Here is a 144,179-nt window from a genome sequence, read left to right on the forward strand (position 1 = left end):
CCAGCCTCCCATCTGGGCACTGGTTCGTGTCCTGGATACTCCCCTTCCAATCCAATTTTCTGTTTATGGCCTAGGAAAGCAGTGAAAGATGGACCAAATGGTTGGGCCCCTGCACCCACATGGGAGACCCAGGATAAGCTCCTGGTTACTGACTTGGAATCAGCTCAGCTCTGGCCATTGTGGCCATTTGGAGAATAAAACAGTGAATGGAAGACCTCTTTCTATCTGTATCTATGCCTCTCAAATAAATAAATAAAATCTTTTTATTTTCTTTTTTAAAAAGGGCAGGCAGTGGTCTATGAAAGTGGTACCAAAAGACTGGGGCTACATTGTTGGCTTTAGACAAAGATGTGACCTGTAGAAGTGTGAGGCGAGATGCAGGTTAGCTGTCTAACCAAACCAATCCTAACTGAAAAGCAAACAAAGTTTCACAAGAAGAAAGGATGCGGTGTATCAGCTGAATGTGTTAGTTTGGTAGTCAGGCAGGCCCAGGTCTGAGCACCCTTCCTGCAACTTGCTGATTATTTTATCCTGGGACCAGAACCTACTAGGGCTCATGAATATCCATCTTTTCTTCCTGGACACAGAGCAAGACCACATTCTTAGCCTCCCTTGCACTCAGGGATAATCTCTGATTGAGTTCAGGTCAACGATCACCTCTAACCTGATCTATGGCCAAACTACATCGGAATTAGCTTGAGATAAAAACTAAGTTTTGATGCGCTGTCACAGCAAGCCCACCCTTACACATTTGAATAAGATTCATAAACTCTCTGTTTTAATTTCGCTTGCAAATGGCTAACTGTGGGGAGCAACTTGGACTAGACTAAGTTACTGGAATTAAGACTTATTCTATGCATCTGCTCTCCCACAATATGGCGCTGGGAGAGGAGGAAACAGCTTCTACACAGCTGCCTCCAGTTCAACCAATAAACAGCAGGACCTGCTCCTGATTGGAGGAGAGCAGCGTACTCGGCGTGTGGGCAGCCGAGTTGGGATTGGCAGAAGAGGACTATAAAGGAGGAGAGAGACAACATGCACCAGGAACATCTAAGGGGAACACCTGAGGAACATCTGAGCAGCCCCCGAGAGAGCCGGCCGGCGGTGTGCCGCTCCCCCACGGAAGTGGGGAAAGTGGCAGGGGGAACTGCCCTTGCACGGAGGTGGAAGGGACGGTAGCCAACCCGGGAAGAACCAGCAGCAAACCCGGGAAGGGCCGAGCAGACAAAAGAACAGTGCAGGGTCCTGTGTCGTTCCTCCACGAAGACGGGGAGCGACAGCTAACATATCTACCTTATAAGGTTGTCAGGAAGGCCTCAAGTTGTTCCACTTTTTTGTCTTCCAGTTATTTTCCTCCTCTTTCACAATCTGTTATTTTCCCTTGTTGAGGTTAAAATCCTGTTCTTTATTTTCTGGTACCCACTCTGTTAGTTGGAGAAAAATTGTAGTGAGGTGGCACTAGAAAGAGTGATAAACTGCTTTCAGTCCTTCATTCATTGTGAGACACACCATGGGGCTAGGTGGGGGCAGTCTCTGAGCAGAGTCACATTGCACAAGAACATAACAAGAATTTCCATCCGTATTTAAGGTTAGATCATTACTAGTTTTACACAAACTTGTTGCTTAGAGTTTCTCAGAAATATTTTCTGTACATCAGATTCTCTCCCCCAATTTCATACTTGTGATGAGTATTATAAGTCTCTGCCATGGCCTCATCTACCTGGTTTTCTTTCCATCTGAGTTGCCATTGACTTCATTCTTTCTAACTCTTCATTGCCCTCTCTTTGCCAGCAGAAATCAATGGCAATTCTGACCCTATCCACTGGCCAAACCAGACCACACATGAGCCTCAATCCTGACTCCTGCCTCATAGAGGAAGGTATGCACCGCCTGAGAAGTGTGGTTCCAAGGTCCTCCAACAACTAATCTTTAAAATCATTCTAATAGAAAATTTCAGTGAATAAAATTCTCTACATTGTACATGATGCAAAGTAATCAGTTAAGTGGCCCTGATACTGACTCTGCTTTCTTCGGCTTACTTGCACAAATAGGAGCTGACAAAAGGATAATATGCGATCCAGACAAGGTTTATTGGGGGCTTAGGCTCAAGCACAAGGGAGATACCATGGTGGGGAGAGGGACCACTGACAGGCTCATCTAGTGGAATTTGCAGGGGTGTTCAGGTGGAAAGTTATGGCAATTCCCTCCTCGGCACACAGCACTTTGGTTTGCCCCTTTGCATGGTGTTCTGTGCACATGCTGGTTTGTAGTGTATTTGTTTTTGTTTTTGTTTTCTCAGAAGATATGGCAGTGTTGCTCATCATTGCCTCCCTAGAAGGTCACCTATCAGTCTCACTGGGGTCATTTAAGCATGTGTGCAGGTTGGGAGAGCACCTACCAGGCAGTAGGAAGAGTTTTTGTGGTTCATGTCTGGATGCTCGCTGCTCATGACTGCCTTGGAGCTGGAGAAGGATGCATAGTCTTTCAGTAAATGAATCCACGTCAGGTTGGGAGGGGCTTCATTTCATCACTCCTGTTTCTATTTGACTCAGACATAGTAGAGAAAAATTGGAATGTGAATACTCAAATATTCATTCTGACAATGAGTAGTCATAACCAGGTGTCCACAGCCACAGCAAAGTTTCCCAGGGAGCGAGTCGGCCTGAGAGGCCTGAGTGAACAATGCTAATTGCAGGCCTCTCTGGAGGGGTGGATAGGACTGGCCAATTAGGAAGGAGTAGTGCACTTCAGCTATGCTCTGGTTTTATTCACTCAGGAAGAAGCCTCTCTTGCTCAATACGCCCCTTACTCCTGGCATCTGAAACAGTTTTTTCTAGCTGCATCAGATTAAGGCACTGTGAATATTCAATTTTTATCTGTGGGAAGAAAATATGATCATCACTGATGTTACTTCAGATTCACCTTCAAGCATATTTATGCAGCCACAGAGGGGATGGGCCTGCAGGTGACTAATCTTGGGTGTAGACAAGATGAATCCACCACCTGAGCCCACTGTAGAATAGAAGGCTGAGAGCACCATCACATCCTTCTGTCTTTCACAAGGCTAAACTCATAGTCACTAAAAACTGAAGAGTCTGAGATTTTACCCTACTTGTAAGCCAGCAGGTGTCTCCTGAGCAAGAGACAAAGGTGTATCACTCCTGGCACAGCAGGCAGCGTAAGCTGCAGGTTTGTGATGCCACCCCACCCCCTTGTCACCCAGGTCCCATGGGGGCAATGCTCATACAGTGGGCCCGGGTTGCATGTGAGTAACACTGAGCTAGAGAACCCCAATGTTCCATGCACGGTTGTAGGCAAACACATCCAAAATGTGACCCCGTGAGAGATACTGTGTTTATCGTCTTGTAAAACAAATAAATCTATTCTCTCTGGATTGAGATACTTGTTCTGTCCTTCAAAGCTCCTTTCTATCCAGAAATCCTTGAACAGACAGTCAAGAACAAAATTTTGTCAGGTGTCTTTGTTCACCAGATATGAAGAAACATGATAGATCCATGAAAATCATCTCCTTTCATTGGTAATGGTGTGTATAGGAAGCAAGGGAGTCAAACCCAGCCCTGCCAAAGCTGCCATTGTCATTAGCAGCTTTCATGGTAGTTATTAAACTTTCTAAATCCCAGTTATCTTGTCAGTTAAACAGGGAGGATATTACCTATCATATAGGATTAAATAAAATGGTCTATAAAGCTGTAACTATGATTGCACTTACATTATGCAGGTAATATATATACCATTACATTCTAAATGCTGTAATATAATGATGTATGATATTTTACTTTGTACTTCTTGCACTTAGAACACATTTTCATCTTGGCTCATAAGGGCAGGTGGGTTTGAAATGCTACTTAAATTGTTTATACAGTGCACCATGAAGCAGGCTTGTCAAGTACCGGGGTTTGTGGGTCCCAGGTCTATCACAAACCAGCTCCAAGACATCTGTAAGGAGCTGAACTAAGCTGACAATAGAAGAGAGTGGAAAAGAATTTAGAGATGGTGAGAAGATTTCATTCTAGTGCCAGGTCTGGGCAATGGTTAGTGTCTGCCTGGAGAGTTGTATTGAGAAAAAAAAAATTGATCCTTTCTCTAGACCCAGTAGAACAGTGTGTAATGACAAATTCGGCATATGCAGAGGTGCAGGAATGAGGTGGGATGAGATGGAATTTTCTGTAGGAGGTGGAAATGTGGTAGTATATTTGTCAGTGCTTTATTTATATAATAGTTGCTCAGTTAGTATATGCTAATTCAATGACTGATGGATTGACAAATGAGTCTTCTCAATGGAATTGCAGGTCAAGGATGAAGACAGAAAACAGGTGATGAGCAGGGGAGGCAAAGGCAAAAGGACCACTTTGTGATTTCACCTTGGGTTGAGGGAATCCCACTTCTGGCTAGGCCATGACCTCTAAGCCACATTAAATACTTCTGGAAATCCCAGCTGTCATCAGGCTGCACATAGAGCCCAGCCAGCATTTTTGAAAATGACCCGGTGTGCTGATGCTACCCCTGGCTTCTCCTGGGTTCCAAATTACTGCTGTGAAGCGGCTGCCCAAACACTTTGATGGCCACAATTAAACAGTCCCAGAGGCTGACCTTTAGACATGGCACTGGTTAACAGAGCTAACTGCTCTGGGGTCTGCCATTCTTGGCAAAGCTTTGCAAGTCCAGTGTGGCTGGGTCTTTGTTTTCCCAGAACACATTCTACAGGGAAATCATACTTCCAATCACACCTACAGAAATAACAAAAGCCTAGGGATGACACAGGCTGCTGAAGGAATTCCAATGACCTTGTAAGAAAAAGAGTTTGTAAATGGTATGTTTGAAGTTCTCTCAAAACTGTCTAGCTTATTTAATCTAGGTTCTTTGGACAGGTGGAGTCCAGCTTTTACTGGGAAAAATGAGAATTAATGATTAGACATTATTGTTTCTTTCTATTGTTTAATTAATATTTAATTATCATTAGATGGATGGCCAATTAATAGCAGAGTCCTTCAGATACAAGAAGACAATGTGGAAATTGTGCTAGAATAGAGATCCATGACAGCAGAGGTTGTTGTTGTTTTGTTCCCTGCACCGTTGCACCTCCCAAATGCTTAGAATGCTGCCTAGTATATAACAGATGCTCAATTAATCATTGTCAAATAAATAAATGGGTGGAAAAAAACTCTGCCTTCCTTAGCACACAATTCAGCAAATGCATGAAGAAGATATTAATTATTTGTGATGAGTTCTATACAGGAAAGAAGAGATGTGATATGATGTGATGTGATGTGATGTGATGTGCTAATTTTGGAGGGGTAGGAAGAAACGCTGTGGTTATAAAGTTTCAACAAGACCTCTTTGAAAGTTATATTTGAATATTTAAGTTAAGGGAAGTATAACAAGAATGAACCATCTGTGAAAATATTGTGGTAATGGGGATATTTCCAAGGAGGTAATAGCAATAGACAAAGTCCCTTAGGAAGGAAATAATTTTTGTGTTAAAGAAACAAAAGGGTGAATGTAAGGGGAAACTTCCAGTGAGGTAGGGATTTGTATAAGAATTAGGCTGAATACTGGACCTGAGCCAAGTCACACAGAGTCTCTTAATCAAGTTAGAAAAATTTGGTTCTTTATACTACGTAGTAGTTTCCTAGGTCATCACAACATATCACCACAAACTGAGGACTTAAAAAAAAAAAAAAAAAACAGAAAAATATCCTTTCACAATTCTGAAGGCTAAAAGTCCAAGATCATGTTGTTAGCAGGCTTGCTTCCCTATGGGGATTTCTGTTGTTTTAGCTTTCTAAGGCTATTGATAATCCTTTTGCTCTTAGGCTTATTCACACATCACTCAATCTCTGCCTTTATCTTCATATCATCTTCTCTCTTCTGCATTTCTCATCTTCTTTTTTTTTTTCTTTTGACAGGCAGGGTTAGACAGTGAGAGAGGGACACAGAGAGAGTTATAGAAAGTGAGAGAGAGACAGAAAGAAAGGTCTTCCTTCTGTTGGTTCTCTCCCCTAACAGCCGCCATGGTTGGCGCTGCGCCGATCTGAAGCCAGGAGCCTGGTGCTTCCTCCCAGTCTCCCATGCAGGTGCAGGGCCCAAGCACTTGGACCATCCTCCACTGACTTCCTGGGCCACAGCAGAGAGCTGGACTGGAAGAGGAGCAACCAGGACTAGTACCCGGCGCCCCAACCAGGACTAGAACCCGGGTGCCGGTGCCGCAGGCGGAGGATTAGCTTAGTGAGCCACAGCACCGGCTGCATTTCTCTTCTTCTATCCATGTCTTCTTATAGAGCACTTGTTATTATATTTGATACACCCTAGGTAATGTAGGATGGTCTCAAGATTCTTAACTTAGTCATACCAAAAAAGACCATTCTTTCAAATATGTTTGCATTCACAGGTTTCCAGTGGATACATTTTTTGAGGAGCCACCACTCAACACACTCCATTGAAAAGTCATGTAGAGGAGTGACAAAGGACATAATTCTCTTGGTGAAAAGTGACTAAGAGAAGAATAAGGAAGAAGTTCTTGACAGTGAGAGAGGAAGTGTTTGGAGTTTGCGCTATGTTTGGCAAGGAATGGATGGAAAGTCCGAGTTGGGATTAAAGCCAGGGGCTTGGGTCAAGGCGATGTAAAAGTACTGTCTTGATAAAAATAGGGACAGTGGTACCCAAGCAGCATCTCTGTCCCGGGTATAGCTGGTCTTATATCACACAGATGCTGTTGGAAATCCGTCAGGTCTCCTGCTTAATTTTTAAAAATTTATTTATGTGAGTGGCGGAGAAAGAGAGAGGTAGAGAGAGAGTGAGAAAAAAAAAATCCCATCTGTTGGTTCACAAACTAAATGTCCACAATGGCTGGAAATGCTCTGGACTGAAGCCAATAACCAGGAACACAATCAAATCTCTCACATGGATGGCAGGATCCCAATTACTACTATCTTCACTGCTGCCTTGTAGAGTCTGCATCAGCAGGAAGCTGGAGCCAAGAGGGAAAGCTGGGTATCAAACCCAGATACTCCAGTGTAGGATGCAAGCATATTAACCAGTGACTTAACTGCTAGGCCAAACTCCTGCCCTAGGCCTCCTTTTTTTTTTCATCATTGTCTTATTCATGAGGTTGGGCAGAACTTCTCCAGGTACAGTTGCAAATGAGAAGTCACATTTGTTGCTTTTATGCCCTGCATCACTTAGGACTCTCTCTTCCTAGGTAGAACATACAGAAATCTTAATGCTCAAATACAGAATGTCCTGAAATTGCAGCTTCTCTTTCAAAGGGAGATAAAATTTCTCCCGCTTCCTACTATATATCCTCATGTCTGCTGCTGCTCCCTCTTCCAAACTACCTAACCACTCAATGGACTTCCGAAACATACTCCTCTGTGAACTACTGGCTCTACTCTCCAGTCACCACCACTAGATGATCCCCAGGCCAGCATTCAAGTAATCTTCCAAAGGTATATATCTGTAGCTTGCTGTCTTCCAATAGCTCCCTATAGAAATCAGAAAAAATCAACTTCAACTTCTAAGGTATCTGGTCTGGCTATTGTCTGCCACTTACAACACTACTTCTCTGCACACGTCCCACTTATTTACAGCTCTTTGATTTTCCTTTTGTGCCTCACACAGGCCATTTCTTGTTAGAATGTACTTCCCTTAGGTGCAGACATTGTGGCACAGTGGATTGAGCCTCCACTTGGGCAGTCCACAGCCCATGTTGAAGTGCCAATCCCAAGTACTACACTTCAGGTGCTGCTTTCTTTTAACATGCTTTGGAAGACAGTGAATGATGCTCCAATTACCTGGTCCCTGCCACCCTCCTGGGAGGCCCTACTGGAATTCCTGAATCCTGACTTTGACCTGACTCAGACCCTGCTGGTGCAGCTACATGAGGAATGATTTGTCTCTGTTTCTTTCTCTGTAACTCTAACTTTAAAATAAATAAATGTCTTTAAAAAAAAAACAGAATATTCTTCCCTTAGGTATTCAAATAATTGCCTCCTTCTCACCATTCTGGTATTAACTTCAATGCCAGCTCCACCAAGAGAACTTTTCTAATCAATTCTGATAAGATAGTTTCTCCTCTACCCATCAATTCCTTATATCATTTTACCTCTTCTAACCCATGAATTTTTCAACTTTATTTTCTTTTTAAAAATTTTTTTATTTTTTTGAGAGCTGAAGACAAACAGAGACAGAATGGAGAATGTTCTTTATTTTTGATTCCTTTTTCTAGAATTCAATATTTGAATAGGGAACACGGTAATGAAGTGCTACCTAGGACAAGGACATAAGGCATGAGCCTAGTATTTGGAGCTGCTCTACCCCTGCAGACTTTTGACCATATCTGAGATGTCAGTTGAGACTTTTGAGAGAGTTAACAGAAACCCAAATAGTCTATGAGTTACATGAATAGAAATTAGGGTTCAGGGGATTCCCAGGAAAGGAGTTCTGTGGTTTGTTTTGGGGATCTAACCACTTTACAGAAGGCATAGGGCTGAAATGGAATAGACAGCCATTTAACTTTAAGTCTTCTATGCTGCTGCGATTTAATTGACGTAATTGCTATTACCCCCAAGTACTCTGCAGAAACAAATGTAAATCCAGTTTAGAGGAAAAGAATACCAGGCCTCCACTTTCTTCTATAAACAAGTTTGCAATTCAGTTCTTACTATCACTAGAAAGTAACTAAAACATAAAGAGGCACATTAACAAGAATGAAAACCAATAAAGAAAAATAGATGATAGAAAAAGATTCACAAGAATTCCAGATAACTGAGTATCAGAGAAAAAATTTAAATAATTTTGATTTGTTCAAAGATGTTGAGTTTCAGCAGAGAAGGGGGACTCATTAAAAAAAATGGATATTCTAGAACCAAAAAACAAATTAATCAAAATTAGGAATTTAATGGATGTATTTAACAGCAAATGCGAATCAGTTGGGGAATTAGTGGACTTGATGATTTATCAGAAGAAAATATAGAGAAAAATGGATGGAAAGCAGGCACAGAAGAGTCACTTCATAAATGTAGAATATTGCAGCTGAAATCCATGAAGAGAGCAAAATGAACAAGGCAGAGAATGAGGCAGAGGTAACCGTTGTGAGAACCTTTAAACATTTATGTTAAGGCACGAAAGTGAAGAAGAGTCTATAAAAATTTAAGAATGATAAAGAAAGAGAAATCCGCAACCAAGTAGCAAAAAATAAAAGATTGTTTTTAAAGGAGCAACAATTGGGCTGAAAATTGAGATCTCAAAAGAGTGGATAGCAGAAAACAGTTGATTGTTATCCTTACAGTATCAAAAGAAAATAGATGTTATCCTATTATAAATGAAACAAAAATATACTTTAAGGATAAAATATGTCAATATATTTTAGACAAAGAAAAACAGAATTTGACACCAGTAGATCCTTATTAGAGGAAACATTAAGGAAATTTTTTTTTCAGATGAACAATGACAAATGGAGAGCTAGAGATACACAAAAATGTAGAGCACAGAGACAGCAGTAAGCATATGGGCACATCTTAAAGAACATTGACTATATAAAATAGTAACACTATTAACCCAGGGTCTTTGAGATAAAAATATATGTATAGTTATCAGTGACATAAAAATTGGAATGGGGAAAGTGGAATTAAAATATTGTAAGATTATTGCTTTTTGTTTTACTTTGATACAAGAATGATGCATGTTGTAAAGTCTAGAATAATGAAGAATGATTTTAAAGTTATAGAGAAAAAGTTAGACATCACAAGATGGCAGAATAGAAAGCGATATACTGTGCTGGGCTGGGGATAAATAGCAAAAAAATATAAAAAGTGTAGGAAATACACTTTCAAGGAAGAATTAGAAAGCTGCAGTGGAAATTCTACAGAATGAAGAGGAAGGCTGTGTACCTATGTGGAAGGTGCAGACACACATCACAAACACACAGACAACAATACATGACTGCAGCAACCAAAGAGCTGGAGTAGGAGGCAGCTTGAGGACAGAGGTGAAACTAGACTGCAGCAGCCTGTGGTGAAATAGCTGGAGGGAGAGCGTGGTGTGAGTTTGGGCTGGAGTTCTAGGGGCTAGTGGGTACCTGCAGACCCAGTGGAGTAAAAGAGGCACGTTTCTCTCACCCCATCTTCCCCAAAACAGTGCCTGGCACCTGAGAGAGGGCAGGTGCCATTTTGGCCTGGGTGGCAGCTGTGGAAGCCCTAGTATATGAGCATAGCCACTGGCTGAGACAGGAGGCCATCTTCTTCACAGTGATGGTGGAGGTAGAGGGGAGAGGGCAACATTTGCCAAATGGCTCTTGTGTACACATGTGATCCAGAGATTCTAACAGATGGGAAAACTAGTAGGTCCCATTGACTTTGAGTCTGGCTTGGAGGATAGACAGGAGGCTGGGCACCCATGTAGGTCTATGAGGCACCCCCAACCTCCCAACCTACTACAGGCTCTGGGGCTCAAGCCACCTAGGTGGAGCACCTCCAGACAACTGGCTTGGGGATCATCTGCCTCTGTGGGGACCAGGTAGTTGGCATGGCAGAGCAGAACCTCTATATCAAGTGACTGTGGGAGCCTTGTGGGGTAAGACTGTTGGGATTTGGTGGATGCATGATATGCTCCAGGGTGTAACTGGTCTCTGGGCAGTCTCTATATGTGGCTCCACATGCTCTGAGCTCCCTGGTTGCCTGTAGTGGGTCATTACAATGGGATCCATAGGTAATCAGAATGCAGACAGTATAGATCATTTGTGTGGTTCATATAGCAGTGCCGATGAGTGTTGTACCCAATGGGTGCTAAAACCAAGGTATCACCTTGGAGGAGAGGAGTTGAGGGTGTGATCACACCAACAGAGGTGACCATTCCTGCCCGTCTGTTAACAAGAGATCTACCACACCCAACTTGGATATCTGGATATTCGTCCCACCTGGAGCACTGACTAGAGCTCTTTGGCCACACCCAACACACACCTCTTGGTATTCACTGAAAGTGCAGACACTCCACTAATCCAGAGACATAGTTCAAAGATAAAAGCCATCAGAGGAAAAAACCAACAAGTATCTCCATAAGAGCCTAAAAATAAATGCAGGAATTCAAGAAACAAGAAAAGGAAGACATCAGGACCCCCACCCTACCCCAAAGGAACACAAAATTTCAATATTAGAAGTAAAGATGAAGAGATTGATGAAAAAACCTGAAGTGAAATTCAAAAGACTGACTATGCAATTACTCAAAAGCAAACAGAACAAATCCAAGGACTAAAGAAATTTATACATGACACGACTGAAAAATTTACCCATGAAATTGAGATTTTAAAGAGAAATCAAAATGAAATATAAGAAATGAAGAATGCAATAGATTGCATAAAAAATGTGATGGAAAGCCTTAATAACAGACTTGGTGAAGCACAAGAAAGGATATCTGAGCTAGAAGACAGATATTTGGAAATTTTTCAGTCAGACAAAAAAATGAAGAAGAAGAAGGAATTAGACAAATTAAAAACGGCATTGGAGATTTATGGGACACAATCAAGTGACCCAACATATGGATATTAGGAGTTCTTGAAGGCATAGAAAGAGAGAATGGACTAGATCTGTTTATTGAAATAATTACAGAAAACTTCTCCAGTTTGGTGAAAGAAAGGGACATCCAAGTACAGGAAGCACATAGAACTCCTAACAGACATGCCCAAAGAAGAACTTTACCATACCACATTATAGTTAAATTTTCACAGTAAAACATAAAGAAAAGATTCTAAAATGTGCATGAGAGAAACACAAGATTACTTGTAGAAGATCACCAATTAGTCTCAGAGCTGACTTCTCATCAAAAACTCTTCAGGCTAGGAAAGAATCGAGAGACATAATCCAACTCTTAAGAGAAATAGAACTGTCAATCTAGAATACTGTACTCTGCAAAGCTCTCATTTATAAATGAAGGCAAAATAAATACATTCCATAACAAACAGAATTTGAAAGGGTTTTTCACCATTTGTCCAGCTTTACAAAAGATGCTTAATGGTATGCTAAACACAGAAACATGGAAATGACTATGAAAGAAGATGAAGGCAGAAAAACTTCCAGTAAAAATGCAAAGGAAATCCAAAATAAACATTAGGAATATTCATGGGAAAATGACAGGGACAAGTTGTTACATATTGATAGCCACCTTGAATGTAAATGGCCTCAACTCTCCAGTTAGAAGATATAGACTGGCTAAATGGATTAAAAAGCAAACCCATTTATTTGCAGCCTACAAGAAATATATCTCACCAACAAACATACAGGCAGACTGAAAGTGAAAGGATGGAAAAAGATATTCCATGCTAATGGAAAGCAAAAGGGCAGGTGTCACCATCATAATATCATACAAAATAGACTTTAACACAAAACTGTTAAAATGGATGAAGAAGGCACTGTATAATGATTACAGAATCAATTCAACAAGAAGATATTACTATAATAAATGTATATGTACCCAACTACAGGGCATCTGACTCTTTGAAAAAAATGTTAATAAATGCAAAGAAATACAGAGACTCCAAAAAATAGTAACAGGGGTCTTCAGCTCCTCACTGTCATCAATGGACAGATCAACTAGACAGAAAATCAAGAAGGAAACAATAGAGCCAATAAACAATATCAACCCTATGGACCTAACTGGTATTTACAGAATTTTTCACCCCACAGTTGTGAGATACACATTTTTCTCATCAGTACATGGAACTTTCTCTACAATAGACCACATGCTAAACCATAAAGCAAATTTCAGCAAATTCCAAAAAACAAACTAATACAATGCATCTTCTTGACCACAATAGAATGAAGTTAGATATCAACTCAAGAATCTCTAGATCATATGCAAACACATGGATAGTGAATAATATGCTCCTGAATGAACAGTGTGTCAAAAGAAATAAGAAAAGAAATAAAAAAAATCTGGAATTGAATGAAGATGACAATACCCCATATCAAAACTTATTGGATACAGCAAAATCAGTGTGAAGAAGGAAGTTTATATTAATTCGTGCCTGCATCAAGAAATTGGAAAGGTACCAAACAAATGAGCTATCAATGCATCTCAAGAACCTAGAAAAACAACAACAAACCAAACTCCAAATTAGTAGGGGAAAAGAAATAATTAAGGCCAGCGCCGCGGCTCAATAGGCTAATCTTCCACCTAGCGGCGCCGGCACACTGGGTTCTAGTCCTGGTCAGGGTGCCGGATTCTGTCCCGGTTGCTCCTCTTCCAGTCCAGCTCTCTGCTGTGGCCTGGGAAGGCAGTGGAGAATGGCCCAAGTGCTTGGGCCCTGCACCCGCATGGGAGACCAGGAGAAGCACCTGGTTCCTGGCTTCGGCTTAGTACCGTGTGCTGGCTACAGCGTGCAGGCTGCAGCGGCCAGGCCGCAGCGGCCATTGAAGGGTGAACCAACGGAAAAGGAAGACCTTTCTCTCTCTCACTGTCCACTCTGCCTTTTAAAATAAATCTTTTAAAAAAACATCTTTCACCTGGACCATGTGAGATTTATCCCTGTTTTGCAAAGTTGGTTCAATATTTGCAAATCAATCAATGAGATACATCACATCAACAAACTGAAGAACAAAACCCATATGATTATCTCAATATACAGAGAAAGCATTTTATGGAATGCATCCTTTCATGATATAAACCTTAAACAAATTTATTATAGAAGGAACATTCCTCAACACAGTCAAGGCAATTTATGAGAAACCCATGACCAGCATCTTATTGAATGGAGAAAAAGTTGGAACCATTCCCACTAAGATCCAGAACCAGACAAGGATGCCCACTCTCACCATTGCTATTCAGTATTGTCCTGGAAGCTTTAGCCAGAGCCATTAGGCAAGAAAAGAAATCAAAGCGATACAAATTGGAAAGGAGGAAGTCAAGAATCCCTATTTACAGATGACATGATTCTATACTATAGGGGACCCAAAAGACTCCACTGAGAGACTATTGGAATTCATAAGAAGGTTTGGTAAATTGGCAGGAAACAAAATCAACACAGAAAAATCAGTACCCTTGTATACCCAGAAAATGCCATTATTGAGAAAGGACTTAAAAGATTAGTCCCATTCATAATAGCTACAAAAAATTAAATACCTTGGATTAAATTTAATCAAGGATGTCAAAGATCTCTATGATGAAAATTACAGAACATTAAAGAAAGAAATAGAAGAAGATATTAAAAAGGGAAATATCTTCCATATTCATGGATTGGAAGAATGAGTATCAAAATTTCCATACTACAGAAAGCAATTTATAGATTCAATGTGATATCAATCAAAATACCAATGAGATTATTCTCAGATCTAGAATATATGATGCTAAAATTCACACAGAAACACAAGAGAACCTGAATAATTAAAGCAGTCTTACATAACAAAAACAAAGCCAGAGGCATTACAATACTAGATTTCAAGACATACTATAGGACAGTTATAATCAAAACACAGCCTGGTAGTGGCACCAAAATAGACATGTAGACCAATGAAACAGAATAGAAACTCCAGAAATCAATCCGCACATCTGCAATCATATTATTTTTGATAAAGAAGCTAAAATCAATCCCTAGAGCAAGGACAGTCTCTTTAACAAATGGTACTGAGCAAACTGGATCTCCACATGCAGCTGTATGAAACTAGACCCCTACTTCATGCCTTACACAAAAGTCCACTCAAAGTGGATTAAAGACTTAAGTTTATGATCCAATACCATCTAATTGCTAGAGAACATTGGGGAAATTCTGCGAGATATTAATATAGACAAAGACTTCTTGGAAAAAACCATAGAAGCATAAACAATCAAAATCAAAATTGACAAATAGGATTACTTCAAGATGAGATGCTTCTGCACTGAAAAAGAAACACTCAGCAAGGTGAAGAGGCAACCAAAAGAATGGGAGAAAATATTTGTAAACTACACAACTGATAAAGGATTAATATCCAGAATCTATAAAGAGCTCAAGAAATTCAACAACAACAAAACAAAGAATCCAATTAAGAAATTGCAAAGGACTTGAAAAGGCATTTTTCAAGAGATGAAATTCAGATGGCCAAGAGACTGTTGAAAAAAGGTACAGGATCACTAGCCATCAGGGAAATGAAAATAAAAACCGCAATGAGGTTTCACCTCACCATTCCAGTTAGAATGGTTCTCATACAGAAATCAACAAATATGGGCCAGCTTTGTGGCCTAGTGGATAAAGCTCCCCATCTGCAGTGCCAGCATCTGATATGGGCACTAGTTCCAGTCCTGGCTGCTCCACTTCCTATCTAGCTCCCTTTTAGTGTGCTTGGGAAAGCAACAAAAGATGGCCCAAGTCCTTGGGCCCCTGAACTCAAGTGGGCAACCCAAAGAAGCCCCAGGCTCCTGGCTTTGGATCAGCCCAGCTCCAGCCATCTGGGGAGTGAACCAGTAGATGGAAGACCACTCTCTCTGAATCTGTCTCCATCTCTCTGTGAATCTGTCTTTCAAATAAATAAATAAATCTCTTTTTTTAAATCAACAAAAAACAAATGCTGGTGAGAATGTGGGGAAAAAGGTACCCTAATCTACTGTTGGTGGGAATGTAAACTGCTCCATCCACTGTGGAAGACAATATGAAGACAACTCAGAAATCTAAACATAGACCTACTATATGAACCAACCATCCCGTTCCTGGGAATTTACCTAAAAAAATGAAATCAGCATATTAAAGAATTATCTGTAGCCCCATGTTCATTGTAGCTCAATTCACAATAGCTATAATATGGAATCAACCCAAATGTCCATCAGCTGAAGACTAGAAGTAGAAATTATTGTATATATGTATTATAGAGTACTACTCAGCTGTAAAAAAAATTAAATCCTGTCTTTTGCAACAAAATGGATGTAACTGGGAACCATTATAATTAGTGAAATAAGCCAGTCTCAAAATGACAGATATCACATATTTTCCCCGATCCAGGGTAAGTAATAGAGTACTTAAAATGTAATGTATTGGAGTGAAATGGACATTCTGAGATTTGATGATTGTTTACAGCCCTCATCTATTATTTTAAGGAATAATGCTTCCTTCATACTATTTGTTGAACTATTTTACTCAGTTTGGTGCCAAACTTATGATCATCAAATAAACTGAAAGTAGATCTCTGTTAAAACTAAGAGGGCGAATATAAGAGGGAGAAGGAAGAAGGGTTGGAAAGTGGATTGGAGGGAGGGAGGCACATATCACTGTGTTCCTAAATTTATATATATGAAATACATGAAGCTTGTATAACCCAAATAAAATTTAAAAAACTAAAAATTAAAATGTTAAAGTGAGAAAAATCCATTAAAAAGAAAAAAATTAGTGTTTACTAATAGTCTAAATGTTCCAGTTAGCCCAGAAAAATTGTTACATTATATCAAACAACCCAACAATATGCTATTTACTGTCCTTCTGAAAATATAGATTAAAATATTAAAAATAAAAAGATAGAAAAGGCATAGCATATGAATTTTGACTGAAAGACAACTGCTGAAACTATAATGATATGAAACAAGAGTCTCAAAAGTAGGAAGTGCTCTCGTGAATGTTAAAGGGGACAGTAACTAGGGGGAAATGTTAAATTTCACAGGAAGATATAAAATTTTTGTTCACATGTGTCTATTAACATAACCTCAAAATTCATAAAACAGACAGAATGCAAAGAGAAATAGACAACTCCACAACCATAGTGTGAGATTTTGCTTCATCTTTCTCAGTAATTTAAGAGACAAATAGAGAATATGTCAATGGAAATAGAAACTGAAATGGTTATTTGATTTTTCATGCTTTTTAAGTCATGTAAGTATATATTTTAATCTTATTTGCTGTTTATGTGTTACATAAGGGGTATTAAAAAGTTTACAGAAATACATATTATGAAAAAATAGATTTCAATTTCTTGCACCAAAGTAAACATCTTTTCATTCCACTGTTCATGAATCTTTTGATGTTCTCTTTGATTTCCTAATATAACTTAAAAAATAAACTAAGTAGTATAATAGTTTCTATTTATTTTGTTTTAAATGTATTTCTGTTACTCATGGAATATCCCAGAGATCATCAAGCTCAAGGTTAATAAGCTAGTTTCATTCACCTTAAATCTGCTTCTTTCTCCCATTACCAATACTACCACATACCACATCATAGGAACCACATTCAATTCCATCGTTTGATTAATGTCCAGTAAACGGTGAATAATTGGCAAGGATTTCACCTCCTCATACTCATCCAGTCCATTCTTTTAATGCACATTAATAAACATAGTGGTTCAGGCCACCATCATTTTTCACTGCAGTTACTGGATCACTCAGCATCTAGGCTGATTTCTCCTTCTAGCAGTAATGTTGCTAGAGTATGGTTTTTAAAACATCATCTTAAAACTTAAGATGCAGCCTTGGCTTTAAACTTTATTCTCATCACTGATCAAATGCCTGAGATTGGTGAGGCTAATCCATGTCTTTGAGCTTCAATTTACTCTTCTAAAAAATGGTTGGAATAACCTCTAGCTCCCAGGATTTTTATAAGCATTAAGATTAGAGTATACAGCTACAATCATTTCTACATATATTCATATATGTAGCCACATAACCAGATAAGTAGATAGAAAAAATGCAGTATTTTGTTCAGTAAATGACAGCAGGATATCATTTGTTATTATTCATATCCAAACCTTTACTTTCATTCAGTTGCTAGATCAAGGAAAGCTGTTTTATATCCAGGAACTTATATGCATATATATTTGCTTTTTCTGGAGAATGTTTTTCTACTCTCAAATTTTATGTTATCCAGGATTCATTTTTCTCTACATCATCTTCTCTATTGATAGTTTTCAATCCTGTATGTAATCAGGCTCACTTGTAGAGTTTTAGAAAAATTCAGATGTCAGGTTTCCACCTATATATTCTGACTCAGAACTGGATACATTTTACAAAAATTTTTCCCAGATGTTACTGGATGAGTAACTAGAATTAAGAAGTTCTTCTGTGCTCTCAGTTTCTTTGTGTGAGCTAATCTGTACCTGGTTCCCCCAGCACCAGTAGATATCCACGTTCTCTTTTTAACCTTGGTTCTTATCCTGCATCTATCTCATGAGTTCCGTACTTGTACACACAGCTGCCTCCACTTGAATGCCCACACACTGCTCACATTTTCCATGTCATCTCCCTACTTCTCATTCTCAATGTATGACAACATAATATACCTATTAAGAGAATTTAAACTTGGGTGTTGTTACAAAAGAAACATGATTTGCATGTAAGAATGATCTCAAAGGAAATTTGTAAAAGGAAAAATAATTCACCTATAATCCCACTACATATATGCTTTCTTCACATTGCCATATAATTTTTAACTTTTATTTAATAAATATAAATTTCCAAAGTACAGATTATAGATTATAGCGGCTTTTTCCCCCATAACCTCCCTCCCACCCGCAACCATCCCATCTCCTGCTCCCTCTCCCATTCCATTCACATCAAGATTCATTTTCAATTATCTTTATATACAGAAGATCAATTCAGTATATACTAAGTAAAGATTTCAACAGTTTGCACCCACACAGAAACACAAAGTGTACTGTTTGAGTACTAGTTATACCATTAATTCAATCAAATGCCACATAATTTTTAGAAATGAGAAATTAGAATGCTTTTGTACTCTCTAAAATAAGTCAATTCATTGTTTTAGAAATGACAGATTGCTGAACCAAATATATATAAGAATTTATATGTGATAAATGAACCTGCAAAATTAACTTGATTAACTTGAAAGAGATAGATTATTCAATAATCAATATTAGGGTAAATGATTAAGTATTTGGTGAACACTTAGTAATTTATTCCTCTCTCATATTCTATACCAGAATATATTTCAGATGAATACAGTACATAAACTTTGAAATGCTTAAAGACAAGTGTTTGGCCTCTTGATTAAGACACCAGTTAGGAAGTTCACATCCCACCTCAGAATACCTGTGTTGCACTTCTGGCTCTGGCTTCTGATTCTAGCTTCCTGATAATGTGGACACTGGGAAACAGTGGTAATGGCTCAAATAATTGAGTCCTTGCCACCTATGTCAGAGACCTGGACTGGGTTTTGGGCTCCTACTCTGACCGCAAGCTAACTCCAGTCCAGTTCTAGTCACTTAGGGAATTTGGGAAGTCAATAAGCACTTGAGATCTCCCTTTCTCTTTCTCTGCATCTCAAATACGTAAATACAAATTCAAAAAATAATAAAAGAAACTCTAAAAGTTCATAGCTGTTCTAGGACAGGAAACTTTTTAAAAGAATAATACAAAATCCGGAATCCTTGAGTTAAAGAACTGATAGACTTGATTACATTTAACTGAGAACAAAAGACTTCTGTTTGATGAAAAACATTATATTTGATAATAAACAGGTAAACATCCATAATACATATTATACTCTTTAAGATTAAAAAAAACTCCTATTAGGAAAAAAGTGCATTATAATAAAGAATTGTAAGACTGAAATAGGAAGATATGTAAAATAAATCAAATGTTATTTTAAAAGATATGATTCTGCTAATCAAATTGGAAAGGTGAGAAAATGTGAAAATAGTCTGTATATGATCAAATGTTCATTGTTGTATATTTCTGGTATACATGCAAATTGCTACATCTCTTGAGGGCAATTTGGTATTATGTATCAAAATTTAAAATATGCCAACCTTTGATCATGCAGTTCCATTTCTAGGAATCCACCTAGAGATAACTGGCCAGGTAAACAAAAATACATGCACAGAATTTTTATCAAAGCTTAGCTTTCAATATAAAAATAAGAGTAATTATACTTCAACTGAGAATTGGTAAAGTAGATCTAAATAAGACAATATGTAAGCAATAATAATAATTTTTATATTTGCAAAATATTTATAATAGTTGTACCTTGGTTCTTATTTGGAAAATAACAACTACGATATGTCTTATAATATCACCAGTGATTTCCTTTGTGTAGTGATATTAAGTGAAGGTTTTCTTGTATTTGATTGCTTGTCTAGACTTTGTTATTTAGTCCAGTGAAAATGTATTTGTATTAGAAAATGCAAAATTGTCTTACCCAGAAATGTAAAAGAAAATACAGTGGTGTTGAGTTTTAGAATTTGCTCATAGTTTTCTTTTTTTTAACTTTTATTTAGTAAATATAAATTTCCAAAGTACAATTTATAGATTACAATGGCTTTCCCCCCCATAACTTCCCTCCCACTCGCACACCTCCCGTTTCCCACCTCCTCTCCCATTCCATTCACATCAAGATTCATTTTCGATTCTCTTTATATACAGAAGATCGATTTAGTATATATTAAGTAAAGATTTCATCAGTTTGCACCCACACAGAAACACAGAGTGTAAAACTGTTTCAGTACTAGTTATAGCATTACTTCACATTGAACAAAACATTAAGGACAGATCCCACATGAGGAGTAAGTATGCAGTGACACTTGTTGTTGACTTAACAACTTGACACTCTTGTTTATGGCGTCAGTAATCTCCCTAGGCTCTAGTCATGAGCTGCCAAGGCTATGGAAGCCTTTTGAGTTCGCTGACTTTGATCTTATTCAGACAGGGTCTTAGTCTAAGTGGGAGTTCCCTCCTCCCTTCAGAGAAAGTTACCTCCTTCTTTGATGGCCTCGTTCTTTCCACTGGGATCTCACTCATGGAGATCTTTCATTTAGGTCTTCTTTTTTTTTTCCCCAGAGTGTCTTGGCTTTCCATGCCTAAAATACTCTCATGGGCTCTTCAGCCATATCCGAATGCCTTAAGGGCTGATTCTGAGGCCAGAGTGCTATTTAGGACATCTGCCATTCTATGAGTCTGCTGAGTATCTCGCTTCCCATGATGGATTGTTCTCTCCCTTTTTTATTCTATCAGTTAGTATTAGCAGACACTAGTCTTGTTTGTGTGATCCCTTTGACTCTTAGACCTATCAGTGTGATCAATTATGAACTGAGATTGATCACTTGGACTAGTGAGATGGCATTGATACATGCCACCTTGATGGGATTGTATTGGAATCCCCTGGCACGTTTCTAACTCCACCATTTGGGACAAGTCAGATTGAGCATGTCCCATATTATACATCTCCTCCCTCTCTTATTCCCACTCTTATATTTAACAGGGATCACTTTTCAGTTAAAATTTAAACACCTAAGAATAATTGTGTGTTAATCACAGAGTTCAACCAATAGAACAAAAAAAATACTAAAATGGATAAAGTATTACATTGTACATCAACAGTCAGGACAAGAGCTGATCAAGTCACTGTTTCTCACAGTGTCCATTTCACTTCAACAGGTTTCCTCTTTGGTGCTCAGTTAGTTGTCGCTGATCAGGGAGAACATATGATATTTGTCTCTTTGGGACTGGCTTAACTCACTCAGCATAATATTTTCCAGATTCCTCCATCTTGTTGCAAATGACTGGGTTTCATTGTTTTTGACTGCTGTATAGTATGCTATAGAGTATATGTCCCATAATTTCTTTATCCAGTCTACTGTTGATGGGCATTTGGGTTGGTTCCAGGTCTTAGCTGTTGTGAATTGAGCTGCAATAAACATTAATGTGCAGACAGCTTTTTTGTTTGCCAATTTAATTTCCTTTGGGTAAATTCCAAGGAAAAAGCTCTGATGATGCTCATTGTGACAGCTAAAAGTTTGGAACATTGCTCTGTTAGACTGCCTTCATGTTGAAATCGTAAGAAGATACTTCAAAAAGTTCATGAAGATGCATATTATGCCAAAGTTATGCAATATTTTTAATTTTTTGCATAAAATAAACTTATCTTTCAATTTCATTTTTCTCCTAAGTTTTAGAATTATCCTTGTAGTTAAATTTCAAAAACCAATTATTGTATTTGCTTTCTAGAAAGGATAAAAAGCAAAAAAAAATGGAAATAGTACTAAAATACCTTATACTTTATACTGATATGTAATAATCTACTGTATGATAGGTATATGATATTTCTATAAATACTCATTTAGTGTTTAGATAATGATCACACTTAGGAAATGGATATAATCTGGCACCAAGGAAGAGGAATTAACTCATTGTACATACTCTCCTGAAAGCAGGAATTATTTTCAGTATCTATCAATTGGAGTTAAAATAAAATCTCTGCATTAGATTTTTTGAAAAGGCTCATTATTACAACTTTCTTAATGTCAACATTGTTTTAATTGGCTTCTAAAAAATGCCTAATGTACTATGGGCCTGAGGATAGCACTTGGGATTCAGGGCAGGTAGAATGCCTGAACTCACTATTTGCTGTTCAAATGTGGACCACAGGAATTATACAAGGTATGTGTCATTACTTATGAGAATCTCAGTCCTTTAATATCATTTTAATCGAAACTGTTCACTTGACACATTTATTCTAGTAGGTATTACTTCATAAACTGATAAAAATTTGGAAATATTAGTGATTCCTCATTTAATATTCAAGGGCCTTCTCTGAGGAAGATAAAACTCAACAGCTAGCTTCTCCCACCAAGGTTCACAAGAGGTAGGTTTGAGTTTGCCTCAGCAGTCATTGGTTAATGTACAGAAGACCCAAATATAAGATTTAGAATAATATATTTTTTGAACTTTTTTCCTTTTTAAAAATTATTTAAGGTATACAAACTTCATATATTTCATATATACAAATTTAAGAACATAGCAGTTGTTCCCACCCTGCCCTCTCTCCATTCAGAACTCCCACCCTTCTTCCTCCTCCCTCTCCTTTTCCCATAGAATAATATTTTTTACATTGATTGTTTTACCCATTGCAGACACCATAGAGTTAAATACAAAACTGACAAATGTATTTCTTGATTGACACTTGTCTTTCCCTTTGGTCTATCATACCAGTTAGGAGGTGGGGCGACTCTTTGAACAGCAACAGCCACCAAATTATAACATTTTGACCTGAATCAAAATAAAAACATCTTTGTATCTAGTGTCCAATCTCTAAATCAAGATGATAATACATCACTCAAATGGTTATAGTAAGGATTAAATGAGATAAATGAACAGGGAAATATAAATGAAATTCAAGATTTGATTTAATTTTCTCTCATTGGCAAAAATGTACAAATGCTAGAACAAAGTCCTTGAGACTGTATGGAAATAGACGCTAACTATTAATAAACACTATTGCTGAAAATATAAATTGGTACAAAAAGTTTAAACAGGATTTTGGCAGTATCTTTTTTTTTTTTTCAATCTGTACCAGTTTCAATCCAACATGTCATTTCTTGGAATCTGTACTGCAGAAATCTTTACATGTCCAGGTACAGATGCACAGCATGTTGATTGAAGCTTTTTTAAGTGAAAAAAGATTCATCCCATTTAAACATACACCATTTAGAAAATGGTTAAGTATATTAGAGTAAAATTGTGCTATGACATTTCATCAAATCCTTCAAAATCTCTCTCTGTCTCTCATCTATCTGTGTGTGTACTTGCATGACTTGGAAAATTGCTCAGTGTGTATCATTGAAAGAAAGATTCTAATTACAAAATAACAGATGGAGCATTGTATCATTTCTATTAGAGAAAGAGACAATGACAGAGAGGAAAGGAGGACAGGAGGAAGGGAGGTTAGTTTTTGTGTAAGTAGCTTGGAAAGTACGCCATAATATTACCAATAATTAATCTTGAGGAGTAATATTTGGAGAGGGGTTTCAACATTTATTGCTATAAATAATTCTATACAGTTATTATGTTTCTATTTATTTAAATATTTATTTGACAGGCAGAGTGACAGAGAGAGAGAGACAGACAGACAGACAGAAAGGGATCTTCCATTTACTGGTTCATTCCCCCCAAATGGCTGTAATAATTGGGGTTATATCAGATGGAAACCGAAGGCAGGAACTCAGTTAGGGTCTCCCATATGGGTGAAGGAACCCAAGTACTTAGGTCATCTTCCACTGCCTTCCCAGATACATTAGTAAGAAACTGAATTGGAAGTGCTGAGCAGTCAGGACTCATACCAGGCATTCAGACATGAGATGAGAGAGTTCCAACCATCTGCTTAACTTCCTGAACCACAATGTCTATTACTACATAATAAGTATTTAAATGAATGTGTATGACTTTTCTAATAAAAGCATAAAAAACATGGGAAATAAAACTAAGATAAATATGTAAAAGTTCTGGCCACCCAATAACCATTTCTTGTTTACTTTTCTCCTCTTAGAATCCCTTTTACATTTCTTCTATTCCCTCCCCCCATTTTTTTCTTCTTTCTTCTTTCCCTACCTGTCCCCTTCTCGCTTCCTCATATTCTATTTTGCTGTTTGGCAACAGTAGTTCAGGCTAGATTATATTTTGACCTTCTTTAAATTCTTCCAAGTATCTTTTGCCTTTTGAGAAAGACAAAGGTCCTTAGCAAGGCATTCAGTCTCATCCTCCAGATGACATGATTGAGCTATACCTGATAGGCATAGGAAATATTTGAGAAAAGGAATGAATGAATGGAAAGGAAAATGACATGGTTTGTCATAAACATTTTGTCACTGATGCTATATTATGCACACTTCTTTGTGTTTCCAGTCTCTACCACCAGTACAATCTTACCATCAGTACAACTTCATGCCACCTGTGATAGAGCTTCACAAAATTTTACAGCTTTCAACACACAGGGAATTCCTCTTTTACCACATGCTTTATGTGGAATTGCTATCCACATCATTCTACCATATTTATACCCCTGTTTTATCTCATATAGTAAGTTACTATAAAAGATTATAAAGCCACTTCATTAAAAATTTAGATATTTCATAGTTGCTACTTGAATAAAAAACCCAGTTTTCCATTCTGTCTGCTTCATTGTGATACACAAACTATTTGAAAAGCAACACATATGCATTGTGAGTGCTATGTGCCAGATACTGCCTTGGGATATACAATAATAAATTAGATTCTTACTCTTTCATAGTACTGTCATCCAGTGTTCTTTCAGCAACCAAATCCTGATTTTCATTTGAGTGACATTAATCCACTCTAAATGTTTGGATGAATCTTTTATATACCTATATCTAGAAGATCAAGATGCACTGAAATAATTTGGCCAATTTGGGAATCTAATGTCTGTAGCTGCAGTGATAGCTAAAGATAGATGTGGGATCTGGTCCAGAGAAGTCTGTTCTAAATCAAGAATTTCTATTGGAGAGAGAGGAAGACTCTTTTTGCTTTTCATTGGATTTGAACTTAGGAGGAATCAAAAGCTGGAGAATAAATGTAAATATTTAATGTTTCCTATATGCAGACCATGTGTCAAATGTCTTCCAGTGGAGGCAGGTTCAGACATGTTTTTGTCTAATCAAAGACATAGCTATTGGTTCTCATGGTGACCATAATATGGAGAGGTCACAATTACACACTGCCTCCGTAATTTTATGCCAATGTCATTAGTAAGGTTATCCATCAAACAGGGTTAATAATTAAGGATGGAATCAAGCTATAGAGTTGGGAGTGGATGTCTTTTTTCCAACCATAGGTAGAATTAGTCACTCACTTACCAAGAATGGTAGTTTCTATTTTACATATGCTCAGTAACCACCATTATTATAATCAATATAATATCATATTCATTCAAGGTGTTGAATGTTATCAGTGCCCTTGTAGAACTTATGCCAGGTACTTAAAAATACACGTTCAGGATAATACCAGTAAGCTGCACTTACCTGGAAGGGCTCATACCTGTAGAAGAATATTATCAGAAGATACATCATATTTATAAGGAAATACCTAAATGTGTTCAACATTCTGTGATCGCAATTTTTCAGAATTTCAGGGACAATTTACAAGAGAAGAAAGTTACAACATCACTGCCACTTGAGGAGTGATGATTTTGAAAGTTATTTGGAGAAGGTGATGGAAATAAATAAGAATATAATTTTAACAACTTAGGTATTAAATGCCTGGTGACTACTAAATATTTGGTTGTACCTAAAGTAACAACATATTTATATGACTTGACAAAATGAAAAACTTGATCCAAAATATGTGCTACGTTAAGAATCTATAGTTGTTACCTTAATGCCATGATTATTCCTGTATATTTCATAAAACACGGTTGGTTTGAAAATCTTTGTTGTTGTTTTCCTAATTCCAAACATGAGAAAATCAAACTGGCAATATCATGTTAACATATTTATGTGACAATATTTGTAGCTGTAGTGTAATTTTTGCAGGTTGTAGAATCAGAGAACATTAATTGAATAAGGGAGATACCTGATATTTTAAACTTTATTTATACATCTATTTTTGACATAAATTTTCCTTTCTTAGAACTGCCTTACATATATGTATAGAGAATACAATAAACTTCTGAAAATAAATCCGAAAGAGAAGATGAAGTTGCAGATAATTTAGAACACAAGCAACAAATATTTGTATGCATTTTCTAGTTGCCAGGGACTTTACTAGCCATTTTATCATTTAATTCTCACAATGAGTTAAGTATTCATATTCTCATTTCACAGGTGAGAAACTGAGACTGGAGAAGATTTATTTGCCCAAATGCCCATGGGTACTAATAGATACCAGCACTGGGAATCAAAAGCAAGTGGTTCTAAAGCAAAGCTCATATTCTAATCTTATTTTTAATCTTACTAATCTGATCTTTTTTATTCATGTTTTAACTTTTTTTAGAAATTTCAGACAACTTTATTTACATAAAAAAGGACAGGGAAGCTGGTGATGTGTTTATTATCTAAGAATTTTTTAAAAATATTTTATTATTTGAAAACAGAGTTACAGAGAGGGGTAGAGACAGAGAGAGAGAGAGGTCTTCCTTCCGCTGGTTCATTCCCCAGATGACCGCAATGGCCAGAGCTGTGCCAATCCAAAGCCAGGAGCCAGGAGATTCCCCCTGGTCTCCCACGCAGGTACAGGGGCCCAAGGACTTGGGCCATCTTCTACTACTTTCCCAGCAGAGAGCTGGATTAGAAGAGGAGCAGCCAGGACTAGAACCGGCACCCATATGGGATGCCGGCACCTCAGGCCAGGGCTTTAACCCACTGCACCATAGCGCCAGCCTCAGAATTTTTAAAATTTTAAAATTTCAATTTTTAACAAGTTTTTAACAGATTCAATGTACTTTGTAGATACAACTCTAAGAAGGTGATGATCCTCCCTCTCTCCCTCTCTTCCCTTGTCTCCTTCCCACCCTCCTTCTTTCTCCCTTTCTGTCCTTTTTTTTTTTTTTTTTTTTTTTTTTTTTTAGTTTTTGAGATAACATATTTTAAATTTACATGACAGTAAAAAGGCTTTCTACTTTGCTGGATAGGAAGTTGAAAAAGTAAAAAGTAAAAAAAAACCCCACTTTATTAGGAATATAGACAAATATGCTTTCAAATCTTCTGGCATATTAAAGTATGCACTTCCAAACTCCTGTTGCTAATATTGTCCATTTCCTATATTACTTACTCCTTCACTTTCCTAACAACTGTAATTCATATTCTTCTAGAAATTGTTGATAATACTCCATTTCTCCATCATACTCCATTGCTTTACGCAGTGTCCTGAATAATAATGTGGTAGTAGAAGTAAAAATCAAGCCACTATCAGGATGATTCATGGAATTTCTACCACTGACGGTGCTCAGTGTAAGGAACCATGAAGAAACATATATGGAAGATCTCATTTCTTTGGGGGAGCAGGGCTTGGAGTCCTTAAAAGTCCTTTGATGGTTGCAAAAGCCCTTTCTTACCTCTTGATAGCTGTGATAGAGGTAATGCAAATTCATCAAAAATAATAACAGTTCTAGCTAAACTAGCTAAATATTTAGAGCTCTACACTTTGTGTCAGGCATTAGACTAAGTGCTTTTTCTGCATTATCTCATTTAATTTTTGATAAAAGTCATACATGGTAAGTACTACAAGAGTACTTCGAAAAGTTCATAGAAAAAAAGAAGAGTATTTTGATGCAATTTTTTTAAAATCTGTGAATAATTTTCTTTCAAAATATGCACTTTCTGTGAACATTTTGAGGACTCCTTGTATTTTGACCTACATGGAGATCAGTATACTAATTGAAATAAGCCAGACTCAGAAAGACAAAGGCTTTCTATGATTTGTGGAAGTTAATATATAAAGTATAGGGGCCAGTGCTGTGGCATAGAGGGTAAGGCTGTCGCCAGCCATTCTGACATCCCGTCTGGGCACCCACTCGAGTACCGGTTGCTCCCCTTCCAATACAGCTCTTTGCTATGGCCTGGGAAAGCAGTAGAAGATGACTCAAGTCTGTGGGCCCCTGCATCCACATGGGAGACAGACGAAGCTCCTGGCTCCTGGCTTTGGATCAGCATAGCTCCAGGCATTGCAGCCATTGGGGAGTGAACCAGTGGATAGAAGAGTTCTCTCTCTGCCTCTGTCTCTCTAGCTATGTCTTTCAAATAAATAAATAAATGAATCTTTATATATATATATATATATATAGAGAGAGAGAGAGAGAGAGAAAGAGTATATGTAGAATATAAAAATTCTGTGGATGTCATGTCATTTGGTATTTAGTAATAAATATTGCTTCACTGATTCATACCATGTAAATAACAATATACTCTTGTTTCCCACATCAAAAAAAAAATAGGAGGAATAATAAAGACTCTTGGGGTAATAGTAGTGTTTTGTTCTTAACACAACCAACTTCATTACAGTAAAGTGGTTGTGAGTGTGTGCAGAGGATAAAATAACTCATTTTTCTGTATACTTATGTGTATTTCTTGGTATGTATACTGTATTTCAGCAAAATGTCAAAAAATTAAAGATAAGGATAATAAGCTTAGGTAGATTAAATACGCTCAAAGTCTTATGGAGCAATAAATATATTCTTTTGCAGATTTGATGTATAAAAGCACGAACTCTTCTCCCATGTTTTGTCTCATTGTAGAGCACATCACTTTATATTAATAATTACTTTTCTATTAAGTATATTTTGGAGACTATGTGTAGTTCCATTTATTTCCTTACTTAAAAGAAACACAACTTAGCCAAATATCCTTCAATTGTTTAGTTCTTAGGAATTTTCAGAGCCTGATAGATAATAATAAAATCATTTTGTATCTAGTTTATGAAAATATTATATATTTAAGTGATGTCCAATTCTTGAAGGCTAGTTTTCTTTTATCACTGTAAAATAATTGTATAACCTTATGAAGTATTTTAAAATATATGCATTAAGATGATACTTCAGTTTTATTTGTGAAAGATTGGCATTTTAGAATGTAATAGACATATCAAAGATGATTTGATTTTAAAATGTCTCATTGAAAGAGGAAAAACATTTGAACTAGAAAGGAAAATTTGGCATATGCGAGTTGTTAACTGGTAAAAATAGGTGTCTAATTCTGGAGGAATCCATTATTAAACACTCTGTAGTGAGAAGATAGAAATACGACATCCCACCACCCTTTGTGTCTGATATTTTGCAGTTGCTCCTAATGCTAATTTTGATAGAGAAAATATTCCAAAATAAGCAGCAGAAGTTTCTGTTCTCTTCTTACCTTCAGGGTCTAATTCTCCAAACTGCCATCCATAAGAAGAAGCGTGAACACACACACACACGAGAGAGAGAGAGAGAGAGAGAGAGAGAAATGTAATTCGTGTTTGCAGGTCTAGATTGACCTTTCTGCCCGAAGTAATTAAGAGCAATGCAGCCAAAGCAAATGGTCTTGCATTTATACATATTGTTTTTAAGACACAGACAATTAAAAGTTTTAGAACTTTGCTATGCCCTGTAAAATTTTAAACCCCCTCCTCACAAAGGAGAACACTGGAAGATTCCCAAGATTTTCTTTCAAGAAACATCCTATTAATATTCTCATGTATTGGAGATTTAACATTTCCTATTCTTTCCTTTGCACCTTTTATTGTTCCTATTTACAGTGCACCTGAAACACATTGTGTAATTGGCAGAGAGCCCAGATTTTCCATTTAGAAACAGTTGGATGATTTCACTTTTTCTTCTTCCTTTTTTTTTCAAACAGCAGGTGCTCTACATTGTAAACAATGCCAGTCGCCATAATATTATTAGCTTTTGAATTTTTATTACATTCTTGCCTCCCTACATATTTTAAACTTCAGTGCAAGGAATTTTTGGCACAGGCTCAGCAAGCTCCTTATTTCATAAGGAAGACAGATTCCAGCGAATAGAGTGCTTCATTGTCATTTATAATTAGAAAGTGTAAGATTTACCTAATCATAAAATCACCCAATATTTTCAGGTTTGTTTCTAATTTTCTAGGTAAGACATTCACATCTGTCCCATGCAGAATGCTAATTCCCTTTCAGATGCATTAGTTTCAAAAATGTTTAACCCTTCCATCACCCTTATCTAAATATAACTCTTCTTAGCTTTTCTTGACTGTGAAGACTATAGTTAAAAGCTACTTTTTTTTTCTCTTTAACACTTTTAAAATGGCCAAAGCTCATCAAAATCAATTCATTCAATTGAGTTGTTTCAGCAATCAATGTGTATCACTGCATGATCGATTTGGCTTCAGCCGTCATCCTGGAATAAGGAGATAGCTGAAGCAATACAATTAGCTATGCTTATTGCTAAATGTAATTTATTACATTCCCAGCAATAGTGGCCAAACACCCAGCACAGAAACAGTGTTTGGCACATAGCAAGTGCTCACTAAGTATTTACTGACAAAAATAAATCAGCAGAAAAATTTTCTATTGTCTTCAACAGTTAAAATTTTATTACATGTAATATCTATATTTATGCAAATTTTCTGAGGAAAGTGAGTTCAAAAATCAGCACAAAATACTCTTAGAAATACTGAATTAAGCAGTTCAAAATGAATTAGCTAGTTAGTTGGTGCATTGCAAAAACTGCTGTGTGCAGACAGACTGAAAAAGAAAAGAAATTATTTGCAGCCTCAAATCTGAATATTCATGTTATTTTCTGAGATGAATTTTAAGATAACACCTAAGATAAATAATATTTAGTATTTCTCTTCACAGGTTGTGAGGAACCTCCCATTAGCTATCCAAATGGGGAGGGGGGTGGAATCAAGCTATTTTATTTCTACGGCTATATTCTTTCCCACTAAACTGCATTTAGAGTTACATTTTTTCCAGATCACTTCAATAAGTGAAAGCCCAACAGAGAACAGATGCAATATAAGAGCAATAAAGGAAGAAAAAAATTAAAAATCCTTTGTTCTCCCTGCAGTACATCCGTAAATCTATTAGCATTATTTTCCTTTCTTCTCTCTCTCTTTCTCCTTTTTTTTTCTTGTTTCTGCATCCCAAGCCAAATCTCAAGTTCTCTGAAGCAACCCTTAATCAAGCTCCCCAAAGGCCTACGACTGCATGCAGCAATTTCTCCCCTGCTCTCAGCACAGATGTTTCGAGCACATTCCATTACACCTACATGCCATTACAGCTAATGGCTTACTCTGATGAAGAAAGCTGCTTTCTGCTCAGTGCAGCAAAGGGGAAAATTTCCTCCTGTACAGTTCGATCCCTGCAACAATGAAATGTGGGGGCAGGTGGTACAACAGAACTCTCTAATGTTAATTACATACTGTATTACCCCCAAATTTGGCTGGTCATTAATTATGCTAATTTACCTTCCTGAAAATTAGCACCATCAACGTGAACATTTGAGCAGATTATAGCAAAATGTAGTCTATCATAGTTGCTTGTAAACTTGAACCTTCTGAGCCATCCAAAGAAAAGATTACTGTTATTGAACACAAAAAAACTTAAGAATAATGGTTTATGGCTACACTTGGTCTCTCTCACAGTAGAGGTCCGAATTATCAATAGGATCATATGAAAAGGAAGCAAATTCTTCGAGTCTTGACTAGAAATGTGCTTTAGTATTATTTTTAAAACTTCTAAATTTGCTACAGATAGAAACATAGATAACTTCAAACACCAAGGCAAATAAAACAAGTATACTTTAGGCTGAATAAAAATCATAGGTGTTTTTCTGAAGTGAAAAGAGTAGAGGCAAGTGGAAAATAAAACTTTGCTGGCAGTGTCTGGAGCTTTAATGCTACAGAGCGTAGTGATTTTCTTCTATGCATTTTTCATAGAGCCTTGATAAAGAGAGATGCACATTGTCTTCAACAGTGCCTACAGTTATAGATTGTATTTTTTTATTTATTACTCTATAAAAAATTAACATGTCCCCCTTTCCAACTGAAGCACAGATTTTACCATATTGATTATAGGCTTAATAAAGTGTGCGAATCAGGTTAGGCTTGTTTTCCATATGAATTAAATAAGTACAATTTCATTTTGGCCTGCTGAAATTGATTGGATTTCAGAAGTAAATAGAATATCTTCTCTATGGAGTGAACAATCTCCGTTTCCTCTTCAAGGCTGCTGTTTCCTTCTATCCATCTCCAAGAAGCCATCATCATATTAACATAGATGACAATCTGGCAAGGAGGTGCTGATCAAAGATAAATTTCACACTCGCACTTCGCATTTTCTAATTACACCATCTGTGTCAGACTCTTTCGTGGCAGTTCTGCCCAATCTGTCAAATGCTTCGTGCCTATGGGAATGCAGAGGAGCTGAGAAGATCGCCTTGTCTCTCCCAACCCTCCCAGCCGATCCATCACCCCCAATCGGAACTGGGCAGAGATATTAGTCTAATTGGGGCCTGGAATGAAGGTTCCAGGTTGCATGCGAGATGAGGTGTTTGGAGGACTCAAGTTGGAATCATATTCCAGGGGCTGCCCTGGCTTGTGGAGGCTGAGAAGGAGCCATGCATGTGATATCAGGATGGGAGGGGTGAAGACAAGAGAACATTTTTTTTTAAAAGAACCATGAATGAGAAAGTGTCTTCTTCCATTTCCCTCTGTTTCTCTCTGACACAGTATAGATAAATGATTGTGAACAGCCTCTGATGGAGAGCGTTCTTTTTTTTTTTTTAATTATAATGTGATAAAACATAAGAATAAGGAGTTAAACCAAATATCCCAATGGATAAGCCCAGATCTAATCCAATCAAGGCCAAGAAAATAAATCAAGCAGTTCTCCCTAAATCACACAAATGAGTTTTTGTGAAAAGTCTATGATACTCACAACTGCACACAACAGACTAAAAACAAGAGACACAGAAGGCTGCTGGCTGCTTTAATAAAGAACTTTCAGATATATATTAAACTTTCAGATCCACTTTGATCTCGCTTTTTTTTTTTTAATTTAGGGTGACAAAGTCCATGACATACCAAAGAAAAATGAAATGATTGCCCTTTCAAATGAAAGCCATGGCATAGCTAACTATTTTTAGATATTGATTTCTTTCTGCCACATGTCACTGCCTTTAAGCCATGTTGCAACCGATGCCAAGGTAAGTGAATAAATGCAATAACTCATTTTTAACTCTTCAAGGGCCTACACTTGTATGTTAATCCACAAATGGTACTGCTATGAAACAAGGAGAATCTTTTATTTAAAATTTAAGCAGTTCTTAGGATAATACTATCTCTGTTGCCCTGGAGAAATGTGAAATCACTTTTTTAAAATGTATTTATTTATTTGAAACTCTGAGTTACAGTGACAGGGAGATACATAAATAAAGAGATCTTCCATCTGCTGATTCACTCCCCAGGTGGCCATGCAACAGCCGGGGCTGGGCCAGGTCGAAGTCAGGAGCCAGGAGCTTCTTGCAAGTCTCCCACATGGGTGGTAGGGCCCAAGCACTTGGATCATCCTCTGCTGCTGTTCCAAGGCTGTTATCAGTGAGCTGTATTAGAAGTGGAGCAGCCAAGACACAAACCAATACCCATGTCAGATACCAGCCACGCAGGTGTCAGCTTTACCCGCTATGCCACAATGTTGGCCCCATGAGGTCACTTTTAATCATCTGCCATGAGAACCTCTATGTTAAAACAGGAACTGGAAAATAATAGCAGTTAATATTTTCTTGGTTCTTCATCCTATAAATGTCACTCTTTCCATCTCTTACATTTTTGAAACATGCACATGAAAGTGTCTTGAAGATTATAAAACACCCTAAAATTTGTAAGGTCATATTTCTTAAGCAGTTATGTATTTATACCCTGTCTCAAATTCCATAGTATTTCAAGTAGCTCATTGGTAGTTGACTGGAGAGATCTAATCCCAAAAACATTATTCCAATGACCAGATGCTTAAGAAGGACTTCTCACGTCTTCTTTGTGTGTTGTGAGAAGACAACACTTGAAGGGCAAGAACCATGTCTCCCTGGTCTTTGTCTTGTATATTATACATGATCATAAGTTTATTATTAAATGTCAGGCATTGTGGTGCAGCAGGTGAAGCTGCTGCTTCTGATGCCCACATCCCACATCAGAGTTCTGATTAGAGTTGGTTACTCCACTTCCCATCCAACTTTCTGCTAATGCACCCTGAGAGGTAGCTTGGAACTCTTCACCCATGTGGGAGAACTGGGTGGAGTCCTTGAGTGAAGAGAGAGGAAGAGAGAGAGAGAGAGAGAGAGAGAGAGAGAGAGAGAGAGATTGCTCATGCTTCAAATAGCCATAACAGCTGTGGCTGGGCCAAGCTGAAGCCCAGATCTGCAACTCTACCTGGATCTCCCATATATATGGGTGATAGTGTCCTAAAGGTTTCATTGTAAGGGCATAAGTGGATAAAATTTCATCTTCTACTCACAGTGATGGTTTTCTCCATGGGAAGAAATCCACGGGCACAGTGACTTTATGGTTGTTTATAATTTCCAGATTAAGATAAATCCTCATTTCAAACATTGTGATTGCACTAGACCTGGGCATTTGTGAAGGATCCCCTTAGTAAATGCTGTCATTCAATTACTTAGTCACTCACCTTGCTGAATTCAGCTCTAAGGGGACATTGGATATGAGTAGGGGCAGATAAATTTTTGTTCTCAACTATCGTCATACAACACTCTCCAATGTTTAGAACCCACCTGTCGTCTTCTCTAATCGCATGAATTTCTACAAAAGCAGAAATGAATGTTCTGAAATCTTATGCATTTTCAGAGAGGAAAGGGCTACTTCTAGCATTATTTGAAGAGTTCTGGAATACTAACGCTTCTTCATTCTGCTTAAAGCATATTGATTATATAATAGGTAAATACGGGGGAAGCCTGTTATAATGGATAATCTTCAAATTTAAAACTGAGCTATTCTATGTTATGCTTTGCTTTACTATACTTGAAAGAACAATTTTCTTTGTATATATAAGGTCTTTAACAGTACTAAGATATTTATGACATACTTTTAGGTTTGAGATACTCACATATTTTAAAAAAGAAAAGATCTCTGGAGAGTTCACTGCGGTACTTCAACACAAATAGTTTTCAAGCACACAATGATTTATATCTTTTTTAAATCCACAGGTAAAACTAAGAAAACAATAAATATTTTTGAGGAAGCAAAAAGCCACAGCGACTTGAGGAAGTCAATAACAATTTCTTAACCATCCACAGTCTCTTCCACAACTCAGCTCCTGCCCCAGCACCCACTTCCATGTCATGTTTCCATTAAGCACTAAAAACCAAAAATAAAAGAATTATGTCACAACTTTGCAATCCAATCCAGGGAATTATGCATTCTTATTTCAGTAATACTTGTATGTATAAATATTTCAAGAATAAAGATTATTTTTGTGCTCTGTGGCTCACCAAAACTCAACATCTCAAAGTATAATATTTACAAAAAGGAAAAGTAACGTTTTGGCCCCGTATTCACTGAGCTGTCTCCTAGATAAGGCATTAGGGATGGGAAAACTCCAGCTTCACCTCCACCATCCTGAAAACTAAACGAGAAAAAGCCCCACTGCCAATTCTGTTTCCTCTTGATCACTGTCCAATCCCAGTCCAGCATGCTATGTTTCACACCCCATTTAGAGCATGCTTGGAGGAGCACCCAAAGATTTGGAAGTAAGCTCAAAGCTTATCTTCATTCTCCAGACATCAGCAGTGTGAAAAATGGTTCTTTTAAAAATAACGTTTCCTGTTCTTCCTGCTCTGGTCAAATCAAAAATTCCATAGAGACCATTGTTCTCATGGAATGTTGGCACTTTCTCTGCTAGGCACAGTCAGAATCTGGATGTCCAGAGTGGTGGAAATTAAAACCAATTGAAAAATCTCAAATTAGGACCACACACACAAATGTTAGGGAAGAACATCTGATAGAGCCAGAATTCTCAGGGAGCTTACTCTGTCTGTATGAGCATTTGGTCCGTTCAGTCCAATCTGACTCAGTTCCATCCATAGGATTCAGGAGAATTTTTTAAAAATAATCTTTACCTTTAAATAATTTCTTACCAGGAATAAAAGAGCTTGACCGGCAAATAGAAACAATTGTAAATGTAATAAGATTAACCTACATTTTTTAAAGAGATATGATTTGGGGATAGAAAATAATGTATGAGGATTTTTCTGGGATAGCAGCCTTCTCACAAGAGCTGCTCACTAATAAGTGGACTTAAGTATTCATAAGAGGACTTCAAAAAACTTTTGGAAGCTGTAGTTAAAATATGTTTATTTTTGTGCAAATCGAATAAATCCAGGCACAGTTCTTCATAATACGCATCTTCTACGTGTTTTTAGAAGACCTTTCCTAAGCATGATTTTAGAAATTAATACAATGTAGCCAATGAGAGGTGCAGTTAATATTCTATAGTTACTTGTAGATAAATCGTTCCTATTTAATTTACTGAAATATTCAACAAATTCCTCCCCATAATATATATTTATTTTTCTAAATGTTATTATATTACTTTTTAAAGTTTACTTATTATACGATTTTAAAATTCATTGATTTACAAACCAGTTGGTTTATAAAATCATAAATGTTATGTGAGACATTTTTCTTATGGAGAAAGACAGAATGGGAGAGATAATGTACCATCTTTTGGTTTACTCCCTAAAGGCCCTTAATGGCTGGGACAGAGCCAAGCTGAAGCCTGGAGCCCGGGAACTCAAGTCAGGTCTCCCCCAAGAGTAGCAGAGACCCATCGGCCTGAGCCATCACCGGCGGCTTCCCAGAGTCCACATTAGCAAGGAGCTGGAATGGGGTACAGAGCTGGCACTCAAATGTAGCAATTCTGATGTGGGTCATCTTACCAGTTATGCCAGACACCCATGTCTGGAACCTTTTTTAACAGACCCTTTGGTGAAAACTGTTTTGGAGTTTGACTCAGGTTGACTTCTATCACTGGGGTAAATGTATCACTTGGTAATGAGCTCTTAGTAACCAAAGTGTGAGCAAATGCCCTCAGTGCCAGCATGAATACCTGGTGATTCTGTCTTCCCACAGGTTTCAGGAGGTTGAAGCTTTCAGCCATGAAGGCACTCAGCAAAAATAAAAAATAAATCATCCTGATTTTTTTAAAAGTTTTGAAACCTTAGATTTGAAAGGAGAAAGGATTTTGCAAGAACCAAGGACAATGGTGGAGTTACGGTGAAAAGAATTTGAAATTCTTCACTCACATCAAATATTTGTACATAGTATTAGATGTATTTTTTATGCACATTTACTTTTTAAATTAAAAAATACCAGGTGAGCACATTTAAAATGAAGCCTTTTTCCTCTGAATTCTGGGTTGTAGGTAGAATTTTTAAAAAAAAATTTTAAGATTTATTTATTTATTTGAAAAGCAGAGTTACAGAGAGGCAGAGGCAGAGAGAAAGATCTTCCATCTGCTGATTCACTCCCCAAATGGCTGCAAAGCTCAGAGCTGGCCTGATCCAAAGCCAGAAGTTTCTTTTGGGTCTCCCATGTGGATGCAGGAGCCCAAGGACATGGCCCAGTGCTTTCCCAGGCCATAGCAGAGAACTGGATTGGAAGAGGAGCAGCCAGTACATGAACCGGCGCCCATGGTGGTTGCTGGCACTGCAAGTGGTGGTTTTACCTATTATTCCATAGTGCTGGCTCCAGGACTTTTTAATCTTAATCTTAAGTGTCCAGTATATATCTAAACTGGCTTCTATTCAAGCAAGGATAGGAATTCCATGCCAATGTGCAGAGTGAAGGATGCATTGCCCAACAGCACGCTTGCAAGATGAATCCCCTGTCAGTATGTCCAAGACTAAGTGAGCAAGACACACTTAGTTCTATGTTGCAGACATGTTTATCACACTCAGAAGTAGACCCACAAATAGGTTTTCAAAGGATAGAGTGTTCAGCAATCCAGTTTTGAAAAATTCATTTGCCACTTACTGAGCATATAAAGTGACAAGAAGGAGAGCAAAAGCTGTGGTTTGGGACTAAACTCAGAATGTGAACCATGCATCTCTCCTTTAGTACATGTGTAACTTCAGAGGAATTATTTTGCTTCCCTTTGAGCAAAAGAGGTATAATATTGCTTAGCTTATGAGTTTCAATGAAACTTGAGTTAGAAATCATACATAAACACACATATATTTACATATATGTAAAAATATCTACTAAGTAATACCTAAACATGCTAACTGATAAACAAATGCATGTATGGATCAATTTTTATACCTTCCTGTTGAAATATAAGCTAGAGAATTTTAGGGCCAAAATTGAAGTAAAAGAAAAAAAATATACCTTTTGTATAGCTGCCAATAACAAGATTTAATATTAGATATGAACAATATTCAGTGTGATTTAGAATTGTGGGAAACGTGACTTCTCACTTTTAAGATTTCTCCTTCTTGTTCGTGAGTCTCTATTGTTAGTTGAAGTAGAGATACACAAAGAGGAGGAAGAAATTTTGATGTTGCTTGACGTGAGATGATGACAAAATGTGCAGTTAAAATTCTATCTCCTTTTGGAAGATTTTTTTGTCTATTTAAGGTTTATTTCCAGTGATATTTTTTATTTAAACTATTCTTCCTCTTCCACATTTTCAAAATCACACCTGGCTAAGAACAGAGTTTCTGTAGCTTATGGTAACCGTATACAGGGTCTCTTTTCCACCTATCCCCTGTATCCTTGTTGATATCTTTTCTTTCTTTCTTTTTTTATTTTATTTTTTATTTATTTTATTTTTTTATTTTTAACTTTTATTTAATGAATATAAGTTTCCAAAGTACAGCTTATGGATTACAATGGATTCCCCCATAATGTCCCTCCCACCCGCAACCCTCTCCTTTCCCACTCCCTCTCCCCTTCCATTCACATCAAGATTCATTTTCAATTCTCTTTATATACAGAAGATCAGTTTAGCATACATTAAGTAAAGATTTCAACAGTTTGCTCCCACACAGAAATATAAAGTGAAAAATACTATTTGAGTACTAGTTATAGCATTAAATCTCAATGTACCGCACATTAAGGACAGAGATCCCACATGAGGAGTAAGTGCACAGTGACTCCTGTTGTTGACTTAACAAATTGACACTCTTGTTTATGGCATCAGTAATCACCCTAGGCTCTTGTCATGAGCTGCCAAGGCTATGGAAGCCCCCTGAGTTCACTGACTCTGATCATATTTAGACAAGGCCATGGTCAAAGTGGAAGTTCTCTCCTCCCTTCAGAGAAAGGTACCTCCTTCTTTGATGATCCATTCTTTCCACTGGGATCTCACTCAGAGATCTTTCATTTAGGTTTGTTTTTGTTTTTGTTTTTGTTTTGTTTCGTTTTGTTTGTTTGTTTGTTTTTTCCCAGAGTGTCTTGGCTTTCCATGCCTGAAATACTCTCATGGGCTTTTCAGCCGGATCCACATGCCTTAAGGGCTGATTCTGAGGCCAGAGTGCTGTTTAGGACATCTGCCATTCTATGGGTCTGCTGTGTATCTCACTTCCCATGTTGGATCATTCTCTCCGTTTTTTATTCTATCAGCTAGTATTTGCAGACACTATTCTTGTTTATGTGATCCCTTTGGTTCTTAGTCCTATCATTATGATCAACTGTGAACAGAAATTGATCACTGGGACTAGTGAGATGGCATTGGTACTTGCCACCTTGATGGGATTGAATTGGAATCCCCTGGTATGTTTCTAACTCTACCGTTTGAGGTAAGTCAGCTTGAGCATGTCCGGAATTACACATCTCTTCCCTCTCTTATTCCCACTCTTATATTTAACAGTGATCATTTTTCAGTTAAGTTTCATCACTTAAGAATAATTTATTTTTTATTTTTATTTTTCATTTTTGACAGGCAGAGTTAGACAGTGAGAGAGAGAGAGACAGAAAGAAAGGTCTTCCTTTTCCGTTGGTTCACCCCCTCAAGTGGCCGCTACAGCCAGTGTGTTGAGGGCAGCACACTATGCCGATCCAAAGCCAGGAGCAGGTGCTTCCTCCCGGTCTCCCATGAGGGTGCAAGGCCCAAGGACCTGGGCCATCCTCCACTACACTCCCGGGCCACAGCAGAGAGCTGGACTGGAAGAGGAGCAACCGGGACAGAGACACGGAGAGAGAAAGAGACACAGAAAGAGAGCTTCCATCTGCTTTAACACTCCCTTATGTTCACAGTGACTGAGAGTATGCCAGGCCAAAGCCTGGAGACATGAACTCAATCCAGATCTCCCACAAGGGAGGCAGGAACTCAATTACTTGAGTCATAATCAATGCCTATCAGTGTTTGCATTTGCAGGAAGCTGGAATCAGGAACCAGGGCCAGAACTCTACCCTGGGTACTCCAACATGAGTTATAGGCATCCTAACTGGTATCTTAACTCTTAGACCAGACACCTACTCCTCTGTCCTTTCTTTAGGCATCCTGAATGCCCTTTGTCAAGGATGAAAACTCCTGAAGCAGAGCACTTCACAGGAAATGAGTAAAATTTAAGTTCACCATTTACATTTTGATATTCACCAGCAGTTATGGGCAAATCTAGGAAAAAGGCCTTGTATGACTCTATAGAAGGCTATCACAATAATTGAGTCAGAGTATGTATGGAGCTTATACTTTAAAGACATATTAGAGAATATTTTCCCAAACCTCTCTGTAGACAGATAAATTGCCTTTTGAGAAATATTTAGAGCCATGCACTTTCTAAGAAAAATGCTGTCAGGAGCAGTAGATTTGGAAATATGCAGCATGGCATGGTAGAAGACTTTTCTCTAAAATGACTGCTCTCTCATGGCATCAATGCAAGATCCTTGGATTGTCAAGTAGTATACAAGGATGACTGCCACCAGCGGGTACAAAGTCAGCAGTACTCAAACTAACCAGGAGAACCAGAGAGCTCTTTTCTATCCAGGCAGAGTTACATGCAGTCTGTCCTAGCATTTAATGTCCAGGAGACTTTGCCTCAATTCTTTTTCCTTGAAATGACCCAATACGGCCCCATGCCAACCAGGTCCTATCAGGAAGCTGAAGCAGGCCAGTTGTGCTCATGACAAATACTTTAGACTCATTATCCATTTCAGATATCTTTCCATTTCCTTCCTGTTATCACATAAACCAGAAAATTCACATCTACCTCCAATATATTAGACCTTTAGTTTCCTTTCTTTTAATCTGTAGCTTTATTTGAGAACTTCAGTTACAATTCATCTCTATGGCTCTTCATTCCAGACTAAAGTACCTTGGTCGGTACAATCTGCTTTGGCCAGGAGTTTGGGCCTCATTTCCTGGCTCTATCTGCTGCTGGATACCTTCAGGAGAGTTACAAGAAGGGAATTCAGGCAATAAATGTTGCCAATTAATTCTGATATTTTCTGCAATATATGTCCTTTAGCAGAAACAGCACCCTATGACTTTTGTCCATTGCCACTGTGTTAATTTTATTGCTCTGAATTACATTTAGGTTTCTTCTGGGAGCGAGTGGTAAAATTAGGCATGAAAAGAAAAGTTGTATTAAAGACAAAGGAAGACAGAGATCAGACACAAGATCAGACACAGGTGCTCCAGAACACAGGGAGAGCAAGCAAGTGCACTTTCTTCTCTGGTAAGCACAGCTGAGTGGAACTTACATTTTTGGAATTCTTCTGTTTCACAAACCAGACACTTAACCATGATGCAGTGTTTAATACTCCCAATAATGCTAGGCAATTGGTATTTGTCCCTGTGCTTCTCCTCAAAGGAAACTGAAGTTTAGAGAGAGTAAATAATTTGCCCAAGTTTAGGAAGTATTACCTGCCACAGCAGAACTTCCAATCCACCTCTGTTGAATAAAACTACTTCTGTTCCTGATTCCCTTCCCACAACTTTACTAGGCAAGGAAGACAATCAGAGAGAGAACCCTGACACCCTTATGAATGTTCAAACTCTCCCTATCTTTGCAAATGGATGGTTAAGCCTACTTGGACTTATTCTCTTCTGGGTCTTGTCTCAGCACCTTCATATTTTTAAGTGTCCACATCTGCATAACACCTTGCTACTGAAAGGAAAAATAAAAGGCAAGTGAACACAGCAAAGACTATGTCCTCTAGAACTTTATAATCATCAACAAATGGGTGAGAGGAATAGAAAAGGGAAACCCATTCCCCAAATAGGTACTCGGAATCAAGGTAATCCCACTACAAGATCAGACCCCACTGAATACACAGGGTCTCCCTCAGGAACCAGTTTGCCAAAGTTTGTCACTGTTGGGGAACAAGGGTAGAGAGTGAGGTGTGATTGGTTTAACCTGGACAATGAAAATTTTCCCAGACCTCAGTTTGGCCTCTTTTCCAGGTACTCTTCCAGTATCGCAAGTCTGCTTAAGTCAGTTTCAAGCAAGGCTTTTCATCAGCTGTCATATTAGGGAGCCCCTCAGTTCTTCTGAATGTTTTGTTTAGCTATTATATCACGCTTTGCTGTGCTACTCATTGCGTGTGTGTGTATGCTGTGGACGGAGTCAGATTTCAGTCAGGCAGACCAACTTGGTGTGTGCAGCAATGAGAGAGTGACTCAGACATCTATTTCTTTTTCTTTTCTTTCTTTTTTTTTTTTTTTTTTTTGACAGGCAGAGTGGACAGTGAGAGAGAGACACAGAGAGAAAGGTCTTCCTTTGCTGTTGGTTCACCCTCCAATGGCCGCCACGGCCGGCACGCTGAGGCTGGTGTATCGTGCTGATCTGAAGGCAGGAGCCAGGTGCTTTTCCTGGTCTCCCATGGGGTGCAAGGCCCAAGCACTTGGGCCATCCTCCATTGCACTCCCGGGCCATAGCAGAGAGCTGGCCTGGAAGAGGGGCAACCGGGACAGAATCCGGTGCCCCGACCGGGACTAGAACCTGGTGTGCCGGCGCCGCAAGGCGGAGGATTAGCCTAGTGAGCCGTGGCGTCGGCCAGACATCTATTTCAAAGTGCCTGCCATTCTTATAACATTTCAAAGTAAAACGAAATTAGGAGTGGAGGACTGGTAGGATGCTTTCCATTGTCCTTAAGAAACAGGCTTCTTTTCATGTTTCAAAACCAGAGTTGGCAGTAAACTAGTATAAAGTGCTGACTTAGCCTATTTCTGTTCAACGTATTAAATAATAACATCCTACATAAGGAAAGAACGTTTCATAGACTCAGCTATGCCTGACAGGGATAAAGTGTATGAGTATTTAGACTATGTCTAATGGCCACAAAAGTAAAGGGGGCAGAGATTTTGTCAGAAAACCTTCTATATAAATGCATCAAAATCTGAAGTCGTGGTGCAAAGAAGCTAGCAATGATATCTCACAGGAGTGTAAAAATCTAAAAGTTACTTTCAGAAAATTTTCATATTTTTTCTCACTCACCAGCCAGCAGATTATTAGAATTGCACACACTTATATGATATTCTTACATAGTTGCTTTCTCTAATGGCTGTTTCAGTTCTATGTAAACCTTGGAATTTAAAATATTATTTTCTGTCTTCTTAATAGATTTTCCTTTTCAAAGATGCATTATTCATTTATACTTTATTACTCAGAAAGAAAAGGATTAATAAAGAAACTGTACCTGTCCAGTTTCAATGTCAAACTCTGCTGAGAAAATCAACTCAGAGCCCAGCTGGTCTAAAAAACCTATCACACTTTTTGTGGTGGATGTAATCTTGGGCATTATAAATCGTGTATGTGTACTATATAATTATATTGTCCATAGATTTATGCAACTCCATTGCATATTTCATTACTTTTTCTTGGTCTACTTATTAAAACTACATTTTACATGTCTAATAATGCAATTCAAATTGTAGCAAATATGAAACACTGACATGCAGGCATAGGGAAATGATGCCTGAGCAATTTAACCCAATTCACTGAAGGACAGGAGAATTACCTTTTTATTGTAATGAGCCGTGGAGGGTGGTTCAGGCTGCTTTTTCACATTTGTGATTTTGCTATCCACCTTTCTCTCGAAATCTAAAGCCCTTGTCAGCTCATACGGAAAACTTGGATGCAATTCCTACTATCATGCTCTCATCCAAGAGAAGGCGGTGGTTGAGGGAAGGCGGGGGACTGCCTGTTGGTTTACAGGAAATCCGAATACCCATGGGATGCTTTTCAGAATCCAAACAAAGTTCAAAACATAAACATTCCACGTAATTTGTTGTTTCCATACATCATTTGCCTCTTACAAAAAAAAAAAAAGACTGAAAAAAAATTTTAATGTGTGACTACAGTGACAGAGAGTGGGTGCCAACAGCTCTCTGGATGGCTTTTTATCTCATTCCCTTAGTGAAAACAGTTAACTAGGCACTGGTGAGAGATTCCGTAACTGCACAACACAAAGCTGGCGCCCGCGCCAAGTGTGGCATGCCAGATGTGTGAATACATTCTGGAGCTCAGCATCAGCAACTCCAACAGCCCGCCGTAGCCATTCATCTAGAGACCTCTGGGAGTTCCGGGTAGCGCTGTAAAACCCAGCCCCTGCCAAGGCTGCATCAGATAAAGCCATCAATGCATTGTAAAAAAAGACACAAAACCTATTTCATGGGCTGCACTGATCAAGCAATTACAATCATTGACTACATTAAGCAAAGAAACAGCGGGGTGCCCTATAAAATTGACTGCCAACTTGAATAATCAATAGACTCCATGTAGAGTAAATTAAATAACTGAAAAACTATTTGGAAAAGCTGAAGTTAAAAAGCCAATCAGTAATCCCTCATCCATGGCAAAACAACCCTGCTTCCAAAAGATCCTTTGGTTAGCTTTAATATTTATCCCTGGGAAATTCTGGGACAGTGAGCTTTGGAGGAGGGAAAATTCTTCCACCTCTTTTATTCTTCTTTTTCCTAACTGTACATTTAAGTGGAATGTTATTTATAATCAATTGATGAGCCCCTCCAGTCATCTGTAGTCGCAGGAAGGTTGCGACTAAAAGTCAACATTATGAAGAGAGGCATAAAGGCTGCGTATGGTCATCTTAAACCCGGGGCTTTCAGTCACAAGACTTAATATATACACAATAAAGAGATAGATATAAATGGTAGAATAATTTAAAGATTCTTTTAAAGGATCAAATTTAGTATAAAATAAAACCATGAACTTGGAAAAACGGAGCAATAGGAAAGCCTTTTTGAGGTTGTTGCTGATCAACTTCCTCACTACAGAGCTTCCCCCACAATGAGTTTTTAAAAAACACAGCAATCACCACTAAATCTCGCATTTCCCTCTTCCTGATCTATTTTTATCCCTTTTGCTCCACTGGAAAGTGACAAAACATGTTCAGAAAAATAAATGGTAATTTATATTTTATATTATTGGTGCCATGAAAAGTTTACATTATTTTGCAAGAAATTATTTACTCATTTATACACACACATTTGTTTGTTTTGTTTCTGGCTAGGGAAAACAGCAATCCCTAGGCTGTTGCCCTATTGTTTTATTAGAAAATTTGGGAGAAAAAAAATGGCAGAAATTTGAAAATGATTTTTCCTTACAGATCAACAACAACAATGACAACAAAAAGCACAAGCCAGTTTTGGTAGGTTTGCTTTGTGATTAAAATGTGGTGATAATAATTTCAGATCTTAGGAGCAAGGTTAGTTGGTAGTGATTGTATCATCTGAATGTGAAGATGGCAAGCCTGGAAAAATTACCAGTATCTCTGTGTGCTCAACAAATATATTTTCTGCCAAAAGAGAAAGGAAATATTTAAAATCATTATTGCAGAAACAATACCGTTTTCTTTGTAGTCAAGCCTGTTTCTGAAAACAATATATTACAGTAATAGTATGAAGACACCTACGGCACTGATGAATACATCATTAAGCAGGCATTATTGCTGTTCCCTCTGAATGTAAGATCACCCTGATATTATGAATGATTTGCATATTAACGAAAATAATATCGAGGTGTATTTAATGTGGCATTTGAATTAACTCTTAACAGCATGCAAGTTCTTTGGGGCCAAGCTAAGGAATAAATTGCAAGATGAATTTGGAAATAATTGGGACTAAGTAGGCTTTTAGAAACTAGGTATCTTGGAAATATCTGAGGGGTATTATTTTAACACATTGGTGTATTTTATGGTGCTGCCTACAGTGGAACACTATAAATTAGTTGTCAATAAACAGCTTGTTTTAACAACACTCTGCTTCCTTTCCTCTTAAATCTAATAGGAACAAAACCCTCTAAAATGGTATATTTAATGAGCAAACTTCATTTGAAAAAACTGCACAAGGAAAAGGAGAAATATGATGAACTAAAAATGATTATGTGTCACAATAAAATTCTCCAACTTGTCGGCTGATGAGATGATAATGTTACCCATAAAAGCAGAAGGAGCAAAGTGCTGCTGAGCTCCTGATAAAACGTCTTATTGAAACCCATTGTATTTACTTCTTATTAGATTCTGAACTCAAATAGATCTTGATTGTTGAGAGCTTGGGTATTTAAAAGCTTTAAGATCATCAATTACATTACTCATAATTTCCACATCTGCCTTTCCCACTGCAATTCAGAGAGAAGAAAGACTATTATAACAGCCTTCCTGCAACTTGATTACTGGGAGACTCTGTTACAATGTGCACTTGAAATGCTGTTAAGATGTGAACTTAACTGCAATTTTCAGTTTTATGGAACTACTCCTACATGGATAGCTTTTGGTAATAATTGAAATAAAATGGTAAGAGACCTGGCCGGCCACGAGGGAGAATGGAGGGCCACCCTCAACCCAGACCCCTGCAGGGCTACAAGGAAAGCTTTCCTTTCACAGCTACCCAGTTTCACCCTCCTGCTAAAAATGAACTTCGTGGGAGCTAATATACATTTTGTCTTAAACAAAATAATAATTAAAATAGCCATTATGTAATTGAACAGTTTGGTTATGTTTATGCTGGGTAGAAGCAGGCTGTGGGGAAAAGGAACCTAGAGAATTCTTTCTGTCAAAATGTTGCCAAGAAAGCACAGTTTTTTGTTTGTCTGTTTGTTTTCGGAAATACCTTGTTGTTTCTGATTCCTGGTGGAGAGGAGAAGACATGGCGGGTGGGGGCTGTTTTTCAGTCTCCTGAACACTTGCTGTGTTTTTAAGGTTCAGATGCCCTTAGATGAAGAGTTTAAAGTAACCTGTTACATTCCAATAAAGCATCTCAAAACACTGCATTGTACACATACAAATGCTTATTTTGTCCCATTTGTTCTCACCATACCCAGCAATGGGAATATGAGAGGGTCAAGTTGTTCATGAAGTGTGACCTCAGGGTCTAATTTATAACCAAAATTCTCTATTCTGTTTGGTTGTGGAGATTTTTTTAGAAAGCTTTTATTTAATAAATATAAATTTCATAGGTACAACTTTTGGAATATAGCAGTTCTTCCCCCAAACCTGCCCTCCCACCTCAATTCCTGTCCCACCTTCTACTCCTTCTCCCATCCCATTCTTCATTAAGATTCATGTTCAATTATCTTTAAATACAGAAGACCAACTCTATCCTAAGTAAAGATTTCAACAGTCTGCACCAATGCTGACACACAAAGTATAAAGTACCTCTTGAAGACAAGTTTTACCATTAATTCTCATAATACAACTCATTAAGGACAGAGGATCTACATGGGGAGTAAGTTCATAGTGACTCCTGTTGTTGATTTAACAATTAACACTCTTTTATGACGTCAGTGATCACCCAAGGCTCTTGCGTGAGCTGCCAAGGCTACGGAAGCCTTTTGAGTCCACCTTCAGTATTTAGTCAGGGCCATAAACAAAGTGGAAGTTCTCTCCTCTTTTTAGAGAAAGGTACCTTGGCTGTGGTTTACAATCACAAACAAATACATACAAATATATGCATACACAGAGAGAAGTAAGGACATGCCTTCCCAGAACAAAAAAAAATAATATTTTTAATTGCAGTATTGGAAGTCTTGAGGACAGGAGAGAAAAATTGAGAAATATTTCTCTAGAAATGACTCCTCCTGGAGAAAGATGCAATTCCTGCAGCTTTGCCTTTTCAGGAATGCTTTAAAATCTTTTCCTTTTTCCTCTGAATAATCAGTTCTGAGATCAAACTCTTAGTAAATCTAAGGCCTATCAACTACTCCTAAACACAAAGGAAGGATTTGTTGGTTCTTGACAATTTCTACAGATTTTAGAGCACTTTATTGTTCACAGGATAAAGGTTTTATTCAGCATTTAATCTGTATGCAACGTAAGGTAATTAAGCAAACAGAGATCAGACCATACTATTAGAGATTTTTTTCATTAAATCCATTTGCTGTCAAGAAATAAAAGTTTGCATAAGGGATGAATTCTTTTTTCTTCCTCTCCCCTTGTCTGCCACAAAAAAAAAATAATACGAGAAAATAATTGATGTCACTTCACCCAAGGAACAACGGTTTACAGGTCCTGTGACAGTATTTACATGTACAGAAACATCTGGAACATGTGTTAGAACTGATGAGGACAAAGTACAAAATGTTCTCAACATTTTCCCCATAAAAAAGACGTTGAAATGTATTCTGCATACACAATTACAGAATTATTCAGAATTGTCACAAGCAAAACTAAAAATCACCATGACAGGAAATGCAATAAAGAATTTTTAGTAACAGGAAAGAAATTGACCCCCATCTAGGAAGAACTTAAAGTACAAGTGTTTATGTCTAACAATGAAAAAATAGATGGTAGATCTATCTTGTGATGCTCATTTAGATTTTGTTAGTTTAGGTAGATCCAAGAATACTCTCAGTTCACAGGATTAGAACAAAAAAGTACACCTGCAGAATTTCGTTATTCTTTCATGGAACCAGGGCTAGCTACCCACTTCATGTCTGTGATTAACCAGATCTACATAAAAGCAGAAGACCGATTTCAATTTATTATTTTAATTACTTTCTGTCTTTCCCATTCCATAAAAGACGCAGAAAATAACACTCCTACATGATTTGAACTCTGTGATGTTCTCAGAGATTGGCTCCTGTTTATACTGGCAGTCACATGTAAGGGAAATCAGGCAATACTCGTAGTGGACATGCATTTCTACACACATGGCACTATCTGGCTCAAGGCTCTGTAACAACACAGAAAGCACCTAAAGGATGTCCAAAAGAAGTGCTAAGCAGAGGGCTGAGGGCCTTATTTTTTAACACCTTGTCTAGTTTTCTACCTAGTATGTCACTTTCTTCATCACTGAAACAAATATAATGTTAGCTAATCAGCACAGGGGCTGTGTTGATCAAGCATTAATTAAGCATTTTGGCCTGAAACCATTTTTGACCATTTTGGCCCGAAACCATTTTTGACCTGAAACAAAAATCCAAAAATTTTTCAAAGAAAGAAATAAAAGAAATACAAGAGCTTTGGTAATGTCATCCAAGTTTCTTATTAAATAACTATTGGCAAACCAATATGTGCCAGTTTAATTCTTTCCCAAAGTATCTGTGGCACATATTTGGCAGGTAGCAGCAGCATTGCCAATTTCCAACCAGAGTTGAAAGAAACCTGATTCCTGAATTCCCTACAATTAATTCCATTTGGTAGATAGGATGACTCATCACTAACCATCTTTTGCTTTGTTTTCTTTTACTTTTTATTTATATTTGAAAAGCAGAGAGACAGAGAAAGAGAGAGAGAGATAGAGATCTTCTGTCTGCTGATTGTCCAAATGACTGCAACAGTCAGGGGCTGAGCCAGGCTCAAGCTAGGAACTGCGAATCAGTCTGGATCTCCAGCAGGGGTGGTGGGGACTCTCATTTGCTGCCCCCCAGGGTATGCATTGGCAGAAAGGTGGAATTGGAAGTAGATTTAAAACTCAAATCCAGGCACTCTGATATAAATATCCTCCATTCAATTATTGATGAGAGTGATTAAATCTAATCTGCATCCCATTGGATTGTAAGCCACACTAAATGCCAATGGTTTACTTAACACTTGCTACAGGACTTCAGGGCCACCCACTGTTTGGGTTCCCATTTTCTAAGTTTGCTCCAGTTGGTCTGTATTTTCCCATGTCCCCGTTACTAATATTTACTTAATTTTTTTCCAAATATCTTTGGAGCCCTTCACATTTCTCCAGATACCTGTGTGCAAAGTGTGTGATATCTAACACTAACTTAGCTAAATGCCTCTGAACAAGCTCAGGAGAATATTGGGCAGACATGGCTCCACGGCCCATAGGGTGAAAATCATGGTGTTAGGTAGGAAGTCAGAAATGAGCCTATGTGTGTGTGACAAAGGCCTAAGGCATTGACATCCAGGTCCAGCATCTGCATCTCAAAGTCATCCCGAGAACATTCCAGGTGCAGCCCAGTATCTGCACTTCAAACATCCTGCCCCTTCTACCGGATAACCATCCTACCTCTACCCAGGGATACCCAGCCAGGCTTCTCCCTGCCTGATAACTTCAGGGGGGAAACTCAGAAAGGAATTTTTCATATTTACATCCAAAAAGTCCTTTGTTCCAGGAGGAGAAGAGGTGGGAAGTCAGGACTCATCTCCTTAAAAGACCCTGGCCTCAATCAGACTGCGCGCTCAGCCCTCTGCCTCTCTGCTGAGCCTCCCGCCTGGCCTGCCCAGGTGTACTCTCTCCACTCAACCATGTAACCTCGCTCTCCCTCAGTCTGAGCAACTGGGCACTCTCTCAGGTTCTGTCTGGAGAGGTGCCCATCTGTTCTTACGGATGTCCCTCCCTAATAAACCTTGCTATGTTGCTTTCACCTGCTCTCTGACTCACGCTTGAATTCTTTCTTGTGCAAAGACAAGAACACTTGCTTCTCTAGTAACAATGGCATTTTATAGAAGTCATTAAGAGTGAGAAATTAAGTGTTCAGATTGAATTTTAGGAAGGAATACATGTTAATATAATAGAAAAAGTACAGGATTTTGTGTCTGATGGATCTAGTTTGAAATATATTTATTTCATTGTTTAATCTTTTTGAACCTCAGTCTATTCTTGGACAAAATGGGGATAATGCCCATTTTGTCAGGTTGTTCTAAGATTAGAAATAATGTGACTCAAGTTTCAAACACAGAGCTTGGCATGTTATAGGCAATCAATAATACGAGCTTCTTTTATTGCTCAGGGAGTGGAAGAATTGTTCTTAGAAAATGTTGAATAACGATGCGAAAATGGGCAAAACCAATAGAATAGTGTCATGAAGGACGACTTACATCAGTCCCACATGAAATGTGGCTCTTGCCTGCTAACAACGGATTTAAAACCTCCATAAATCATTTCTCAGAGATCACTCAACTAGCCTTACACAATACTAACAGCTTCTAAGTTACAAACCCGCTCTGCATTTAGCCACCACAATACAAAGGTGAAAAGACCATAATCGACTTTCCATCCCCCGAGCATCTGCAATCCAGTCAGACTGTGAGTTTTGCCTCAGCTCTCCTCATCAGCCTCATGATACCAGCTCAAACAATGCCCTCGGCCAGAGCATTTGTTCTATTTTACTTTGGGGGCTCCTTTTCTCTCAGTTCTGGGATTGGGTGTGGATAAATCCTAAATAAATACTTTGATACAAAACATTTTGAACGCTTGTTTTTCTTTCTATAATGCAGCTGAGAAATAATTATAAGGATATAAAATAAAGAAATACTTCTTACCCTATCAATATTAAGAATGATAATAAAGCAGCATGTCATAAGACTATACTGTCATGGATTTTTACTTGTGTATCTTTATCTTGTTCGCTCTGGATTCTTTACCCATGGCATGCTGAGGGTAACATTACTTCTGCTCTGCTGTAAGACAGTGTCAAACAAAGTTAGTCCTCTTGACTGTATGGCACACAATATCTATATAGTCTATATTTAATGTATTAACTATATTTGCACATATGGGCTTTTATAAATCATAATGAAAGCCCTAATGCAGTTTGGAATCCAGCAGCATATTCACCAAAGATGAAGAAGAAGACTCTATTCTGTGAGAAGTTTCCCTTAAATAAAAGGAAAATAAGGACATAATAGCTTTGCTCAGAAGAGTTTTTTACTTGAAAAAAATGGAAGATTTATCATTGGGGAAAAAAAAGAACGTTTTACTATATATGAATTAGGGCGCCTGGGTATGAGGGATTTGGTTCATACATACATGCTGGGTTTTTCTGTGAGTGTGTGTGTTTGCATGTGCTAGGATAATGTAAGGGAGTGATATTGTGAGACACAGAAAAAGAGAAATGGAAGAGGGGAGCGAGTACAGTCTCTAAGAATAAAGTGCTACAAGGTCTTCCTCACGGGTCCTGTGACTTACCAAACTAAAGGTTCTACACAAATGGCTAAAACAGATACTGGCCCTACCTTGGCATTCCTAAGGCAGCTGGCATTGAAGAAACTGGGAAGAACCCCAGGAGAAAAGGTCTTCCCTAGACTAAATGTGCGTGGCTGGTGACTGAGCCAGTGGGAGAGACAGAGCTGAACAAGTGAACAAACCTAAAGCCCAGTGCATTCCACCCCCCACTACCTTAGGCAAACTGAAGCTAATGTGCAAAATGGTAAGTGAGTCCATATCACATTTCCAGTCTGGGCTCTGTTATGCAACCCTCAGGGCTCTGGAAGAGATGCTCTCGCTTTCCTTTCATTTCCAGCTTGAGACTACGGTTTTCGGAGTCGGCGATACGCAGTCATTGTCCCATATGGCTGAAACTTTGCTTTCTTGGAACTCCATCTAAGGCTCTTGTTCCTCAGCCAGACCTCTATGGGTGAAAACATCTTGCTTTCCTGGCTTGCTAAGAATGCTTTTTGATTTGAAAGAGTTAAACAACAAATCCAAGCTATATGCCTCAGGGCAAGGCACCAAGATTAGGTTGCCCTCCTCACCCCCAGTTGCCTCTACATCAAATCATTCAAGCAAAAGTCATTTCTAAAGAGAGATATGGAATGATTTTAAGAGAAAATCTTAGATATAGCACTTAGCCCAAAAAAACAGTCTCTATTCTTTGTGAAATAATGAAATGCTTATATTCCTGTTTGACGGTGATGGTATAAGTTGACATTCTAGACATTTCCCTGCATTTGAGAGAAATTACTTAAGGGACAATCACTGCAGCACTGAAGAGACCATAAGCATTGAACTCAAGTCTTAGTTTCTCCACTTGCTAGTTTTGTGATCTTAGTGAAATGACTTCATTTTCCTGAGCTTCCATTTCTCATCTGTAAAATGGTCAGTACAGAACTGCACAGAGATTGTAAGGATCCAATCTGATTTTTTGTTAGAAACACCTAGTATTGTGCTTGTCTTATAGACATGACTAGATGAAGGCTAATTCCTTTCCACAGTCTTTTGGTTAATGAATTACTTTATTTTATGAATTTGTTCAATGGCAGTTAGCAACAAAAATGTGAAAAATAAAAGAATTATAACAGTTGGGTTTTTCACTAAGTATACTGGCATTGTGATATGTATTCACATTTCTGAAACCCCTTTGATATACAGCTAATGAATCAAAAAAGGTAGAATGTCACCCTTTTGGGACACAAGGGAAAAAGGTGGAGAGAGTGGGTGAGATACGGAAGAAGGAAAACAGATGGGTGAGGCATAACTGACTCAACAGACTAAAGGAAGCTGTGCCTCACCACACCCGAGATGGACATCAGTGAGAAGGAAGGTTGTTCGTGTGAAATAAAAGGTATTGAGAGACCCAGGATTAAGGCACTGACTTTCGTCTCTAGAAAGTGTGAATAAGAGACCGGTTGGAAAAATAGATAAGTTATCAGAAAGTTTCTAATAAGAAACTAGACTCTCAGATCCCCCAGTTCTCCCACACCTATGCTTTATCCCCAAAAAGATGATACTTTCTTCATCTGCTAGGAAAGCAGAAATTTATTTTCTGGAGACACTAAACCATAGAATCATCATAATCTGGACTGCAGGCAGACTAGATGGTGGAGCTGAGGTGCTAAGGTAAAAGAAAAAAATAATTAAAGTCCCCATGAGAATGGACATATCCTCACTCAAGCATCCTGTAATGAAGCTTAGCAGTTGACAAATGCTGTTTTCCACACACAGACCTTCTAGTCAGCTTTCTGGGGACTGGTTTGTGAATGAGTGACTCGCTCAAGATTATCTGACATAAGTGGCATGAATCTAATAAGAAAACTTAAATAAACAGGGAAAGAAAATGTATAAGAAACAAAGACAATGCAAAGAGCAGAAGTAAACTTGAGAAACAGACATAATTATATTCTTGGAGAATTCATTTTTGTATAGCAATTCAGGAGGCATTAGAGACCTAACAACAAAGGGCACAATAGTAGCCTCAGGGCAAGATAGCATGATCAAGGATAGGGTACTAAAAACAAGTCAGGAAACAGAAACTCACAGGGGACAAATCAGAGACCAAGAAAGAGCTTTAAGTTGAAACAATAACTTTAATAATAGAGAAAGAAATCACCCAGAAAATAGACCAAGATGACAAAGAAATGACAAATCTGACAAAAGAACACAAAAGAATGAAGATGTTATTAAACAATAGCAAAAAAAATTTTCTAAAACTTGAGGAGACCTGGATTTTCAGATTGAAAATGGACTATAAAACACCTAGTGCATTGTATGAAAATCTGCATGGAGATTATTGTAGAGGGGGAAAAGAAACAGGAAGAAAATACACTCAAGCGTCAGAAATTTGGAAGACCCAGTGTACCTCAGCAAAATTAATTTAAAATGCATTAGTTTTGAAATTCTGAAAAAAGAATTTCAACCTAAAATTTTACATTCTGCCCAATGATGGATCAGTGAAGGTACAGAGGAAACGTGTTTCTACCTGATCCAGATCTCAAAAAATTTACTTCCTGTGTGCTCTTCTTCAGCGGGACATAAATATAAGGAAACATGGACCAAGGGAACGGGAGGTGAAGTAGAAAGAAACCAGGTAAGAGGAGAAGCGAAACTCAGGATGACTGTGAGGTAAAGTCAAGGATGCCCAATGGAAAAAGGAAAATGCAGGAGTCCAGGAGAAATACATCTAGGGGAAGCAGACTTAGTCTAGCAGCCGAGACCCATGTGTCTTGTACTGGGGCACTTGTGTTTGACTTCTGTCTCTAGCTCTGACTCTGGATTCCCAGCAATTCCCTGGGAGACAAGGGTGATGGCTCAAGCAATTGGGACCCTGTCATCCATGTGGGATACCTGGACTGAGTTCCTGGGTCCTGTCTGCAGCCTGGCCCAGGACTGGCCATTGTGGGCATTTGGAAAGTGAGCTAGCAGATGGCAGCTCTGTCTGTCTCTCTCGCTCTCTTTTTCCCTGTTTCTCTGCTTTTCAAATAAGTAAATCAAAAAGAATCTGAAATAGCAAATAGAGTGAAAATTTTCAGCTCCTCAGAAAGTATGGAGATAAATTTTTGATGGCAAAAGATAACAAGGAAAAAAAAATTTGTAACTCCAGGAAAACAAAAATTGCCCAGGAAAACAAATCGTAATACTTCAATTGTGTATAATTATACTGATAGATACTTAAAATATTTATAATAATACTTCAAATTATGATACATTGGGATTATAAGAGAAGATAAATATTTTTCAACATATGGAGGGTATATCTTAGGAAGAAGGCTAAATATTATTTATAATAGAAAGACAGTAGAAAACATCTGAAATTGATGTATCAAGAAACAGCATACTAAACACATCATTGGAATAAAATTACAAATAAGCAAATGAATTGAAAATGATTATCTGGGTAGTAGAAGAGACATTGGGCTGTGTGAGTCAGGCGACGCTGTTGCATGTCAGTATAAACCATACAGTACTGCTTGAATTAGAGAAGTGTGGTAGACACCTCCGGTGGCCTGCATCAAATCTACTGAAACCAATTCTAATTTTTTTTTAAATTTATTTGACAGAGTTAGACATTGAGAGAGAGACAGAGAGAAAGGTCAAGGGCGCAGTATATGGAGCTTGCTGCTGTGGGTGGCGAGGGCAGAACTAGGTCAATTCCACCAGGATCTGCTGAGCAGCTCTGGGAGTCTCCCAGAATTGTGCACCCAAAGGCTGGAAGGAAGGCCGGAAGAGGCACTCACGACTTCCTCCCCTACCTGTACGGGTAGCTCTAGGGGCCTTTATTTCCCGTTGCTTGCACATCAAAGAAGCTACAGTGGAACAGTCCCTGTTGGTTCACCCCCTAAATGGCCGCTACAGTCAGAACTACGCTGATCCGAAGCCAGGAGCCAGGTGCCTCCTTCTGGTCTCCCATGCCAGTGCAGGGCCTAAACACTTGGACCATTCTGCACTGCCTTCCCAGGCCACAGCAGAGAGCTGGACTGAAAGAGGAGCAGCTGGGACTAGAACCCCGCACCCATATGGGATGCCGGCGCCGTAGGTGGAGGATTAATCAAGTGAGCCACAGCGTTGGCCCCAATTCTAATTTTGATAATTTTTTGGAAAGCCTGACAATCCTGTTGCCAACACGGTCCTGTCTCAGGCACAGAATTTCCTCCCCCCAGGGCTTCTTGGAAGCTATGGGGGCCACTGGAACTATTGCACTGTAGCTTCTTTGATGTGCAAGCAATGGGAAATAAAGGCCCCTAGGGCTACCTGTACAGATAGCGGAGGAAGTCGTGAGTGCCTCTTCCGGCCTTCCTTCCAGCCTTCGGGTGCACAATTCTGGGAGACTCCCAGAGCTGCTCAGCAGATCCTGCTGGAACTGACCTAGTTCTACCCTCGCCGCCCACAGCAGCAAGCTCTATGTACTGTGCTCTTGACCTGATCTTTTCTCTTTTCCTGCCTCACTCTCCTTGCCTGCTCTCTCTTGATTCCTTGACTCACATCCACAGACACCGCCTCCCACACATCCTTGTCTCAGTTCAGACTGCGGGAGGATTCAAACGAACTCTAAACGACATACATAAAAATTTATGTGATACCAGATAAATTTTAAAACTTAAGATAGTAAGCAGTTATGTCTTATACATTGTTTAAGATAAAATAAAACACCTGCACTGATATTATAAAAAAAAGAGGGACTCTTTTGGCTTGGAATTTTTAGTCACAGACTTATTCGTCATTTCAAAATTTATTCTGTCTTAAAAATAGAAATGAACATGATGTGCTTAGGCATCTATTTTACATGACTGAAGGTTCTCTAATGAGGAAGACATTGATGTTGAAAATGCTGGTGAAAAGTTGAAATAATTTTTTTTCATAAAATGTTAGGAGGTGAACATTATCTCATAATTGCTTTATTACATAATATTTTATTTCATGTGTGATGTACACATATATTACTATGCTGTCAAGTTAAATTCAGTTTAACACAGCAAAACATATAGTTGAAATCTCTAAATTTGAAGACTGTAACAGAATGTCACTGCATGAAATGGAAAGCACTTTGTTTTTTTAAGAATTATTTATTTATTTTTAAAGATGTATTGATTTATTTGAGAGCCAGAGTTATAGAGAGAGAGAGAGAGGCAGAGAGAGAAGTCTTCTACCAGATGGTTCATTCTCCAAATGGCTGTAATGGCTGGAGCTGAACGGGTCTGAAGCCAAGAGCCAGGAGATTCTTTTAGGTCTCCCATGTGAGTGCAGAGGCCCAAGCACTTGGTCCATCTTCTGTTGCTTTCCTAGGCACATGATCAGGGAGCTGGATAGAAAGTGGAGCAGCATGGACTCAAACCAGCACCCATATTGGACTCAAAACAGCACTGGCCCAAGATTTATTTATTTGAATGGCAGGGGGACACACGTAGAAAGAAAAAAGACAGAGAGATCTTTGATCCACTGGTTCACTCCCCAAAAGCTTGTAACAGCCAGGGCTGGGTCAGGAAAAACCCAGGAGCCATGACCTGTATCTGAGTTTCCCACATGGATGACAAGAGTATATGTTCTTGGACTGTTTTCTGCTGTTTTTCCAGGCATGTTAGCAGGGAGCTGGATCAGAAGCGCAGCAGTTAGGATTCAACCCAGCATTGACTGCTGATGTCACAAGTAGGTGATTTAACCTATTAAGCCACAATGCCAGCTCCCAGAAAGCCTGCTCTGCCAGCCCATAAGCAAACATGTCCAAAAGGACTAGCATGAGGCTCAGAAATGAACTAATTAGACTAGTACAGGACAATGCAGAAATAAGATGACAAAAGACTAGCCCTTGAACCACCTGCGAAGGTCCATTGACAAGTCAAAAAGGACTGGCAATTTAGACCAATATCAGATAGAGCTTTTTCTAGCAGAACTTGTCAGATAAATATTTTTAAAAGATAAGTTTTTACTCATTTATTTTTAAAGATTTATTTATTTGAAAATCAGAATTAGAGAGAGAGAGAGATAGAAAGAGAGAGAGCGCTTCATTTGCTGGTTCACTCCCCAAATGCCCACAATGGCCAGGGCTGGACCAGGCCAAAGCCAGAAGCCAGGAGCTTCCTCCAGGTTTCCCATGTGGCTGCAGGGACCCAAGTACTTGGGCCATCCTCTGCTGCTTTCCCAGGTACATTAGCAGGGAGCTGGATCGGAAGTAGAGCAGTTGGGACTCCAACTGGCACCTATATGGGATACGGTGCTAAAAGCAGCAACTTAAACCACTACGCCGTAGGGCCCTCCCAAAAATAAATTTTAAAATGGGAATTTTTATACCTTAAAAAATGCATATTGCATCACCAGTGGCACATTCTAAAAATTTATTCAAGGGGCTGGCGTTGTGGCATAGCGGATAAAGCCACCGCCTACAGTGCCGCTGCACCAGTTCGAGGGCACCGGTTCGAGTCCCGGCTGTTCCACTTCCAATCCAGCTCTCTGCTGTGGCCTGGGAAAGCAGAAGAAGGTGGCTCAAGCCCTTGAGCCCCTACACCCATGTGGGAAGACCCTGAGGAAGCTCCTGGCTCCTGGCTTCGTATCGGCACAGCTCCGGCCATTGCGGCCATCTGGGGAGTGAACCAGCGATGGAAGATCTCTCTTTCTCTCTCCTTCTCTCTCTGTGTAATTCTGACTTTCAAATAAATAAATAAATCTTAAAAATATTATTCGTTTATTTAATTTATTTGAGAGGCACTGAGACAGAGACACAGAGATCTAACCGCTGGTTTACTCCCCAAATGCCTGCAATAATGAACACTGGACCACACTGAAGCCAAGAGCCTGGAATTTTATCTTGTTTTCCACATGAGTGGCAGGAATCCAATCACTTGAGTCGAGCCTTCATTCACTGCCCCAGTGTACACATTAGCAGGAAGTTGAAATCAGGAGCAGAGGCAGGACTTGTACCCACACACTCAATATGGGATGGTAGCATCCTGAGCAACAGTTTAAATGCTATGCCAAACAGCTGCCCCGTGTGGCACTTTCAAAATCTCCTAACGCCTAAGCTCCACTTTCCCTTCACCAGAGATTCTTTTTTGTTTGTTTGTTTGTTTTTAAGATTTATTTATTTGAAAGTCAGAGTTACACAGAGAAGAGGCAGAGAGAAAGAGAGGTCTTCCATCTGATGGTTCACTCCCCAGATGGCCACAACAGCCGGAGCTGTGCCAATCTGAAGCCGGGAGCCAGGAGGTTATTCTCATACAGGTGCAGGGGCCCAAGGACTTGGGCCATCCTCTACTGCTTTCCCAGGCCATAACAGAGAGCTGGATTGGAAGTGGAGCAGCCGGGTCTCAAATCAGCGCCCATATGGGATGCTGGCACTTCAGGCCAGGGCGTTAACCTGCTGCGCCACAGCATCGGCCCCTCACCAGAGATTCTGAATGAATTATTCTGGGAGGAACCTGGCCAGCAGCACCATCTAAAACTTACCCACCTGATTAAAATTTCCAGCTAAGCTACGCTGTGACTGGCTTTTCTGGATGCTGCTGACTGGCAAGAGCGAATGTTTAATTTCTACCTTCAACTGATTCCTAGATCTACATTTCAAAACATCTGAGAAGCCACACAGGATGGTGATTAGGAATGTGGAATTTTATGGTGTGGTGGAATCCTTGTCTGGTACCTGTTAACCCTGTGAACTTTTGCAAGTGACATATCCCCTGGAAGCCTTCATTTTCTCATCTGTGAAAAGGGACTAATAGAATCTACTCACAGTGTAGTGTGATTCCACCTTCCTGCTCGTGTATACCTTGGGAAACAGCAGATTATTATTTTTTGAAAAGATTTTATTTACTTATTTTACAGGTAGAGTTACAGACAGTGAGAGAGAGAGAGAGAAAGATCTTTCCGTTGGTTCACTCCCCAAATGGCCACTAAAGCCAGCGCTACGCCGATCTGAAGCCAGAAGCCAGGTGCTTCTTCCTGGTCTCCCATGTGAGTGCAGGGACCCAAGCACCTGGGCCATCCTCCACTGCCCTCTCAGGCCGAAGCAGAGAGCTGGACTGGAAGAGGAGCAACTGGGACTAGAACTGGCGCTCATATGGGATGCCAGTGCTGCAGGCGGAGGATTAACCTAGTGCGCTACAGCTCCAGCCTCACAGCTGATTAGTACCTGGTTCCTTGCCACCCACGTGGGAGACCTGCATTGAGTTCTGGGTCCTTGCATTTGGCCCAGCCCTAGCTGACGCAGGCATATGGGAAGTGACCCAGCAGATGGGAGATCTCTCTTTGTCAAGTAAATACATAAGTACATATTTTTAAACTTCCCAAAGTGTCTTCTTCTAACCAGTCTTTTCTCACTCCAATCTGTCATCTGTCATACCTATTCCCCTAGTCATCAGACCTGCTTATAGGTTCCCATTGTTAGGGATTTTTTTTGTCATTTCTCACTAAATAAAGTAAAATATGTTGGCATATTGTATTATTTTCTTCACTAGGTGACTGCAGTGTTAGTCTTATGTGCTGCGCTTTGTTAATTCAGTTGTGTTTTCCTTATATGAAATCTTAAAACATGTGATTTCTTGGGACAAGGCCTTGACAGTATTCATAGCTTTTCTACTTTATGGAACAGCTCCTTGTTTCTCTTAATCACATCACAACAGCTCTTCTATCTTTCTGCACATGCCTTTTAGTTTATTCCTTCAAACTCTTTCCTTGCCTTGCTATGCTCCCTCCGTCTTAAGTGATTGTTAGTGACATATTCTTGTTTACTCTTAAATTTCTATTTTAAACAAATTATGAACAAGGTTTGGTTTATATTATTCACATATTCATCTGAATAGCTTTTAGTGCCTATCTCATGATAGGTGGGGATAAAGCAATGGGTAAGATAGACAAAAATCCACATCTTAATGGAGCTAAAATGGGGGAGAGGAAGGGTTGGAAGATACACAAGTGACGGATTGTGATATGTCCATGAAATACGTCACTGAGCTAAGTACTGGAGAGTAGCTGTGAGAGACTGCTTTCCAAGGTGTTCAGGGCAGGCTTCTCTGAGCAAGCAACATCTGAACCGAAACCTGAAAGATGAGAATGAGCCAACTATTTGAAGATCTAGGAGAAAAATGGTTAAGGCAGAATAAGTAGGGCTATGTCTTACAGACTAGAAAAAGCATATTGAGTTCTTGGAAGAAACAGTCAATGTGATAGCAGCTCATCCAAGAGTGAAATATGGAAAGAGAGGGATCTAGGGAGGGGGGTTGGGCTGTGAAGGACATGGAGGGGTTTGGATTTTATCTTTTGGTGAGTGGATAATTATTAAAGGGATTTTAAACAAGAATAATGTATTTTGATTTTTTTAAATTAAAAGAAAAACATTACTTTAGCCCTTTTGTAAAGAAATGTTTGGAAGGGGCCAGCATTGTAGCACAGCTGGTAAAGCTGTCGGCTGCAATGTCGACACCCCATATGGGCACCAGTTCATATTCTGGCTGCCCACTTGCAATCCAGGTCCCTGCTAATACATCTGGGAAAGCAGAAAAATATGGCCCAAGTCATTGGGTCCCTGCCACATTGTGGGATACCTGCAAGAAGCTCCTGGCTCCTGGCTTCAGCCTGGCCCAGCCTCGGCCATGCGACCATCTGGGGAGTGAGCCAGCAGATGGAAGATCTCTCCCTCTCTCTTTGTAACTCTGCCTTTCAAATACATAAATAAATCTTTAAAAATTTGAAATTATTGAAAAGGCCATGAGTACAACAAATAGGAAAGTCTTCAGTAGCCCTATTGAGACTTGACAGTACCTTACAGTATAGGGTAGTCTTGGGGAAACTTAACATGATTTCATTTATTTGTTCAATTTTATTTATTTGAAAGGTTGACTAACACATACACATAAGCACAGACCCACAGAAAGAGAGAGAGAGAGAGAGAGAGAGAGAGAGATTTTATCTGCTGGCTCACCCCTCAAATGTCCACAATAGGACAGAGTCTGATTTCAGAAATTCCATCCAGGTCTCTTATAGGCGTGGCAAGGACTCAGTGCCTGTGCCATCAGCTGCTACCTCCCAGACACATTAGTAAAAATCTAGATTGGAAGTGGAGGTGGGACTCCATGCCAGGCACCCCAATATGGGACACAGGCACCCTAACAGTGGCTTAACTTACTGAATTCCTTAAAATAGAAACAGAGTCTGCTGACAAATCAAATAGTAAGGGATGGGAGTGGTAGTGCTTGGCTTCAGAGGCTGGCCAGTGGAATGCTATTTATGAAGGGAGGATGGAGAAATATTTTACTGTTAACTCTCTGTTCTCAGTGATTTCAGTGTAACTAATCAAGAACATCAGCCTCTGCCTTTTCATTAGGGCCATGAAATTTCAGTCTGAGGATCTTTAGTTTTTAACCCCAGTCCTGTGTGGTTAAGTTCAAGCAACTCCCTGACTGCTACTCATCACCTTTCCCAGCCCCCAGCTTCTGTTGAGCATCTGGTCCGACTTCAGCTTTTGTCACCCTGTTTTCCTCATTACTATATCCTCAGCATTTAGCACAAATTATGACAGATCACAGGTGCTCTGGGTTGTTTGCTGAATGAAAACATTTATAAGTCAATTGCCAGTGCAGTCATTATGGTTTGTTTCACAGTGAAGGTTTGGTTCTTCATGATGACTGTATCTTATGAGCTTATATATCCTCAAATTAAAGAACTTATTCAGATCTTTCTCAGAGGAAGTGGAGTCCATGTGGTGTACCCAAATGACACAGACACCATTGTCTGGGGGTTCTGATTAAGTAGATCTAATAATAAGTGTTCCAGATTTTGCTACCTAAGGTAGCCCTTACTTATTTGGGTCAGCTAGGCAAATACACTTCTATTTATGCTGTCAAGTGTATTTTCTCATGTCCATAATTATTAATCCACTAAAATAGCAGGCATTGTTCCTCCTGTTTTGTATGAAGCCACTGAGAACTGTGGAAGTGAAGCCACTATCCAAAGGAAAAGAGCTGAAGAGTGGAAAATCGGGAATGATAGCCACACTTCTAACTTCTATTGTCTATGCTCTTCCTACTATAATGTGCGTATGGTTCCTACAGCTATGCAAAGGCACTGGGCTAGTATAACTGTTTGACCACCTTTGGGATATGGCTTGAATTTTAACTAAATAACTTAAAGCAAATATTATGCATTTTTTTTGACAGGCAGAGTGGATAGTGAGAGAGAGAGACAGAGAGAAAGGTCTTCCTTTGCCGTTGGTTCACCTTCCAATGGCCGCCGCGGCCGGCGCACTGCGCTGATCCAATGGCAGGAGCCAGGTACTCATCCTGGTCTCCCATGGGGTGCAGGGCCCAAGGACTTGGGCCATCCTCCACTTCACTCCCGGGCCACAGCAGAGAGCTGGCCTGGAAGAGGGACAACCGGGACAGAATCCGGCGCCCCAACCAAGACTAGAACCCGGTGTGCCGGCACAGCAAGGCGGAGGATTAGCCTAGTGAGCCGCGGCGCCGGCAATATTATGCATTTGTGAGACTTCTTTTTCTTCCTTAGTTCATCATTCACTTCTCTATTTAGCATAACAAAATATTCAAAAAGTCTAATTTTCTCCCTCCCTTCCTCCTTCCTTCTCCCTCCTTCCTTCTTTCCTTCCTTCCTTCCTTCCTTCCTTCCTTCCTTCCTTCCTTCCTTCCTTCCTTTTTTCCCCACAGCCAAAACTGAATCTATTCAAGGGAAATAAATTCTCAGAGAGGGCTAAATGCAGAAATGCACACAAAGCAAAAATGTGGCAGAGAGCAAGAATTTAGTTATGGGTTGCGTTTATATAGTATAAGCCAGGTAAGGGCCACGAGGAAGGTGGATCTGAGCTTGCTTTTCATGTAAGAACTCAGCGGGCCTTCCTTTCTGTGGGCCATTAGTTGGGGAAGAATGCAGAGGGTGGGGTGGAGAAGAATACTGGGAGTGGGACCCAGATGGCCTAGGATCACAGGCCTGTGTCCTTGCTCTGTCAATCCTGACTCAAAGAACAGATTAAGAGATGTGGCATCTTTTTCTTTATGGCTACTTCCTGCTGATATGGGGCATTGATGCGGGGTGAGGTATCTTTACTCGGACCTGGATTAATACAAGAACAGTCCTGTGATGTTCCTGTTTGAGAGCTTGAGATAGAGCAGCCACTGATTCCTGTAAGAACTTTTGAAATATGTTAATTATACATGTATTCTGCCTTTTAGTGGAAATTAAGACATTGTATTTTTCCAGAAGATGGATTTAAAACAGCTGACATCATTCCTTATGGACAATGAATGTTCATAGTCTAGTCCTTCTCCTTTTCTGTAAATCTCTCATTCAGTGGCCCCATAAGGATAATGATGTTGAACTCCTCCAACACATGAGAATGTATCACTGTACAACAAGCATGTCTGTACATGTGTAATCGTTACCAGCAAGGTTTTTGAGAGTGACCATTAAGGAAAGAACATCATATGACAATATTTAGTGGGTAGAGATGTTAGTACTCAAGTTGGGTAAATTCGTAGACAAGAGAATTCATGGAATAGATTTATTTCCAGTATTCCTGACTGTTTTATAGGTCACAGATTCAGCATTCAACAGCATCCTCCTGTACTTTGTTCATCCTCTCTCCCATGGTATTATTTATTAAGAAAGATGCCACACATCTGCCTCTCTCTTTCAATGAGAATATTTTAGAAAGAAGCAAACGAACTGAAATAGCTAAACAAAGTAAATTTCTCCTCTCTGGAATAATCATGTTATTCATTAGCAATCATAATTCTACTCTCTGCAAGTCAGATTTTAAAGTACCAATGTCAGGTGAGGTTTGTAACGGAGACTATAGGAAGGCATATTAATTTGAGATGAGTGAGTTCAAGGTCACATCCTTTTCCAAGGAGAAATGAGGTAGAGATAATATTCACTTTTGATGAGTTTTTAGCAGGGCAGATCACGACCTGATGCAATATGAAGTCAATCTTCAAAATTCACTGTGGTCTGATTTTACTTGTCCTCAAGGATAGTCATTAACCTGAGCTCACACTATTGGAATTTGGTCTTAAGGATAGGGCAAAGTTTTCCTGCCATAATTGCTTCCATCTGCTACATGAACACATGTGTTCTTGCAATAAAATTTTCGAAAACTCTCCAAGCTCCACATGCCCCCTTCTGACTGGGCTTTTGCTGTATTGATGTTTCACCTGCATTCCGTCTGGGTGGGAATCTGTCTTGCAGCTGGCTGCTGCTTTGAGGGAGGGCGTTGCTGGGGGAAGTATGACATTTGCTGTAGAATTCCAGTGGCAAATTGGACACAGACATTTGCCTTGAGTCCGTAACGTTGTAGTCATGTGTGTTACATCATACACCCAGCTTATGTCTCAGTTTATTCCAATGAATTCTTTAATATATTTTACTTATTATTTTAAATAACATGGGTAACAGACAAAAATATTATTGTGAAAAGCTTCTAGAGAAGTCAGAAAAATAAAGAAGTTCCCCTGGAGCATAATTTTCTCCCTCCAACTCAGAGAATAAATGAGAAGTTTTCTGGGAAATTGACATTCCTGCTCTTAAACAACAATTGTATTTCATATTCTGTATGTGAACATATATTGAAAGAGCTCCCAGACTTCTCCAAATGAGAAAAAACAAAGGAAAGCAACTTCATAAAGTCACCTTAAATATTCCAAAAGAAAATCAAACTAATTCGGTAGTTTATCAGAGAGAGAATCACTGAATTGTTAGTATGTGTCCAAGAGATTTAGGATGAAGACACTTGCACAATTTCAAATGTCTGAAACATAAGCTAATCATCAAGGGAGGCAATATGGAATGTATTCCTGGAGTTATGTTCAAGTGAAATGCACACTTTGCTGGGCTCAGGTTTTGAATCAGAGCCTCCCCCTATGTGGCTAGAATGAAATGAACCTGGGCTGGATCTGGAAGCATGCCTGGGGACCACGCACACTCAGTTGTTGGGCTTTCTTTCTTTCTTTTTTTTTTAAGATTTATTTTATTTATTTGAAAGTCAGAGTCACACAGAGAGAGGAGAGGCAGGGAGAGAGATCTTCCATCAGCTGGTTCACTCCCCAGATGGCCGCAATGGCCGGAGATGCACCCATCTGAAGCCAGGAGCTTCCTTTGGGTCTTCCCATAAGGGTGCAGGGGCCCAAGGACTTGGGCCATCTTCTACTGCTATCCCAAGCCACAACAGAGAGCTGGATCAGAAGTGGAACAGCAGGGACTCGAACCAGCGCCCATATGGGATGCTGGCACTGCAGGCGGCAGCTTTACCTGCTATGCCACAGCGCCGGGCCCTGTTTGGTTTCTTGATCAATACTGCAAATGGCTCTACCAAGAGATCAGCCATGGAGATGTTACCATTTTTCATATAGTCCCTAAAACCACGGTCAGATAGAACCATTCCTAAACCACAGAAAACAGGTGACTGACAAGGCCACACTAAAGTTGCAAGATCTTCTTCTGAAAATATTTTTCATGTTTATCTTTTTATGGATAGCGTGTATGTATATCCTTGTGTACAAACAAATAAGGATCTGCAAAAAAGTTCATGGAAAATGTGTATTATGAAACAACTATGCATAGCTTTCAAAATTTTTTGCACCAAAATGAACTTATCTTTTAATTCTATTTTCCATAAATATTTTAAAGTACTATTTCTTCTATTTGTATGTGTGTGTGCATGCACATACATATATATATATGCTATTATATATATATATAGGCTGAGATAATTTTCTTTCATACTTTTCTTAATTTTTTGATCTGTAAAAATATTACATGGAATTTTCACACAACAATACAATACATCATATGGATGTACTTTTGCTCTGCTTTTAGTCCCTATGGACACTAACATTCCTTGGAAAAGGTAAAAAGTTCAAAGTCCAGAGCTGATCATTTAGGTTGTTAGATTTATTTGCCTCTTCTGATGAATGTTTTGTCCAAGAGATACCATTCACTAAAAAACGTCTGTAATCCTGGCAGATTGTTTAAGGTGGATGAGGAAGACATAGAAGAGGCAGAGAGTGAGGCCACGTGATTATCAAGGACCACAGGAGAGAGACAAGAATGAAAGACCAAGGACCAGATGCTGAAGAGGATCAAAGAGGTCATCTAATCCATCCCTTGAACATCAATCCTTGCCTGAGACAGGACCACTCCTAAACCACAGAAGACAGATGACTGTCAAGCCCACACTAAAGTGTCTCAGGAGACACCCCCACTCTGTAACTCATTCAAAATCCAATAAACCTGCCAGAAAGTTCTTGCCTGCCTCTCTGCTGCCATCCACTACTTATTTCATGGAAATTAAAAAGTGTGCATGAGAATCCACCTAGTTGCATCTCAAGTTTCAAAACCTAGAACTATTAAAGGATTGTTTTTCAGCTTTTAAAAAAATGTTTTAGATTTCATTATGTAATATTCTATGTATGCATAACACATTTGGGTGAAGAAGTAAGATAACAAAATAAAAGCCCACTACCTGACTTAAGAAATGGTTCCATTGAAGCTACTTGCATACTTTTTACTGAGTCCATTGCCTCATCCAAGGGAGAACCATCACCAGTGATTTTGGATTTAGTATTCTTTCTCTTTTTATGAAGTTTTTTTTAAATGTATGTATACAGCCCAAAATGTAGATTGTTTGGTTTTCTGTATTGGTTTAGCTTTATAAATATTATAAAGATTAATCCATGCCTTGCTTTTATCCCTCAAAATAGTAATTCCAAAATTCACTGACACTGTAATAGTCAACTCGGTTTTACAGTTATATGATATTTGTTTATCTGAATATGACAATGTAACTATTTGTATTTCTGTTGGTAGAAAATTTTGAAGTTTTCTATTTTATTCCTGAATAACATTTGAGTTTCTCCAAAACCATATCTTCAAACTGTGGGTTAAAAGCCATTACTGGATCATGAAATAAGTTCATGTGCTTCAACTAAAACTTTTTCAACTGAAATGATGGGAAAATAGCATCAGAATAAGATTGTTTATAAAATGTTCATATATATATGCATATATATGTAAGTGTACTGAGTAGCACAGCTGAAGAGAATGGCTGCACCCGTTACATCTTCAATAGCAATAGTGATTATTTTCCTTTGTTCCATATCCTTGCATATTTTTTCTTTTGCCATAATTTCTAATATGAAATCTCACTGCATAGTTAATTTTCATTTCCTTAATTACTGATATTATTGAATATTTGTCTTTTTAAAAAATCCTTATATATTTACTTGAGAGGGAGAGAGAGAGAGAGAGAAACAGATTCTATCTACTGGTTTACTCCTCATAAGCCTGAAAGAGCTGAGTGGGGCTGAGCCAAAGTGGAGACCTAAGAACTCAGTCTAGGTTTCACCCATGGGTGCCAGGAACCCAATTACTGAAGTCATCACTGCTGCTTCCCAGGGTCTGCATTAGCAAGAAGCCAGGATCAGCAGCTGGAGCCCTAACTCAAACCTATGTACCTTAATATTAACTGGCATCTTATTGGCTAGGATGTAAACATGCCCCTAAATATATTTTTATGCACTCCATTTGTCACACATATTCTGTAAGATGCTTTCCATGCATTTTATTATTTTACATTTAATTGTTTATTATTTTCTATTGCCTCAGTTTGATGTAGGCAGCATACAGGATAAAATTGATCAGGTTTGTGAGCTGGAAGACCATGCCTTCACCATGGCCCTTTGTGATCTCATACCCTACCTGGCCACACTTGTGCACCCACTGGCCAATCAGGCTAATTAACCACTCCCCTTTGTGAGGGGATTAAAGGCATGGAACTCAGTGGGCTCGGTCTTTTTGCTCTTTTTCCGCCATTGTTGATCCTTGATGCCCCCACGCCTTCCGGGCACGTGGCCTTTGGGCCACCCGCCCCATGCTTTCTGGCCTGCATGCTCCTCCATGTGGCTGGCTCCTGGTGCTCAATATGAATCCAGATTTCTTGTTCTTTCTTAGACAGGGCCCTCACGCTCCTATGCATTTCTCTCACTGAATAAAAAGCTTAAAAACTTATCACGCTGCCTGGCTTATTTGTGCCAGTATTCAGAATTCTTCTCTGAATATGTGGCAAGAAAGAGCCCACACACCTTATTAATTTCAAATTATTAACAAGCAAATAAGTGACAAATTCTGGTACTTTATATGAAACAGAGGATTAGAGATTTTTGGCTCAATGGCCAATATCTTCTCTTGTTTTGTGAGCTTTTTCATTTCATTTATCTAAGATGTCTTTTGATAAAAAGAAATTTTTAACTCTCATGTGATTATTTAATTTCTATTTTATGACTAATGCTTTGGGATCTTCTTCAATAAAATTTTATTCACTCCAAAGGCATAAAGTATATCTATAAATTTTAAGACTTAAAATATTTGGTTCAAAAACTGATGTGAGATGAGGATGAAACACAATTTGTTCCATAGGATACTGAATGGTGCTAATACTTATTTTTTACTGACTATCCTTTACTCAAAGATTTGCAATGTCATTTGTCTACTATATTTAGTTTCCAGCTACGTAAGTTCTTTTGTTTTTTTTTTTTTTTTGTGTGTGTGTCATTTATTTTGCCTATCCCTTAGCAATGCGTGTAATTCTGTTTTAAAGAGTAGAGCCCAGTAGATCTCTTAGGGATCTTTGGCATTTTGAGCAGTATTACCTTTATCATGTAGGTCTCTCTCACACGTTGCAAGATGCTAATATTTCATTAGTAGCATACCCAAGTCATTGTGCTATCAAAAACCCTTCCTCCTCCCAAATTTTCAGTTGTCCCGTTGATAATGTGACAAATTGCAAAATACTGTGCATGGTGATTTTTATAACAGATGTAGATTCATGGCAGAGCAAGTCTTCCCTCCTTATTTTACTTTTTAGTTTGTTTTGGCTACTCTTTGACTAATTTTTTATATATCAGAAAAAAATTTGTGAACTTCTTTAAAACATCCATAGGATTTTGATTGGAATTATATGGCATATATAGTTCATTTTTGGCATAATTGATGTGCGATTCTATCTTGCTCAAAAATAACATTCATATACCAAGGCATTTTCTATATCTTTGAGAAAAAATATCCATGAGACTTTTTATCTTTTGTTATTTCTAGGAAACAAATTTTTTTGACAATTAAAAGTGGGAGAACTACTTGTATTCTCTGGTTTCTAGTCTATGTATGTAAAATTGATTTTCATATATTAATGTACTACCTAGGCATCTTGCTAAACTCTCATACTGTTTTTTTTTAATTTTATTGTGTATATGATATTATGGAACACACACAGATAGTAAAAAAACAAAAACAAAAAAAAAAACCATGATGTGAGGAGATACAAATAGATAGTAAAAACAGTAACTAGAGTGAAGCAAATTAACATTCAGCTACCCACGTATTTATCCTTTGTTTTGTTTATTTTTGTGGCAAGAGCACCTAACTCATTTAGCGGTAATCCTGACTATGGTACAATTTTATTTGCTGTAGTTCTCATGTTGTACATTAGAATCCTAGGCATACTCATCCTACATATCACACTACTTCTAATTATTTAATTATATTCCTTTAGTTGATTTTGCCTATATTGACAATCATTTCATGTTTCATAATTCTTTTTCTCCTTTTTGAAACATTATATGTACTATCTTCTTTTCTTACTAAATAAGATTTTGTATTAGTTTCCTAGGGATGTTGTGACAAATTACGACATCCTTGGTGGCTTACACAGAAACAGGCCTGGAGATCAGGGGAGAATCCATTACACTACCTTGTCCTATCTTTCTAAATAAGTTTTATTATGTACACTCATATATCAGGTGTTACATAACACTATGGAATATATATATATATATATAGTAAAAGAGTTACTATAGTAAAGTAAATAAACATATCCATCTACCTAATTAGTATGAAACCCAAATATAGTACAATTTTACTAATATTGTCCTCAAAGATCTGATATAAGACAAGAAGGCCCACTCTCACCACATCTAGTCAATGTAGTACTGGAAGTACTAAAAAGAGCCATCAGACAAGAAATGAAATTAGATGTGTCCAAATAAGAAAGGAAGATGTAAAATACCTCAGTGATATGATCCTAACGCGGAAAAAAGATCACAGAAAAAAACCTTTTAGCGTAGTCTAATTCAGTAAAGGTACAGGGTACAGAATCAACACACAAATATCAGTAGCAGTTTTATACACAAATAACTACCTAACTGAAATAGAAATCAAGGGAAAAATCCCTTTTGTGATAGCATTAGAAAATCAAATTGAAGAATAAATTTAACCAAAGACATGAAGGATCCATAAAGAACTATAAGACATTGATGGAAAAAACTAAAGAAGAGGTAAATAAATGAAAATATATCCCATGTTCATTGACTGAAAGAACTATTATAGCTAAAATGTCCATACAATTCGAAGCAACATTCAAATTCAATGCAAGACCCACCAAAATTCCAGTGATATTCTTCACAAAAATAGAAAAAAAAAATCCTAAAATACCTAGGGAGTCTCCTAGTTTATGATGGCTCCTGGCAATACCTGGCATTTGCAGCTTAAAAAAAAAATAGCTGCATAACTCTAATCTTTGCTTCTGTCTTCACTTGATGGTACTCTCTGGGTTCATCTTCTGGTATTCTCTCTTCTTTTATAAGGGTGCCAGTCATTCTATTTAGGGTCCACCTTAAGTCTAGGATATTCTCATCTTGAGGTGCTTAATTTAATTACATCTGAAACAACTATTTCCAAATGAGTTCATGTCCACAGATTCAGAAGTTAGGGCTTGGATATGTCTTTTAGGGAGTGATACTTCATCCCATAACAGATCTCTGTCAAACTATTGAATAGAAAGAAGCTACCATGCTTAAGCACCTTAGTTCTTAGTTTTTATTCAGTTGCACGTTTATTATTTATTAATATTTAGACACACTATTTATTTAGATTTCACTTTCCATTTTATTTGATCACCTCTAGTTTTTGCTTCTGCAGTCTTTTACTCTTTCTGTGAAATACGTCTTGCAGAAGTTTCTATAGTGGAGCCAGCATTGTGGCACAGTGGGTTTAGCAGCAGCTTGCGACACTTGCTTCCCAAGTGGGCCAATTCAAGTCCTGGCTGCTTCACTTCTGATTCAGCTCTGTGCAAATGTGCCTGGGAAAGCAGCAGAAGATGGCCCAAGTGCTTGGGCCCCGACATCCAAGTGGGAGACTTGGATGGAGTTCCAGGTTCCTGGCTTTGGGCTGTACTAACCATGGCCACAGCAGCCATTCAGGGAGTGAAACAGCGATGGAAGATCTTTCACTGTCTCTTTTTCCTTCTCCCTCTATCTCTGTAACTCTGCATTTCAAATAATTTTTTAAAAGAAGTTTCTATGGTAAAATATTCTTACTGGTAATCTCTCAGTTTTTAATCTTTTGTAAATGTCTTTTTTAAAGATTTATTTATTTATTTGAAAGTTAGTAGTACACAGAGAGAGAAGGAGAGACAGAGAGAGTGAGGTCTTCCACCGCTGGTTCACTCCCCAATTGACTGCAATGACCGGAGCTGTGCAGATCTGAAGCCAGGAGACAGGAGCTTCTTCCGGGTCTCCCACGTAGGTGCAGGGGCCCAAGGACTTGGGCCATCTTCTACTGCTTTCCCAGGCCGTAGCAGAGAGCTGGATCAGAAGTGGAGCAGCCGGGACTCGAACTGGCGCCCATATGGGATGCTGGCCCAGCAGGTAGTGGCTCCACCAGATATGCCACAGCGCTGGCCCCGCAAATGTCTTTTTTTTTTTTTTAAAGATTGATTTATTTTGTTTGAAAGGCAAAGTTATATAGAGAAGGAAACACATACACACACACACACACACACACACACACACAGAGAGAGACAAACAGAGAGAATCTTCCATTGACTGGTTCACTCCCCAAATGGCTGCAACAGCCAGGGCTGGCCCAGGCCAAAGCGGGAGCTTCATCTGTGTCTCTGTTGGGTGCAGCAGCCCAAGGACTTGGGCCATCTTCCACTGCTTTCCCAGGCCATTAGCAGGGCACTGGATCAGAAGTGGAGCAGCATGAACTCCAACTGGTACCCATACAGGAGCCTGGCATCACAGGCAGTGTCTTAAACAGTTATGCCACAAAGCGGGTCACACAAACATCTGTATTTATCTTCATCATTAAAAAAATAATTAGGCTGAGCACACCAATTGGGCTAGTAGTTATTTTCTCTCCATATCTGGAAGCTATTCAGTTTTCATGACTTCCCATAGTTTCTTTAGAAAAATGGCCTATTAGTCTAATTTTTTTGAATGTTGTACAAAACTTCCCTTTGTGCTTGGTGTTCTGAAGCTTTACTGAGCTTTTGTAAGTTTTGTGCCTCTGGATTCATGTTTCTTGGTCTAGAAAGTGGTCATCATTATCTCTTTCACTATTATTCCTCCATCTTGAAATCTTTTTCTCACTTTGACACAGATTGTTTTCATTATTGTCTCCCTATCTTTAAAATTCATTTTTCCATCTCCTATATTCCTATGCAAAATTTTAAAATGTGTTTTATAGCTGTATTTACTTTATACATCATTTATGTTGTTCTTTTATTTCTGTAGTTTAATTTTAATTTGTAAAAGTTCTATTTGTCTCTGTTCATATCACCTACCTTACAAATGAAAATGTTGCTTATTTTTAAATTACAATTATTTTAGAAACTAGTTTTATATATTTATGTTATAGCTTATATTTCCAATTTTATGAGGTGCTTGGGAATCCAGTTTGCTATATGATATTTCTGTTGGATTTCACTTACGGTAGCTTGATGTCTTGTGTCATTGTTTTGAGTTGTGAATACCTGTTGCATGTAACCATAGGTTTGCTGTACCTTCTAGGTACATGAGTTTTATATCACATAACTTACCTTGCAAAACCCTGGGAACTTAATGTGACGATGCTTTTAACTAGAGAAAAATGTGTGTTTCTTCCTCTGTGATCTAAGGGCTGTCACCAGCCCAGGACCATCCTTTCCTTCATTCCCCCTCAGGTTCACTTGCCCTTCCTTGAGCAACACACTTTTTACTTATGATTCTAGCTGGTATCTGAATTTTCCCCTAGGAACACATTGCTTTTATAGTACTATTCATTGATTACCCAGTCTCTGTTTTCAGCTCACTGTTGCTTTAAAAACAGACTTGTTGTAAACTAATATGGGTTAGACTTAGAAATTGAGTCCGTCATAAACAAAATGTATGTTTGAACTGTATTTCTGCTCTTCCATTATTGCTATCTTTATTTTTAGTACGTTTGCTAGATGTGGAGAGATGGGCCTGTTTCTCTTTATATTCTATTTTACATAGCATAGCAATAATTCAGAGTTGGATTTTCTTATTTATTTCACTAAGAATCAGTTAGTAAAGCTGTTACAAATCACTGAAAATGTGGATCTCAGATTCAGATTTGTTTTCTAAATTCATAGATCTGTTCTGTTTATTCACTATCAACTATGCCTCTCAATACAAGTAAAGATGTGGCTTCTCAGGACAGCTCTAAAGTTTTCTTGGAAATCATATTATTCCTAAAACAGATTTTCTCAAGTTAAGTTTAAGTGAATTAGAACATACGGATTACACGTTCATTAAAACACACACATGGTTTGAGAAATGACAGAAAAATGTGTTTGGCAAAAACCATTTGGAAGCTTTCCAAAACCAAAACATTTGAAAAATAGTATTTAATCATTCTCTGAAACTAAAATGGGCCATATTTTTCAACACCTAGGAATTACATTATTTGATGTATTTATTTGTTATGGCAGAGTAACATCTATTAATTCTAAGGGCACATTTTAAAATATTACTCATTTTATAAATATAAACCATGTACAATAGGTCTTCTTAATATGGTCTTTCTAATAAATTGAAAGTTTCAAAATGGGCAGAGTCTAAAAGATGTAAGACCTGATCTTACTTCTTATTTTACACGTAGTAGAATGCCTGTGTGCAAGACAATATACCACACATGCAAACAAACCAACAATGATCAAATTCCAACCTTAATTGGCATTTTTTAATTCTACAATTAATTGACCAAAAAAGACAAGGAAGCAGTTTTTAAAAGACCTTTGATTATCACTTTAACTTTAGTAATCATTGTCTTGCTGGTTCTTGGATTCAAGCCATTATTTTCACATTCATGTGAATCAACAGTACCAATTGCAAATGGGGCTATTAGACCATGTGAGATTAGTTTGATTGAGAAAATTAGGTCTACTTACCGAGTGCTTAATGTGGCTGCGCTAAAACTTGTTCAAGTTCTCCAGGGAATTCATTTCTCTTTGATTTTAATGTTGTGATCAAGATTGTTCACATCTAGCATATTCATGGAGAATTACTGTTTCTCAAAAGGGATAGAAATTTCAGTCCTCTATCCATCTGAATCCTTGCAACGGACACCCAGTCATCTGTGAATTATCTCTTTCTTCCTAAATTCAATGGGACAACTCTTGGGTAAAGGGTTCAGAAGGCACTTAGACTCATTCTGTTCTCAATATACTGAGACTCATGGAGATCACCACTTCCCAGACTCTTTAATAACACCATTAGAGAATGCCTTCTTTAATACTAGTAGCATTCCTGATTTAGTGTTGATTATGTGCAAAGGACACACTATCTATACTAACAGAAATCCATGGGCAACATTAGCCCTATATAATTATACAACTTTAGTTTCTGTAGATTGTTAGAACAGGTGTTTAATCTCCACTTGAAATACCAAAACCTACCATCACCTTTGTCCTTCCATGAGGGAGACAGGCATCCTGCGTATCTTCCCTCTGTCCAGATCTTTTGTGTAGACCCTTTTCACCTAGCTCCAGCTCTCCATCTCTAAAACCAAGGTTTCAGAAAACCTGGCTGAGATCTATCATATTTATAGGCAATCTGAAAATTTCTAAGGTATATGTCCTTGCTTTTTATTCCTTATCTGACAGTGAAAATTGATTCATGGAGGACAACTCCATTTGCCTGTTCATCCTACTCCTATCCCTATCCCAAACACCTCTCCTCTGAGTTTTTAGTAATATGTACATTTGGGACCACACCCTGATTTTCCTCCCAGGATTGAGTGCAGGTCATCTCTCTCCTCCACGTTACTAGAGCATTCCCAGAAGCAGATTAATCCTTCAATGCCTTCTTCAGGTAAGCCTCCATACTCAGTTGTTCTACAGGTAGCAAGTGTTGTAGTTCCAATCTCCCTTGGATTTTTTCTAATGCAAGTTCCTTTCCACAGTGTGCCAAGAGGTTGAATACAGTGCAGTAACATTATGTTCTGATTGTCTCTTGGAGCATGAAAACAATTCTTAAAAAAATATTCATTTGAAGATGTTTTGTTTCTTAGAGAATATTATAAATGTGCAATTATTCTTTCCAAACAGTGGCTATTACCCTTCACTTACTTTTCTGCCATTATTACTTGGCAATAATGATTCATGTATCTGAATTTAGAAAGTTCAAATTTACTTGCAGTCTGGGGTGGCAAGGATTGGCGTAACTGTCCTTGGTCCTTAAATTCTTAGTAGAAACAGTAGTAGCCCCATATTGCGTTTCAGAGAACAATCATCTCTTAGAAGACTGGAGCTTCCAGAGCACTAACTGTAGGGGCTGGTACATACTTTACGTTAACAAAAATATTTTCTTTTGTTTAATTTCGAGTTAGGCTTAAAGATATGTAAACATGAACCTGCTAGATTAAATACTTTGATAAAATGTGTCAGTGGTTCCAGTCACAGAGGAGGATGCTGGACACACATTTAGAATATTTTAAGTGTTATTTCTCTTCACTGACAGTAACATGCAATGCCATTGAGACATATTAATGTTTTCAAAGTTATAATTATGTTTTTGAAGTTTGGGTATGGGTATGATGCAGGAAAAGTCTAGAAAACACTGCCTTTTCTGTTCTTTTACAGTCTTACTAATAAGGATTTTAGAGCTATAATGTTACAACAATAGAGAATAGAAGAATAGGAGTTAACTAGTTTAAAGGTGACTCAAACCTCTTAACCAAGTTGAAGTAAATTCTTCAAGATCTCTTGGATTTACACGTACATTCTATTTTACTTACTAATTCTCTCTTATCAGTGGCTGATATCAAGGGATGATGTTGACAAACATATGGCATAAGTAGCTAAATTTCTCACAGGATACAAAAATAACAGGGTAAATACTTCAGCTAATTGTATTTTTTAGATTAATATGTTTATCATGCAAATACAAATCATTATTTTATTTATATTTAAAATATTTTTAAATTTGTGAATCAGAGAGACACACAGAAACAGAGAGACAGAGAAAGATAGATACAGAGAGAGAGAGAAGGAGAGAGAGAGAGAAAGGTAGACAGACTGTCTAAGAGAAAGATATAAAGACAGAACATCCATTTGGTTGTTCATTCCTCAAATGCTGTAATGACTGGGGCTGGGCAGAGGCCAGAGTCAGAAGCCAAGAACTCAGCCTAGATTTCCCATATGAGTGGCAGAAATCCTATTGCTGAAGCCATTGGTGTTGCCTCCCAGGATATGCGTTGGTCAGAAGCTGGAATCAGGAATTAGGTCTGGGAATTGAAACGGGGTACTGTGACATGGGACAGGAGCATCTTAACTGCTAAGACAAACAGTCTCACCATAAAATCATTATTTAAATGAACTGAGTTGATGATCATGAATAACATTATTTTACATTTTTTAAATAACATTTCAAAGCAAAGGCAAAAATGTGATACTTCTGCACCACATTTGAATTATTTACTATTGGATCATCTAACCTTACTGTTCTGATTATTCTTTTGAATAAAATGTCACAAATACTCAGTCTTACCTTTTAATCAGCTGTACTTGCTCTCAACTTTAATTCTGTACTATGTGGTAGCATATACTTCTCCTTCCTCTGTGGGTTTTCTGTTGGTTGAGAAGATAAGTCGCTGTTTGGGTCTTTCTGCTCTGTGTAGATTAATTTAAGTTATAATATAGAAAGATTACCAGCTTCTCACCTGTTTCAGGTAGACAAAAGACTGCTCCCTGCTCCAGGAATGTGTAAAACCACATAATGGTGTAATAATGATTTCTTTCCAGTCACAAGAGAGTATTTTCTTTCCCATAACACTTCTTTTCCCTCAGTCTCTGTTCCCTTCAAAGCTTAGAGCTGGTATAAAAATTAATTTGTATTGAAATATTTAAGATTGCTTTCAAACCTTCCAGCAGAATTTCAGTTCTTTTGTAAGCCTATTTCTTTCTTTAAAGACCTGTGAAACTTTTCCGGAGGTTAGAAATAGAATTTAAGCCAAATAATACTCAATATTTAAATAGAAGTGACTAGCTTTTTCTTCGCAGCCCAATCAAGCAACAAACCCTTTCTACACAGAAATTAAAACCAGATATTTGAAAGTCAGAAACCTTTCCTTTTGGAGAAACATTGAGTTATTTTCTGAGCCTTGTGACTTTGAGTTTAAAATGTAAGATACTGCTTTCCTGCCAGTCAACCAAAAAGATGAGACTTAGCATTCCTCATTCTCTTCCTGGTCACATTGTGGGTCTCCAACAGTGTAGGTGAGCCCGGCAGGCTATCTTAGACAACTGCTCCCCCTCTACTGCCCCCAGATGAAATTATAGCTTGTGAGAAACTCTTCTCTTTTCACCATAAATCTCATGTCACTCCTTCCCCTCTGTTGAAAAGATCTGCCCTACTAAGAAAGAGAATTGATAAGGGGAGCCCTCCTAACTTTTTCTCAGTTTCCAAACTGTCAACTCCCTTTTTTACATTTTGAATCCCATTCACTCCCTCCTTCTAAAATCTTTTTTTTTTTTTTTTTTATTTTTTGACAGGCAATGAGAGAGAGAGAGAGAGAAAGGTCTTCCTTTACCTTTGGCCGGCACACCGCGCTGATCCGAAGCGCGGATCAGCTGGTCTCCCATGCGGGGGCAGGGCCCAAGCACTTGGGCCATCCTCCACTGCACTCCCAGGCCATAGCAGAGAGCTGACCTGGAAGAGGGGCAACTGAGACAGAATCCGGTGCCCCGACCGGGACTAGAACCCGGTGTGCCGGCGCCGCTAGGCGGAGGATTAGCCTATTGAGCAGTAGCACTGCTGTGGCGCCGGCCATCTAAAATCATTTTCTCATGCTACTAGCTTCAGTTTTCCTTGGAGCATTGATCCTCTGTCTTTAGTCAATCATTTCCAACAAACAATACTCATGAATAATCCTGTGCTGCCAAGCCCAACAAGCATCTAATTGTCATCAACTCCAGCTGCTTTTCAGCAGCACTCTCCATGGCAGATCTTTCCCTGTTTTTATTTGTGAAAAAATATTTATTTATTTGGAAACAGAGATGCAGAAAGAGCAAGCAAGAACACCCATCCACTGGCATACTACCCAAATGCCTGTAACTGCTGGGGCTGTGTGTGGGGGAGTCAAATTCAGGTCTTGCAAGTGGGTGGTAGGAGCTCAAAATCATGAGCCACCATCACTGCCTCCCTGCAGCAAAGAGTAGAGCTGGGAATCAAACCAGACACTTCAACGTGAGACATGGATCATGACTACTATCTTAACCATTAAGCCAAATGACCATCTATCGCCACTTGATTCTTATTTTTTTGTAATATGACAGCATATCTTCCTAGTACCCTTCCAAAGTTCTTTGCAAATGTAAACAGATCACTAACCATCTCTAAATGTTAATGTTCTTTGGGTTAAGTTCTGAGCCCACTTCTCCCACCATATTCTCTCCCTAGGTGACCTCCTCCAATTCTACAGCTTTAAACATTATCTCTATGGAATGATTCATAAATTTACATTTCAAATCTAAAGTACTTCCTCTCTATCCAGCTAACCCCTCAGTATTTCTACAAATATCTCAGACATCTCAAACGGAATTCAAACTAAACTCTCAATCGTTCCAATAAGCCTTCTTTTGCATAATATTCTCTGTCTTAGTAAAAGGTACCATCATCCGCTTTCTTTATTAAGCAGAAAACTACGTATTTTTGTAAAGCTTTATTTATTTGAAAGGCAAAGTCACAAAGAGGCAAAGGCAGAGAGAGAGAGAGAGAGAGAGAGAGAGAGAGAGGTCTTCTATTTGCTGGTTCACTCCCCAGATGGCTTTAATGGCAGAGCTGCGCCAGTCTGAAGCAGGAGCCAGGAGATTCTTCTGGGTCTCCCAAGTGAATACAAGGGCCCAAGTACTTGCGTCATCTTCCACTGATTTCCCAGGCCATAGTAGAGAGCTAGTTTCGAAGTGGAGCAGCTGGGACTCAAACCGGTGCCCATATGGGATGCCAGCACTGTACCCGCTACACCATTGTGACAGCCCCGAAACCTGAGTATTATCCCCAATTTCATTCTGTCTCTTACCATGTGCCCCACCCCACCTCATACAATCCATCAGTAAGTCCTATTCATTCTGGTTTCCAAATACTCATCACAATAGTCAATTCTGTGTCTCCCTAACCATGGTTTCCATCATCAATGGCCAGCATTATTGTAATTGCTGCTTAGCACATCTTTTCCTGCTCCTGCTCACCCACAAACCTCTTTCGATGGTTGTCTTTAAAACTGAAAATCAGTTCTTTTCAGTCATGCTTACACTCAAACTCATCAGTAGCTTATAAACAGGTCTCAACCCATCTCTGGAGAATTACTCTACCTTCCACTGTGCTGATCCCAGGTTCACAGGGCTCCCCCAGGCACCTCTAACATACCTTGATGGAAGTCCCAGCATAAAGGCATTTCTTCAAAACATACTTCCCAGTCACACCCAAAGGTCCATGTTTCATTAGTCTTGAGCTCAGCCAACTGCAACGTCTTTTGTAGCATTGATCACAATTTCTGGTGAGAGTTTTTTATTTGCTTTTTCTAATTTTCCTCTTTCATGGGCCTCCAAGTCACATATGATCCATCATGCCCAGCTATTACATTCTTACATCCTTCTCTGCCAGGTCCTGGAATGAGTAGATACCTGGTAAATAACTCTTGAATAAATGAAGGCAACACTGGGTGCTTATAATAACAAGAATTTCCCCACCGTGCACATTTGATATTTGGCTACTAATTGGACTTCTAAATATAGAGCAAATAAATTGTGTAAAATAAATCATGTTATAAAATGAGTATTTCTTGGAGAATGTGAACTTGACCTTCATTTAGTGTTTAGGTCTCCATTTATGTTCCAAGTGCTGCATTAATGTAGAATTTTTTGTGATTAATTATACACAGGGCATTGAAATGATCTTTGCCAAAAAGTGAATCCAGCCTCAAATAGCTTTCATCTATTAGATGGCATTATTAGACAGAATTCACAAAATCCACCCATGGATTATTGAAGATTTTGCTGAGGTTATATTATTTGCATTATCTTTCACACAACATAGGGAACAAAAACATTGTTTGAAAAAATTTGTAAATTATTAAAGGGACAGCTGTTTTAAAGTCCAGGTGCTATAGTGAGAGTGGAAATTTACACTGGACTCTGGTATTTAAGGATCCTGTTAATCATGGTATTATGGGCCTGATTGTCCTACTGACTGACTACATGATGTAGATTTTATTTCTCTCTAGAGTTGTTAATATTTGTTCTAACTTCCATATGAAACAATCAGAGGAATTGTATATATTCTCATGGGAGGAAGGAGGAATTAACAGCAAAATGTACAGAAACATTTGAATTTATCTCAGACAATAAGGAGAAGTTAATATGCATGGAAAAGAAAAGAATGAACTTCAGTCACAAAAACACAGTCCAGATAAGTAATTTTCAATGTTCTTCAAAACTGTAGAACAATTTATTTAAATGAATTCTGTATTGTGACATGCTTGTTGTGTATATGCATATACATTGTGTATGCATGAGTACATACACACACAAACACACACATATACACACTCCTAAAAAGAAGTTTGTTAACATACAAATGGAAGGCTAGAACTGCCCTTTGGGCCTCCTTACAACTATGGCAGCGTTTGACATACTTATTGGATTGTCTTAGTCTTTCTCAATCTAGGGACAAGTTTTCCTTTGTGCACCAAATTTTCCATTATATGTATATAAGTAACCTCTCTTCTGTGCATTTAGTACAGTACCAACTGAACAGCATCTGAAAGTAGTTACTCAATTCATTTTCTGTGTTCTGTGATTCAGATGAGAAAATCCATGTCAATAAATAAATTGAAAATCACTGATAGTGTTAAAAGATTATTATATAATTATATAGAATAGGTATGCAAATACACTGAATAACTTCTGATACTTCCTTTGAATTTCCTTCTCTGTTCTAGGCAGCCATTACTAATCAATCAGAGTTAAGAACACAAGATGAGGGGCTGGAGCTTTGGCGTAGTAGCCTAAGACTGTGGCATCAACATCCCATATGGGCATCAGTTCATATCCCACCTGCTTCCCATCCAATCCAGTTCTCTGCTGTGGCCCGGGAAAGCAGAAGATGGTCCAAGTACTTGGGGCCCTACACCCAAGTGGGAGACTAGGAAGAAGCTCCAGTGTCCTAGTTCCAGAATCGTTCAGCTCCAGCCATTGCCACCATTTGGGGAGTGAACCGGAAGATGGAAAATCTTTCTGTCTCTCCCTCTCTGTGTCTATAACTCTATATCTCAAATAAATAAATAAATCTTAAAACCCCATAAGATGAAGTCAAACTATCATCAGGATGATGGAGATATTTAGGGTGACTAAAAACATGAAGAATGAAGATAATATTATCAAATCATTCATCTGATGAATTGATTATTTTCCCTAATTAAAATATTGTAGCTAAGGACAAATATATTTGAATGTGTAAGGCAAATACCAATACCGCACAAGATAGTATAAATTATTTAAGATACATTAATTCTTTAGAATGTTTGAGATCTTATTCTATATTTCTCAATAATAGTTACACAATTTTGCATACAGATGGGCAAAAAGGAAAAAAGCCAAAGGAAGCAAATTTATGTGCTTATTTATAAGGAGAATAATATCATTGTTACTGAGTAAGAAAAAGAGAAAATTAAACATTTTTAAAATGTTGAAAATAAGGATAACCTTTGAGAAACAGAAATCAAATTAAAATATGCCCTATGAAGTGAGTGATTCTTTGGCAGGTTTGTAGACAGTATGGGGCCTATGATTTCTTAAATACATATTGCAATGGCCAAATAAAGATCCTACAGGTAGAAGAAATAGTTACGTGCTCTTCCCCCTAAGCCTCTTTCCTTTGCAGATGGAGTCATTTTTTCCTGATAGTTTTGTAGATCCATTCCTATTCACTCTGGAGATAGATAGGAGCACTAGGTGAGAAGCTTGTCACTTCCCTAGCAAGCATCTATCTCTTCTCATATTCTATCCACTCTTTCTATAGTGATATCTAGATTTCTTTCCCTATAGCTTCCCTTTCTAAGTTATTTCAAATTTGTCTTTCTCTGAGTTTGAATTCCTATTGTGGTCTCTATCTTAGGCCCTGGATTTATTTTGTTTTTCTGTTTCTTAGGACTTGACACTTAAATTACATCAAAATTTAAATCTTAGACCCCATGACTGAGTCTTTGTCAAATATGGTCACACCTGAAACTGATGGAATTGATAAATAATATAGCCATGTTTTAAAATGATTTTTAAAGATGAATGCCACATACATTGTCTCTAATCATACAACATCTCTAAATTAACTAGTTTATCTTCATTTAGGAACAAAGAAATCTAAGCTTGCAGGGCCAAAAAATTTTGCTCATTTTCACAGCTGGAAGGTGGCAGAGCTAGATTCAAACCCAGGACTGTTGTTTTATAAATCTTCTTACTTTTCTTCTCTGTACTGAAGCTACCATCATTCATTTTTATATTTGTCCACTCAACAAATATCTACTGAGCAAACACGATAAGTCAGGCAGGATGCTAGACACTGGCATACAAAACTGGCATATAAGATAATCATAATTCTTGATTTATAGGGCTCCAAGAACTCCAAATCACCAATAACAAGGGTCAATAGACTGTCCTTTTAATTCAGAAACTAAGAATTTTAAGATAGAAATTTGTATATAATCAGATATGTTTTAGGAATACTATTCTCAATGGAGAAGATATAAAAGTTTGTGTATGTGAGGAACTGAAGGAAAATCAATAAATTAATATGTTCTGGGGTCTCCAGTGTAATATTTTATATTGGAAATAGCATAAAATTTCACACAGTAAAAAAAAGCAGGTTTACAGGTTTACAGGAGAATGCATAGTTTGGTTTTGAACTTGTTGCACTGTAGGCATGTGTGGGAAACCAGCTACATTTAGAGTATTTGGAAATTCCATCTGGAAGCTCGTGAACAAGGTAAGAGTGTGATACGCAGGTGCTATAGGAATTATCTGCAAAAAGTAATAATTGAAGCCATGGGAATACATGTGATAGCTAAAAGAAAAGAGATAGAAAAAGAAAACAAAAAAGAAAAGAAAATAGAGCTCCAAAAGGGGCATGAGAATTGAAGTTAAGGAAGGTAAGGGGAGGGAGGGAGAGAAGTATTTTTGTATTCTTAGAATTGTATCTATGGTTCCACATGCAGAAGCATGAAGCAAGACCCCTACCTTTCACCTTACACAAAAATCCACTCAACATGGATTAAAGATCTAAATCTATGACCCGACACCATCGAATTATTAGAGAGCATCGGAGAAACCCTGCAAGACATAGGCACAGGCAAAGACATCTTGGAAAAGACCCGAGAGGCACAGGCAGTCAAAGCCAAAATTAACATTTGGGATTGCATCAAATTGAGAAGTTTCTGTACTGCAAAAGAAACAGGAAAGTGAAGAGGCAACCGACAGAATGGGAAAAAATATTTGCAAACTATGCAACAGATAAAGGATTAATAACCAGAATCTAAAAAGAGATCAAGAAACTCCATAACAACAAAACAAGCAACCCACTTAAGAGATGGGCCAAGGACCTCAATAGACATTTTTCAAAAGAGGAAATCCAAATGGCCAACAGACACATGAAAAAATGTTCAGGATCACTAACCATCACGGAAATGCAAATCAAAACCACAGTGAGGTTTCACCTCACCCGAGGTTAGAATGGCTTACATACAGAAATCAACTAATAACAAATGCTGGCGAGGATGTGGGGAAAAAGGGACCTCAGAATCAGCCCTTAAGGCATTCGGATCTGGCTAAAAAGCCCATGAGAGTTTCTCAGGCATGGAAATCCAAGACACTGCGGCAAAAAAAAAAAAAATGACCTAAATGAAATATCTCTGTGAGTGAGATTCCAGCGGAAAGAACGGGCCATCAGAGAAGGAGGTACTTTTCTCTGAAGGGAGGAGAGAACTTCCACTTTGACTATGGCCTTGTCTAAATAAGATTGGAGTTTGTGAACTCAAGAGGCTTCCATAGCTTTGGCAGCTCATGACAAGAACCTCGGATGATTATTGATGTCATAAATAAGAGTGTCAATTGTTAAATCAACAACAGGAGTCACTGTGAACCTACACCCCGTGTAGGATCTCTGTTCTTAATGTGTTGTACTATGCAATTTAATGGTAAAACTATTACTCATACAGTACTCTATACTTTATGTGTCTTTGTGGGTGCAGTCTGTTGAAATCTTTACTTAGTATATACTAAGTTGATTTTCTGTATATAAAGATAATTGAAAATGAATCTTGATTAAGAATGGGATGGGTGAGGGAGCGGGAAATAGGATGTTTGTGGGTGGGAGAGAGGCTATGGGGGGAAAAGCCACTATAATCCAAAAGTTGTACTTTGAAAATTCATATTTATTAAATTAAAGTTGAAAAAAAAGAATTGTATCTATGAACTACTTGAAATCTGTTCTATTTTTGTTAATAAAAAACAAAAAGGACACGTTTAAATAAGTCAGATTTGAAAATGAGATTTCTGTATATTACAAAAATTGTCCACAATCCTTTCTTCACTCCTCCCTATAACTGTGCCCTATGAAATGTGACTTTTAATCTTCTCCCATGAAGAAATGGAGTGTATTTCTGCTCATCTTGAATTATGGTTACCATTTGGACTTGCTCTGGTCAACAGAATGAAGTAGAAGTGTTGGTTTGTCTCCAAGAAGTTTTGCACAATTTCATGTTCCTGTGAGCAGCTGTCAAGTGCTCAAGCCTAGGCTGGAGGAGATGAGGCTTCTGGAGCAGAAACTGACCATTCCTGTTGAGGCCACCCAGGAACATCATCCCCTAGCCAAACTGGCTGCTGACTATAGAGACAGCAAGCCCAGATGAGATCAGAATAACTGTTCAGTTATTCACATATACAGAATTGTTCAAGTTATACACATATACAGAATTGTAAACCAAATAAGCAATTGTTTTAAGCTAATAAATTTTTGGAGAGCTGGTCATCTATTAAAATATAACTGATATAGAAATTGAGGTGGAAAAGGAGAGAAGTCAGCATAAGTTATGGTCAAGTGGTAAGAAAAATAAGAAACATAACAAGAAGAGGATGATCAACAACAATAAAAATCCCTAAAATATGGAAGACAGAAAACTAAGAGTTAGTTGTATTTTACAATGAGCCAGAATCTAATAACAACTGAAAAACCAGCTTCAAGTAATGAGGTACAGGGGGAAGACCAACAGAAGGAGAAATTAGTATCACGAGCAAGACCTTCATATTCAAAATGCCTGCCTCGAAATAGATTGAAAGCAAGTAAGTTGCACTTCTTCAACACTGAGATCCTCAGTGTCTTCAATTATAAACTAAGAAGGTTTCCTTTTCTTATACCCTATTATCCTTGAGAGGCAGAACTTAGTAGTTACACACACAGCTTTTGAAATTAAACAGGTGTAAATGTTATTTCCAAATTCTTCCTCTTAGTGTCTGTGTGTACTTTTCTAAGGTTATGTAATCAAAGTCTGAATTTTTGGATATTATATAACAATATTGATAATAGCAATAATTATACATACCACTACTGAAGGAGATGTCATCAAATTAAATGCTGTATAAAATGGGCTGGCAGAATGCCTGGGGAAAAAAAAAAGTATGTAGTAAACAAAATTTTGTTACCAATAGCAGCTTCAGCAGATGCGATACTACCAACGCTTGAATAAGTCCTTCTTTAGTTTGAGCTTAAATTTGTACTACAGCATTCCCTACCTGTTGGTCTAGTTCTGTTTAATGGCAATGCTTTATGGTTTTAGAGCATTTGACAGTTTCACAATGTGCTTTTATATCATCACATTAGGATTTACTGAACACACAGTTTTCCATGGCCACCTTCATTTCTTCCCTGGCTTTATAATAAATTAGAAGCAGAGATAGGGATGGTTTAAAGCATGAACACTGTTATTAACTTGCAGTTGTTGATAAAGAAAGAATCACGAAATATTAAGCAGAAAATCAGAGACCTCCAAAGTCATCCAGTGTAGGGGGAAAGTGGAAACCTCCCAGTTTTAATCGCATTACTATAATTAGGACTAGTAGGAGGGTACTTCAAAAAGTTCTTACAAAAATAGAATTATAAATAAGTATATTTTGTTGCAAAACATTTTTAAATCAATATATAGATTTTTAATGATGTTTTGAAATCTCTTTATAAAGTAATTGATAAGCATAATGATCACTTTGATTAATCAATAAGCCATTGAATTCTATGTATCTGTTTTCTAAAGTAGGAAATTTTCTAAGATTAAAGTTGAGGAAAAAAATGTCTTCTTTGATGGAATCTGGGGTGGAAACCCTGCACAGCACAGAAGCAGATGAGTAGAGCTGTTCTTGAAGTCATGTGAAGACAAAGACCATGGCTGTGCGCACCTGACTGCATATCCCTGTTGCACAGGAAAAATCCTCCAGAACTTTAGGTGGGCCCTTAAAATTTATGCAAAGAAAACATGGTATCAATCGATTTTTTTTTTCAGAAAACACAGTTCAATATATTTAAAGTAGGGCTTAACCCATAAAGGAGTAAATAATCTGGAGAGAAATCCCTCATATAGAAAACTACATTCCTTCAAAAATCTATATACATAAGGTTTTACTCCTTTTTTTTTTGCCAAAGTAGGACATCATCTCATTTTCTTATTAGAATACTTCTTATTTTCTTATTAGAATACTTCTACTATTATTCACAAAAGTATAACTTTCATGAAAAAAACCTCAAATAAAATTTATTTCCACCTCATAAACACTCTTCCTATGGTATCTCTCCCTAAGAAGTATGCATTGCCAGTCTCATTAAACACATTTTGGTTAATATCATGTCATTTCCTCCTACTTACTAGCTTTTAAGTACTTCCTTTTATCCATTAACTTAAAATTAAATCTAATAAGTATTATTTTTCAAGCAAAGAACACAGAATTAAATAGTGAGCTAAAATTTACAAGCTAAAATCAAAAGTGATACCAGAATAGACAAAAAGAAAAAATTAATTGATAGATATGTAACCTTAGGATTTCCAAAGATCTCTGGTCAGTCAGCATGCCACATATGTAAGTTTTACTAACATAATTTCTTTTTTTATTACCTAAGAGCATTAGGATATACTTTCTGGCTCCAATAATTGCTTGCAGTTAATTACAAATGAAACAGAAGTGCTGGTAATATGAGAGACTTGTATTCTGCATAAAACTGGAAATTACTGCTATTACTCTTGGTTGCTAGTGAATATTAGGTCATAGATGCTAATTAGCAGTTCATTGCCCTCCTACTGGGGAGAAAGCTCACTACTGTATGAAACTATCCTGATAGCCAAACCCAACACTCAAGGCATTCTGACCATTTTTGTTTGAGCAGTTGTAAGACATAATAAAACTATTTACTATTTTTAGAAGGACTATAAAGGGTAACCTTAACAGCCTCAGAGCTGCTCACTATTTCAGGCAAAATAGCCATATCATGCTTCAGGCCCCACAGTTTATGTGTAGGGACCAATTAAAAACTAGAAGACAGAAGTTTTCATCAACACAAAGTAAACAGGTTTTCCCACAAAATACCTGTTGCCAAAACAGAGCAACTCAAAAATGAGAGAATAAAATTATATATAAGAAGGGAGAGAAATTAGAATAGCTCTAGGATTTTTTCCAATGGAAAATTTATAATGCAAATTTATGCATATGCACACACAGACATACAGCTAGCCCTGAGTGTGTGTATCCATACCTATCTATAGCCATATCTGTATTTATCTATCATCTATCTATAATTGTATCTACATAGATATAGACATAGATATATAGATAGCAATGTGGGTAGGTCATTAAATAGAGATAGATTATTTTGATGATAGATAGATAGATGATAGATAGATAGATAGATAGATAGATACTGTCTGGTCTTTTAAATACAGCCAAAAGCCTTAAGAAAAGAGATTTTTTAAGAGCTTATTCTGGTATTTTTTTTAAAGATTATTTATTTATTTGAAAGAGTTACACAGAGGCACAGAAAGAGAGAGAGAGAAAGAGAGGTCTTCCATATGCTGGTTCACTCCCCAATTGGCCACAACTGCTGGAGCTGTGTCGATCTGAAGCCAGGAGCCTGGAGCTTCTTGCAGGTCTCCCATGCATGTGAAGGGGCCTAAGGACTTGGGCCATCTTCTACTGCTTTCCCAGGCCATAGCAGAGAGCTGGATCAGAAGTGAAGCAGCCAGGTTTCAAACTGGAGCCCATATGGGATGCCGGCACTGAGGCAGTGGCTTTACCCACTACGCCATAGAGCCAGCCCCTATTCTGGTATTTTTTAAGTTGAATTTTGAAGCCATGATTTATTAACATATTTCCATCTCTTTAATTACACATATGTGTTTAGAATGTCCATGATCTTTTGAGGGAAATGTGTTAAAACTTTAACCTGGGGGTTGGCTCTGTGGCACAGTAAGCTAAGCCTCCACCTGTGGCACCGGCATCCGATATGGGCGCCAGTTCGGGTCCCAGCTGTTCCTCTTCTGATTCACCCCTCTGCTATGGCCTGGGGAAGCAGTAGAAAATGGCCCAAGTAGTTGGGCCCCTACACCCACGTGAGAGACTTGGAATAAGCTCCTGGCTAACGACTCCAGATCTGCCAAGCTCGCATTGTTGCGGCCATCTAGGGAGTGAACCAAAACTCTTTGTCTCTCCTATTCTCTGTAACACTACCTCTCAAATAAATAAATAAAATCTTTAATAAAAACAAAAAAACCCAAAATTTTTTTAATATTTTTTAACTTTTATTTAATAAATATAAACTTCCAAAGTACAGCTTATGGATTACAATGGCTTCCCCCCCATAACATCCCTCCCACCTGCAACCCTCCCCTTTCCCACTCCCTCTCCCCTTCCATTCACATCAAGATTCATTTTCGATTCTCTTTATACACAAGAGATCAGTTTAGCATACATTAAGTAAAGATTTCAACAGTTTGCTCCCACACAGAAACATAAAGTGAAAAATACTGTTTGAGTACTAGTTATAGCATTAAATCTCAATGTACAGCACACTAAGGACAAAGATCCTACATGAGGAGTAAGTGCACAGTGACTCCAGTTGTTGATTTAACAAATTGACACTCTTGTTCATGGCCTCAGTAATCACCCTAGGCTCTTGTCATGAGCTGCCAAGGCTATGGAAGCCCCCTGAGTTCACTGACTCTGATCATATTTAGACAAGGCCATGGTCAAAGTGGAAATATTTAACCTGAATTTAATTATTCTTCCAAAAGCAAAGGAAATTAGATAATGCATAAATCCTAATTTTTAGTCAAACTGGGTTTCATATTTAAGTATCAACTATATTTATAATTTGAAAAATGGTATTAAATATTTTATATTTTTAATATGGGAATATAAGTACCAGCACACACACATACAAACACAAACACTGTTTGCCAAGAAAATTTCCCTAACGAGTGGGGCAAAAAGCCAAGGAATAGTTCAGAAGTATTAGAATATATATATTCTTTATTTTGAAGAAGGCATATTCATTTTTTCTCAGTATAATGACATGTCCCACTTTTAATTGTGCTCTTTTCTTTTCCATAAATAGTACATCCAGTTTCACCTGTGGAAGTAAAACTAATTAAAAGAGCAATAACTTGTAAAAATTGAAAAAGTAAATCTTCTCCATAAACTGTTTGAAGTTCTATGTGCTACAAAATCTTTTTCCCTGCTTCTAATCTCTTATCAAACCTTAAACATAGACGAGAATCATTCCAGGCCTCAGTCTTAAGAGACTGGAAGCTTTTACTTCCTTACTCTTTTGAATACTTGTTCTTGAAACCTAGGACGTCAAGTAGGTAATCTAGCTATTCTGCTAAAGAGACCACAGGCAGAGCAGGGAGTGAGTTGTGAGTTGAGATGACACAGAGAGGGAGGCAGCCCAATCCTGCCTTCCAGCAACCATTACCCCTACTATTGTGCCTCACAATTGAATGATATCATCTTTGCCCCTCCAGGATAGTTCAGCTGCCAGCTGAATACCAAGTCAAGACCATGTGGAACTGAACCATTGGCCAACTTGAACTTATACAAATTCCCAACCTCAAAAATAATGAGATAAATTAACATGGTTGTTATTCAAATCAGACATGTATACAAACACAACCCTATAGACTAGAATCAAAGATAAACGAGTTTGTAGTTTATTGAATGAAGGAGAGAAAGAATTGGTGGTTCAGTCAGGAACAATGAGGGAGACAAGTGAACTCCATCCTGAATGGAAGAATTGGTGGTTCAGTCAGAAACAATGAGGGAGACAAATGGACTCCATCCTGAATCAGTGAATACAGGAGTTGGAAGGTGCCAGGCAGCTGAGCACAGTTTGCTTTGTCTACATACTTCAATGTTACAAGTAGGGGATTACCTTTTCTGCTATTTTGAACAGAATTAAATCTCTATTAAGGATAGTCTTATTTCCAAATATTCTGATCCATTTTTCCTGCAAAGGCTCTTTGTCAGACTATGTGCTGCAAGTTTTGCTTGAAAATATGCCACAAATGTCATGACATGTGAATCAGCTATGGCTACTTGGTGGTAGAACAGTGAATCATTGGTATGTTACTTTGCTTTATTTCATATTAATACAATACATAATAATGCATATTAATGGAAGAAAAAATATTAGAAACTTCAAAGAGGGAGAAAAATAGCTCAATTTCTACAACAGAGATAATTATGTAATATTTTGTTATGAATTTTTGTCTATGTATCTGTTTATGAACAAGTGTTGAACAGCTTACATTTTTAGAATAATTTATAAGTTACAGATATTTTTAAAATTTTGATATTCACAAAAACTTGGAAAGGAAGTGCCCTATAAAAATATGTGCCTGCTTGTGCATCTTATTTATCATCTTACTCTACCTATTATCCCACCTGATCCATCAATAGCAAAGGTTAATTACATTTCTATGGAGCTGTCCAGTGGAAGGCTACTTTTCTCCCATTAAATTACAACAGGAGTAAATTAGTGGTTTTCAGAACTTCAGGGTTTTGATTGATGAATTCATTAATTCACCTTTTCAAAGTGAAAACTCATGTTTTAAATATTTTATGTACAATTTGCATTTTGGCACTTTAAGGGCTTTTTAAAAAATTAGACAGTATTTAAGAGAAAGGTCAGTTGTTCACCTTGGAGTGTGGATGCTTTGTAATACACAGAACAAGAAGTAGGGTTAAGTTTCTCTCCTCTAAAAAATCATCTGTCTTGAGTAGTCCCATGAGCTTCTTGTTCCTAAGTTTAGAACAAGAACAAATATGTTTAATGAGACACTGGAATTCCATTTCCCAAAGTGGGATTCTCTTTGCATCAGGGTAGACATGGGCATTATTTAATAGAAGTTTGGCTGTTGTTTCACTTTGGTAGCATTGAAAGTGAATACATGATAATGGCATTGCTACTCTCAACATGAAACCCTTCCACCAAGTTAAATGTACTTTAGCATATTCTACATACAAGGATTGATGCACAGGCATCTCTGTACACTCCCAAGACAACTAAGCATATGCCTGTAAACCCTGCTTAGGATGTACTGAATCTTCTATTCATTGAACAAATAATTCATATTTCTGATTTAAAGAAACATGCATCATTTGTGTGCACATAATGTGACATCAGAGAAATATGAATGCAAAAAAACTGGATCATATAAGCAGTGCCATTCTTTCTTTCACTAAAGCTTTCTATACATTGCTACATCCCCATTCCCATCCCAACATCCTTATATTTATTTTGGTTATTTTTGAGTATCCATGAGGAAATACAGCAATTGCAAAAGATTTATTCAGGTGTTCCCTCTGTCAACAATAATTAAGTCCAGTTTTCAAAAGACAAAGAGAAAAGAAGAGAGATGGGGAATTCCTATATAATGATTAATTAATAATATGCAAAATTACTTAGTGTTCCATCTAAGATCATATCGGTGAGAATAGACAAGTAGGCAGATACATATCCTGGCATAAACTACAGGATAAGACATACAAAGCAGGCTTTATTTCAAAATATCTTAACAATAAAAAAAGAGTCTTATTTTTAATGCTCTACCTACTTAATGCTACCTCAACACAAATTGATTCACACATGCAGAATATTAAGCAGGGATCTCATGTAATGACAGGGTTTTCAAGACATCTACAGAAGACTGTTAATGATATATGGAGTTTCATCCTTATTAAAGTCTAAGGCAATATTTATGCCTTTCCCTGTTTGATGAGTCCATCCTATTGCTGCACACAACAGTGCATTCCTGGCCTCATTTTCAGTCCTTAATTTGTACTTGAAAAATATGTACACATTTAGCCAGATGCTTCTAGTGCCTAAGGTAACTCTGTGATAAATTGGGCACTTGAGAAAACAGGATTAACTCTTTGACTAAGAGGCCCACTCCACTTTACGTAAATACAGTATCTGAAAATCTAATTCTACCAAAAAAAGCAATTAGAATTCACTATAATTTTACATTTGGAACATTCTTTTTAATGCTTAAAAATAATTTTGTTTACAAAAAAGTTTTTTTCTAAATAACTTCAGGAATTTGTCTACTGGGTAAAGCTATTTACTTCTAAAATGAAGAATACAGTTTATTTTGCTTGGAAAGTGGAGGCAAATCAGCTATGTTTCCAAAATATGACTCTTTCTGATTCAAATGCATGGTGTTAATATAAATTCACAGACGAAGCATTAAAAGGCTTCACACTGGTTGTCAGTGGAGTGTTTGAAACAACATCTTATCTGTCTCAACTATAGGGTCTATTCATTTTTTTTTATTTTCCCAAAGAAGCTTTTTATTTAAGGAATACAGATTTCATGAGTACAAATTTAGGTATATATTTATTCTTCCCAACATACTTGCCCTCCCATCCACACTCCCACCCCTCCTTCTCCTCCCTCTCCCATTCCCAGTCCCATTCTCCATTAAGATTCACTTGAAATTAACTTTATACACAGAAGAAAAACTCTAAGTAAAGATTTCAACATTTTGCACACACACAAAACAGTTTGAAAACAAGTTTTACAGTTAACTCTCATGATACAACTCATTGAAGACAGAGGTCCTGCATGGAAAGTTAGTACACAGTGACTCCTCTTGTTAATTTAACAATTAAAATCCTTATGTATAATGTCAGTGATTGCCTGAGGCTCTTGACATGAGCTGCCTAGGCTCTGGAAGTCTTTTGAGTCTACAAACTCCATCAGTATTTAGATATGGCCATAAGCAAAGTGGAAGTTCACTCCTCCCTTCAGAGAAAAGTACTTCCTTCTTTGATCGCCACTTCATTCCACTGGGGTCTCACTCACAGAGATCCTTCATGGAGAACATTTTTTGCCATAGTGCCTTGGCTTTCCATGCCTGAAATTCTCTCATGGGCTTTTCAGCCAGACCAGGAAGACTTAAGGGCTGATTCTGAGGTAAGAGTGCTACTTAAAGTGATTGTCATTCTATGACTCTGCTGTGTAGACTGCTTCCCATGTTGGGACATTATCTCCTTTTTAATTCTGTCTATTATTATTATCAGACACTTGATCCTATTTATATGCTCATTTTAATACTTATTCCTATCTATATGTTCATTTTAACACTTAATATGATCATTTTAACACTTTAGATGTCATTTTTAACACACAACTTAATGGGGTTTGGGGTCCCGTGGAAATTTTTTAAACCATATGTACCCTTAGAAGTAAGTCTGTAGAAATGTATGCAGAATGATATAGCATTACAGTTACAAACTTCCTCCTCCCTCTCTTATTGCCACTCTTATTTTTTAATGAGATCCATCCTCAATTGACTTTATACACATATGATTAACTCTATGTTAAGTAAACAGTTCAACAAATAGTATGAAGAAAAAAAACAAACTGTTCAGCAACAGTCAAAATAAGAGCTGTGCAAGTCATCCCTTCTTGAAGTGTCAATTTCACTTCTACAGATTTTGTTTTAGGTGCTCAATTAGTTCTCACAGATCATGGAGAACATATGGTATTTGTCCCTTTGGAACTGGCTTATTTCACTAACTATGACATTTTCCAGATTCATCCATTTTGTTGCAAATGACCAGATTTTTTTTACTACTGTGTAGTATTCCATAGTGTACATATCCCATAATTTCTTTATTCAATCTTACATTGACAGACATTTAGGTTGATCTCATGCCTTAGTTATTGTGAATTGAGCTGCAATAAACATGGAGGTGCAGATAACTCTTTTATTTGCTGATTTGATTTCCTTTGGGTAAATTCCCAGGAGTGGGATGGCTGGGTCATATGGTAGGTCTATAATCAGATTTTTGAGGTATCCCCATACTGTCTTCAATAGTGGCTTTACCAGTATACATGCCCACCAACAGTGGATTAGAGTACCTTTTTCCCTATATCCTCACTGTTCATTGTTTGTTGATTTCTGTGTGAAAGCTATTCTAACTGGGATGAGGTGAAACCTTATTGTAGTTTGATTTGCATTTCTCTGATGTTTAGTGATCCTGAACATTTTTTCATGTGTCTCTTGGCCATTTGAATTTCAATGTCTGTTTAAATGCTTTTCCCATTTCTTCACTGAGTTGTTTGTTTTGATGTTGTGGAGTTTCTTGACTTCCTTATATATTCTGGTTATTAATCCTTTCAGTTGCATGGTTTGCAAATAATTTCTCCCTTTCTGCCAGTTGCCTCTTCACTTTCCTTACTGTTTCTTTTGCAGTATAGAAGCTTTTCAATCTGGTGTAACCCCATTTGTTAATTTTGGCTTTGATTGCCTGTGCCTCTGGGGTTTTTTCCGAAAACTCTGCTTGTGCCAATGTCTTGCAGAGTTTCCCCAGTGTTCTACAATAATTTGATGGTATCGGGTTGTAGATTTAGGTCTTTAATCCATCTTGAGTGGATTTTTTGTAAAATATAAGGTAAGGGTCTTGCTTCATAGTTCTGCATGTGGAGATCCAGTTTTCCCAGCACCATTTGTTGAAGAGACTGTCCTTGATCCAGGGATTGATTTTTAGCTTCTTTTTCAAGTATAAATTGATTGTAGATGCTTGGACTGATTTCTGATATTTCTGTTCTGTTCCATTGGTCTACCCATTGAATTTTCCACCAGTTCCAGGCTGTTTTGATTATAACAACCTTGTAGTATGTCTTAAAATCTTATATTGTGATGCCTCCAGCTTTGTTTTTGTTGTATGAGATTTATTTAGCTATTCCAGATCTCTTGTGTTTCCATATGAATTTCACCATCATTTTTTCTAGATCTGTCTTTGGTATTTAGGTTGGTATCACATTGAAACTGTAAATTGCTTTTGGTAGAATGGACGTTTTGATATTCATTCTTCCAATCAATGAACATGGAAGATTTTTCCTTTTTTTGTATTTTCTATTTCGTTCTTTAATGTTTTGTAATTCTCATTTTGGAGATACTTGAAATCTTTGGATGATTTTTTCCAAGATATTTGAACTTTTTTGTAGCTATTGTGAATGGGATAGATCTTAGATGCTCAATCTCAGCCATGACACTGTCTGTGTATACAAAGGCTGTTAATTCTTGTGTATTGATTTTTACATCCTGCTATTTTGTCAAACTCTTATATGAGTTTCAATAGTCTCTTGATAGACATGGGAAGCAGTCCACACAGCAGACTCATAGAATTACAAACACCCTAAACAGTACTCTGACCTCAAAATCAGCCTCTAAGGCATTCAAATTTGGCTGAAAAGTCCATGAGAGCATTTCAGGCATGGAAAGCCAAGGCACTATGGCAAAAAATGTTCTCTATGACAGATCTCTGTGAGTGAGAATCCAGTGGAAAAAAGGGGGCCATCAAAGAAGATTATACTTTTCTCTGAGGGGAGGTGAGAACTTCCACATTGCATATGGCCTGTCTAAATACCAACTGAATTTATGGATTCAAAAGGTTTCCATAGCTTTGGTACTTCACGTATGGAGCCTTGGGTGGTCAGTGATGTAAAAAATAAGAGTGTTACTTGTTAACTCAACAACAGGAGTCACTGTGCACTTGCTCTCCATGTAGGACCTATGTCCTTAATGAGTTGTATTATGAGAATTAATGGTAAAACTTCTCTTCAAACGGTACTTTATAGTTCATGTTTCTGTGTGGGTGCAAACTGTTGAAATCTTTACTTAGTATAGAGTTGATCTTCTGTATATAAAGTCAATTAAAATGAAACTTAATGACAAATGGGATGGGAGAGGGAGTAGGAGGTGGGATGGGAGTAGGAGTGGGAGAGCAGGAATTGGGGGAAGAACCACTATATTTCTAAAAACTGTACATGTGAAATTTGTATTCATTAAATAAAAGCCTTCTTTAAAAAAAGTATTATTCTTATACAGATCTTAGCAACATTTAGTAGACTTGCTACTGTGATGCTAGTTACTATTATAAAGGGGAAAAATAGTCTCTTGGTGGAGTCTTTCAGGTCTCCTATATATAGAATCATGTCATCTGTAAACAGGGATAGTTTGACTTCCTCTTTCCCAATATGTATCCATTTGACTTCTTTTTCATGCCTAATGGCTCTGGCTAAAACTTTCAGGTGTATATTTAATAGTGATGGTGAGAGTGGTCATCCTTTTCTTGTTCCTGGTCTCAGTGGGAATGCTTCCAACTTTTCCCCATTCAATAGGACTCTGGCCATGGGTTTGTCATGAATTGTCTTGATTGTGATGAGGAATGGTCCTTCTATACTCAATTCGCTTAGAGTTGTATTTTATCAAATATTCTCTCTGCATCTACTGAGATAAACATATGGCTTTTGTCCTTCAGTTTGTTAATGTGATGTGTAACATTGATTTGTGAATGTTGAACCATCCCTGCATTCCAAGGATAAATCCCACTTGGTCCGGGTGAATGATCTTTCTGATATGGTGCTGGATTTGATTGGCTAGAGTTTTGTTGAGGATTTTTGCATTTATGTTCATCAGGGAAATTGGTCTGTTGTTCAGTTTCTCTGCTGCACCTTTTTCAGGTTCAGGACTTAGGTGATGTTGGCTTCATAGAAAGAATTTGGGAGGATTCCCTCCCTTTCCATTGTTTTAAATAACGAGAATAAATGGAGTTATTTCTTCTTTAAATGTCTGGTAGAATTCAGTAGTGAAGCCATCTGGTCTTTGACTTTTCTTTGTTGGAAGGGTCTTTATATCTGATTCAATTTATGTTTTGGTAATGGGTCTGTTTAGGATTTTTATGTCTTCATGGCTCAATTTAAGTAGGTTGCATGTATCCAGGAATCTATCCATTTCTTCTAGGTTTCCCAGTTTGTTGGCATACAGCTCTTTGTAGTAATTTATGATGATTATTTTTGTTTCTGTGGTAGCTGCTTTTTTTTTTCCTTTTCATGTCTAATTTTATTGATTTGGGTCTTCTCTCTCTTTTTTATGGCTAGTTGGGCCAATGGCGTGTCAATTTTGTTAATTTTTTCAAAGAACCAGCTTTGTTTTGCCAATCTTCTGTATTTTTTGTTTCAGTTTTGTTGATTTCTTCTCTAATTTTAATTATTTCCTTTCTCCTACTAGCTTTGGGTTTGGTTTTCTGTTGTTTTTCTAGATCCTTGAGATGCATTGACAGCTCATATATTTGGTGCCTTTCCAATTTCTTGATATAGACACCAACTGCTATAAACTTTCCTCTTAATACTGCTTTTGCTGTACCCCACAAGTCTTGATAAGTTGTATTGTCATCTCATTTGTTTCCAGAATGTTTTTGAATTCACTTTTGATTTCTTCCATGACCCACTGTTCATTCAGGAGCATATTGTTCAGTCTCCATGTGTTTTCATATGTTCTCAAGACTCCTGAGTTGCTGATTTCCAGATCATTGTATTGTGATCCAAGTAGAGGCATGGTATGATTTCAGTTTTTTTGAATTTTCTGAGACTTGCTTTATGGCCTAATATGTGGTCAGTCCTAGATAAAGTTCCATGCACTAATGAGAAGAATGTGTATTCTGCAACGATAGGAAGAAATGTTCTGTAGATATCTGTTAGGTCCATTTGGTCTATACTATCAAATAACTGCTGTTTCCTTGCTGATATTTTCTCTGGTTGATACGTCCATTGCTGAAAGTGGGTATTGAAATCCCCCATTACTATTGTATTTGAATATATGTCTCACTTTAGATCTCTTAACGCTACTTTTAAATATTCAGGTGCCCTGTAATTAGGTGCATATATGTTTGTAATAGTTACATCTCCCTGTTGAATTGGTCCTTTAATCATTACATAGTAACCTACTTCATTTCTTTTAACAGTTTTTGTGTTAAAGTCTATCTGATATTAGGATGGCTACACCACCTCTTTTTTGGTTTCTGTTATCATGGAATATCTTTTTCCATCTTTTCACTTTCAGTCAGTTGGAGAGTTGAGGCCATTTACATTCAAGGTGACTATTTATAAGTAACAACTTTATCCTGCCTTTTTCCCATAAATATTCCAATTTTTTACTATGGATTTCTTTTGTATTTTTATTGAAAAATCGTATTCCTTTACCTTCTTTCATAGTGATGACCATGTGTCTGTGTTTCTGTGTACAGCACATCCTTAAGCATCTTTTATAGGGCTGGACAGGTGGTGACAAACTTTCAATTTCTGTTTGTTATGAAAGGTCTTTATTTCACCTTCATTTATAAATGAGAGCTTTGCAAGGGGTAATATTTTGGATTGACAGTTTTTTCTCTTGATACTTTGAATATATCTTGCCATTCTGTCCTAGCCGGTAGGATTTTGAATGAGATGTCCCCTGTGAGCTTAATTGGAGGTCCTCTGAATGTAGTCTGGCATATCTTTGGTGCACTTTTTAGAACTTTCATTTATGTTTTACTGTGGAGAGCTTGATTACAATGTGTTGTGGTGAAGATCTTTTCTGTTCATGTCTATTTGGGGTTCTATGTGCTTCCTGTACTTGGTTGTCCATTTCTTTCTCCAAATTAGGGAAATTTTCTGTTATTTTTTCCCTAAAAAGGCCTTCAAGTCCTTTGCCTCTTTCCACACCTTCAGGAACTCCTAGAACCCATAAATTGGGTCATTTGAAAGTATCCTGTAGATTACCAACAGTGTTTTTTAGTTTTCTAATTTCTTCTTGTTTTTGGTCTGACTGCATAATTTCCTGTGCTTTGTCTTCTAAGTTGGATATTCTTTCTTATACATCACCAATTCTGTTGTTAAAGCTTTCAACTACATTTTTATCTGTTCTATTGAATTCTTCATTTCATTTTGATTTCTCTTTAAGATATCAATTTTGTGGAAGAAGTTTTCTTTCATGTCATGTATGGATTTCAACAGTTTGTGCATTTGCTTTTCATTACTTCTATGTAATCCTATTATCAATTTTTTGAATTCCATTTCTGACATTTCTTCAATCTCATCATCTTCACAAGCTATCTTTTGGGGGTATCATGCTGTCTTCCTTATTCTAGTTTCTTGAATTGGTGTGTTTGTTATTTGGCATTTGTGGAGATACTCACTGGTTTCTTCTTCCTCTTCTTCTTCTTCTTCTTCTTCTTCTTCTTCTTCTTCTTGCTTTGGTGGCATTTATCTTCATACTATTCCTCTGTAGATTAATGGAGTGTCTGCTTTCAGAGAATATCTAGAGGTGTGTGGTGGGTGTGGCCAGAAAGCTCTGTTCAGTTCTCCACAGTGAAGGGTGTAGCTAGGTTTGGCATGGGAAATCTCTCTATCTTTTTTTTTGTCAGAGGGGAAGTTTATTCTACTCAGCTGAGCTCATTTCTTCAAAGGAGACCAGTGCCTGACCGCTAGCTCCAGTGGGCTGTGTAGTACTTAGTAGTCCTTAGTGTAAGCTCAGTTTCCCCAGCAATGTCCCTCATGAGGTAGTTAGGGAGCCCTGAGTGTGTAGAGTTTCCCACAGTGACTTCCCACACTGTGAGCCCTCCCACACAGCTTCAGGTTTTTTTTCACAGTCCTGGCACACAAACCTACCACAGTGACAAGCACCTGGTCCCTTGTTAGTTTTCCCCACCAGTCTCAGGAGTCTCAACTCAGCTGGTTGCTGGGTGCAGACACAAGCTGGAACACCTGTTATATATGTTCAAAATGGTGCCCACTCTATCAGCATGTTATGGAACACTGTTGCAAGTTGATCATGGAGAGAAAAACAATGTCCCTCTTTTTTTCCTCTAGTTTGGCCACAGGGCTCTAAGCCAGGTTCCCTCTAGCCTCTTTTTGCAGCTTTTTTGCTTGTGACTTGGGCTGCTGCAATCTTGTCTCACTTCACTCTCCAGTGCTGGTGCGGAGACTCTCAGCTGCTGAGGACCTGAGTTGCGGGCATCCATGCCTTCCATGTAGGTCTACTGTGTCCTCTAATTTGTATAGTTTCCTTGGCCATTTTTTTTCCTAACTCTTCCCTGAGACTGTACTCTCTCCACTTTTTAAAACTATCTTCTCCTAAACTAGAGCAGTAAGCTCCTTCCCTACTCTGCCTTAGGGCCTATTTCTAATTAATGCCATAAAACTAAATTTATTGGGTTATTGTAAAATGTTTCATTTCTACTTTCCCTTTCAAAGGCTGGGGATGTTCCTTCTTTCTTTCATCTTCATTCCAGTTCAAGTAACATTCAGTTACTTGAATATATTGGATTCAGGTAGAACTAATCTAAATTGTTTATAACTCTCAAGGTATTTGATTCATACCTTTAATATTCTCAATTTTGTCTGGATGCTTGAGGGAATTCAAGGACTCCAAACAACAGTGAACAAATGAAGAGTGATTACAACACAATATGATAGCAAAACAATATCACAGAATGTCTCTAAAAGCATCATAATTGCACACTTCACTTGGTTACCCCTTTGCATAATGCGGAGTCTTTGAGCAGGGTCGTCTCTAACTCTCCCCTGTATCATTTAAAATACTCATGAAGCAAAATTCTTTCTTGTTGCAGCAAATGTGCAGCAAATTATTGATCCCTCTACCTACTCAACCTTCAGACAGAAACTTCTGTAACCACTATGTCAAAATTAGTGTAAAAAAAAACAAAAAGGAGCTCTGTCCATTGAGCTAAATTTGATGTTTGCCTTGAAAATGTGGCAAATAAACATTGTGTCTTAACACTACAAGTGACTTTGTGACCTAATCAACCTGTTGAGACACTGCAAAAGTTTGAAAATCTGAGTGGATATTGAGCTTTCACTGAATGAATATTGAGCTTTTACTGGACAGTCTCTAATATTCTTTTTTGTGGGTTTGATGAGGATACTGGGTAAGATGGAATCTTATAAAGATGTTGAAACTTTGGCAGATTTTTTTTTATTTGAAAAAATCTTGTTGCTTGGTCTTCCTTCTCTATTTTCCTAATATATATCATCACCTTGCTTTCTCATTCATGTCAAGTTTTTCTCTCTTACACCACGGCTGTAGGCTAATAATCATATGTTGTGTTTATTCCTGTATGCTCCCTTTTTAACTCAGTCTAATTTGTCCTCTTTCTGTTGTCATGAACATCTGCCCCCTCACAGACTGTTGAATCCATTTAAAAATAAGATAATCTGCCAGGTGCAAGAAAATATGTGCCACACATACCCTTTGCAATAAGAAATGCTTTTCTCAAATGTTTTTCAACATATGGCTACCAAATAGTCACTTTTTTTTTTTTTTGGTCAGTTCGAGGGACATGTAATCATAAGATTTCAAAATGACCATTTGTTGACATTGTGGCATAGCAGGTTGAACTGCTGTCTTTGACACCAGCATCCCATATCACACTGCCCACTTCAAGTCCCAGCTACTCAGTTTTCAACCCAATTTCCTCCTAATGCACCAGCAAAAGCAGTGGAATATGGCCTTCCTATTTGAGCCCTTGCCACCCTTATGGAAGCCACATGGAGTTCCAGGTTCTTGGCTTCAGTCTGCCACAGCCCCAGCCCTTGGAGCCATTTGGGAAGTGAACTAGCAGATCGAAAATCTCATCCTGTCATTCAAACCAAAAAAAAATCTTAAAAAATAAAAAGAAAGAAATGATCATTTCTTATGGTATCCATATTTTTCCTTATCTTGAATTTTTTTCTGTTCAGCATAAAACAACAGTTTTGGTAGGAGATATGAAGCCAACACATATATTTCCCAAAATTGAACATTCACTGCTTAATACTTGGTTTATTAGGTAAGGAATGCAATTTTAGAATGGAGCCAGTTTACAGATTTAACTTGTGTGAACTTCTTTGATTGCAGACAAAGTCAGAAGCAAATGTGAAGTGAAATGTATGATTTATAATGCAGTGTTTCAAATACAGGCATGTGGAATTAACAATGGAAATATTTAACAACCATCTATTTAGGTTAGTTTAAAATTGGCTTTGGATTTGGTTTTATCAATGGAAAAATAAGGTCTAGAAAAATTTCTCAGGGTTAAAACAGGCTTCGATAGGGCAATACAAGAAAAATATACGACATTTCTCTAAGGTGTTTTTGACATGTAGGTGTTTTGTTCCTATGGACATGTCACTTAACTAATTGAAACTGTTCCCATTAGCTAATAGATTCTTTTTTAAGTCATGGCTTAGGATCTGGCATTGTGGTATAGTAGGCCAGCATCCCATACGGGCACCAGTTAAAGTACCACCTGCTCCACTTCTTATCCAGCTCTATGGTAATGTGCTTGGGAAAGCAGTGGAGGATGGTCCAAATGTATGGGCTCCTGAACCCATGTGGGAGACCCAGAAGAATCTTCTGGTTCCTGGCTTCAGCCTAGCAGTGGCCATTTGGGGTGTGAACCAGTAGATGAAAGATTCCCTCTCTCTCTCTCTCTCTCTCTCTATATATATATATATATATATATGTACACATATATATATCTGTCTTTCAAATAAATAAATTTTTAAAAAAATATAATAATAACAAGGCCATGGTTTGGACATAATATTGCATCTTCATTGTATCTGAAGTCATTACATTTTCACAATACTGTGAAATTTTTTAGTCATTTGAATTACTTTACAAATTGTTATACATCCATTAAAAAGAAAAAAGTATGCTTGAAAATGTATATGAATATACCTACTCGAGGTTATGCACATTTAATGTATGCTTTTTTTTCAAAACCTACAAATTTATGAGAAATTCAAGGTTTGTGGCTACACTTCTACAGTTCTAAGCAGTAATCTACATTATTTTTCTTGTCCTTTATGTGATTGATAAATCTGTTTACTAGAAACCAAACCATAGTGCAATCTCATTATTTACTGTTGTTTTGTATTATATAAAGTCACTGGGTACACTGAATTAGCAAGTGCAGGACCATTGCCCCTAAGAAAAATCAAGGTATAGTCAGGTTATATCTCATCAATTGATCAACCAATAACCATGGGTTAGGTGTATTTCTGTTAAATACATCTTAATTTAATATATATTTTTGTAAATTTTTACTTGTTTGTTTATTTGAAAAGCAGACACAGAGAAAGAGATGGACAGGTAGGTTGAACCAATAGGATCTTTCACCTAGTGGTACAGTCTCCAAATTCCCACAACAGCCAGGGGCAGGCCAAGCCAATGTCAAGAACCAAGAGCCAGGAATTCAATCCAAATTTCACACTTGGATGACGGGAACCCAAATACTTCGGCCATCCCCAGCTGCCTCCTTGGATGAACAATAACGAGAGGTTGGAATGAAAAACAGATCTGGGACTTGAAACCAGGCCCTCCAGTGTGGGGTGCAAGCATCCCAAGTGGCATTATCTATTGCACCAAACACCTGCCCTACTATTATGTTTTTTTTTAAGATATGTTTATTTATTTGAAAAGCAGACTGATGGAGAGAGAGGACACGATCAAAAGAGAGAGAACTCTTCTATCAGCTGGTTCACTCCTCAAATGGGCACAATAGCTGGGACTGGAACACGCCAAAGGAAGGAGCCAGGAGCTTCATCCAGGTGTCCCATGTGGGTGTAGGGGCCCAAGCGCTTGAGTCATCTTCCACTGCTTTCCCAGGCACATTAGCAGGGAGCTGGACTGGAAGTGGAGCAGTGGGGACTCCAACTGGCACCCATCACAGGCGGCAGCTTTTCCACTATGCCACAATGCCAACCCCCACTCAAGTATTATTAACTTATTAATTATGTTTGAACAAATCTTATCTAACTCAAGTATTTTCTCCATAAAGGACATGGCAGCCTTCATATCCCAAGCAACAATGGACATTTTTAGCACTATGTTCCAGGGTCATTTTAAAAAGCAAAGCAGACCCACAAAGTGCAAACATCTGAAAAGTATGGTCATTTGCTTACAAGTGTGAGAGCTAAAATAAGCAGGGAGATCATTGCTTGTTATATCTCAGCCAAGAATGTATGTAATGGATGATCCCAAGTTTTCAGCACTCTGTACAAATCTCTGAATGACTTAAAAAGCATTGTGAATATTAATTTTAGGATTACAGAACATTTTAAGGCGCATACACGTTTGATTATATAGAATCCACAAGTAATGGGATTGACTCACTCCATTTGGGAACAAGTACATGGAAATGTGGAGTTGGAAAGTCTTAGTGAAATGTCGCTTCATGTTGTGTGAAGCTTTCCTTTGGTGGGTAGCATTTGATACTTTTGAAGCAGATCTAAAGCCACTGTTTGCTGCCCACTTAATGTCTGTCTGTTCCCCATGACTCTCCCACTTAAAGAGCTACATTGCAAATGTGTTTGTTTACAATTCTTTGTGTGGAACAGCTTAAATGATTATTTTTGAGGCATAATTTAGGACATCTGGGCGTAAATTTGTATAAACAAATTCCTTGTGCTCCCTCTCTTTCCACCCCCACTTCTCCACAGCCAAAGTACTTTATCATTTATAGTAGAGAATTTCAGTTCGATGGTACTGACCTGGTTAACATTTGGATTATCTGTCACACCATGGCCATGGCCATTTAGAATAAAGAAGAAACTGAAATTTTATACTGATAAACTGCTGTCAGTTTATAAAATATCAATTTCTGCTGAAAGATACATGTCTTTAATGTTCTACTATGTCCACAGAGAACTGGGATTAAGAACTTACCCTAAGATGATAGGCAAGTTTCAGTCATCCATGCAGTGCTATAACTACTTCACCCACTTCATCTCCAACATCCATCAGTGAAGGAAGAGGAGTAGCCACATCCAACAGGGACTGAATCTTTCTGAACACCAAGGTAGGGCCTTTTCATTTAAAAGTCTGCTGGAGCCATCACTCTTCATACTTTCTATTAAGACTGCTGCTTTAGCGTTTTCTGAATCGACCTTGAAAGTTCCAGAAATATTCCGTAGCATTATTCCCTGCACTGAACAGGTATTTGGATGTGGATTTTTAATAAACAGGTTAGGAGGCAGGAACCTGGGATTTAAGTCCTGCTCCTGCTAGTTTATGAGGTTGGGTGGGTTGTTTAATGTCCTAAGCTTCATTTTCCTCATTGGTTAAATATGGACAGTAATACTTACATCAAAGGATAAACATGATGATATAATGAGGTCATAAATGCAAAACGGTTTGTCAACAGTCAAGAGCTTTTGGAGTGCGATCCTGTGTATAACATAGGCCAATGTAAATGTGTTATCTACATAGCAATATCATTACTTCTAAAATCATCTTTTAAAATCTGGTAAAACCAGATGCTGCTTTGGAAGTCTATCTATAAATTTTTCTTTTGTTCTGTGTCATAAAAGAAATGCTTGAGGAAAGTTTTTTACTGATAAGGGTCAGGGTACAATAATAGTTCCTTAAGTTGGGAGTTCTTTGTCCTAGAGGAAAGAATCACCCATATAGAACCTTCCATTTCTTAACATTCTGGATCTTGTAACCAGCTTCCAGGTTCTCAGAGCAGAGAGACCTGGGGGCCACACTGATTGTATGAGAGCTGGAGGTTGAGACCTAGTTGAATTTACAGTCACATCCTCAGAATGTGAGTGCAAATCTTTGCTTAATTCAATCCCTCAGACACATAAATGGTCACAAAAATGGGAAAAACTGCCTTGGTTCAATTACAATTGCTTACATAATTAATATCAATCAAAGTGACTACATACTTGCTACTCTTGACCAGTTTTTAGATTAATTGTCTACCTTAATTGAGAAATATTCTTCAGATTTAAGTTTGACAGCATTTGTTTTGGATTTTTTTCCCCTTGGCCTGGATACCTTTACCTCCTGTCCACAAAGAATGCTGACATCTGACATTTGAATTTTTCTTCAAGCCCTACCTCACCTCTGAAATCGAGGGCAGACTCCTACTTCCGTCCCACAAACTCCTTTTAGGCTACTGATAACTCCCACTATATTCACTTCAAGTCCATTACCCACAAACTAACTTTAAAATTTGATCAATAAACACTTGTTTAGGACTTGCTTGTTTTATGAGTGATGCTTAAGTCAATTTAGCTTGTAAGTTTAGAGTGGGCATTGTTTATGCTGAGTTTGATACATTGTGGCTTATTCAATAAGCACTTAACCACAACCGAACAATTGGACCAACTGACACATAAGTTTTATGGATTTAATGAATAACCAGTACTTTAAAGAATCCTTTAAAGGCAAAATAAGTAAAGCACAAAACACTGGAACTGGGACTTCAAATTTGCTGTAATCAACAAACAGTGAAAGAATCAAGGCATTGGTCCACAGAAGACCAACTGCTGAGGGTTGGTGATTTGTAGCCTTCCCCACACCAACCTTTACTTTAGTTACTATGGAAGGAGTGATCCACATTGAGAAATAGTTTTGATAGTTAGTTGGAATGAAGTTAGTCTTGCTTTTGTGTTATTTTATCCAGAGAGATACCTAAAATCCTACCGTTTTTGAGTCTCTTAGATCTTTATGTCCCATGGAGCAGTCACATACCAGCTTCATAAATGTCTAAAGGCAAGGCACCAACTTTGCTTGAAGAGTAGTCTTTTCTGACCCACTGATCACCTGCTAGGAGATTAACCCCTTCAGGGCTGAGTTACCAGGTCTCCTTTATGGAGCTGAGGCTTTACACATGCAGAAACTACAGATTTCACAAGTGTCCTTAATATTCAGCTGAATTTTAAAATCACCTCCTTAATTTGGTGGCTTGCTTTAACTACAATTTGTGAAAGAGGAGAGGTGGTATTATCCTTGTTGAAAACAGCAATGTTTGGGGGCATTGTTGCTCCAAGATTTATTGAAACATGCCTTACTGTTGCCAACTCATTTTAAAGGACTCATATTCTACCTGACCTCAGGACGAATAAGACAAGCAACTGTCTATAAGGACATGAATGAGAACATAGTGATATCTTGGGCTTTCCTTCTTTCTTTTGATAAATCACAAAATTCAACAATGGTGGAGAAAGAACAATATTAACAACCTGAATATCAAAATACAAGCTAGGCCGGCGCCGCGGCTCAACAGGCTAATCCTCCGCCTTGCGGCGCCGGCACACCCGGTTCTAGTCCCGGTTGGGGCGCCGGATTCTGTCCCGGTTGCCCCTCTTCCAAGCCAGCTCTCTGCTGTGGCCAGGGAGTGCAGTGGAGGATGACCCAAGTGCTTGGGCCCTGCACCCCATGGGAGACCAGGAGAAGCACCTGGCTCCTGCCATCGGATCAGCGTGGTGCGCCAGCCACAGCGTGCCGGTCGCGGTGGCCTTTGGAGGGTGAACCAACCGCAAGAGGAAGACCTTTCTCTCCCTCTCTCTCTCTCTCTCTCACTGTCCACTCTGTCAAAAAAAAAAAAAAAATACAAGCTATTTCCTTCCTCTTCTTTTATGAAGGTATCAAACTTATAATTTTCTTTTTTTAAATTCTGAAAGATATTAACAAGGAATGATTTTTGTGAGGGACATGATAAATTATTTCCAAAAAATTAGCCACAGTTTTGAAAACCCAAGCAGTTTATTTAACATAGCTAAGTCTTGTAACCTAAGTTTAAGTGTCATTACTGGTATAATTTTATTTTTTAAAAGATTTATTTATTTATTTGGAAGTTAGAGTTCCACAGAAAGAGAAGGTGAGAGACATAGAGAAAGAGGTCTTCTATCCACTAGTCTACTCTCCAGTTGGGTGCAGCAGCTAAAACTGCACCGATCGAAAACCAGGAGCCAGGAGCTTCTTCTGGGTCACCCATGTGGGTACAGGGGCCCAAGGACTTGGGCCATCTTCTACTGCTTTCCCAGGCCACAGCAGAGAGCTGGATTGGAAATGGAGCAGCTGGGACTCAAAACAGCGCCCACATGGGATGCTGGCACTGCAGGCGACGGCTTTAACCGCTATGCCCAATTTTAGAAATTATAGATTGGGGACAGGTGAAAGGTGGTGTTACAGATAGAAGAAGAGACAGAGGGAAAGAAAGAGAGAGAGGTCTTCCATCCACTGGTTCACTCTCCAAATGGCTACAAAGGCCAGGGCTGGGCCACACAGAAGCCAGAAGCCAGGAGCTTCTTTTGGGTCTCCCACATGAATGCAGGGGCTCAACCACTTGGGCCATATTCCATAGCTTTCCCAAGCACATTAGTAGGGAGCTGGACTGGAAATTGAGCAGCTGGGACTCGAACCAGTGCCCATATGCTGGCTATCAGTGCCCAGTGCTGGCTACTGGTGGTGGCTTAACCTGCTGTGTCAAAATGCTGGCCCATATTTATTTATTTTACTTATTTATTTTATTTATAAATAAACAGTGTCTTATCTGATGGCTCACTCTCCAACTGCCCACAAAGCCAGGAGACCAGAACTCAATCAGGGTCTCCCAAATGGGCATCAAGAACCCAATTAATTGGTGCATCGCTTGCTTCCTTCAGGTTGCATGTGAGCAAGCAGCTGGAACTGGGTGTTGAGCTGAGACTTGAACCCAGGCAGTCTAATATTGGATGTAGGCATCTCTGTAGGCAAACACCAATGCTGGCCAAATTTGGAGATATTTGGTGGAGGGAAAAAGGAAAGAAAAGGGAAAAGAGTTTTGATATTCTTAGAGTGATTTGTAGAGGACCAGGGATGCACTCACCAAGGAGGCCACAGAACTTATTTTCACCCTAAAGGATTTTCTAGTCTTCTATTGGAAAAATGTAGTAACAACTAACAGAACACATTTAGTTTATAACTCTAAAGATGCTTTCATTTGTCAGACAGAGGACAAAAAAAGATTATGGACTCATAATAAGGATCTGTGGAGACCCAAATGCGATCCTTGAATTCCAAGATATCTTTCTGTCTCTTTTGACATCTAAAGCAGTATCAGTGGATGCTAAACTCCTAATCTCTCCACTCTTAACCCCCTCCTCCCATCCCTCTTGAACATCTCAGAACTGGAAAGATGCCACTGAAAATCCAGCCATTTTTCTCAAGCAGTCAGCAGTATTTTTAGAGCTCTTTACACATCTGAGATGGCTCTTACACACTCTATACTCCTCTGTATCCTATGTGTGGTCTTCCAACTGTCCTGTTTTCATGAACACCCTTTGTGTTGCATTTAGAGTCCAATCTGGAAGGCCAGTGTGACCATGTCACTACTTTGAGCAATCTTCAGAACATCCACAGAAAATTCACACTGTCTCTTAATTCAATTTTTCCCTCAAACTTTTGATGTGTCGTTGTCTAAAATCACTGGATAACCAAGTATTGCAAAAGGATCAAGTCCAATGTGCTTGGCATGATAGTAAAGTTATTTTTCAGCTGGCTTCGCTTTAGTTTCAGCCTCTTCTCCCCTCCCTATCTGCACCCACGAAGGTTCTAGCCTCACTTAATGATTAGTGGTTCCCCAAACTTGCCAATGCACTTGGATGCATCTGCTTCTGTATTACTTCGACTCATCCTTCGGGGCACAGCTCAGCTGTCATTTCTCTTGACCACTGCTCTGCTCAGGAGGTGTCAGCTGTTTCCTCCTCTGTCCTTTATTGTAAAATTTAGAATGTGTTGGAATATATCATGCTCTCTAGACTGTGTGCTCCTTGAGAGCAGAGGCCATAAAGAACATTCATTTTTGACTATCCATCATCTAGCAAAGCTCAATAAATTTCAAGTGAGTGACTGAATGCATATCTTGCTATTTTTCTTATGTTGAATATGAGTTTCTCAGCAACAGACTCTATTTTATTTATTTTCACGCTCAAAGCAAAGCATCCAAGAGAAATAACATTTGTTAAATATTTGTTGAATGAATAAATAAAATATTGTCTGACTACCTGATGTTGACCAATTGGCTAAACTTACAAGGCGATACCTGGCTATAATATTGCCCCTTGAGGCAGCAAGATTGTTAATTTTATTTTAGTATACTAGCACATTTTGTTTGTAGTATTCTTTTTCTTAGCCTATCAATATAAAACACAAATTTGCTAAATAATGTATTTTTAGCTAAAATTGACTGAGGACTTAAAACATTGTGGTATGGACTTTATATATCATTTAGTGATAACATTAGCCCTGTATGTATTAAGTTTTTTTTATTGCTCACATTTTTTGGATACAGAAATGGAAGGTTAGGAATATCATCCTGCCCAAAGTTATGCAAAAAATAGGAAATAACATTGGAATCTGAGGCCAAGTTTGTCACTTTGTAAGATGTAGATTCTTTCCCATAAGCTTATTATATGTTCCCTCTATACCCCTCCTCCCACATTTGCTATAAGAGATTATGAAGTTGAAGTCCTACATAGGACATCTCTTTTAACTACTGACATCCTCTTGCTATAATTTTATTCAAGTATTATTACTACAATGATAGAAAAGTTTTACACAAAGTAGCATTAGGAAGACCATTTTGTACTCAGACAATGTATACTGAGTACACTCAGCCAAAATGAATATATCTCTCATTTATTGAGTGTGTCCTATGCATGAATAACTCTGTTAGGCACCTTACATTCATGACCTCATTAAATACTGAAAAGCCATTTAAATCATTATTATTGCCCTATTTTTACATATGAAGAAATATAATCTGGAAAGTTACTTAAGTGGAAAAATCCTTTTATAATGTCTCATTTTTTATAATCTCTATTTATTAAGCAGGAAAATACAAATCCATAAAGATCATGTGCAATTAATTATCACAAAGTTAGCACCCAAGTTACTACAAACAAAATCAAGAAATAGGATTTTGGAGTGGAGTGTCTGGACATAGCTTGGAATAGGAGCATCTCATTTCAGGGTGCCTTGGTTTGGGACCCAGATCCAGCTCCTAACTTCAATTTCTTGCTAATGCAGACCCTAGAAGGCACCAGGTTATAGTTCAAGAAACTGGGTCATTGGCACCCACCTGGAAGACTTGGACTGAGTTCTCAACTCTTGGCTTTGACCCTGCATAGCCTGGCCTTGGTCCAGCCCTGATCATTGCAGGCATTATTTGCTTTCTATTCTGTAAGGATGTTACTGTATTTTCTTCCACTTTCTATTTTTTTTTTCTTTTCATATTATAACTGCCTGTTTTAGAAGATTCTTTTTATCTTTCCTAGGACTCATGGGGCTTATTGAAGGTATTGCTTGATGTCTTTCTTCAGCTTGGGAAGATACTCAACTATTATGATTTTGGCCCTGATAATTTACATGCCATTTTCTGTTGGCTTTTTGTCCACAACTCTAATGTTATGTCTGTTAGACCTTCTCACACTATCCTTTATAATTTTTTACTCTCTTTTTTATTTTGTATTCATTTTACTCTCTATTGTTCAGTTTGGATATTTTTCTCTGGTCTATCTTTGGATTTACTTATTGATTCTTCCATTGTCTCATATGTCATTACTCCCATTGAGTTCTTAATTTCTATGTAGACCAATTTTTCATAGTTTCCAAATCTCTGTTAAACTTCTCAATGATATATGTTGTCTCCTTAAATATCTCAGACATAGCCCTTCTAAAATCTTTATTTATGGTTTGAACTTTTTTCTACAGTCTGTTTCCCTCCATATGTTTTCTAGTCTTCACTTGTTTCTGATTATTTTGATTACAAATTGAATATTGTATGAAGAAAATCACAGAGATAATGTTATCTCTGAACTGATGTGTTTCTGTGAAAATGAATTACAAAATAATGACTTTTGGCAGGCAGCTATGCCACAAGCAATGCAGTGTCATTGTTTTCCATTTTGAGAAATTTAGATCATTTAAATCTGAGCTTCAATTCTTTTGAGATATGTCTGCTTCTTGTTTGTCCTACTTCCATGGCCTTATTCTGAAAGACTGTTGGGATTTTAACCCCAAACCCTAATTTTTCACCAGCACAACCAGCAGCTCCTTTATTTTAGTTTTTGTCCTTCTATTTCTACCAGATTATCTGTGAGCATTGCTGACAATAGCCTTGCCTGGTTAGCTACCTATTCTGGAATGGAAACATACTGCTATGGAAAAAGTAGCCTCCCAATGAAATATTCCATGCCTTATTGGTTTACCACTGGTTTCAAGCAATTTTTCAATTTTGTGGGGGCATGATTTTCTTAGCTGTCATCAGTAGGAGACCATCCTGAACACCTAGTCCTTCATTACTGAAAGCACATGTACTGTGGAAACTCTGTCACACTGATTTTTTTAAGTAATTGTACCAGAGGTAATCATCCAAATAAATATTTGCCATAGAGACCATCCTTGGGAGCTATTCTACCATTTTGTCAAGTATTTTAAGAACTCTTTTAAGGGTGGCCATTGTGGTGCAGTACATTAAGTTACTACCTGAGAATTGTCTATCCATGTGCCTGGTTTGAGTCCAGGCTACTCCATCCACTTCTGATCCAACTTCCTGCAAATGGAAGACTGGGGAGACCCAGATGGAGTTCCTGGCTCCTGGCTTCCATTTGGTCAACAGCCAGATGGCTGTTGTTGACATTTGGGGAATAAACCAGCAGATGGAAGATCTTTTTCTGTCTCTTTTTCTCTCTTTGTCATTCCTTAAAAATAGAAAGCCACTTTGTAAATTTACCCCTCAAGACTTAATTTTGTTACTTGTAAAATTACACAAGACCTTTTACTCATAAATTTAACACTTTGGTCACATGTTTTCATTACCACACATAAGTTTCTAATTTTTGGTTATTTAGAAAAAACTCAAAATCTATGATAAGCACATAGAGGATGGCTACTGACCCTTGAGTGTTTGACAAAATATACCTCAGAAGTGGTGCCTTGAGGAAAAGACAGAAAGGTTATTTGAAATATGCCAGTTTTACTGTGGTGCATATAGCACATCCCCAACTGTCTACTTGCAAAAGAATGCTAACTCTTGGGTTATATCAGTGATTCTGAGTTTAAAATAAAATTAAATACTTAAGGTCATAGTCACAATTTTTTTTTAAATCTCAAAAACTCATTCCTTCTTCAGCTTCAACCAAATAGTGTAGAAAACCATCAACACTTTTAGTGTATTCATATCTCAACACTTTTGTTACTAAAAATATTTCTTATTGTCTGAAATACATTCTGCCTCTTGGCACTGTCAGTTTTGTTCCATGTTTAACACAGTGCCTTGGGGTCGACAGAGTTCTCCATCCATAAAGCCACAGATTGCAACAGACATATGGCCATTCATAGTTGAGCATCTCTCACATTTGGAGGAGGAGGCTTTTTTGCCTATTACCAGTAAGGCCCTTGGTGCCCCCCACAGCATTAGCTTTCATCCCACTTTGGATCCCCGCTCTGATCCAACTCAGATGGATTGATTAACTTTGATTAAAGCTGAATCTGGTCAAGTTCTAAGTAACATGGAAAACATTCATCGGCCTCTGTGGTTTCTTAATCCCCTTATTACAGCTTCCTGGAAAGGAGTTCACTGTATTTCCTGATCACCAACAGTTCCATTTGGAAGCAGCCACAGTTACAGGGGGAGTGCAAAGAAGGATAATCCCACATCACGGTGTGTGTTACTGAGCTCTCAGCCTGCACCCTGTGTGGGTGGTGAGGCCCTTGGCAGATGTTCCTGGGTGAGGGCAATTGTCACAGGGCAGCTGTGCATACAGAAGGCAGTTGAAATTTCTGCCCTTTCTTCTACAGTCTCTTTCAGGTTCTAATCTCCAATTTCCTCCATCCTGTAGTCTTTGACAATTTTAAAAATTGAATTTTGAGTAACAGAGTCTCACCAAGGCAGGTGCTAAAGGACAACCACTCTACTGGGGTTGAGATATTTTTAGGGCTTTGCTATATAGCTGGAAAGAAAACTAAGGATTTTTTCCCTTCGTGAGAGAAAATTAAATTGCTAACGGCCAACGCCATCCCATTTTAGAGGGGGAAATGCCTGCTTCCTTTCTGGGACCTGATAGCCCATAGCTATCTTGGGAAAGACGTAGTTTTTTCAAGTGCTTGGGTACTTGGACTTCTCAGGAAAGAAAACACTTCAAAATCCTGAAAAACCTATAAGCAGGAGGATGTTCTTTCATGGCTCCAAAGGAAAATGCCTTATCTAAGTGAATTTTCTTTTTCAGCTTGGATTACGTGGTTTCCCTGGCTGTGGTGAGTTGATTGACTGAATCATAGCCAAATTTACCTTTTTTTTTTTTTGCTTTGTGGATTTATTTTTCAGTTTAAGAAAAGAATTATAAGCAAATCCAATCAATAAGACTCAGAAGATGTTATTTTGCAAGCACAGTGTGTGACGTTGTAAGCCCGGGATGTTCTCGAGGGCCTAAGGTTAAATGCATGCTCTCAGCAGCAGAGGAAATATGCTGGTAAAGAAGGGGGTGGAGAATGGCTTGAACGGAGTTGCCTCTGGTATAACAAGTTAGAATTATCAACGTGGACGGGGTTTTAAAAGGTGCAGACGTTTGTAGGAGCATTTTTGTAGATATCCATGCAGTGTTTGAAAACCAGCAATAGACAGGCCACACAGACTCCTGGCCCTCACCACCACCATTTCCAAAGGACAGGGTCAGGCTAAGGAGGAGGGGCTACTCTGATTTAGCTCTGCCCTTCCCATTCAGGCTGCATGTTAGCTGCACTACTGACTGTTGCTTTTCTTTCATGGTTGCTTTCACTGAATCTGTCAAGGTCACAAGGGCTAAGGAGCATGTAATTGTCAGGTTAGGTTAACTGCTCTCACAAACCACCCCAGACCTCAGCAACTTTATATGAGTTGCATTCTTGCTCATTGAATAGTCTGATGGTGGTCACCAGGATGATAATTGGGCTCCTTTATTTAAAGCCTTGGAGACCTGGAACATCTTCCATGAAAGCAGGGTCCAGAGTGGAGAAGATTGGTCAGGTTTTATTGGCCAGGTCTGGAATTGGTGCACATCACCTTTCTAACCACATTGGATCAGCCAGAATCTAATACTAGAGCTGCTCTTGACCTCAAGAGGGGATGGGTCATGTGGAAAAAGCAAACAGTTAGTAAATATCCCCTCCAGTCCTTGCTGTCTCACACACACATATACACACAAGAAAGGGGAGAAGAAAAAGAGTGAAAGTGTTCTTCTTTATCTCATAAAATTATTTATAGGAAATTTTGCATACAGATACCCCCATTCAACTCTTAAATATTAATTTCTAATGGCACAGAAATAAAAAATACTATATGCTCTCACTCACATATGGAAATTTAAAACATTGATTTTGTACAAGTAGAGAATAGAACAGTGGTTTCCAGACACTTGAGAGGGTAGCAGGTGGAGGAGTGGATAGGGTAAGTTAGTTAGCAGGGATAAAATTACAGTTAGAGAAGTAAACTTGGTGATCTATAACACAGTAGAGTGACTGTAGTTAACAATAATGCATTGCATATTTCAAAATAGTTACAGGTCTTTTTAACAGGACTAAAAAAATACAGCTTTTCTTTAAAAGAAAACCCCAAAAATTATTGGATAAAAAGAATGTGGTACAGAGTAGGCGCACGGGCTATGCTTGCTGGGTCCATTAGAGAAGAAATCACACCTGCATTTAATACTTGGCATTCTACTGTTATCAGGTGATTTGTAAGCATAAAAATAAAGCTGTGCCTTTGTAAGCAGAAAGTCTCATTATATTTGAGGTGAGTCAGGAAAGAAAGTGAAGGGAAAGTGTCTATTTTTGGATTCTGAATGCAGCTGAGGAGTCCTCAGTGCCTGCCAGAGAGACACAGCTGCAGCAACGTGGCACGGCTGTCCGTCCACCTGCACACCAAGCCGGTGGCCTGCCGATTTCCTCACTCTTTCTGGTCCTCCTTTCTCCAAGCTGTAAGAAGCAGAACGAAACACAGCAGTACTTCTTAAATATCTATGATTCTGGTAAATAAAATATTCCAAGCAAGAAAAGCACTCATCTATATTAAAGAAGCTTCATCTAGTTTGCCAACTTTGACTCTAGATGCATGTTTTGAGTTGGAAAATATCCTGATCATGCCTCTAACTCTGTTTACCCAGGGGTGGTGGTCCTTTGGTCATTAGTAACTACATCCTATCTAAATGCTTTTGAAGCATATGACAAGGACAGTTGCCAGGTACAGTAAACACTGGATTACAGTGATATTACCAAGCGCTATTTTATGAGCCTATTTAAAATGGTAACCTGGCAACAAGCTTGCTTTTGTCCAAATGGATTACATAGCCATAATTTTCACTTAGAATTAATTTCCAAATAAGTTTATTAAAAACAAAAGACACTTCCAAGTAAATATTTAAATAGGAATACATTTGGAAAATATTCAGAGACCTTGATATCCATCCTGAAAGAACTATGTTGTTCATGAAAGAAAAAAACTTGTGAGAATTTCATCAATTAAGCAACTTGAAATAAAGAAGGATTATGATTAAGTTTATACATTGGGAGGTTCCACAACCTTTTTAAAAATGGAAACCAAAGTAAATAAACTGAACTGCATCAATGAATTAGGGAACAAACAGGAATCTTCTCTTCAGGTTGATTGGGAGACGCAGAGTTTAATGATTCTTTCACCCATCCCCTATGGCAACGCACTCATTCTCAAATAGTTAATAAGCTTCCAGATGTACTAGGTTGGTTGGCAATGGAGACATTAGCAGTGAATGAAACAGACCCAAGACTTGACTGTTCAAGCTAAGAATCCAGGCATTGAGAAAGAGTAACATTTTATACTCAAGAAGTTTGAACATGTTCTGGTTGCTCATAACTCCTCAGGCGACAGCATCAGGAAATGTCTTCCAGAGAAAGTGACATTAGGAAGGTCAGCATTGTGCTGTCATGGGTTAAGCTGCAGCCTGAGACTCTGGCATCCCATTTGGGTACTGGTTCATACATATATTTTTTTCTCCCTCTCTCTGTCACTCTGCCTTTCAAATAAGCAAATGTATTTTTAAGAAGTGACATTAGAGTGAATCCTGAAAGGTAAGTTGGAACAAGGTGAAATGACATGAGAGAGGGGCAGAAATGGAAGTTAGCTTTTCCATAAAGTCATGGAAATATTCATTATTCGATGTGAAATGTGTGTAGACGACTGAAGGCAATCCAGATTCCGAAAACTCTTACCTGCCCGAGGTTCGTAAATGCAAAAATCAACAGAGAACCTATTAAAGCTGGTATATACAGTAAGACTCTCTAGATAGTATGTGTCTGAGAGCTGGGATTAACAATAGAAGTGAATCCAGGCTGGTGTTGTGGCATAGGGGATTAAGCCACTGCCTGCAGCACTGGCATCCCACATGGGTGACAGTTCAAGTCCTAGATGCCCCACTTCCAATTCAACTCCCTGCTAATGTGCCTGGGAAAGCATCAGAGAACAACCCAAGTACTTGGGGCCCCTTCCACCCATGTGGGAGACCCAGAAGAAGCTCCTGGTTCCTGGCTTCAACCTGGCCCAGCCCTGGCATTGTGCTCATTTGGGAAGTGAACTAGAGGATAGAAGACCTCTCTCTCTTTCTGGCTTCTACCCTCTCTCTGTAACGCTGCCTTTCAAATAAATAAAAAATAAAATTTTAAAAAACAGAGGTAACGTTTTTAGCACTGAGCAGCTCAAGTTTGAAAAGATCCTTTGCAGTTCTTTAGCCAGAGAAGGATTAAAGGAACATTGCAATAATTTGCAAGTTTTGAGCAAGTAGATGCTTATGTATATATGAATAATCAAACACAGATCTTACACATAAAAGTGTACCCATAGTTAGGATGTTTTAATTGGTAGCTTTTGCTTGCTTTCTTTTTTATAGTGCTCAATGAATAATTTTGGCTCAACCATTCTTGTATTTATGTCAGGCAGCTTATTTGTGCTAGAAGGATGGTATTTACTCTTTGCGGCTCTTGGACTATACTCTCACTTTCAGGCAGTCAAATGTAGGTACAGGGATGCAAGTTTTTCTCTATGACTCTGAGATTCTGGTGGAATAAAGCCTTGCTCATGTCCCAGGAAGTGAGAATCATCAAGTCAATTACAGGAGCTGGGTATAGTTCTTCAGAACATGGTGATCTGTGCAAGACTGTCTCACAGGGCACAGGGTTAATTAGTGTTTATTAAGTAGTTCAAAGATAAAAAAAGAAAGGACCAAGTGGTAGCAAGGAGGGGAGGTGGTAATGTTCCCTATTTCTGGTTACCAATTTCCTTCTGGCATACAGACTCTGAGACTGCCTTCTGCCACCCCATGGCCTTGGCTACATCTGGAATCCCTTAACTTCTTTGACCCCTTTCTGGCTGTTTCCAAAGTTGAATTCAGCAGAAGAGATATACTGGTTAGACTCCTCCTTGGTTTCCTTCAAGTAATAACTGAGTGCCTTCATCCTGCCCGGTGCTGCTTGGTGCATTCACACAGGTTATCTCCGTAGACGACCTAACGCCACCATGAACTAACAGCCAAGATGGTTGAGTAACTGTCTAAGTTCACACAGCAAGAAAGTGGCAAGTACATTGTTCAGATTTAATTCTGTTTGGCTCAATGCCCATGAAGCTTTCTCCTCTTTTTTGCTTTCCTACTTCCAGATATTGAGCTAATTGTAAGCAACTCTGTGACGCTTACAAGATCTTTCACATATATCAGTATCAAAATAGTCAACAGTGGTGAAAAACTTTTGAAATCAGTGTTGCCCAAAATGGCAGCATGGGGTTTTGCCAAACACTCACTGAAATTATCCTTATTTGTCAATTTTAAGGGATTTTAAATTCTCATAGTAGCTCCATTTTTCTAACTATAACATTTGCCAGCTGGCAGAAGGATTCTGTGCTTCCAGGGCCTTCCTTGAAGTCTATACACTTGCTTTAGGCTAGTGAGATTTTCCATGATAAGGCTGGCCTCAACTTACTCATTTTCTAACTTCAAATCTGCCTCAATTAAAGAACTGTTGCAGGAATCAGGAAGAATTTGAATGTGGAAGTATTTTTACTATAGACTTGCAGTGTAAAATTATTGAAATAAAAAATAAATGTCAATATTATTTAAGCCACTTAAAGCTGATATACACAGTAATACACAGAAAATCTTGCATTTTCCTATTACTTCTAGTTAAAATTGATTTTATTAAAGTACCATACATGCAGAAAAAAAGCTTTAATGGGAACATTCTGCATAAAAGCTTGAGATTTTGGAACCTAATTCTTTGATTTGATTGTTATACTGAGGTGCACATAATTTCCAGAAATGGCTAATTTACAAATTCTGCTACCTGCTAGCATCAAATTTTTATCTGTAGTGATATAAAATGAGCTGGTAGAGCTTTCCTGTATAAGATAAGCAGTGATGCATTGAATTGTAAATATACTGTTCTACATGAATGATGAAAGAAAAGTTTGTCTAGCCAGTGCCTGTATATTGCTCAGGACAAAATTAACTCATGAAACTCCCTCTGTTGAGTTGGACAGCAATGTCAGTCTCTGTAGTAAGAAGTCTGCCAAATTTTTTCTCTCTTGATTCTCTACTCACCATCATTTAATGAACCTCATAAAAGCTAATATCCCAATTTAGCAACTTCCTCCCTTGTGTTTCACTACAGATCTTGCAATAAAATAAATATGCAGAAGGACTCAGGGCAAAGGTATATTCTGTATATGATTTTAATAAAAACATGCTTTGCTCTGTGAAAGAAAAAAAAACACCTATTGATAGCCTAAAAGGATAACAGAGAAAACAGTGCAGATCATCTGACTCAAATATGAGAATTATGATGCTATCTCAGATCACCATCTTTTCTTCTATCAGTTAAATTCAACAGGTTTGTCTTCTTAAATTTTTAAAATTTATTTTCACTTTATTTGAAAGGCAGAGAGACTAATATAGCTATAGAAAGACAGACACAGAGAGCTTCCATCTGCTTCACTCCCCCAAAGCCTACAGTCAGGGCTTGGCTGGCTGAAACCAGAAGCCTAGAAGTCAGGCTGGTTTTCTCATGTGGGTGGTGGGGACCCAAGTACTTGAGCCATCACCTGCTGCTTCCCATGGTGTGCGTTAGCAAGAAGCTCAATCAGATGTGGGGGAGCTGAGACTCAAACCCAGGTACTTCAATACTGGATGTGGGCAAGCCAAGGAGTGCCTTAAACTGCCCCCAAAAACTTACCTCCTTTGCAAAACAATTTTAATTTATTCATTTTCACCAGAAGGTTTTTGTTTAAGACAAAGACAAAGCACAGCTCATGAGTTTATGCTGAAATGTTCAAAGCATTATGGGAGACGTTGTTTGTAACCAAAACAATATAGAGAAAGTTGTGCCAATGGAATTTTTGTTCCTTTGCACGCCACAATAGTTCCTGAATCAATGCGTGGGAAGGAGTTAGGGAGAGAGTAGTCCTTTCTAGCAGTTTAGATTTCTGTCTTGGTATGACACTAGTGAAGCCTAGCAGTATTCTGGAGGTAGTCACCGCTTTTCCAATCCCCAACCCAGTCAATGACTCTGATCTACATAGGAATGATGTGGCATCCCAACAAAATGTGACATCTGCTCAATGACCACTCCCATTCCTCATCAGGGGAATACAAATTAGCGTCTGGCGAGACCTCTGTAAAAAATTTTCTCAGGATACATTCCCTACTCCTGTAAAAATAAAACCATTCTCCAACTTGATCAGGGCTTTGAAGAGTAATTACAGTGTGTGTGTGCACACGCCAAAGTACTTTGATACAGAAAAATTACTCTACAGTTAAAATCTATTTACCTGTAAAATGATATTAATGAAAAGCAAACCAGGTGATTTGACCACATCCACAATTCTGTTTCATTGTACATATTTATTTGATTGTTGAAGTTAGAAACACAGTAGCAAAATATATTACTTTTCTTGTTTCAGTATCACTGAATATTAAATCAACAACAGCCTCGCCAGCTTGGTGGCTCACTAGGCTAATCCGCTGCCTGCAGCGCCGGCAAATCAGGTTCTAGTCCCAGTTGGGGCACCAGATTCTGTCCCGGTTGCCCCTCTTCCAGGCCAGCTTTCTGCTATGGCCCGGGAGTGCAGTGGAGGATGGCCCAAGTGCTTGGGCCCTGCACCCGCATGGGAGACCAGGAGAAGCACCTGGCTCCTGGCTTCGGATCAGCACGATGCACCATTCAAGTGCGAGCATTAATTAATGAATAATATGAAGCTCTTAAGTTGACAAATGTTCTTAATCACATTTGAGCGCACTGGCCCCGGCGGCCATTGGCGGGTGAACCAACAGCAAAGGAAGACCTTTCTCTCTGTCTTTCTCTCTCACTGTCCAACTCTGCCTGTCAAAAAAAAAAAAAAGAAAAATCAACAACAGCCTCCAAACATGTCCTTCATCCTCTGTGAAATCCCTTCACCAAGTTTAGAATGTCATCCCTTTATCCCTTTGCCTATGCCTGCCTTCTGATGCTTTCATTACAACCAGTGTCTTTATAACATTTAAGTCAATTGAAATTCTATAATACTTATTTTCATTTGTATAGTATTTATTTTCATATTTGAGAGGCAGAAACACACACACACACACACAGAGAGAGAGAGAGAGAGAGAGAGAGAGAGAGAAATCTCCCATCCACTGGTTCACTCTAAAAATGCCTGCAACAACCACAGCTGGGTAAAAGCCAGGAGCAGGAAGCACTATCCAGGGCTCCCATGTGGGTGGCAGGAATCCAATTATATGAGCCATCATCACTGCCTTCCAGGGTCTGTATTAGTAGGAAACCAGAGTCAGGAGCAGAACCAGAAATTAAACCCAGGCATATTGGAACCAAACATCTTAACTGCTAGGCCAAGCACTCACCACTCTATAAATATTTATATAAGTAATTTATAATTAAGTAATATTTCTCTACTTCTATGATGGAAAGACCAGAATGATAGGAACTACATTGCTTTTACTTGTTACTGTGACTCTAATATGACTATCACAATTCTGGTACAAAATTGGTGCATAGTAAATATTTATCAAATAAGTAAATGAGTACAATAAAATGTCATTTTTTGTTTTTGTTTTTGTTTTGTTAACCATTGAGGGAGATTCACAGATGAATTCATTAGAGTTTAGAAAGAGAAGAAGACATGTACAGATACAAAAGTAAGGAAGTATTATTTGTGGAGAAAGTGATTAATTTTGGCCACTAATGAAGACAGAATGATTTCATTACATAAACACCCATTAGCTTGAGTAGAGATCCATAGTGTGTAACCTATTTTTTTTACATTTGGTATATATACAACAGAGAATGGAATGCCACCCTGAAGTTTTACTTGATATTCTAGAAGGAGGAGGCGTTATCTAAACAACCATACATAATGGAATAGGAGCACTTATTAGGAAAGCATGACTTTTACATCATTGTAATTTTGCTCTCCAGATCCCATTCAAGTGCGAGCATTAATTAATGAATAATATGAAGCTCTTAAGTTGACAAATGTTCTTATTCACATTTGAGCGTTTTAAATAAATAGAACATTTCTTATTACCCTGAAACACTTGGAAAGATAAGGTTGCCATAAACACATACACTCTCATATACTGCTGATGGGAAAGAAAATTGAGATTTCATTTCTGAGGAAATTAACCTTAATGTGCTCTTACTCTTAGCCCTAGAGATTCTACTTCAATATAGTATTCATGTTCCTAAATATTTACACATGAGGTGTTTATTGAAGTTTTTATCTGTAATAGTAAAAAAATAATTAAAGCAACCCCCACTTTAAAGCAGAGAATTGGTTGAATTAAGGAAACTATGAAGCTGTGAAAACCATGATTGTGGAAAATGTTTTCTCTCTTTTTAAATCAAATGACGTTTTATGTAGAAATAATATAGAAGGTCAACCATTCACGTTAGCATGATGCAGACAACATGTCTACAAGTCCTTGTGTCCTATACCCACTGCCTAACCACATTTTATGGATCACAAACTACTGCCTCAGGAGCATGTTGATTTATGTGGGAGGGTTTTTTCCCACAGCATGTTTAAAGTTCTACAGGGAAGATAAGAAGATAAGTCAGCCTTTGAATGCACAGAAAAATATAAACAGTGCTTGTCACTTTGTCGTAATATTATAGTACATTTGTTTCTTCTATTCTATTATGGTATAAACATTTTAAAAATGAAAATGCATTGACTTTGCAGTCATGGAAAAATTATTTTCAATAAAAATGTAACCTAATATTTTTATTTTCAAGTTCCAGCTCTTTTAAAATGTAGTATTTTCACATTTTCCCCGATGATCATTCCTGCTAAGACTTCATCCACAAGCAACAAGAAAAATATCTGCAATGCATCCTGAGTGGGATCCTGGGCTTTCTCCCTTCCAGCTGAACAAATTTAGCCCAAGGATGTGTGCCAGTGAGGTGTGCTAATAGACATGATAATGACCACACAATTGTATATTTGAAAAGTTGAAAGAGAATCAGTGTGTGAATCTCTCACAGCAAAATTAGCTCATACAAATATTTGGTTAAGCAGATATTATCCAAGTTTGCAAGTGCCAAATGAGAGATGTTCTTTCCCAATATCAATGGTGGTGCTTTTATGTGGTTTTTCCAAGAATAATAGGTTTTCTCTAAACAATAAATAAAGAACAAGCAGTTATGCCTTTTTGTCATATGTGGGCAGGATTGGTTTAAAGGTAACCTACTGGGCTTACCCTTCGGTGTATCTTCTTAGCCCATAATAGGGCAAAGCCAGGAATACTCCTTCTCGTTGGCAGAACCAGCCTGTACTAATCAGCTGTTGGTGGCTAGATTGGCAAGTATTATTATAATTCTGCCTAATTATCATCGTGTTGCCTCTGCTGTTCACTATTATTTGCACAATAAATTTCATGAAATAGATTCACATTTTTGCCAAAATGTTTTAAAATAATTTTTATATTATGGTGTACATGGAAAACTTGCATTTCCACAAGTTGATAAACTTTCATTAAAGAATGTTGCTAAATTTTAATTAGGGAATACTATCCAGCATTCCCCTACCCAGAAAAGCTCTAGGTGTTAGGCTTTATACCCATGTTGAAAACAGAGATTGGGTGATACATAAGGATGTTACAGTCAGAGTAGATCTAACTTGCAGCTCTCTCCTAGACTTACTCAAAACGATTGGAAAAGAATGAAAGGAAATGATTCCTTGATGATGTGACCCAATGTTATTCAATATCGTGCCTCATGCTTCTAGTTGCATTATCTCCTACTTTGGGCATAACTGCTCTAGAATGATACTGGGATGACATGCTGTCACTATCAGCCTCTTGCCTCTACTTCTCTTTTCCCATTGTGAAAGGATTCTAACATCTCTCCCAGTCTTTCCTTTAACTCACTCACACTGATCTCTGTGCTTAATTCACATGCTCAAGGGAAAGAATGGGGTTCAGTGTCCTTACGGCTTTCTCAGACATTCTAAGTTTTTGTGAACCCTTAGTTTTTAGCTTATCTTGAGACATACCCTATATTCAAATTCAGCCAGGTGCTTGATTTGCCACTGAAAATGGCATTTTTTGAGGCACTAAATAAATAATAAATAATGCCAAGTCTTACTTTTCTACATTTATGTGCTGATAATTTAGTATCTGCATGGGTACCAGATGATGTCATTGCTGCAAGCTTTAAGAGTTTCTTTATTACAGCCATGCTAGCATTATTTTTAGCACAGCAGGTGTCAAAAAGGTTTATTTTGAAAGAAAGAAAACATAAAAATGAATTATTTATGTGAGTTAAATCAAAATGTACTTGATATAAATGTTTAATCAGTTTTTCACCAACTTCTTTCCATATGCTCTGCCCTGCTCGATGGTGCAGTTCTAATGGAATTACTAAATATATCTTAATAGCTCAGCATACAGCATTATGCAATGGTACTCACACAAGAGGAATTTTTCAACTTATATTAAACAGGTCTAATGATAAAAAATCTAGAGTGCTCACTGTTTTTACAGAAGATTATTATTCAATTGGCATAGAAAAATTCAGTAAGTTTGACACTTAAAATGTGCAACGTTGACCATATTTAAAGTTTCTCATTCCTTAAAAAAAAGATGAGAAGATTAGAAAATAACTTTAATTTTCACTGTAATTGCAAATGTTTTTCCCCTGCTTTCAAAAGTAATCAGCAGATTTGCTGTTACTCCTGGAATATAAATGTTATGGAATTAGAATACGGATTCCAAGAAAGACTACGCCATGACTAAAGGACATTTTTTTTAATGTGGAGGAAATGGAAAACCAAGGCAGGGCCATTATTTGTAGTCTGTGCCAACTTGCAACTGACCTTTAACTACTTGTTTCCATCTTTCTGTTCTTTGAATTTACATATTCCTCTGAGGTTAGTAAAATCCAGCTCTTTATTTTTATTATGTGCTACTTTTTAAGCTCAATGTGTGCAAAAACATTATTTTATATGCAGATGCTTCACCCATGAAAAATTTTCAATTTTTAAGGTTACCATTTAAGGATGATTCACTCAAGTAAAGCTCAGACATTGATTTCATGACAGTGTTCTTAATGTTTTATTAAAATATATGTTTTACTTTACTTGAAAGGTAGAGTGACAGAGAGACAGGGAAAGAGAGAAAAAGAAAGATCTTTCTTCCATCTACTGGAAGCTCAAATGGTTGGTGCTATGACGCAGCAGGTAAAGCCGCTGCCTTCAACACTGGCACCCAAATGGGTACTACTTCATGCTCTGGCTACTTCACTTCCTATCCAGTTCCTTGTTAATACACCTGGGAAAAGCAGAAAAAATGGCCCAAGTGCTTGGATCCCTATACCCATGTGGGAAACTAGAAAGAAGATCCTGGCACCTCACTTTGGCCTGGCCCAACCCTAACCTCCAGCTAGTCTGGCTACCTGGAGAGTGAACCAGTGGATGTAAGATCCCTCTCTTCCTCTCTTTCAAAATAAATAAATATTTAAAAAAGAAAAGAAAAAAACCGAAATGAAATGAAACTGGGCAGCCAGGATACAAACCAGTGCTCATATGAGACGCCAGTATCACAGGCCACAATGCCAGCCTCAGAGCTTCTAATCCATGCCAAGTAATAATCACAACTATACTGTATGTGAATGTCTATTGAGTGCTTTTCATGTTTCAGAAATTTGGGCAATGTCTCTGCATGATATACAAGATTTTCTTCACATAATTCTATGAAATAAATACCGACCATAATTCTGTTTCAGGGAACACTAAGAGATAAAATTATCTTCATAAAGAGAAAGGAAAAAGCTGAATCAGAGGTACAGAGTAGCCAGAACGTGAACTGGCCCTCTGATGAGAGGCAGGAAATGATGACTCAAGTACTTGAGTCCCTGCCACCCACGTGGGAGTCCTAGGTGATTGGTGCTCCTGGCTTCTGGTTTCTGCATGGCCCAGCTCTAGCTTTGTGGGCATTTGGAGAGTGAACCAGCAGATGGAAGACCTTTCTCTGCCGGTGTCTCTCCCTTGCTCTCTGTCACTCTGCCTTCCAAATAAATAAATAAACCTCTAAAAAAGAGAGAAATGGTAGTTGAATTTAGAAATCTGAAGATTATTTGAGTTTGGGCATCAATGATTAAACCTATGGCATGACTTTGGGAAAATAACTCCCATAAAAATAGTGATCTGAATCACCCACAAATGTTACACACACACACACACACACACCTCACACACACACATACATGCCTACTAAAGGAGACTCCAAGCACAAATCAAACTCTATGTTTTATACAAAACCACAAGCATCTGTTTTTACAAAACTGCAATGCCACATACACTCTCCTCATCATGCAGCACAGAGAATTCAGGAACAGGAACTAAAATGATTAAAGGGCTAGCCTTTCATAAGGGGATAGACCAAAAAGATGATAGTCTTTCGATGTGGAAAGCTAAGGATGTAGCGGGAACACTTAACAGGTAATAAATGCACAACATAGATTTGATGGATGAGGGATTTTTTAAAACCAGAATCTAAGCAGTAAGAGAATTTCCTTGAAGTTTGAAAGAAAGACATCTAGGCAAAAAATGGAAGCAATTCCAGTACTGGTTTATCCAATAAATGAGTGTAAAGTGACTATTACTAGGCATCAAAGGGAGAGCAAATGCATCCGAAAGGCTTAGGCTGATCCAGCTCTCTACATTTTGAAGAGGAATTGGAATATTTCCCTAATTTTCTGCAGTTAACAACATAAAGCATCAAAATTCCCTGGCACTGTGCAGTGACAGCACCACTAAACACCAAAAATATGAAAGTTGATTCCATAATAGGTAGACGCAATCTATCAGAGACAAAAGTCTTTGCTCTATGGTTGTGCAATGATTATTTCCAACAAGTGAATGAGAGTTTTCCCCTATTTTCTGGCATCATGGACATGATGGAAACCTTATGTATTTGTTTGATAGGCTACAAATGACAAGAATTGCTATCATTGACAGAATTAAAAGGATAATCTGGTTTCCTAAGGATCTCTGGACCCCTTTTTGAGCAAGCACACCTGTTCTAGGCTTCTCTGTTTCCCACTTTCATCACTTCGTTCTTTACAGTTGAAATGGAGTAACAGTGGTGAGTAGCAGCTAATTATGCAAACAACTGAGGACTCCCTCTGTGCAAGACACTCTTCACCTGTTCAGCATCCTTCCCCTTCTTTTACTGGTACTGGTACAGCAGCAAATACACATTTAATGCTTTTTACCCTCCATTAGTTTGTCCCCAGACATTCCTGGCCTCAGTGGAAAGAAGGGATCCAGACACATGTACATGATACTCTCCATTGTTCTGGACATGGTGACTGGTTGAGGCACAGGCCAATGAGCCAAGACAATCAGCATAATTTGTCAAAGGCATTTTGGTGGAATAATTGAGAAAAAGAAACTCTCCTTCTTCTGGAGTCACTATATGCAAGAGTGGTATGAGCTCCAACAGGTCAGGGATCATCTGGGGCAACCAGGGAAGAGGCTATTAGTGAGGAAAGCCTAAACATGAGATGGGGAGAGAAAACGATTGTGAAGTGAGACCGTGTGTGTGTGTGTGTGTGAATGAGAGAGAGAGAGGGAGAAAGAGAGAGAAGAGAGAGAAAGAGAGAGAGAGAGGAGAGAGAGGAGAGAGAGAGAGAGACTGAGAATTGAATCTCAATTTCAGCTCCTGCATCTAAACAAACTTGAAGTTCTCTGGATTTCAGTAACTGAATTTTTGTTTCTGTTTTTTGTAAGCACTTTAAAGACAAGCGTTTGTTACTTGCATAGTGCCAGCTGTTACAAAAACTTTATGAAGAATACGTTAGCACTATTATACAGGTGAAAAAAACCTGAGTTGCCAAAAAGGTTTATTTAAGGACTCACTGTTCTACATGGTACTTTCTGGTTTCTCAGGAAAATTTTTCTCAGGTCTTAATTATTAATTTTTAGTATCAGAATCTGTTATTCCTTCCTAATTATAATATCTTTTTCTAAATGTCCTACATATATATTTTGATGATTGTACAAACAATAAGCTGAAATCATGGTCTTAAAATTATCTCTAGAAGGCTTTCTGTTCACTGTACTGATTCACCTAAACAGAGATCCACCTGAAAAATGGTTTGCATTCACAATTTCTTCATCTCATGGTTTGTAGAACATTTGTAAATGAGATGTGAATATTTATAGACATTTGTGACATTACTACTGCATTTAGAAGCTTTTATACCAAATTATAGATTCATGTAAAGGTTATAAATTAGAAGCTTTACAGAAAATGTCTAAATATTTATGAATTTAACTACATTTAGGAATAAATTTGCAAATTTTACATTTGCTATTTTTTCACATTTATGAGCAAATATGAGTTTTCTAATAATCTATCAAAATGAGTCTGCACTCAGAAAAGCACAAACCCCAGATGGAAATGTTGTCTTCATTTGCTCTGGGTGTCTCCCTCCCCCTCTGTCTCTGACTCTCCATCTCTCTCCTCTCCTTCTATCCCCCACACTCTTTTCTCTACCTGAAATAAAATATGCAAAATTCGCTAAGGTGATTCTATTGCTTTCAACAACCCCTGGTATTTATGAGTTGTCAATCACATTACCTCTTTATTCCTAACTCTCTATTCAGTCATCCATCAACCATTAGCATTCAGGGAAAACACACACAGACACAGACACACACACACACACACACTCTGGAGCTCTTAAAACATCATGACTTAATCATGGAAGTTACACTATGGTCTGACTGAGTTTATGTGGCATGGACTGAGGGAAACCCACCCATTCTTGTTGATCATACCTTAGGGAAGTAGAGATAAATAGAAATCATAAGATTTTCTGCTGTGTGCTTTGCCACTGGGAGCTGAGGTAGAGAGTAGGCCAATTCTACTTCTAGAACATCCTGATAGACTGCCCTACGCCAACTCACTACCTCACCCCACCACAAGAGAGAGCACTGAGGGAGCTGCCCTCATGGAGCAGGACACCCACTACCTCATGACCTGTTCATATCCAGGAGTCTATTCTTGCATCTACCACAGCCACTTGACATGGTCGTAAAGCTCACCTCTCCATTGCATTCTCAAATGACAGCATCTTGGGGCCAGTGGTATGGCACAGTAGGTTAAACCTCTGTCTATGGTGCCAGCATCCCATATGGTCACAAGTTCTAGCCCCAGCTGTTCCTCTTCAGATCCAGCTCTCTGCTATGGCCTGGGAAAGCAGTACAGGATGACCCAAGTGCTTGGGCCCCTGCACCTTCATGGGAAACCCGGAAGAAGCTCCTGGCTCCTGGTTTCTGATTGGCCCAGCTCCAGCCATTGCAGCCATATAGGGAGTGAACCAGCAGATGAAAGACCTTTCTCTTTGTCTCCCCATCTCTCTGTCTGTAACTCTACCTCTCAAATAAATAAATCTCAAAAACAAAAAGTATGACAGCATCTTATACTCCACACCCTACCTTAAAGTCCTTTCACTCTCAAGTCTTTGAATTCATTGAGACTTTCAATTCATAAGAACTACCATTTCATCACTATCCTCAGTCTTCCGTATTATCACTCTCCTCCTTATTCACCTGAAAGCACACTGCCCACCTTTATAATCATAGGGGAAATTACTAACTCTTCTCTCCCTTTGTCACTAGGCCAAATTCCAACCTAACAGTGTACCTGACAGAGTGGCCAAGTACTTAACAAATTTGTCAATCATTACTAGAGGATTATATACCACAATCCTGACTTTAACTTCAGAAGCAAAATTATCAACCTATGTCAACTCATGTCATCAGTGGCAAAGGTGCCATCCTTCTCTTGTCACAATGGACAACTTAGGTCAACTCACACAAAAGTCAAGAGTGAATGTGGAATTTGTCCAATCTACAAGGATGGCCTTAAAATACAATGATAATGGTTGTTCACAAGTAAGGGGAGACTTCATATAATTGCTTCCTCATCCTAGAGGCTCACTGACATATCATTGCTCTTCCTTTTAATAATGTGAATTGTAGATACAAAGCCTACAACTGCTTTGGCCATTGTCCCATTGCCAAGAGAACAAAGTCATCTCTGCACAACGCTAAAACCAGGGAGGATAGAAAAGATTAAAAACAAAGCAAAGCAGCTAACATCCTTTATGAGATATTTGAATTGATGAATCATTCAACACTGAGATTCACCCTTTCTGTAATTTTATGGGATACATATCTTCCATAATTTATGATTGCATAAACTGAGTTTTCTCTTATAAATAAAAATCCAAAATTTATAGACTTCCTTACTATGATTACTTTCTTGCTCTTTAGAAACACTTATTTCATCAAAGGTTCATAAAGGGTTGATGAATAAATTCTCTTTGGATATTGTGAAATGGACCCTTTAATAGATCACTGCCAGTCTCAAGGGTTCTATAATGAGGGTAGTCTAGAGGGACTATGAAAGGAACATAAGAAAAGTCACTATAGAGAGTAATTTTAATGGCATGGGGAATACACTTTTTGGAGTAGCTCTCACATTCAAAATTGTTCTTTTCTTACCTGAAGTCAAAGTGATCTATAGAACTCTACCTCTTCATCTGGAAAGATTACATTCTAGCTGGGACTCAAAGCAGCACCTGTATGAGATGCTGGCATCATAGGTGGTGGCTTAACCCACTACTGTGCAACACTGGCCTCAAGACACTCACTGTTATTTACAGCATTACAATGATGAATCCATGTAATAGACACTTAAAAAAAAAAAGCAAAAACCCTCCATGATGATAATAGTGGTGCTCATTCATTAGGATCTTCTGTGTTATGTACATTGTGATTTTACTTATGGTACTCTAATCCTCATAATGCTTCTAAAATAGACATTTTAGTCTCTATTTTATGGATACCAAAAACTGAGGTTGATCGAAGTTAACTAAGTCAAGGCCACAGGAATAATGTACTGGTTTGTATGGTAGACCTTCAAAGATATACGTTCATGTCCTAACACTCAAAACCTGTGAACATGACCTTCTTTGGTGACCAATTAAGCAATTCATCTCAAGATGAGATCATCTTGAACTTCAGATAGGACTTAAATACAATGACAGGTGTCCTTGTAAAAGAAATGTATAAGGATGTTTGAGACAAAGACACAGAGGAGAAATGATAAGAAGATTGAGATTAGATTTGTGGCAATTTGTGACAACAGCCCCAATAAACAAATAAAAAGCTAAAATTCAAACTCAGGACTGTTCATGCTCCTACAAAAATACCAAATTGAATAAAAACCATGAAAACACTAGGTTTTAAAACTACATGGATGAGGGGCTGGCACTGTGGAGTAGCAGGTAGAACTGCTGCCTGCAGTGCCAGCATCCCATATAGGCGCTGGTTCAAGTCCCAGCTGCTCCACTTCCAATCCAGCTCTCTAATATGGCCTGGGAAAGCACTAGATGATGGCCCAAGTCCTTGGGTCCCTGCACCCACATGAGAGACCTGGAAGAAGCTCATGGCTCATGGCTTCGGATCAGCACAGCTCCAGCCATTGAGCCATTGTGGCCATTTGGGGGTGAACTAGCAAATGGAAGATCTCTCTCTCTCTCTCTCTCTGTCTCTCCCTCTCTCTTTCTCCCTCTCTCTGTCTCTCCTCTCTCTCTGCCTCTGCCTCTGCCTCTCTGTAACTCTACCTTTCAAATCAATAAATAAATCTCTAAAAGAAAAACACAGATGAGAGAACTGAGTGTTCCCTGAAATTATCATAGGAGTTCTATGACAAAAGTAACCATTCTGACACCTGCTGATCCTAGAGAGAAGCATATAAGAGAGAATTTTTAGTGCAAAGCAATAATACAAAAGATAATGATTGGGTTTTTTTACAAGTTTGTTAGGCAAGAGAAACTAAAATTTAGTATCAGAAAATACTTCACTTATTTTAATAGTTATAATATTTGTGTGTTCTTCACAACTAAATATACATGAACACATGTATATTCACAACTAAATATACATGTTTATTTAATTAGTGTTACACCATCATCTGGATTTAAGTATCAGCTGATATATTCATTGTCTTTTCAAAGTTCCGGATTCAAACACTTTTAGGAAAAGGATTTGATGTGTATTGAGTCACTCTCATACCACGTATTTCCTTAGTTATCCAATTCTTTGTATCCAGCAAGCCCTCTTTCCATTTTCAAAAATAAGAGAGCTGAGGAAGGCCACCAAAAGCCCCATGTAGCACCTTTGTGTGAACTACAAATGTATGAGCCAGGAAGGCTTAGCAAGAGCAGCCAGGAATTCAGCTCCACTATACTTATTTCCTCTGCTGCATCTACAAGTTTTTTGTGTGTGAGCAGGAGCTGCCCAGCTGTCCATGGTGGGCCCAAAGTGGGCATCCAGAGATGGGAACAGTACTCAGGGTCAAATTGTAGTAAATATCTATGCTATAGTTTGAATCTACTTTTCTCTGACTCCAAATTCCATGTGTTCACATCTTCAAGTAATTTCAGATTTTACAATAAGAAGTGCATTTAAGCTGAAAAATAGGAGTGACAACTGCAGTTTATATGCTGAGAAAGGCTGAGCCAATAATTCCAAGAAACAGTGTTGGAAAAAAAGCTCTCCTTCCTCAGGTGGGAAAGACCAGGTATAAAATTTGTAAAGCCTTCTGCACAATGAAAATGTAGAGATTTTGTTTAAAAAATCATTAAAAGTTTCAATAAAGCAACAATATGGCATTAAACTAAACTTAGAGGGCTTGTAAGTGTGGGTCCTCATGGGACTGCTCAGTGGCACATTCTTGAAGCCAATCCTGCAGGTAGACCATTTGCAGCTGAGCTGCATCCTTGCAGAACAGCATAAAAAGGGATGTCAGTAGAAAAGATGGCCTACCTAGGTGTGCACAGTCTTTTCTGTATCTTCTCATGCTGACATATGTTCCAGCAGTACTAAGAAGAAGTTGGGTTAAGTTATATTTTCTTCTTCTTTTTATTTAAAGTTATTTATTTATGTGAAAGGTATAGTTACAAGGAGAGAGGGAGAGACACAGAGAAAGAGGGAGGGAGTGAGGATGAAGGGGGAGAGAGAGAGAGAAAGAGAGAGAGAGATACCATCTGCTGTTCACATCCCAAATGGCTACAATGGCCAGGAATGGACCAGGTCAAAGCCAGGAGCCTAAAACTCTATCCAGGTCTCACATGTGGGTACAGGGACCCAAGCAATCAACTCATTTTCTGCTGTTTTCCCAGGCACATTAGGGAGCTGGATCATAAGTGTAGCAGCTGGGATTTAAAACAATGCTCAAATGGGATGCTGGCATCGCAGGCAGCAGCCTAACATGGTGTACCACAATGCCTGCCCCCAAGTTATACTTTCTTAAGTTGAAAGGGTTTTTAATGTCTATTCTCAGTGCCTTTACAAGCAAACTACTGTGTTTTTGCTGAGTGGATCTCCATGTCACCTTAAGGTTAGGGGCCAGAAATTCAAGTACTTTAAAAAAGGAACTTACTGAAATGGTCTTTTAAGTGAAATAGGTAAGAAGAAACTCAGTTGATTTCTGTAAGTACTTGATCCAAGCTGGTATCAACATACACAATGCCTCAGACTTGAAGCGTAGTGGAATAGGAAGGTGGAATATTAAATCCTACTGCCCCAGGGGAGTCTGAAACCTCTATTTAAACACATCATTCGAAGGCTTAGAAATGCTCCACTTTGGTTTCTGCAAGATTCTAGCTGTGTTTGAATTAGTTCAGTGTTTCCCTAAGTGTGCCTGACCGAAAACTATTTTGAAAGATGGTAAAAGTCAACCACATGAAAATGCCTTTATGGTCAAGTAGTTGGAGAAACTTTGTGCTGAGCAGAATGTTTTACTGCAGGATGTTCCTGAGTCTTTCACAGGCTCCTGTGCTTTTGCACGGAACGTCTTGAAGGACTGTGTTCCATGAAACACTCTATGGAGCACTTCTTCATATGGAACTGTATTACAGGCAGCATGCCAAGGAGGGCATTGTCAAGCTCCGTAAGTCCAGGCCCACTTGTTTAAGAGCTTGCCTACCTAGGAACTTCTGATTTGGCCATTCTGAGCTCATTACTTCCCGTCCCCGAATCCCAGGTGGAGGTTGGTACACCTGTTCGCACAGTGTCCTGGCATTTGGTGCTCAGTTTTCACCTGAGGAGCAGATTATGACTGTGAAGATCAAAAACATTCTCCGCTAATCTTAGCTGTGGGGTTAATACTGTTGTGGGAATCTTTCTTCAGTTTATACTGCCGAGCACTGCTCAAAGATCCATCTAACACTCAAAATGAGGCTCCCTGAGTCTGTGCCCCAGAACCCGCCATCACTGTCAGAGCTGGCAGTGTGCCTGGATGCTCTTGTGTGGCCCTAGGCGAATTGCTGCATTCACTAAGACAAGTGGCTGCTGTTCTCTTCCTAATTTTAAATATGCCCACAGAGCAAAGAGGGACTCACAGTTTGATAGATAGCTATTTAGTTTGAGTCAAGAGTAACTGAGTTTTCCATTCCAGTACACTTGAAAAACCTACTAGGCTGGAAGAGCAGGCTAGAAGCAGTTGCCAAATCAGCCTACAGAACCTGTGGCAGAGGCTGTGTGAGGTGTGAAGGGACGGCTCTGTGCACATCTTGGATATCAAGTCTCCAGGAGGCCAGGAACATGGTGCATAAGTACAAGGCAGTCTATGACTGGAACTTTAGGCACCGTGTATGCATGTCCATAAAAGGGAAATTGAATCACATGTGTATGTTTACTGCACTATAATAAAGGAATAATCGAAGATACACAGCACATGGGTTCAAAATAACTTTTCCTTCTTGACCTCAATCAAAAACCTTTTATAAAGATTTTGGATCAACATCTCTGACTCCTCAGCCCTTTCAAACAAAAGCAGCAGCAAAATCAACCAGATTTCATTCTGTAAGCATTTTTTTATGGAAAGAGTCTGATTTGCACTGCATTGCTTCCTGAATACTAACAGCCATGCTTTTGGTGACTCCTGAGCAGCAGATATTGGCCGCTGTAAACTTTAATTCACTTGCCACTATGTCCACCACTGAAAGTCTTAATGGAATTTAAAATGCCCGAAGTTGGAAAATTCACATTTCTAACTGAAAAGCAGCATCCCATAATTCAATTATTTGCTTCATGCTTATATTGAGCTTCCACTTGATACCAAGAAATCCAACAGAATAAGTAGGGTATAAGTAGGGAAAACAATAGACAAGAGCCCAAAACTCAGGCTGCAAATCAGCATCTCTGAACACATTTGTTGCAGGGTCTGACTATGGAGAAGCTGTGGTCACTGTGGCTTTCAGATCCTGATATCCCAGCCTCTGTTTTTTCTATTTCCCTGCTCACTGGCTCACACATTCCACAAGTCCTCTGTCAATTGTTGTTAAGGTGTATATCAGTGGTCCTTATTACAGTTAAAATTATTTTAGGAGTTTGTGATGCTTTTATAGTCAATGACTTCGACCTTGGTCTGATCTTGGCTGATTGTTGCCAATCAGACTAGGATATAGTCTGTTTTATTTTATTGTTTTTTAGATAACCCCTAAGTTCCTGGGATAACTCCTCTATGCCATTCTTCCTCCTACTGTGGCAACTCTCCCCATTGTATCTTCCGACTTTCCTCTGTAGTTCAGATCTTTCATGTTACCCAGGTTAATAACTCCAACCCAGAATGATTAAATGTGGCCCACTGTGATTGCTTCTCATTCAGCAACTGAGGCTGCAGGTGGCAGCCAGCCTGTTACAACTGTTTTCCTAAATCCTTTAGAGAGATGAACATGGAACACATGGAAAGGGAAACAAGGCAATCCAGGGAAGGAAAAAATAGATGTGAACCGAAGATAGCAAATCAGGAAATTGGAGTGGCAGTTTCCATTTGGTACTACACAAATGTAGGACCCCAGAATGTAGTTCTAGAAGTACTTTTCTTCATCTGTAAAACTAAGGGCATAGGAGAGAGAATTCTGCAGTCTCATAATCCAAGGCTTTAAACAAGGCTAATGACTGGGTTTTACAAAACAGCACAGGAGCATGGCCTTCTTTTATATGACATAAGGAACTGGATATCAAACAAACAAAAAAAAAAGACATCCTTTCAAATCAGGCTTTAAATATGAAATTATAAATTCTAGTGATCTCAAGTACATTTTTCCTTCTCTACATCTCAAACTAGATAGCGGTCCAATGTACATAGATTCCTCCGCCCCCTGCTCTGCATAGCTGTTCTATGCAGGTGCTTTGGAGTTAGGCCAGCTTGGTTTTGAAAGTTGGCTCATATATCTGTGCCTGGCACCTAGCAGCCTTCCAATAAACATGTGTTCAAATAACGTCGATTCAGTAAGGACTGACTCTGCTTTTTTGCAATTATAAATCACTTAGCCTCTTTGTGCCTTGGTTTCTCCACCGTAAAATGGGAATAATAGCGCTTGCCATATTGGCTCTCAGTAAGGAGGCACTGAGATTACACAGGCAGAGCATTGCTTATAGCAGAAGCGTGCTAAAGGTTAGCTGCTGCTGCAAAGAAATCTTTCTCCAGGATTTTCTGGGTGGTTTCCAATCAGCATGTTTTAGTTCATCCAATCACAATTTTCCAGAATGACAAAAAAAAGTTCAGGCCAATGTCCTGTCTAAAAGTAAAAAATCTCTGGCCCTGATGAGAGAAGCTGTCAAGTCCTGAGAAGTGTATCATATTAGCAAAACTGCCTGCAACTTCTGCACTTCACCTCGGAGTCTGCATCCTGTGTTTCTTTTCACTGTGTAAAATTCTAATCAAAGCATTCTTGCCCTGCTTCTTCTGGAAAGTACATCTTATCTGCAGGTTAGTAGTTGAAGGTCACCAGCCTCCATCTCTCTGCACCTTGTCGAGGCCGTGCTTGGTAGCAGCCAAGGGCGCAGCTGGTGCGGGGGAAGCTGCAGCAAGCACACTGTTTGTGTGCCCAGCAGATGTAAAAGCTTGGTGCAACGATCTGGGTGCACCTGTTGGTTTGTCACCATCTGTTAGCCAAAATGTTAAAAAGCCACACCCTCAGACGGTCAGCTGAGGAGAACTTAATCTCTTCCCTCCCAGGCTGCCAAATGCAGGCTGCTGATCACATCTTACAAAAGAAGAGGACCAAACACAAAGAAGAAACAGTCTAAACCCCGCCCAGGGGGAAACCTAATCTTCTTTCATGGCTGTTTTTTTTTTTTTTTCTTGTTTTCTTTTTTTTTTATGCTAACAAGAAAGGACTTTTAAAATAAACCAAGATAGTTTTTATTTGATAAGCAATCATGTTATAAATTGTGAGCTTCTAAAAAAGGAAGAAGTTAGTTGAACTTGGATCCTAGTGTTAAGCAAATCAAGTGGTAATGGCCCCTAAGGTGACTTAGTGGGGCGGAAGTAGGACCAAGGAGCCAGTGCTTGCCTTCTCTGGGGGCGAAGGAAGTGGAATCTCAGGAGCAGAATACTTGAGCAACCAGCCCGAGATACACAACTATCTAGAACTTTAGGCTTTGGAGTCTGAAAGCCTGGAGAAACATGTCTCTAAATGCAGATGACCTTCATCAAAACATAGGCAAGCAGCATCCGCTCTTGCCTCTCTCTCCCTCTCTCTGTCTCTCTCTCTCTCTCTCTCTCTCTCCACTGCCCACATCCTCACTAAACAGAATAAAACCTCACATTCCTCAAGGGTCAGGGATGACACAAGCTAATTGCATTTACCCAGTGGATGTCATTTCTGAGTGAGGTGCGACTCTATTCAGACTAATATCAGACACACATTTTTAAAAGCAACTACAGAGGGCAGGAATCTTGTATCCAGTGAGTGGCTCGAACCACATCAAATATTTAGCTAGAATATAGACAGAGAAAATTTCTTCAAAATAGAACAAGAATGAGTCATAACAAATGTTACCATGCATTCTTGTCTTTATTGCGATTAAAGAAGGGTGTAAGGAACTGGTTTCCATCCAAACTTGTAAAATAAGGAAGATTTACATAGTAATTTAAGATTATTTAAAAAATTATTTCAAGTTACAAATGACTTCATCTAGCTAATAAGTTTGGCTTTTTAATTTCTTTTTTGAACCATTTAAAAACACATTGGCCAAATCCTTGGTATGGTCCCATACATTTTATAATAATTTTCTACCCCTTTCCTTTCTCACCAAACTATCACTCAACCTAGTCCTGAGGGAATATTGAATAGAATTAACACCTTTATACCAATCTCATTAGTGCGCTGTTAAATTAATGGGTTCATTTCTGCCCTCAAGCAAGATGCGGATTATAATCTTGAGACAAGCTACCTTTAGGCAGTAGGCAATCACTTTAAAAACCTGAAAGCAGGCAACATATGGCACAGCACACAATATGAAAGTGTTTGAGAGGTACAAGTTTCCACCCTCCATGATACATGCCCAGTTTTAAATAAAACATAGCGTCATCTGGTTCACGCTTAAACACTGAAATTGAAATTATTGGCCATACTGTCATTTTCAAAACAATAGCTAACGGTTTGCACATGTGCTGTTTACAGATCCGCAGCCTGTAAACACAGTCACCAACCACAACTTTGCAAAGGTAAATGACAGCTTGAAAAATTGCAAGTCTCCGGAACTCCTGGGATTTCCTTATTTCCCCCCTTCTCATTCATTCTTTCCTCCCACCCCCCTCTAGAGTTCTCACTCCCAACTTTCATAGACACAACAGCCCCTCTGCCTGCGCATGCGTAACTTCCTAACCATGCCACCCCTCCCCCCACAACACATTCTCCTGCTGTTGAGACCAGCTGGGATGTATTAGTCATGCTGAAGCACATCATGTAACACAGCAAAATATCAGGCAGCCCAGTGTCATGGGAAAAGTGAATCTACTTCATTATCTACCTAGGGAAAGGAAACAGAACTACTGCTTAAACGGGCTGGGTCTTCCCCTCTGTGTTGTTAATGTACATTCTATTAAAATCATAAACGATAGTTCAGCATCTGGCTATAAGTAGATGTGGTGTCTTAGGTAACACTATGGCATCTTTTTTTATGCTATTTTTCTTCACACATGAATTCTATACCTGCTAAAAGATATTGATTTACATAAAAAGGGGAGAGGGATGCTGTTTATTAAAATAGAAACAGGCATGTTCCAAAGAGGGTCATTCTGTGTCCCAGAATGTAATAGCATTGTTAAGACAGATGTGGTTATGGATATTTTCAGGGAAAAAATGGTAAAATGCTTTCTTGCCCTGCTTCTCACATGGAGAGCCCATAGTAAATGCTTTTTCTGACTCAGAGGCCTTATAATCTGTATATTTTTTAAAGATTTATTTATTTATTTGAAATTCAGAGTTAAACAGAGAGAGAGAGAAATTTTCCATCCGATGGTTCACTCCCCATTTGGCCGCGACGGCCAGAGCTGTGCCAATCCAAAGCCAGGAGCCAGGAGCCTCCTCGGGGTCTCCCACATGGGTGCAGGGGCCCAAGAACTCGGGCCATCCTCTACTGCCATCCCAGGCGACAGCAGGGAGCTGGATCCGAAGAGGAGTAGCCAGGACTAGAACCGGCGCCTATATGGGATGCAGGCGCTTCAAGCCAGGGCATTAACCCGCTGCGCCACAGTTCTGGCCCCTAGAATCTATATTTTAATGAGTCCCCAAGAGACACTGATGCTGTATACCCTGGAGATACTTTGATTAGCAAAATTATATACAAAGAGTAGTACTGAGGACCCTCTAAGATTATAGTTTGCTAGCATTGCTTAGTACTGCTGTCCTTCAATAACTGATTGAAATGAGTTGGAAAACACCAAGTCCTAGCTAATGGTAAATGCAACAGGACTTCACAGAATTTCGGGGGACTTTTCTGGTTTATGTAAAGAATAAAATCTGCAAACAAGCAACAGCAAAAGACAGAGACTTCTTATGTTGTTTCCTTTTTTTTTTTTCATAGGTATTTGGACATGTCTTCTCTGGGGAAGGTCGTATGTTTGATACCTCAGCTCTTTTAGTAGAGAAGCAGACATACAAAACAGATTCTCATAAATGATAATAAAAGACAGAGCAAGTATGCAGTTAGAACTTGATACTGGTTTGGGAGCACTAAAATCCTCGGGGAAAAAATTAGAAAATGATTTTCCCAACAACAACAACAACTGTTAAAGAAGTTATTGTACAGCAAAATATTAGTTTCTCATAGTTCCTTGAAATAGTTTACATCTGAGGTGGGTACTGTAACACAACAGGTTGAGCTGCTGCTTGGGAGGCCCACATCCCCTATGAGGGTGCCTGGGATTGAGTCCTGCCTCTGCTTCTGATCCAGCTTCCTGCTAATGCATACCTAGAAGGCAACAGGCGATGACTAAAGTATTTGGATCCCTGCCACCCTCATGGGAGATCTGGATCGAGTTCTTGGCTCTTGGTTTCAGTCTGGCCCAGTGCTGGCTGTTGTAGGCATTTGGAGAGTAAACCTGTAGATGGAAGTCTCTCTCTCTCTCTCTCTCTCTCTCTCTTTCTCTCATGCTTTGGCTTTCAAATAAATCAAAATAAATGAATAAATTTAAAAAAAGAAATAATCGACATCTGGTATTTCCTGTGACACTTTTCTCACATTACTGATTGTGGTTGTCTGAAAATAATGGCAATTAGACACTTATTTTCATGAGAATTTTTAGGAGGACAACTGTTTCACAAACTTTAAAATATCATTGGGAAATCTTCACAAAACTAAGAAATGCAAGTATTTTTTCCTCCCTTTGTAAAAATTAAACATAAGATTTGGATGTTTAAAAAAAGAATTGATCACACTTCTTTTCATTTTTTCATTTCTTAAGTGAGTCCAGTTTCCTAGGACTGCAGTAACATATTTCCACAAACTTGGAGCCTTATAACAGAAATTAATTTTCTCCCAGTTCTGAAGAGGGAAAGTCTGAATTCAAGGAATTGGCAAGGGCCATGTTTTCTCCCTAGATTCCAGGGATGAAACCTTGTCTGTTTCTTTCTGGTTTCTTGTAGTGGCCAGAAATCCTGGATATTCCTTGACTGTAGACACATCATCCAGTCTCTGACTGTGTTACCACATGGTTCTCTCCTACATGCCTATGCCTACCCATGTGCCTCTAATCTTATTATATGGACACAGTTACGTTAGATTAGGGCCCACCTCAATGCAGTGGGATCTCATCTTTATTTAGTTACACCTGCAAAGATCTCATTTACAAGTAAGGTCATAGTCATAGATATTAGGGGTTTGAACTTCAAGATACTGTTTTAGGGGTCACAAGTTCATCCATAACCAGCATTATTGCAAACACTGAAATTTATGTTCCTAGGCTTTTTTTTTTTTAATTAGCCATGCCATTTTGAACAATTTTCTTTTTCGTATACCGCAAGGGTGGCAGGCCTCCTTGAAGCTGAGGTACTATGATCATGAGATAGAAAAATATTAAGGAAAAAACCCATTTTTTAAATTGAAAGTAAAAAATGCATGTATTTATAGTGTACAACATGATGTGTTCATATACAAGTGCAGCATACCTAACCCAAAATTGAAAATGCTCTGAACTCTGAAACTGTTTAAGCACTGATATTATGCTCCATGTAATTATTCCAAAATCCAAAACTCACGGATATGAAACATTTCAGGTTCT

The sequence above is a fragment of the Oryctolagus cuniculus genome, chromosome 6 (assembly GCF_051225735.1).
Source record: "Oryctolagus cuniculus isolate XC-2025 breed Fujian yellow rabbit chromosome 6, ASM5122573v1, whole genome shotgun sequence".
NCBI lineage: Eukaryota > Metazoa > Chordata > Mammalia > Lagomorpha > Leporidae > Oryctolagus > Oryctolagus cuniculus.